Source organism: Cantharellus anzutake (assembly GCF_015039405.1).
Source record: "Cantharellus anzutake strain C23 chromosome Unknown EI90scaffold_1, whole genome shotgun sequence".
NCBI lineage: Eukaryota > Fungi > Basidiomycota > Agaricomycetes > Cantharellales > Hydnaceae > Cantharellus > Cantharellus anzutake.
In genome coordinates this window covers 3,157,024-3,281,112 of record NW_024066951.1, presented here as the reverse complement: position 1 = coordinate 3,281,112, position 124,089 = coordinate 3,157,024, and the positions used below count along the sequence as shown (strand labels likewise).

Here is a 124,089-nt window from a genome sequence, read left to right as displayed (position 1 = left end):
TGCCCTGACAGTTCCACACAATGTCAAAAGGCATGTGAGGGTGGCAGTGTCGAAAGTCCCATGCGGCAGAGCCGAGTTCTGTACTTCAGCAGATTGCGAAACTAGTTTTCGGCCCAAAATGGAAATCACAAGCCATACCAAAGTAAACAAACAACCAAAATGCACTCCGGAGTGCTCAGAAAAATTCAGAAAAATCACAAAGGATGCATATGAAGATCCAATTGACATGGGGACTCTCGCAAACACTTTCTGGGACATCCAACCCTGCGCATGGGCCAATTTTACGATTCTCATGCCCACCACTCAGTCAAATCTCAACCATTTGGGACAAATTTAGTATCGGGAGAAAGCTACAAACCCGGGGAATCGAATGGAGAGGTCAGGAAAGGATGCTATGGGTAGGAAGAAATGGATGAGTGTAGTGTGATGGTGGAAATTGGTGGAGAATGGCAATTATTAGCGGATATGGCCTGCTTATCACTCCTGTCTTTTTTTTATTGAACTTCCATGTCAGCTGTTGGACTTATCGGCCATACTTAACGGTCCACATGGTGTCCATAACAACAATCCTTTGTTTTATATTTTTCCTTTCATTTGTTTTTCCACATTATTGCCGTTCCATGTGTTTAAAAGCTTTGTACACATAGGAATGGAAAAGTGACCTCCCTTTTGACTACCAAGAGACTGTAGTGCTGAGAGATCCAAGTAAAAGAGAGAAATTCTAAGCTTGACTCCTTGAGTATTATAAGGAATCCCTGACGATTGTCTAAGATAGACCAGGGGTACGTAATTCTTAACGAGTTTTTGTGATTATTTTTGTTTTGTTAGCACCCGGACCAAACCTAGGACGAGCTCAGGACATCCCAGACTCCCTCCCCATGAATTTGCTTGCATTTAGGGGGTTAGATCTCTAGCCCGCTTGCAACGACCTCCCTTTTTTCTCCCACACCTGTAGCATGGACACATCTGATGCTGAGCACCCCACATGGGCACCCTGATGCTGGACACACCACACATTCCTGTCAGAGACCAGGTTTGAGACGAAGGAGTGTCTCCGTGGTGGAGGGCTTCAGCCTCAGCGACTTATGCCAGGAGTGCTGTGCCAAGTAACACGTCTGTGCCCTAACTTACTAAACTGGCAACCAGAACTGAAGGGGGGTTGTTAGAATGGGCAGTGAAGGAGCGGAGCTGGATCACCTTATGTAACCAGTTTCCTATGTCCAATAACGATATTAGAGTTTGTGCTGATTTGCATACTGACCGTGTTTTGGTTGCCAAATATATGATTGTTCACTGTCTAAACAACAATAAACACCCCCCAACGATCTCACCTGATGTATAGATCGTCTACGGATAAAATTCTATATTGACTTTACTATGATTTCTAGTCAATATTACACCTATATTTACCACTTTTCAGTAGGATGTGATTTTCCTGATAATTTACTGAAGGAAAACTGCTAATAAAATAATTCCGCAATAAATGTTACTCAATACAGGAGTGACCAAACTGCTCTTTCTATCGCTTAGAGTGCGTGCTAGTTATCTAGCAGGTTCAGGATCGCTCACTTTTCTCCTGTGGTGTGATAACCAAGTATTGCTGAGAGATTATTCAATTAAGAAGTCCCTCCACCAAATTCTCACTAATTCTCACTATGACACTTTTGTTCAGCTGTGTCTAACTGACCCTAACTCACGCTTAGAGTGACGTGTTAGTTTTATATTAGCTAACAACTAATATTTGCTTTTATCTTTTGGAGCAAACGAACCAACCACTGGTGAGGAGAATTAAACTTTTATTTCTACCTGAGGTTTGAGAGGGGGCAGAAGCGGTGGCCTTTTATGCTTTTCAGAGGCCTCTCTACTCCCACGCCTCGCACTAGTTACATGTGCTACATTTGTATTATAGATAGTTCTAGAATGATATAGGGGGTTGGGCTGTGTAAGCTTAATAATGGACTTAGGACATGACTCAGCAATAAGTAATTCATTTCTTTGTCTTTTGGGCCGATCTCAGCGGGATCTTGTAGCGCTGAAGCTATGCTCTACACCGCCCTAATTACGAACGGTTATCTTTAGAAATGACTCGGCTATAAAGGAACTTTCTAGACTGTTCTCTAATTGACCCCTTTTTGTGAAGCCACATCATTACTAATGTTCTAGAGCCTTCCCAATTAATTAACTGATCCGCGGACTTCTGAATCACTTCATGCTTATGATCCGAGATCCAGATCATCAATCATTCCTTTGTTCCGATTTATTTGGGCTTAAAATCAAAAAGTTTTGATGAATCATGGGAAAATATACAAGATCCGGTTTTTTAGCATTTTCTCCTCTTCTGATGCGATCAAAAACTGTCCGCCCGCGCTGGGGAATACTCTATCATATGGTATTCGGTCCGCCAGACTTCCGGGCGCCAATATATTTCCCTTGAGTCACATTACCTTTTGTAAGAATTAGCAAATAAATATATATGAATTATAAGGTGTTTCGCCGTTTGAGCGATATCTCCGTCAGTTTTGAAGCTTTTAGAATGAAACAAAACCGTGGATAAAGTTAAGAAACAGTCCTTCCAGATGGTAAAAAGATTACAGTCAAAAGTTTACTGGTTCCCGAGATATTTACATTTCTTTCCCAATGTTCCTTCTTATTCTGCCATCTATGTGCTATTTTCTTGTTGTAGGGATATATTCTTTGAATATTACACCTATGTCAAGTTCTAGGCATGATTGTAGTAGATTAAATCTCATACTACATGGGTGTAGATATTTTATAATGATCTTCTAATGTCTGTCCAGTCTCATAAAGATCATGAGATCTGTTAAACGTCTGAACTTGTCACCTGTTCGTTGACTATTCTGATAGATCATTGTTTTATTCTTTGAATATTATTTCTCCTACACCGCATCACCCGGTAGCACCCCCTCTCTCCCCTTTCTTTATTTCATGTTCTCCTTTCCTGCTCCTCCTTCTCTTCATCTTCTCCTCTGTTTCTATTTCTATTTCTATCTCTATTTCTATCTTACACAGACAACTTTTCTTTATATCCATGTACTATTGACCTGCCCGCAACATGCGCATGACAGACCCAGCCCCGGATGGCCTCAGGGCGCAACCCAGTATGGATCCCCCACATGGACACCCAGATGACTGCAGCTGTATGTGGGGTGACGTTGTAACGGGGATTTTCTGGTGTACCATAAACAAGCCAAATCCCGCGATTCTACCACCCTTAGCCAATGTTCCCTCCTACACATTTCTTATTTTTCCTGATTTTTCTGACTCCATTTCCACCTGATGTTTCCCCTTCTTATTGTTCTTTCCTTATTTGTCATTACCGGACTCTTCCGTGATACCGTGACCAGCTGTATAGTTAGCTAGACAGTGAGGAGTAGTGGAATCCACTCCCAGTCAAACAAACCTGTGCAAGCGACCACTCCAACCCTCCCCCTCTCTTCTGTCTCGAGTCTAGTGGTGATAGACCCGTTACAACGTGGCAAACCTCATGTGACCCAAGCCGCATGTATATAAACACACCTGGGGTGGGAACCGAAGAAGTAACCTTCTTCTCATCATTCCCACTTCAGGTAAGTAGCATAGTTCCCCATTTAATAACAACTCATCATTCCCACTTCAGTCTAAGTGGCCAGGGATGGCTACCCCACACTGGGCCTGCCAGTACACATGCCTGATTCCCCCCCCCCCATGAGGTCCTCAGCACCGGACATTACACCCTGACCACCTCGACCCCGGACGTGTCCCTGACAGAGAGGAGGGAGGAGAGAAGGGAGGAAGGAGGGCAGGGGCACTGGGTGAGGGTAGTGGGATCGGGTGGGGTTGGACCGGGTGGAGTGGGGTCAGGCAGGTGTGCCCTGACACTTACCCACTTGCCAGGTCAGCGAGCTCATGAGAGAACCACCTTATTGAGCATTGTGGAGTGGGTAGGTGAAGGGTGGAATTAGCGACAGCTACTGGAGAGTGGGAAAACAGAGGTCCTAGGAGGTCCGTAGTAATATTGGGTAGGTAGAAATATTAATAAACGTTTAAGGTGAGGATAAGAGGTACCAGAGAAGGTACCGGAGATCAGAGGTGGAGGTGAACCAGAGGTGAGCCAGAGGGTATGGTGGAGGTGCAGAGGTAGGATGGACCGGAGGTGGACTGGAGCTGTGGCAGAGTAGAGCGGAGGTGAGGTGGAGTTGGTGTGGATATGACAATGACTAGATCCCCCCAGAGTTCACACCCTCCCATTCTGAAGTTAAGGACCCAACACTAGCATTACTGAAAGGTTTGCTTACTATTTTGGGGACGGTACGTTCCGTTCCCCCGTTCGCCTCAGGCCTCAGGTAGTCCGTCTAAATATAAGCTTTAATGTGCTGTATATTCAATGGGGTAGAGGTAAAAGGCTACCGGGCCTTTACAACTACTCCGAGGTATATATATGTAATTTACATATCTCGGCACAAATAAATAAAGAAATAAACACATCACTATAATGGGAATTATAGTGAAGTAAGGTTAATCCCTTACAATTACTGAACATTGGCACAGCACTCCCCTCCGAGTCACTGAGGCCACAGTCCCTCCACTTGTCCTCTACCTCCAGCCTCCCTTCCGGGGAAAGGTCCAGACATGCTCGTTCCCTCTTTGCCATGTTCTGATGGTACTCCAATAAACCGTTGCAATGACCTAGGTAGTTTGTAAATTACATAACATTACCAAAAATAAAAATATTGCTTACATAATTGGCAGATCTTTAGATGAGATACTTTTCCATGTTCTGAATATTTTTTTGAAATTTTAGAATACATTTTCATTGTGCTATAAGGTCATGAGTTGAAAAGTGAAAAACATTGCAACGGTTTATTGGAGAACTGTAGATTACACCTCAGCAAAAAGATCAATTAGAGTTTCCCCCCTCTTCTAGAGTTCCCTCTCAGTCCATAAATTAGGGCACCAATGTATTACTGGGCACAGCCCTGCAAGAGGGCTAGTGGCTCTCTATGCCGACTAAGCTTGTGGGGCCAAACTCTCCAAAACTCCTACTTCTTGACTAGACTTCGCTACGCTCTCGATCCTTAACTCCACGGTGGGTTCTCCAGGATTTCTGCAAGGTCCGGGCTCAGTGTCCACTACTCACTCGTTGTGAGCTAGATCACTGCCCTTATTCCTACTGTTGGAATTCCACTCACTCACTCCAACTCTAGCGCGTCCTAGCACCTTAGAGAAATTGGGGGAGGGGAGAACTTCTTTTTCAAAAATCCAGTCGGTATGTACAGGATTATAAGAAATAATTATTTTTAGAAATAATTGATGGTGAATATTGGTACCATATGGCACCTGCATACCTTATTAGGCGAAATAATAAAAAAAGGGTAACAGTATCAATAAAAGAATATTGATCAATAACTGAAATGATGCAAAAAATATGAAAATATAAGGAATAAGCGATATCTCAATGGATTTGGGGAATTAAGAGCTGAAATTGGAAATGTAGCCAGAGATAACTCTCACACAGCCGATAAACATTTTTACCAATTTATTAGACGCCGTGGCAATGAGTGAGGCTGGAATTCTGGGTTGCCGCTTGAGATTCCCATGCCCGCACATACTCGTGATCTGCTGTGCCTAACTTCTCCAACACAGAACTCCGTCAATTCTCTACCGTTTGGGATGTTCTTGGTACCGTCAGAATCGTACGAATTAGCACTATTTTTAGATACCAATTCCATACTGAGTCGTCGCATGAATGAAAGGTGGTTTTCTAATCGTGGAAACGGGTATCCGAGCCGGTGCTGCACATGGGCGATTATCCCGCTGTAGGAGAAATAATATTCAAAGAATAAAACAATGATCCATCAGAATAGTCAACAAACAGGTGACAAGTTCAGACGTTTAACAAATCTCATGATCTTTATGAGACTGGACAGACATTAGAAGATCATTATAAATTATCTACACCCATGTAGCATGAGATTTAATCTACTACAAGCATGCCTAGAACCTGGCATAGGTGTAATATTCAAAGAATATATCCCTACAACAAGAAAATAGCACATAGACGGCAGAATAAGAAGGAACATTGGGAAAGAAATGTGAATATCTCGGGAGCCAGTAAACTTTTGACTGTAATCTTTTTATCATCTGAAAGGACTGTTTCTAAACTTTATCCACGGTTTTGTTTCATTCTAAAAGCTTCAGAACTGACGGAGATATTGCTCAAACAGCGAAACACCTTATAATTCATATATATTTATTTGCTAATTCTTATAAAAAGTAATGTGACTCAAGGGAAATATATTGGCGCCCGGAAGTCTGGCGGACCGAATACCATATGACAGAGTATTCCCCAGCGCGGGCGGACAGTTTGTGATCACATCAAAACTTTTTGATTTTAAGCTCAAATAAATCGGAACAAAGGAATGATTGATGATCTGGATCTCGGATTATAAGCATAAAGTGATTCAGAAGTCCGCGGATCAGTTAATTAATTGGGAAAGCTCTAGAACATTAGTAATGATGCAGCTTCACAAAAGGGGTCAATTAGAGAACAGTCTAGAAAGTTCCTTTATAGCCGAGTCATTTCTAAGGATAACTGTTCGTAATTAAGGCGGTGTAGAGCATAGCTTCAGCGCTACAAGACCCCGCTAAGATCGGCCCAAAAGACAAAGAAATGAATTACTTATTGCTGAGTCATGTCCTAAGTCTATTATTAAGCTTACACAGCCCAAGCCCCTATATCATTCTAGAACTATCTATAATACAAATGTAGCACATGTAACTAGTGCGAGGCGTGGGAGTAGAGAGGCCTCTGAAAAGCATAAAAGGCCGCCGCTTCTGCCCCCTCTCAAACCTCAGGTAGAAATAAAAGTTTAATTCTCCTCACCAGTGGTTGGTTTGTTTGCTCCAAAAGATAAAAGCAAATATTAGTTGTTAGCTAATATAAAACTAACACGTCACTCTAAGCATGAGTTAGGGTCAGTTAGACACAGCTGAACAAAAGTGTCATAGTGAGAATTAGTGAGAATTTGGTGGAGGGACTTCTTAATTGAATAATCTCTCAGCAATACTTGGTTATCACACCACAGGAGAAAAGTGAGCGATCCTGAACCTGCTAGATAACTAGCACGCACTCTAAGCGATAGAAAGAGCAGTTTGGTCACTCCTGTATTGAGTAACATTTATTGCGGAATTATTTTATTAGTAGTTTTCTTTCAATAATTTATCAGGAAAATCATGTCCTACTGCAAAGTGGTATATCTAGGTGTAATATTGACTAGAAATCATAGTAAAGTCAATATAGAATTTTATCCATAGACAATCTATACATCAGGTGAGATCGTTGGGGGGTGTTTATTGTTGTTTAGACAGTGAACAATTATATATTTGGCTGTCACGACCCGACATATCCGACACTTCCCTCTACGCGTCCTAGTGCCACTTGGCCCGTCCCTCCCGCTATCATCATCATCCGTCCACCCATCCGTCCACCCGTCACCCTCATCCGCACTTCCTCCCTCGCGTGCGTACCTTCCAACCTAGGTTGCCCGCTTCATTGTTGTCCACCCCCAGCCGGACGGCTTGCTAGACGGCCGGATGGCCTTTTCTCTTTTGTCCGCTTGCGGACTATTGTTCCTCCTATTGTTCCTTGCTTGCCTTTTGTTGACCAAGTTTGCCGATATTGATTATTTGCTCCTTTCTTCATTCATTAATATCGCGCTTGATCCGCCACTCCTTCTGGGCCGCTCTCATTTAGTTACTTGTGTTTATAACGCGTGTAGGTTACACCGGATGTACCTCAGTTCGTATATCGACTTGGATTCCCCCTCTAAACTCTTATCCTCATCGTAAGGCTTCTGTCTGAAATTGGGACACCAACGTAAGAACGAAGCGCAGCGCTCCACCCGAGTCACTGAAGCTAAAGTCCTGCCCCTCCGACCTTACGAGCCCGGACGACCTCGCGCGCCTCGCGGGTCACCCGGATACGCTTCTGGCACGTTCCTGACATTGGCAACCAAAACATGGTCAGTACGCAAATCAGCACAAACTCTAATATCGTTATTGGACGTAGGAAACTGGTTACATAAGGTGATCCAGCTCTGCTCCTTCAGCACCCAGAACTACATGTCCAACCGTCCAACCAAAAAAGCTGGACCACAAATGGCTTGGCCCCTTCAAGATCATCAAAGTCGTCTCCCCAGCTGCCATCAAACTCCAACTCACCACATGACAGAAGGGAATTCACCTGGTCGTGTCCATAACGAACATCAGGCCACACCACCTGAACAATATTGCAGAATGACCCACTGACCCCCGCCCAGGCCCGGAACTTGTAGATGGAGAAGAAGAGTATTAGGTCGAGAAAGTATTGGACTCTAAGTGGCTATGCTGGAAACTCTGGTATCTGGTGAAATTTGTTGGTTGGCCAAGCTCAGAGAACCAATGGCTCCAGGGGGACCACTTAGCCCATGCTCCCGACCGGATCGAGGAATTCCACAAGACACCCCCTAGCCCCAGGGAGAGAAAGAGAGAACCACCTGACCGCTTCAAGGCGAAGCGGCTTAAGGAGGGGGTGATGTCAGGGCACACCCACCTGACCTGGGTCCACCCGGACCCACCCGGCCACACCACACCCACTCCCCGCTGTCCATCCCTCTCCCTCCTCCTTCCTCCCTCTCTTCCCCTTTCTTTTCCCTCTTTCTTCTCCTTTCTTTATTTCATTCTTCTCATCTTCTTCTTCCTGTTTATTTCCTTCTATCTACACGGACCACCTTCCTTTGTATCAATGTACTATTGACCCGTCCGGTCCACACACCCCGGTGTAGGGAAAGTTCCGAGGACATCATCAACAACTAAAGAATGACCCTCACATGCATGGACACTTGACCCTTGTATGATAGCAAGTTGGAATGGGAGGAAAGAGTAATTGAAGGAGTCAATCAAGGTTGTGTGTATCACTTGGATTCGACACCATGTTGAAGGTCATGTGACAAGTTAAACACTTTAACTGGTAAGGTGACCACACTTCAGCCTCAGTCTTGGCACAAGTTTCCCTGTGCACAGACATTCACCAGATGTTCCCATGGCTGTGGAACAAGGGGGATCCGACATGCATTACATTTTTATGACATTTTTTTGGACTGTTTATGTTAAAACATACTTTGAAGAACATTTCCTCACATTCTTACACTATATGGATTATATGAACCTATGAACAACTACCTAGAAATATTTTCTAGACAGAACTATATGACACCCTGACTGAGTCATTTTTGACCAAGTCACTTTGGTTGAGTCATAATATGGTTGAGTCATTTCTTGAAAATAGAAATGCACAGCCTGAAACCAATTCAGACTGAGTCATACACAGCCCCATCACATCTAACCAAGTCATTTTGGTTGAGTCATATCTGACTAAGTCATCTGGGCAAGTCATTAGGACTTTCTAGAACAAAAGCTTGTAAATACTCTATTGCATGTAAATAGTGCAAAGCGTGGGAAAGAAAGGTCTTGAAAGGTATAAAAGGACCATGATTTCGCTCACTTTGCAGCCCCTCAGAGAAGTAAGAAAACAGAGTAATATTTCTCTCAAGCACTTCTGGTTCTCACTCCAGCGCGAAAAAGTGATAAAACAGTTAAGTTTGCCACTGTACAAAAGGCAACAACAGTGTGATAAGTGAGATAGGAGATTTATAGGCGTCTAAGTAAGACACTTAGAAGCAGTTTGTTACTACTGAACAAAAATGTGAAGGGAGAAAATAGTAGTATCTCCACACATAGGAGTAATCACTTCCTAAACTAAAAAGTGGTAGAATTAGGTGAATTCTGACTGAGAGCTGAACAGACCAGAGTCGGCTCAGACAGACAGAATTATTTGAACAGCTCTGCAGGGTGTTTGATTGTTTGATTTTTCTATAGCACACTAAACTGTTGAAAAAGCAACCAAAACACTAACACAGCACCGTACTCAACAGGTATACTCCCCCACAACCAGGAACAGGGAAAACTGCACTCTCAGTTCCGCTCCTTCACTGGACAGCTTCCCGCTGTGCCCAGCACGTGCGCATGCAGCGGACGCTCTCAGGATCCCCCACGGGGACACCTGGATGCCTGCGGCTGTCTCCAAGGATGACGTGGCATTTGTCATGTGACTCAAGCCACATGTACATAAATGTACCTGAAGTGGGAACCGAAGAAGTAACCTTCTTCTCACATTCTCCACTTCAGTCTAAGTGGCCAGGGACTGCTGTCCCTTCCCGGACCTGCCAGCACGCATGCCCAGTTCACACCCTGTGAGGGCCCTTCTGCCAGGCGATACCTCCGGGCCCCTCTACCCCGGATGCGTCCCTGACAAGCGGGCGTGCTTTTCAGAGAAGTCCTTGATGAACCAGCGGTAGAAATTTACGAACCCCAGGAAGGACTGCACCTCCTTCACCTTGGTTGGGGTGGGCCAGTCAAGGACTCCACGGACCTTTACGGGGTCCATTGCAACGCTACCCTCCAAGATGACGAGGCCAAGGTACTCGATCTGGGTCTGCTGTAGGAGAAATAATGGTCACACTATGGAAACCCACTATGGAAATATGCCAGATAAATCACAAAACCTCATATGACAAGTAGATATGAGAAAATAGAAGGACCTGAATTTTAACGAATTTTAACGAATTTTTACGAATTATTATGACTATACACGATAAATCGAAGGAAAGAAAAATAGCAAAAATACTTCAAGCTTACCATCAACGAAACGGAATTCTCGGGGGAATTTATAGCAAATATTAAACCAAGAATTAGGACAATCGACCAAGATTTGACTATAAAAACAATCAGAGAACCTCCACGGAAACTACTTTCCCACGTCCGCACACGTAGCCAAGGATGGAAGTACCACGGAACAAGGATTCCTCAGGAACTAATGCAAAATTCAAAGTCATGTCTATAATAGGAAATGTAGATGTCCCCCAAACGGACCCAATGAAAGTAATTACAGGGGAAACTACCCATAAACGATGGAGATATGACTAAAACTTCTGCAAAACGAGGACAATATCTAAAAGGCAAGCGCGAAGATTAACCAGTAACGACCAAGACAAGCTTGATAGCCCATTAGAAAGGAAGGGATCTAATTTTAATCCTCCCAAATTTTCATAATAAAAAGATCATGCATTAATGAGATATCCAATAACAGGAATAGCGACATCAAAAGTCCGAGCTCAGGGAAAAGACGATGTTTGCGTAGGATCCATAATTAAAACATACGACGAAATTTACACGGAAATTATGAAAAATGGGAAACTATAGTTATGCAAATTTTCAGCCCAAACGGTCCAGCCGTTGTGAAGTTATACCCATGATGGGAATATAGAAATTTGCATTATGTGTAATGATACATGAGGGTGGCGATGCGCAGGGAACCAGCTGTCGGAACTGAGATCCGCACTTTGGCAGATCGCGAAGACCAATTTCCGTCCAAATAAGGAAGAGCCCGGTCAAAACAAAGCACAGAAAGTGCAAAACAACCTTAGATCATGAGGGAAAAATCTGAAATAAATCACAGAAGCCCATATGAAAGAAATAAACACCTGCACATATCATAAATCCCGAACAATTAAACGGAAACAGCGCCCGCATATGAACGACTATGGGAACGATGCACGTGATTACCGAATGTGTGCACGAACTTTTGCTAACTCAACAAATACCAGGAAATAGGACACAACCTTAGTACCATTGGAAAGGTGGGAATAAATGAAAATTTATGATACCAAGAACGTGAGAAAACATCCAGAAATGAATGAGATACAAGGACATGAAGTTAGAAACTTGGAAACGCGCGGGAAGACAGCTTCAAGAGGTCCAGAGTCCTAAATAAAATACATAAAAATATGAAATCTTCAAGGACGACCTACTATAACAATGAACAATACATATGGAGGATTAGGATGTGATAATATTAGGGAACGATGTTCTAATGAAGTGGAGAGCTATAACACATTCGTTTGAGTAATTCTTGACTACTAGCAACTTTTTCTTTCAGTTTTAAACCTAAATAATTCACTCGTTTACCATTTCAGTCTCATTTTAACTAAATGTCACTAAATAAAATTGGAATAAATCAGCTGAAGGTCTCAGCACAGCCGTACACATAGTAATGCGAAGTTTGAATTCAGAATCATCAAGTCATAGCAAATTTAATGGTATATATAGGGAATTTGAAATAGGTAACTGCGACAAATACAGCGCAGCCAAGTTCTAATTAACCATTAAAATAGCTTAGGCGAGGGAGGACAATAAGGATTCTAGGTGCAGTCTGACTGCAGTAGAACCGCAGTTCAGTGCAGCAAAAGCGCAGTAGAACTATAGCGTGAAAATTTCATTTTTTATTCAGTTTGAGAAAAATACACTGTAAATAAATCCTGTAAATAGAAGGTAGAGCGTGAAAAAGGAAGGCGACCCAAGGAGTATAAAAGGGAGACCCTTTCTGCGACTTTTCACCCCCCCTTAGAGAAGTAAGAAAATAGAGTATTATTTTTCTCAAGCATTTCTGGTTGTCACTCCAGTGTGAAAAAGTGATATACAGTTAAGATTGCCACTGTAGTAAAAGGCAGCAATTAAGGAGAGGAATATTAAGTAAATATTTCAACAGGAGAGCTGGTTAACACTCCAGATTTCAAAGTGTAAACACAAAACAGTTATCTTGCTACTGTTAAAACAAGCAATAAAATAAGACAAAAATAAAACAAACCCAAGGGACACTCCAGACACAATCCAAATCCATTAACTGAATAAGAATCTTTGAAACTTCACCAAGTAGATGATTAAATTCAAGTTTAAATCCAAATTAAACAACGCTACACAGAATTACACCTAGACAAATTAAGAAATTTCAATAAAGAAACAGCTCCACAGGGCTTGGTTTATCTGTAAGTCAATTCCCAGGAACTTTAAAAACTAACCCATAAAAATAGAATTAGCCAAAACACTCGGATTGGTACTATATTTACAATAAATAATACTAGTACACTTCCCCATCTTAACTAAAGAACCAGGGAACAGCTTGGTGGTGGTCTCGTTTGAACCTCCCAACTGACCTTCCTTCATTCTCTCCTTCACCGCTCGAATTTGCACTTCTCTGGCTTCAGGAAGAGCCTCCTCTTTTGCAGCATTTCCAGGACCTCCCAGACGACCTTCCGATGTTCCTCTAGGGTAGCCATGATGAGGATATCATCCATGTAGCAAATAACGACTTCCTGGTTGATGAAGCCCCTGAGGATGTCGTTCATCATCGTTTGGAAGGTCGCAGGGGAGTTACACAGCCTGAAGAACATTACCATGGGCTCAAACAGCCCTCGGTTGGTTGCGAACGCTGCCTTCCACTCGTCCCCATCCTTGATCCGGACATTGTTGAACCCCCAGCGTAGGTCCAGGGCAGAGAAGTACTTGGCACTCCGGAGGCAGGTGAGGACATCTGAGATCAGCAGGAGTGGGTACAAGTTCTTTACAGTAATCTCATTCAGCTTCCGGTAGTCCTGTACTAGGCGTAGTGACCCATCTTTCTTTTTGACAAAGAAGACTGGTGCCCCCATTGGGGACTTAGACAGTTGTATGCGCCTGTTCTGCAAGTTCTCATGCAGGAACTTGTCCAGCTCTCTCTGTTCCGGCTGCGAGAGGGGAAAGGTCTTTCCCCTGGGCAGCTTGGCATCTGGTACCAGGTCTATAGCGTGGTCCCAGGGCTTCCGGGGGGGAAGCTGGTCGAAAGCTTCCTTCAAGAATACGTCCCGGAAGTCCTGGTAGTGCTCCGGCACTAGCATCTCAAACAATGCGGGTTCTGCACCCAGGTTGCAGGCCTCCTGGGCCATCCGCTGAGAGGGGGTCGTGGTGGCTCTTAGGTCATGTCCCCAGCCCGGGGGGATGATTGCAGTGTAGATCCCGTCCCCAGGCTCTAGGGCAGGGTCTTGGTCCTCTCATGCTTGTGGCTGTCTGCAGGAGGATGGGCAGCGAGACATGACGACCTTCTGTTGTGCCCAGTCTACCTCTGGGTTGTGGTGTAGCAGCCATGAGTGACCAATGATGAGGGATTGCCACCCAAGGTTTGCGACCACGAAGTGGGCTCACTCCATGTGCCACCCAAACGTCAGGAGGGCTTCCAGCTCCTCAGTTATGGCTCCGTTCTCATTTGGGGTCCCATCAACGTTACAGATGGGGATAGGTTGCAGGAGTGGGGTCGTCTCAAGCTTGTGCTTCCGGACAGATTCAGGGCTCACGAAGTTCCCGGTGGCCCCTGAGTCTAGGAGGCCCGATACAGACACTGATGCGAGTGAGGTTAGGGTGGTCAGTTTGACTGTGAGGTTAAGGGATCTGGGGGATTGCTTGGAAAGGACATAGATAGCGGGTGGGGATACTGCCACTTCAGGCATTCCCTCTGTGGTTTTTCTACTCTCACGGGTTGAGGATGCGGTTTTCCTCTTTTTCTTTGCGATAACTCGGTGAAGTTTTGGCATTGGCGCTGACTTACACACACTGCGGTATTTACACGAGCTATCTTCTACAGGCGGCCAGGATGCATCCCTCACCAGTTGCCTTCCTGAAAATCCCCCTGAGTCTCTGTTTCCAGCTCTGCTTCCCCTGCCTCTGGTCCTTCAGTCAACTGCCTTTTCAGCCCTTCCATCAGTGCCTGAAGGTCTTCAGGGTGGAGGCATCGTGCCCAGCGGACCCTGGGGTGTGGGCAGTCTTGTAGGATGTGCCCTGGGGTGTTACAGTTGTAACACCGCCTCTGGTCAGTTCTCGAGTGGTCAAGATCCATTGGCTGTGGGCCCGCTCCCATTGTGGGGTGGGCTGCTGGGGTAGGAGGTGGAGGTGTGGGTGCGGGTCGAGGGAGCGTGGGTGTGGGTCATGCGTGAGGTGGGGTCATGGTCAACAGGGGTCAGGTTGACGGGAGCAGGGGTTTGGGTGGAAACGCACACGGTTGGGTGGCTTGGAAGTGTCGCCACTGGTTGTCTAGGAGGGTGGCCTCGCGTTTCCACTCTGCCCAAGTAGTGGGCATGGGGCAGAGCCGGTATATGCTCTCCCGGAGGTGGGAGTTGATGGCCTGCTCGAAACAGTCAACCAGTCCCACATGGCCCAGCCTCGAGGTGGGTCCCAGTATCTTGAACTCTTGGATAACTTTGTCCACAGAGTCGCTTCCCTGCCGGATGGCTGCCAGCTTCTGTCTGGCCGTGGCTTCCTGGTTTGGGTCCTGGAACATGGCATCGAGTTCAGTGTTGAACTCGTCCATGGTGAGGGAGGGGGATCTGGCTGTCAGCAACGTGATCGTGCATTGTGTTGCCCATGCCCCTGCAGGTGCTCCTTTCATGTAGGACAACACGAAAAGAATTTGGGAGAGGGCGGTGGGGAATTCAGCTGTGCGAATGTGGAAGTAAATCCCACACTTGGCCTTGAAGCGGTCGAGGTCCTCGCTGGCTCCTGAGAAGGGAGTGGGGGGGGGGCGAACTTGGGTGGTTGGGTGTTTGGGTCTGGGCACAGGTGCAGGTGCAGGCGCTGGTGCAGGAGCGGGTGCTGGAGCAGGTGGGGGTGGGGGATGGTTGCGGGCCTGGCTCTCCACAATGGCTTGGAGCTCTTGGAAGCGAGCTAGCAGCTCCTCATACTGCTCTTCTGACACCATGGCTGGGGAGGCAGGGGAGATGGGGGAGGTTGAAACCTTCTTCTGCTGTCAGGGACACGTCCGGGGTGGAGGGGGCCCGGATGTAGCACCCGGCAGAGGGACCCTCTCGGGGAGCGAAGCGGGCGTGCGTACTGATGGGCCCGATCTGGGACTGTAGTCCCTGGCCACTTAGACTGAAGTGGAAAACGTGAATTGTTATTAAAAGGAAGAACTACACTTCTTACCTGAAGTGGAAAACGTGAGAAGAAGGTTACTTCTTCAGTTCCCACTTCAGGTACATTTATGTACATGCGGCTTGGGTCACATGACAGGTGCCACGTCATCTACAGAGAGAGCTGCAGCCATCTGGGTGTCCCTGTGGGGGATCCTGAGGGCATCCGCTGCAGGCGTGCATGCTAGGCATAGCGGGAAGTCGTCCAGGGTGTCTGAGCCGGATGGGTCAACAGTACAGTGATACAAGGGAAGGTGGTCCATGTAAATAGAAAGAATAAACAGAAAGGGAGAATGAAATAAAGGAGAAAGGGGAAAGAGGGGAAAGGGAGGAAGGGGAAGGAGGGGAAGAGGGAGGATGGAGGATGGAGGATGGATGGGTAGCGGGGAGCAGGTGAGGTGGGCCCAGGTGGGCCCGGGTGGAACTGGGTCAGGCGGGTGTGTGTCAGGAACGTGCCAGACACGTATCCGGGTGACCCGCAAAGCATGTGAGGTCGTCCAGGCTCATAAGGTTGGAGGGGCGGTGTCAGGGCACACCCGCCTGACCCGGTACCCCCCTGCCGGTCCACCCTTCCTTACCTCCTCCCCCTTTCCCTTCTTCCCCCTCATCCTCCCCTCCTCAGTTTTCTCCTTCTCCTTTATTCTCTCTTTATTCTACACAGACGACTCTCTCTGTATCAATGTACAACTGACCCACCTGCAGCGCGCCCACCATGTACCCGGCCCGGGCACCTCGGGCGACTTCCCGCTGTGCCCAGCACGCGCGCCTGCACCGGATACCCTCGGGATCTCCCACGGAGACACCCGGGTGGTTACGGCTGTGTGCGAGGGTGACGTGGCATCCATCATGTGATCCAAGCCGCATGTATATAAACGAACCTGAAGTGGGAACCGAAGAAGTAGCCTTCTTCTCAACTTTCCACTTCAGGTAAGTAGTACAATATTTCTCCTTTAATAATAATAACAACTTTCCACTTCAGTCTAAGTGGCCAGGGACCACTGTCCCACATCGGGCCTGTCAGTACGCACGCCCGATCTGCCCCCCGCCAGGCTCTCAGTCCCAGACGCTATACCCGGACCCCCTCGACCCCGGACAAGTCCCTGACAGGCGGGACTTTAGCTTCAGCAACTCGGGTGGAGCGCTGCGCTTCATTCTTACGTTGGTGTCCCAATTTCAGACAGAAGCCTTACGATGAGGATAAGAGTTTAGAGGGGGAATCCAAGTTGATAGACGAACTGAGGTACATCCGGTGTAACCTTGTTATAAACACAAGTAACTAAATAAGACCGGCCCAGAAGGAGTGGCGGATCAAGTGCGATATTAATGAATGAAGAAAGAAACAAATAGTTAATATCGGCAAACTTGGTCAACAAAAGGAAAGCAAGAAACAAAAGGAGGAACAATAGTCCGCAAGCAGACAAAAGGGAAAAGACCATCCGGCCGTCTAGCAAGCTGTCCAGCTGGTGTCAGGGCACACCCGCCTGACTGTCAGGGATCGACCCCTGACCCCGCTGTCAGGGCACCCAACCACACCCCAGAACCACCTTCCCAGACTTCCCCCACTTCCCAGACCTCCCCATCCCTACATACCTCTCACAACTTCAGCCCGCATGTGAGCCTGTGGGAAAAATCACGTGGGTTAAGGCGAGCAACTCGCCTTAACCCAGGACACCTTTTCCGAGTCGCGGGAACATGCTCGGCTTCTACCCGGAGTCACGTTATGAACTGTACAGTACACTTCCCTTTTATAGTAGCCAAGCGGGGAATAGGGAAACTTACCCTTCTTCTCAACTCAATCCCCCCTTAGGCAAGTTGTAGTTACCCTCTGTAATACATGACAACTCAATCCCCGCTTAGTCCCTTCAGTGAGTTTGAGGAGCTGAGGACAGGGTCTAGCGCCCAACCACCCGGGACACCGCACACACCTAGGACTGAGGTCAGGCTGTCCCTGATCGAGGACCGAGCCCTGACACTGACCCAGTTCCACCTGGGCCCACCTCACCTGCTCCCTGCTACCCATCCATCCTCCATCCTCCCTCTTCCCCTTCTTCCCCTTCTTCCCTTTCCTCCCTTTTCCCTCTTTCCTCTTCCTCCTTTATTTCATTCTCCCTTTCTGTTTATTCTTTCTATTTACACGGACCACCTTTCCTTGTATCATTGTACTATTGACCCATCCAGCTCGGACACCCCGGACGACTTCCCGCTACGCATAGCACACGCGCCTGCAGCGGATGCCCTCAGGATCCCCCGCAGGGATACCCGGATGGCTGCAGCTCTCCCCGCAGATGACGTGGCACTCATCATGTGACCCAAGCCGCATGTACATAAATGTACCTGAAGCAGGAACTGAAGAAGTAACCTTCTTCTCACGTTTTCCACTTCAGGTAAGTAGTGTAGTTCTTCCTTTTAATGACAATTCACATTTTCCACTTCAGTCTAAGTAGCCAGGGACCACAGTCCCAGATCGGGCCTGTCAGTACGCGCACCTGCTTCGCCCCCAAGAGGGTCCCTCTGCCGGGTGCTACATCCGGGCCCCCTCCACCCCGGATGCGTCCCTGACAGCTGGCAAGCAGACAACAATGAAGCAGGCCACCTAGGTTGGAAGGTATGCACGCGGGGAGGAAGTGCAGATGAGGGTGACAGGTGGACGGATGGATGGATGGATGATGATAGCAGGCAGGATGGGCCAAGTGGCACTAGGATGCATTGATGGAAGTGATGGATATGTTGGGTCGTGACAGTGTGCCCTGACAATAAGTAAGGAAAGAAAGAAAAGAGAAAGGAGGGAGAAAGAGAGGAAGAGAAAAGGGAAGAGGAAGTAGGGAAGGAGTAGGTAGCGGGGGACCGGGTCAGCTGGGGCCGGGTCAGGTGGGTGTGCCCTGACATCACCCCCCCCCTTAAGCCGCTTCGAGGCGGCCAGGCGGTTCTCCCTCTCTTCCTGGAACCTGGGGGTGTGTCCTGTGGAACTCCTTGATCCGGTCAGGGGCATGGGCTAAGTGGTCCTGCTGGAGCCATTGGTTCTCTGAGCTTGGCCAGCCCGTGAACTTTACCAGATACCAGAGTTTCCGGCATAGCCATTTAGAGTCCAATACTTTCTCAACTTTGTACTCCTCTTCTCCATCTACGAGTTCCGGGCCCGGGCGGGGGTCAGGGGGTCGTTCTGCTATCTCGTCTGGGCAGTGGGGTCTTATGTTTGTCACGGACATGACTGGGTGTACTCCCTTCTGCCGTGCGGTGAGCTGGAGCTTGACAGCAGCCGGGGAGACGACTTTGACGACCTTGAAGGGACCTAGCCACTTATGGTCCAGCTTCTTGGTTGGATGGTCGGTTGTATAGTTTTGGGCGCTGAGCCAGACTTGGTCGCCTTCCTGGTACTTGGGGGCTGCCTCCTGGCCTCGGTCGTAGTAGTGGGCCATCTCGTTGTCAGGGACGCGTCCGGGGTCAAGGCGGTCCGGGCGTAGCGTCCAGTGCTAAGGACCTCACAGGGGGTAGATCGGGCATGCATACTGGCAGGCCCGATGTGGGACAGCGATCCCTGGCCACTTAGACTGAAGTGGGAATGTTGAGTTATTATTAAAAAGGGGAACTATGCTACTTACCTGAAGTAGGAATGTTGAGAAGAAGGTTACTTCTTTGGTTCCCACCCCAGGTGTGTTTATATACATGCGGCTTGGGTCACATGAGGTCCGCCATGTCACCCCGCATACAGCCGCAGTCACCCGGGTGTCCCCGTGGGGGATCCCGAGGGCGTATGCTGCACGTGCATGCACTAGGTTGTGCCCTAGAGCCATCCAGGGTCATCTGGAGCTAGGCATGTCATGTGCATGTCGCAGGCGGGTCAATAATACATAGATATAAGGGAAGGGTCGTCCATGTGAAATAGAAATAGAAATAGGAATAGAAATAGAAGTGGGAGAGGGATAGAGGGGGAAGGGATATGAAGGAAGGGTGCAGGGTGGGAGAAGGGGTACCAGGTGAGGTGGGCCCGGGTGGAGGCGGGTCAAACGGGTGTGCCCTGACACTCGTCCGCTGCGTGCTCCAGAGCTGCCTTCGCCTCCTCCTGCATCTTCATCATCCTGGATGAAAAGGCGTCAGCGGCTTCTACCTCGGACATATGTGTGGGTTCCATCCCCATCCTGGGGTGCTGCCCGGTGTCAAGCTCGAAGGGGGTTTGATGGGTGGAGGAGTGGACATGGTTGTTGTAGGCAAACTCTGCCAGTGGGAGCCAGTCCGCCCAATTGTCCTGGTGGTGGTTGACAAACACCCAGAGATAGGCTTCAATCTCCTGGTTGACCCGTTCCATTTGTCCGTCAGTCTGGGGGTGGTAGGGTGTTGAAGGGGTTAGTTTGACCCCCAGGAGGTCTGCAAGTCCCCTTGAGAAGCGTGAGACGAAGGCGCTTCCCCTATCACTGAGGATCTCTTCGGGGAGCCTGTGGTGCTTCCAGACATGCTCCAGGAAGAGCCAGGCAATACCAGCCGAATCCACGGACGTCATAGTAGGGATCATGTGGATACATTTGGACAGGCAGTCCACTACAACTAGGATGGCATTATATCCCTTCGACTCTGGGAGCTCTCCCACCATGTCTACTGAGATCACCTGCCAGCGGTGGGTGGGGACTTTATTTGGGGTGAGCTTCCCAACCTTTTGTGTGGGGAAGGTTTTGACACGGTTACAGGTGTCACATCCACATATGTATCATCCAACATACTCTGCCATCTGAGGCCACCAGTAGTCATGGGAGACGAGCTCCAAGGTTTTCCATTGCCCTGGGTGCCCCATCGCCCACGCGTTGTGGTGTAGCCGTACCAGATCGTGGCGGAGTGTCAGGGTCGCGTCCGCGGTCGAGGCAGTCCGGGCGTAACGTCCGGTGCTGAGGACCTCACGGGGGATGGATCGGGCGTGCGTACTGGCAGCCCCGATGCGGGACGGCGATCCCTGGCCACTTAGACTGAAGTGGGAATGTTGAGTTATTATTAAAAGGGGAACTATGCTACTTACCTGAAGTGGGAATGTTGAGAAGAAGGTTACTTCTTCGGTTCCCACCCCAGGTGTGTTTATATACATGCGGCTTGGGTCACATGAGGTCCGCCACGTCACCCCGCATACAGCCGCAGTCACCCGGGTGTCCCCGTGGGGGATCCCGAGGGTGTATGCTGCACGCGCGCGCACTAGGTTGCACCCTAGAGCCGTCCGGGGCCGTCCGGGGCTAGGCACGTCGTGTGTGCGTCGCAGGCAGGTCAATAATACATGGATATAAGGGAAAGGTCGTCCGTGTGAAGTAGAAATAGAAATAGAAATAGAAATGGAAATAGAAGGGGAAGTGGGAGAGGGATAGAGGGGGAAGGGGTATGAAGGAGGGGTGCAGGGTGGGAGAAGGGGAACCGGGTGAGGTGGGCCTGGGTGGAGGCGGGTCAGGCGGGTGTGCCCTGACACGGAGTTGTGGGTCTTTCGGAACATACACCCTACCCTGGTAGAGGACCAACTCTCCCTGTTTTTCCCACTCGTCTGACCTCAGCGTCCCTTCTCCCAATTCCTGTCAGGGATGCATCCAGGGTGGAGGGGGCCCGGATGTAGCGCCCAGCAGAGGGACCCTCTCGGGGAGCGAAGCGGGCACACATACTGATGGGCCCGATCTGGGACTGTAGTCCCTGGCCACTTAGACTGAAGTGGAAAACATGAATTGTTATTAAAAGGAAGGACTACACTACTTACCTGAAGTGGAAAACGTGAGAAGAAGGTTACTTCTTCAGTTCCCACTTCAGGTACATTTATGTACATGCGGCTTGGGTCACATGACGAGTGCCACGTCATCTACAGGGAGAGCCGCAGCCATCCGGGTATCCCTGTGGGGGATCCCAAGGGCATCCGCTGCAGGCACATTGTTAGAACCAGGCAGATTCAGATGACTCCGGAGTGGAATCGGAGACTTAGCATGGAAGGACCTCAGCCTCAGTGACTCAGTGTCAGGGCACGCCCGCCTGACCCGGCCCCACCTAACCCGGTGCCCCACCATCCACTCCTCCCGACCTCCCCCTCTTCCCCTTTTCTCCCTTCCCTTCCTTCCTCTCCTTCTTTTCTATTCTCTCTCCTCTTTATTCCTTTCTTATCACACGGACGACTTCCTTTGTATCAATGTACCATTGACCCAGCTGCAGTGTAACGCGCCCGAACCCGGACACACCGGACAACCCCCCGCACACCGGACGCTCCTAGGACCTCTTACGGAGGTACCCAGATGGAGGTGGCTGTGCGCTCGGATGACGTGGCGCTTCCCACGTGGCCTTCAACCACATGTATATAAACACAGCCTAAGTGGGAACTGAGAAGCAACCTTCTTCTCACATTTCCCACTTTAGGCAAGTAGCTTACACTTCCCTTGATAATGACAATAACACATTTCCCACTTTAGTCTTAGTGGCCAGGGACCCTTGTCTGCTTTGGGCCCGCTGCTACGCGCGCCCGCGTCATACCTACCGGACCCTCAGCCTCGGGCGATACACCCGGGCGCTCTCGACCCCAGGTCGGTCCCTGACACTCAGGCAGAGTGCTGTGCCATTGCTGGTTGTCCTGGGGGTCCCTAATTTCGGATCTAGCAGAGGGAAAGTCTCTTGGGGGGAATTCAGATCGATTTCAGACTGAGGTTACAAGTTACTATGTACATTGTATATAAGGAGGGGTCCAGAATCAAAAGGAACAAGGGTAGGATGAAAGGAGACAAAGGGAGATGGAAAGAGGAACAACACCGAGGGTCAAGGGTTTGACTCAATGGTGTTTCTCAAAGGAGGAATGAAGGGCCAAGGCCCAAGGAGGAAGGAAGGAGGATGGGAGTGGGGAATGGCCAGCTGACTGAATTGAATGGAGCAATGCAATAGTTGCAAGGTCCGATGTAAGTCCGGAAAGTCCGAACTCAGAAGTTAAACTCCGGAATATTGGCAAACATAATTAAATGGAATGAGCTAACCAATACAATGGGTATAAGCGGAGGTGGGGTCAAAGTCTGAGGTCGGAGCTAAGACCGGAGGTTCCGGAGACGGAGATGCGAACAAGATTCCGGAGCGGAGGTCTGGAGTCGGGAGCATAGGTTTTGCATACTCATCTGGAAGGTGTCGAGGTTGGGATCAGACCCGGAATGTTCCGGAGTCGGACCGAAGGTGGTGTCAGAGCCGGAGGTGGGATAATGTCAGGGCACATACCCTGACTTAGCCCGGACCCGGACCCGCGTCCGGACCCGCTCCACTTCCTGCACACTTCCTGCACCGCACGCTCCGCGCGCCGCATGATCCGACCCCGGATCCCACCTCATGTGACTTCCGGGTATCCCCGGAAGTTTTCGCCATATTGGGGCCACTGTGGGAAAGTGAGAAGTTAACCTTCTTCTCACTTTCTTACCCACAGTAGGCAAGTGTAGCCTACTCTTCATTTATCTATACACTTTCTTACCCACAGTAGTTATGCCCTGAGATGGGCTGTGTTTACAGGCTAGACTGTGGGCTGTAGAGAGGGGTCATGGGGACCCGGGGTCCGTCCCCTGACAGATAACCTCTTGGGAGTCGGCAAGGAGGAGGTGACGGAAGGGAAGTAGGACTCCGGAAGTCAGGTTCAGAGTTCCAGGAGCCTGGAGTGGAGGTCGGGATTGTATGGATATGACATGCATGTGCTATGCATAGTGGGAAGTCATCCGGGGTGTCCGAGCTGGATGGGTCAACAGTACAATGATACAAGGGAAGGTGGTCCGTGTAAATAGAAAGAATAAACAGAAAGGGAGAATGAAATAAAGGAGAAAGAGGAAAGGTGTCAGGGCACACCCACCTGACCCGGCCCCACCCGGCCCCACTTCACCCGGTACCCCGCCACCCAGTCTTCCCCTACCTCCTTCCCCCTTCCTCTTTCTTTCCTCCTCCATTCCACTCTCTCTTTACTTATCTCACCTTCTCTTTATTTTCTCTTTATTCTACATGGACGACCTTTCCTTGTATCAATGTACCATTGACCCACCTGCAGCGCGCTCACGACATGACCAGCCCGAGCGCCTCGGGCAACCCCCGCCATGTCCAGCTCGCACGTTCACAGCGGACGCCCTCGGGATCCCCCACGGGGACACCCGGGTGACTATGGCTGTATGCGAGGATGACGTGGCACCCGTCATGTGACCTAAGCCGCATGTATATAAACATACCTGAAGTGGGAACCGAAGAAGTAGCCTTCTTCTCACCCTTTTCCACTTCAGGTAAGTAACATAGTATTCCCTTCTAATAATAATAACACCCTTTTCCACTTCAGTCTAAGTGGCCAGGGACTGCCTCCTGAGCCGGGCCCGCCAGTACGCACGCCCGCTCCACACCCCGCGAGGCTTCTAGTGTCGGGCGTCTCACCTGGGCCTCCTCTACCCCGGACACGTCCCTGACAAAAGGGAAGAAGGGGAAGAGGGAGGAAGGATGGGTAGCAGGGAGCGGGTGAGGTGGGCCCGGGTGGGTCCGGGTGGAACCGGGTCAGGCAGGTGTGCCCTGACAATTCCCTCATGGCCTTCACCACCCATTCATCATGATCCTTCACTTCTCGTATCCACTCCAGAATATCTGCTTCCTCGCCCTCCACTGAGACTGCCTCTGTCGCACAGGCCTCAAACCAGCCTGGCTGGAGGAGTGTCAGTCCCTCATTGTCATCTCTCCCCTTCAGGTGGTCAGCACATCGTGAGAGTGCGTCCGGTTTCCCCATGACTTTCCCTGGGCAGTGGACAAGGGTGAAGTCGGACGCATCCCTGACAGTCTGTGAACAGGTCTGATAAGCTCTAGACATATTTCAGTGAAACAATGACAGAGCAAGGAAAGAATGTAAGAGCAATTTGAGTTCATATATACTGTCAGGAACATGTCAGACACGTATCCAGATGATCTGCAAGGGCACACAAAGTCGTCTGGGCTTGTAAGGTTGGAGGGGCAGGACTTCAGCTTCAGCAACTCCGGTGGAGTGCTGCACTTCGTTCTTACGTTGTTGTCCCAATTTCAGACAGAAGCCTTACGATGTAGAGAAGAGACTAGGGGGTTGTCCCGAACCTGGTCTCTGACAGATGTTAGTGGAAAGCAAGTGGATTGCATGAAGAAATTCTTGACACATGGTTTCCCCATCATTTCCGACATCGGATAAGAAGAGTCAAATTTCCATTGCGGAAAAGGCTGGGATCACATGGGACTGATATTTCCGACACCGGAAAGGGCTGTGGAAATTTTGGGCCAAAACGCAGTGAATAACACCATACAGCGCATATTTTAACGGTCTGGGAACTAGGCCCTACACACGATTGAGCTACACGCTCCGGGTAGAAACTACCCGTGAGTACAAAACCTTACAGAGGGTGCGTGAGCGCGTGACAAGCAATTGAACCTCTCTAGCACCTTTGTCATTCAGTAGTAAGACCAACCCTTACACCCAGCGCTCACGCATTCATGACACCCTTGCCTTGTTCACTGATGCACTCATTCTCCATTATCTTTCTTGATATGAGACCTCAAGTTTGGACAAAGTACAAGTAGTCTGTCACATTTGAAAATTACGAGATTCAATGGAAGAGACAACACTGCCCAATCATGATGTTGCATGTTCCACACACCGGTACATCTGTGGAGCTTGGATAACAAAGAGTCCCCCATCACCCAAACCAACGGCAATGGCCTGCCGATTGTGAGAGATCTTCCAAGTGGTTACAATGTCACTTATACAGGAAGGGGCAATAAAGTGAGGCGTTCCACATGCTCCAATAAAGAGGTGGATGTGATTAAGCTCATCATGGTTGACTTCGGCAAATGAGCAGTCACAGGGAATAGTACTTGGATTGGAAAATGAATCTGGATAGGAGATAGACTTGCCATTTATATAAGTTTCTTCGCCAGTCACTACATCCCAAATTTGGACCACCTTATCACTGGATTCCAAGGCTAGATTGGATCCATCGGACGAGAATGAGACCAAGCTGACGGACCCGGTGTGGCCTTGGAGGACCTTGAGTGCATCCCCGGTTGCTGCATCCCAAATTCGGACGATCTCATCATCAGATGCCGAGGCCAGCCTGGATCCATCAGGTGAAAATGACACGGAGCTGACTGACTCAGTGTGCCCTCGGAGGACCTTGAGTTCATTTCCGGTGATTGCATCCCAGATTCGTACCGTCTTGTCATTGGATCCCGAAGCTAGCCAAGATCCATCGGAAGAGAATGAAACCGACCAGACCGACCCGGCATGTCCTTGGAGGACCCTCAGTTCATCCCTGGTCATTGCATCCCAAATTCGTACGGTCATGTCATCGGATGACGAGGCTAGCCTGAATCCATCGGATGAGAATGAGGCCATCCGGACGAAGTGGGTGTGCCCTCGGAAGACCTTGAGTTTGTCTCCGGTCACCGCATCCCAGATCCGCACCGTCATGTCAAACGATCCAGTGGCTACCCTGGATCCATCAGACGAAAATGAGACCGAGAAGACCAGCCTGGTGTGCCCTCGGAGGACCTTGAGGTTATCACCGGTCACTGCATCCCAGATCCGCACCGTCATGTCATCGCATCCGGAGGCTAGCCTGGATCCATCGGGTGAGAACGAGACTGACCTGATGATCCCGGTGTGCCCTTGGAGGGTCATGAGTTCATTGCCGGTCACTGCATTCCAGATCCGTACTGTTCTATCATCGGATCCTGAGGCCAGCCTGGATCCATCGGACGAAAATGAGACTGACCCGATTGACATGGTGTGCCCTCGGAGGACCTTGAGTTCATTCCCGGCCACCGCATCCCAGATTCGTACTGTTGAGTCCTGGGACGATGACGCCACCTTGGATCCATCAGGCGAGAATGAGACCGACCAGACTTGCTCGGTGTGCCCTCGGAGGACCTTGAGTTCGTCCCCCGTCAGTGCATCCCAGATCCGTACTGTCTGGTCTTCAGATGCCGAGGCTAGCCTGGACCCATCGGACGGGAACGATACTGTGCACACACGTTGAGTATGCCCTCGGAAGATCATGAGTTCATCACCGGTCACCGCATCCCAAATTCGTGCCGTCCCGTCCCAGGATCCCGAGACTACCCTAGACCCATCGGGCAAGAATGAGACCCAGCAGACCCATCCTGTGTGGCCCCGGATAGTAAGAAGACTATCCCATGCGGAAGCCCTCCCTCGCACTGTTGGGAGGTGCTCGGTCGACCGTCCGCAGTATCGCATTCGCCAATCTGCGTCGGGTGAATGAGACAGAGCTGAATGTGTGATATGTCCAGCGGAAACTGAAATGACTCCGTGGAATTGGTAAGTAAAGCGACGGCATTGCATCAGTAGTCGGAGTAAAGATTCTTTTAGATTGTGATCTTGTAGTTGGCGGCTCTGACTCTAAATTGGTGTGATATATCATCTAACGATTAGGCACCCAAAGATAGGACACATGCCTTATACCACACAGTAACTTTATCTAATTCAACGAGGGCATTCTTTGTCGCCCCAAGCAGGCTCAAGACTTCCAACCATTTGATCGCTGATCCAGCGAAGAACGTTTCTAATTTGCTGAATAGCTCCGTTGAAGGATTCTCGATTTCCACCACATGTAGAAAGCCATAGAGTGCGGCATATTGAACATCAGAGGAAATTTTCGAATGAATCTGAGAAGGGAGATCTGGGATGCCGGAGTTGAGGATTAAAGGGTTGGGAAGTTGGAGAACATTGTCCTCTGGCAAACGGCAAAAGGTCTCGATGCAGTGTGCAGCGATCCGAGAGTGAAGATCATTCTTTTCTAAGCGAGTAACAACCAGGGAGTTTGTAATCCACTCCATCACACCTTAAGAATGGTGACTTGTACCCAGGCCTTGTGCTGGATGGGCAATTTTGGCAAGAAACATCGCAATCGAGTGAGAGAGCCACCCGATTGGCTTCGCGAGGCCTAAAGGTTGCCATCGAGGGATCAAGGTCTGTTGTGGGGATCAAATTGTGAGCTTCAATAAAGCAGCGCAATAACGTCTACATACCCAAGCCGCACTTTGTAGTGCTGTCATAATCTTCTGCCGAATTAACAGCCTCCGGACCGATTATATTACAGATGGCTTACCGTGCAGGGTGTCACATGGACTACTGCCCGCTCAGATATTCTGGTTCGAACAAGGGGTGCTGTGTTAGGGACAACCGGGCCCCCGAAGGCATAGTGCCCGTCCCCTGAGATCCCAAGGTGCTCTTGTAGGAGAGAACAAAACATCCAGCAGTTATCCTACAGTGTTCACAATCGTGAGCGCGCTTCACTGATCTTATCACCGCGGAAACATACGGGCCAAACTTTATACTCCCGTAGTTCGTCGCAGATAACGCGAAGATAGTCACTGAAATCACCAAGAAATGGCGGTTTATCAAATATTTGTTGATTCTCCCGGCGTGCCTTCCCGATGAGGTCTTTCTCCGACGCTGAGAGCTGAGCCTGTAAGAGGTTCAGCACCAAATTCGGCAACAAATTGACGACGAACTACTTACCGTATCGTTAGCACGCGTTTTACCACCTTTTCGCACGAGTGAGAGGATAGTTGATCCAGCCTTTCGATCAATTCGCAACCATATGTCCTTTTTCTCCGGGCGGTATAGCCGAAAGATCAGGAAGCGGTGCAGAACGAAGTTTCGATACTGAGAATAGCATGACGTGCTGACGATCCTTGCCATTTGAAGCCACATGTGTTTGTCGATGACTCGATCGCAAAGATCCTCCAGGGGATATATGGCCCCAGTGCTCCGAAACGACAGAACCGATCCATTGGAAAAGGTTGAAAAAGCAGAGACGAGGGAAAATTTAGAGAAAGTAGTCAAAGTCCGCCCGAGAGGAGGGTGTTGGGTGCTTGTGGCCAAGTTAGTACTATCGTTGTCCTCGATTGGGTCAATAGCCTGTAGAACATTCAAGCCGAATTCCGTCTCAAAGAAACTCTCCTGGGGTAACGATTCAGTTACCTATCAAGTGAGAAATGTCCAAGCGTTAAATAGCACTCACTAGGGACTCGTCTTCGACCTGTTCGACCCCATGAGTGCTTTGTGGAAACGCCTCACTAGAGGTGAACGCATCGCGGCTTACCGGATGATGAACCGAGTTGACATCCTCGTCCGTTTCTTCAATGCGTAGGAGGGACATCTAGCGACAGCGAAGAGGCCCAAGATGGGCTGCGCTGGACTGGGAAGTCATAACGGTGATCTTTGATCGATTTCACACGCAGGCCGGAAGCGGCAAGTCACTGCGGACTACATAATTCTTCGGTATTTTCACGTCCTCGGACTCGTCACTGAATTCTTCGAGTAATGTTCATTCTTTCCAACTTCTCAAACACCAACTCTTGGCCTTTTCAACGGTCTTTCATTGGGTGCAGAATGTATGGCACCATTACCACCTGTAACGTACTTACTAGGTTTTTGGGCTGGGGTCTAATTGCGCTGTGCTGATTCTTTAGTTGCTATTGCCAGAGGTAGGCAGGTGACCCGCCTCTATAATATTGCCAGAGGAGCGTATCGAGCTGTTGCCTTGCCATACACGCGCACATGAGATGCATGCAATCGTACGCCGGTCACAACTTAGTGATCTCATGGGGAGGCTGGGGCCGCCAGTGTGCCAGGGGATGTAGCTCATCTGGTAGAGCGCTCGCTTAGCATGTCTCATTGCGAGAGGTATTGGGTTCGACTCCCAACTTCTCCATCTAGCATCCTTTTTCGATCGTTACGTACGTGTACCCACGAGTTTAAAAGACCAAACTGATATTGTCATCATCCTACGTGCATGAGCTTGCGAGATCGTCAAAATCTGTGGATTTAAGACTTAAATCCCTAACGTGATGAAGATCTATGGAGAAAAACTCGGTAGATATTGTTGGAAACTGCAGCCCAACGCCACTTGCGATCAGGGCCGAAGGTTGCCTGGTACAAAGGTTGCCAAGGCAAGGTACCCAGGCCGCACACACTTGCTTTGGGAGGCGGGAGCGCTTTGAGGCGTGATCGCCATCCAACCTTTCTCTTTCCCTTCGTGTGGGTGTGTGTGTGTGAGTTCTGGATATTTATGTAACGTGCACGTGTAGGCTGCCCGAATAAGGCGCCAAGGGCACGGATCAAAAGATCTGAAATTATGTACAAAGAGAGAAGTAAAACATATGGTTGCGTGGGTTCGGAATCTAGGGATTCCTGCACCGTTTCCGGAGGGGAGTGTACTTTCTATGCGTGTTACGGATGCCGGCTCCTCGAATTGTTGGCCAGACGCCGAAGCGTGCCTCTTGATGCTTTGGAGTATCGCGGCGAACGGGATAGTTGAAACGGCTCCTGAGAATGTTGGCCGGACGAACGCCTTCGTGCCTCTTGGTCTGTTGGAGAACCGCGCTTCGGGAACAAGGGGAGCTAAAACCGTTATGCGCCCACATGGGAGCCGCCTGGTTTAGAAACCACCCGAGTTCGCAATTGGTGAAGAGGGAAAGAAAAGGCTGCCCGAGGATTCTAGTCGCTGCGAGCACGATGGTAGGAAAGTGGAAGATGGTGGAAAAAAGGTGGCACAGAAAGGTGAAAAAGGCCAACGCAGGATAACACAACGTGTAAGTGCTGTCCACGCCGTTATCCATCGCGGCAAAGGAGAACCTCTTAGACCCAAAACCAGCTAACCACATTGGGCGCCGGGGGAGCCTCTAGACCACGGCAAGGTGGGTTCTCGTCCTAGAGGTTTCCCTTTGTGTTGTTACTCACCATTGTTTTCACGCTTTGACACTCTCGGTTTCACTTCAGTGGCGTAGAGCCAGCGTTTATGTATATAAGGATGGGACTTGCTCTGGCAGCCGATACTTTACTAATATAAGTATCGCGTTGCACAGTTATTACAGATATGTATTGAGCAAGATATAAAATGAAATAATGATAAAGGAAAGACAAACTTCAGTCTCAAACGCAGTAGAACTGAAAGAAAAAAAAGAATGAGCGAATATTGATATAAATAAATATCGTGCCTCTCGTTATAGGACATGGCGCTGAATGGACACAGACTGTCACTGTCGTTACAACAAAACCAATGGGAACGCGGGTGCGTGCACAAGGAGTGACCTCATATTCATCGGTCATCAAAATGGGATATTGGATGTGGCAAGGTTATCTTAGCTCTTGATAGACCGACCAATCAAATCATTACGGTCCATGTCCAACACATCGGTATATTTTGGGGGCTTGAACAAGGAAGAGTCCTCCATCATCCAAACTAATAGCAAGGGCTTGCCGATCGTGTGACATCTTCCAAGTGGTTATAATGCCACTTATATGGGAAGGGGCAATAAAATGAGGTGTCCCACATGCTCCGATGAACAGGTGAGTGTGGTTAGGTCCATGTTTAACTTCTGCAAATGAGCAGTCGCATGTGCTTGGATCGGAGAATAAATCTAGGTAGGGGATGAAATTGTCATCGATACGAATCGCTTTCCCAGTCTTTACGTCCCACGTTTGTACCATCTCATCACCAGATACCAAGGCTAGCCTGGATCCATCGGATGAGAATGAGACTGACAAGACCCACCCGGTGTGACCCCGGAGGACCTTGAGTTTATTCCCCGTCACTACATCCCAGATCCGTACCGTCTCATCTTTGGATACCGAGGCTAGCTTGGATCCATCGGGCGAGAACGAGACTGACAAGACCCACCCGGTGTGCCCTCGGAGAACTTTGAGCTCGTTCCCTGTCGCTGCGTTCCAGATTCGTACCGTCCCGTCCCCGGATGCCGAGGCTAGCTTGGATCCATCGGGCGAGAATGAGACTGACAAGACAGATCCAGCGTGGCCTCGAAGGACCTTGAGTTCCTCCCCTGTCACTGCATCCCAAATCCGTACCGTCTCGTCGTCGGATGCCGAGGCTACCCTGGATCCATCGGGTGAAAATGCGGCCGACGAGATCCAACCCGTGTGCCCTCGGACGACCTTGAGTTCGTCACCTGTCACTGCATCCCAGATCCGTACCGTCTTGTCCCTGGATGCCGAAGCTAGACTGAATCCATCGGACGAGAATGAGACCGCCCAGACTGCCCCAGTGTGTCCTCGGAGGACCTTGAGTTCATCCCCTGTCACTGCATCCCAAACCCGTACCGTGCCGTCACCGGACGCAGAAGCTACCCTCGATTTATCGGACGAAAATGAGACCGAAAAAACCCACCCGGTGTGCCCTCGGAGGGCCTTGAGTTCGTCCCCTTTCTCTGTATCCCAGATCCGTACCGTCTCATCCCTGGATACCGACGCTAGCCTGGATCCATCGGACGAGAATGAGACTGACGAGACCCACCCGGCGTGGCCTTCGAGGACCTTGAGTTCGTCCCCTGTTGTCGCATCCCAGATCCGAACAGTCTCGTCTACAGATGCCGAGGCTAGCCTGGATCCATCGGACGAGAATGAGACCGACAAGACCGACTGGGTGTGCCCTCGGAGGACATTCAGTTCATCCCCTTTCTCTACATCCCAGACCCGTACCGTCCTGTCATTGGACGCTGAGGCTAGCCTGGTGCCATCGGGCGAGAATGAGACCGACCAGACCCACCCTACGTGCCCTAGGAGGGTATTGAGCTCGTCCCCTGTCTCCGCGTCCCAGATCCGTACCGTCTCGTCCCTGGATGCCGAGGCTAGTTTGGATCCATCGGACGAAAATGAGACCAACCAGACCGGCCCGGTGTGCCCTCGGAGCACTTTGAGTTCGTCTCCTGTCAATGTATCCCAGATCCGTATCGTCTCGTCGCTGGATGCCGAGGCTACCGTAGATCCATCGGGCGAGAATGAGACCGACCAGACCCATCCGGTGTGTTCTCGGATCGTAAGGAAACCATCCCATACAGAACCCGTCCATCGCACTGTTGGGAGGCATTCAGGGGAAGCTTTGTAGTATCGCCTTCGCCATTCTGGTTCGGGTGAGTGAGACAAGGCTGAGTGTATGGTATGTCCAGCGGAAGCCGAAATGACCCCATAGTATTGGTGGGTAAAGCGACGGCATTGAAATAGCAATCCGAGTAAAGACTCCTTCAGATTCTGGTCTTGTAATCGACGGCTCTGACGCTACACACTGGCGTTATGAATCTCATAAGATTAGGCGATCAAAGGCAGACCACATACCTTATACCAAACGACAATTTTATCCAATTCGACGAGAGCATTCTTTGTCGCCCCTAGCAGGCTCAAGATTTCCAACCATTTGATCACTGATCCAGCAAAGAACAGTTCTAATTTGCTAAATAGTTCCGTAGAAGGGTTTTCAACTTCCACTACATGTAAGAGGCCATAGAGCACAGAATATTGAACATTGGGGGAAATTTTTGATTGAATCTGACGGGGGAGGTCTGGGATGTCGGAGTTGAGGATTAAAGGGTTGGGGAGTTGGAGAACATTTTCCTCTGGCAAATGACAAAGGGTCTCGATGCAGTGTGTAGCAATATAAGAATGAAGATCGCTCTGTTCTAAGTGAGCGACAAGTGGGGAGTTTGTGATCCATTCCAGGATGCCATGCGAACGGCGACGAGTTTCTTCGTCTTGCGCTGGGTAGGCGAATTTGGAAAGAAATGATCCAATCGAATGAGTAAGCCACCCGATCGGCTTCGCAAGGCCTAAGGGTTGCCACCGAGGGCTAAAAGTCTGTGTCAGGAATGGGAATCAAACGGTGAGTTTCAAAGAGCGACACGGTAAACAGATCTATATACCCAAAGCGAGCTGTGTAATGATGTCATAATCTTCTACCAGATTAATAATCGAATGATTTATTGTGCTATACATGGCTTACCGTGATAGGCGTTACATGGGCTGCCACTTGCTCAGATACTCTCGTTCGAACTTCACTTGCTATGTTTCGAGCGACAGGACCGCCGACTTGGTAACGTCCGTGTCCTGAGATGCCAAGATGCTCCTGCAGGAGTGAACAGAACATCCAGCAGTTCTCCTAGAGTGATCATGCTCATGAGCATATTGTATTGTACATATCACCATGGGATCGTACCGGCCAGATCTTGTACTCTAGTAGCTCTTCAGAGATAACGCGAAGAAAGACTCCAAAATCACCAAGAAAGGGCGGCTTTTCGAATATTTGGACATTCTCCCGGCGTCCCCTGCCAATGAGCTCCTCCTTGGACGCCGAGAGCTGAGCCTGTCAGGATTTAGCGGCGAATTCGGCAACAGATAGACGACAACAGCTACAACTCACCCTATCAGAGGCACGCGTTTTACCACCTTTTCGCACGAGTGAGAGAATACCCAATCCAGCCTTTCGATCAATCCGCATCCATATATCTTTTTTTCCCCGACGTTGTAACTGTAAGATCAGGTAGCGGTGTCGAATGACATTTCGATCCTGATAGCAGGATGTACTGATTATCCTCGCCGTTTGAAGCCAGATGTGCTTCTCGATGACTTGATCACAAAGATCCTTCAGGGAATATGTGACCCCAGCGCTCCGCAACGATAGAACTGATCCCCTAGAAAAGGTCGAAAAGACGGAGGTGAGTGACAAGTTGGAGAGATTTGTTAAACCAGGAATCCGCGTGTGTGAAGGTTGTTGTGCGCCTGTGAGGGGGTTGGCACCATCGTCGTCCTCGATTGGCTCAATGTCATGTAGAACATTCACGCCCAATCCCGCTTCAAAAAAACTCTCCTTGGAGAAATGAGTTATCAAGTGGAATGTCCAGGCACCAAACAGTGCTCACTGGGGATTCATCTTCAATCAGTTCGTCCCCATGAAGAAAAATCGTGCCCGGCGGAAATGACCCACCCGGTGAGAGTGCATCATCGTTCGCCAGTTGATGAACCGAGTCGGCATCCTCGTCCGCTTCTTGAATACGTTGGAGGCGCATCTGGCGACACGGAAATTACGGGATGAGGCTGAAGCCTCAGTTTGGCATGGAGGCTTTGAAGATGAATGGTTGGTCAGTGCGCTTGGACTGGTAAGTGGTAACGTGGGGACAACGTGCCGTACAGCATTGGACTTACCATTTTTATCAATAAGAATAGCACATGTTGAAAAAAAGCGGCGTATCCAATTTGGACCCAGGGTCTGCCGATAGCGCTCGATGACCCAAGATGGGAGCGCCTGTACCCTTACATGTATTACAACAAGCGTTCAATATTCTCCCAACCCGTTGTGATGCTTCCGATATATCCAATCAAATTGAATAGCGCAGGTTTTTTTGCAAATTGCGGACGCATTGCAATTCCTGAAGCGGAGATGTTCTTAGCCAATAACGTTTCTTTTGGGCCTCCCGGTGCACGGCTCTTCCCTATTTGTGATCGCCAAGTGGGAAGTCTGTGACATCGTTGCCGCGCTTAGATAAGGGGGAATTCCGTAGGGCTCCTAACAATTCGGTTTCTAACCGAAACCGAGCCCAATGATTGCCTTGTGCTCCAACTCAAAGTTGTACTGTAAACCGTGGTTTGCAACAGTTTGAATACCACAGCATGAAGGCACAATACATAAAATGCTTCAAAATGGAACCGGTAATTTTGTCAGTGACAGCTCAGTTTCTAACCGAAACCGAATTGTTGGGAGCCCTAGAATTCCGTTTGAATGCCTTGACCCTCGAAGATCTCGACTTCGCTAGCTTCCCGGGAATGTTTGCTTCCGCCCGTCGGCTTGAATTACAAACGCGTCTAAATGTTGTGATCTGATCGAGTGGATGAGTGAGAACGGCCTGTTGAGCGCACACAGGCAACAATGTTTTGGTCTTGCAGGAAGTGAACGGAACTGTGACCTTCAGGAGCCCGTTAGTTCCCGTTGTTCTATCTCATTCTATTGACGTCATCCTTTATTACCCGATTACCACTTGCATGTTTGTCATGTTCAGAAAGCGCTCCTACGCCTGTCTGGACTCTGCTTTCTCCGTGGATGTGCTTTCTGATCCGGCCTGGGTCGTGTACTCTGTTGTTATGACTGGACACAGCGCCCCAGCGGCTAGTCTACGCTCGAGCAATAACGAGAGACGAACGAAAAAGTTAAGTTATTATGACTGACTACTGTGTTTTGTAGTACACTGGGGCTATGCTACAGATTGGGGGACGCGCAAACGCGTCAAAGAGGTGGTGTCGGAATGTGTGCAGGTTGCAGGGCCGGCGTCATGACTTGTATTCCAACACACTCGATCCACAAGTCTCGGCCCTTGTCGAGGCTGTCTCCTCGCTACAACTCCATCTGCGCCACTGCATGAATACAAGTGTACTCTATGTATGGTCTTATGTAGGGGCTCAGCTGGAGTCCTCACGAAACTTGGTCTGCTTCGCTGCAGCCAGCTTCTTGCCTGCCCGTAGTGAGCCCGTTCGATCCATTGCCTCGACTTGTTTCACCAGATTGCCCCCCTCTTTGTCCGCTCTTCAAAAGGAAAACGGGGATGTGTTGAAGTTGCTCGCCAACTTTTCTTTGCCAAAGGCAAAGTCCGGTCAGAATGCAATGCATTGGATTCCTAACCCGTCGACGGAGTAACCTGGAGATTCACGCAAATCTTTCCTCACCTAATGGTCGGAGAGTTTCATCTTGATCCACCGCAACCGTGTGATACCTACTCATATATTGGATATCTAGTAGCTGTAATGAAGGTCTCTTTCCCTCCAACATTCCCTCGGGGGCTCGTGCTCTCTCTTCTGACGGTCTCGGGGCCTATGATGATGATGATGAGCCACGCGTCCTCTGCCTTCCCTACGGAGTTTCGCCCCACGTTTCCTTCTTTTAATGATCAGTAGGAATATTGCAGTCGTGAGGCGATCCTGTCTCCCCACTTTCCGCCAGATCTGTATTGCTCACCCCATAGACCAATTCCATATCCCCGGCATCCAAACCAACAGCGGAAATCATCTGGACTCCAGGATGCAGTATTTCCAATTTCCTGGAGATACACATGTGTTGGCCAGAATAAACTACACGAACGAGCAAATAACCCACTGCTGATGCATCGGATGACCATCCCACTGTCACAATCCCTCTTTCACTCTGCTGCCACACCATAGGGAGCTTTACTCCGGACAAAATCGCGAGCATGCATGCCTTCATCACCCAGTTACAGAGTTAAGACCTTATATGACACTCTTCGGGAAGTGGCAGGTACGACTGCCGTTTCCTAATTCGCCATAAGCATGCCGAGAGGATTACGGCCGAACGATGCCCAGAACCCAGAACATAGGTGTTGGTCCAACCGGCTTTCCGGCGAGTTGGTGTCTTTTGATTTTCCTAGCATCATGACAAAGCAGTCATCGGCGTCCCAGCTTGGAAGTGCCTCGTTTTCCGCGCAAGTTATCATGGGCCGTCGACCATCCGCTTCATCGGTTGCAACAGCAAATTAAATCGCGAATCTGCGATAGGACCTCTTTGATGGAGATTCGCTGACCTAATTTTACGATGCGTGCTGCTCGCCAAAACTACCCAAGGACTCAGTGAACAGACCAACGCGTATATTGGGACGTCTCGCACCAGTCCAGTAGCTATCCTATGATTGTCTTGAGACAGGACGAATATACTGGGGAACCCAAGGATGACGGCCATCTGCCAACCCGTGTTGCCGCTGAGCATTAGCACGCCCGGACTTATCCTAGTGTTTGCTTTCCCCATACGTCTCTGGTGCTTGGGATGCGATCTCTTGAGCGTAATACTCCTACAACTTTGAAAACATTCGAATTTAACTACCCAATCATGATATTGCAGTTGCATACGTCAATGAAACGCGGCGTTGCAAGGTTCACTCGCAGTCCAGACAATAGTTAATGATTTTGGGTCAATTAATACCCGCACCCATTACACAATGGAATAAATTCCCGCTACGATCCGGTAGCGGGTTTAAAGTTGTCGAGTCGTGTTGACCATGCCACAGTGGATGAATGTGCTGCACAGGTGTACTCCTAGCTTGTAGTGATAAGAACGCGGCGACGTTTCTCGTGGTAATTGATGTAGGGTGTGCAATGATGTGTGGAGGGCCACATTACCTATGGTGCTTCGATGCTGAATTGATAGGTCGCGCCGAGAGATAATGAAGAAGTTCTAAGGAGATCCACCGGCCTGGTATCCAAGGGGATGTAGCTCATCTGGTAGAGCGCTCGCTTAGCATCAGCTTAATGCGAGAGGTATTGGGTTCGACTCCCAACTTCTCCAAAGGTGCAAGAAAATGGAGGTTGCACCATTGGGTCTGTTTGGTGAATTCTCATGGTAAGAGGAGACCCTTCGGATACCTTTTTTTTTTTCTTTTTAATACCGGCAGCGACTTCTTGAAGTGAGCTTTTTTCGAGTTTATGTTGAAGAGGAGTTCCTTCAGTAGTTCAGCCCAGATTGACTGAACGGTTCAGATGATTTGGGAGCGAGCTCGAATCTGTGGACTGGACGGGGGTCACAAGTTGTTTTGAGCTCCAATTGAGCTCCAAGATTAATTAATTGTTGGATAGGATGTAATCATAGCTCCCGATTTGTACGTCCCGAATAGTAATAATATATGTAATAGGCAAATCGTCGGATTTCGTGTTCGAAGCGTTGGGGAAGGTTGTTCTTCTACGGTCGATTGTGAGTGCAACAGTAGTGAGCCACTGATGAGCATGGGAATACCTATATATAGACCTATAAGCACTGGGCATTCTAAAAAAAGATCGGCGTTGATGTGGTAACGCGAAAACGATTCCGCAGTCACCTCCGCAGTCAGCATTCAGTTCGCTGATCGCGGGAATGCGGCTGTTCGTATTACATAATGCATTACATAACCCAATCTGTTTGAAAAGAAACACGTTCGTCACTATCGCCCACAAGCGTTATCGTCGGCGCCGATGCAGAGAGCGCTCATTTGGGGCAACTGTGCGGATATGTAGGGTTCTGCTGTAGTGCCAGTGCGCGCCATCAGGTACCTTTCTCGACATTGATGAGTGTGGAACATCCTTCACTCAATAGGTAAAAAATTATATAATCGAGTCTCAATTGCGGCTGACCCGTCCCGCGCGCTAGCTACCTTGTTGTCCCCCCCCGTAACGTACGCTGGCCAAGGTATCCCTGTGCACCGGCTCGTACTGGAACACTGCATGCATAGCTTGCAAAACTCGTATAACCGGTTTCACAGTAATAAATACTTAATATATGCATCCTGTTACCCCTGGACTTCTTTTGGAATCCATTTGTAAATCATTTTTCCCCTTTCGCTTCCAACTCCCTTGCGCCCGTCTCTTCCAGTCTTTCTCTCCTTCTCTGATTGTTCTTTCACATCATCCTTTTAAGCGCTGAGCTTCCAAACTGAAAGCAACAAAGCAGGTGGCGAAGACTGTGAAGGCTCAAGCCTCTGGCTACCCTGGCTACGATTAGAAGATGATGCTTTTTAGATATTTCGTGTCTAAACGTCCACGGTCGTTCTTTGATGCTGAAGACGTTGAAAGCAAACGAGCGGAAGAATTCGTCGACCTACAACCATTGCTTCCTAGCGGTAACCACAACGAAGATGGAACTCATCATACTCGCCACCACTTTAGCCTCGATACCACCAGCCCTATCCCTACGGCAAGCACTGCGTCCTTGCTTACACCTACTTCATCCACTCCATTCCTTCGCTCAACCCCAAGCCGAACATCCCATCCCTTCTCTCCACGACTCTCAACGCCCCTCTCCCAACTCCCCTTCACGACCCGTCCCCGTCGTCGAACTCTCATCTGCTCTTTTATCTTCCTATCAATTCTAACACCTCTTATCATTTATACCTTCCACTTCTACTCCGATCCCGGTTTCAACGACGTCTTTGACGTTCAACCCTCCATACCCCATCCTGAGCCAGTCGAGTTCACCGTTGATCCCGTTTCGAACGTGACGGTTGAGAATACCTTGGGAAGCTTATATGCGGAACTCGTATCGAGGTTTGAGAAGAGTATGAACGTTGGGAGGTCTAAATTGCGGTGTAGTTCACCGATGGAGGAACCGTTTCGGAGTCGTTACGCTCATTTATCACATGTTCTTTCTTCTCCTTCCCCTTCTTCCTCTCCTGCCACTAGCAATACCAACATCACAACAAGCGCCACCAGAAGTAGATCTAAACACGGAAAAGTCTTCATAGCCATAGACCTCTATAATTCTGCCCACATTCTCCATACACTCTCCTTTTCTTTACTCCAAGCAGCTCTCTATCTTGGTCCACAACGCGTTATCGTATCCATATTCGAAAATGGTTCGAAAGATGGAACGGATCGTGGAATGGCTCATTTAGCGGCTGTGTTGACGAGAGCTCGAGTTGAACATTTCATCGTCTCGGATCAGAAGCCGACGAATTGGAGTGAAGGGGTTGATAGGATTGGGCAACTTTCGGTATACAGGAATTTGGTGATTGAACCGTTGGTGAAAGGGAGGGTTCATAGCGGTGGTGGTGGTGAAAGCGACGACGAGGTGGAGGGAGTGGAGACGGTGGTGTTTGTGAACGACGTGTTTACGTGTGGGACGGACATTTTGGAGTTGGTACATCAAAGGGTCGTTCAGGAGGCGAGTGCTGCGTGCGGATTAGATTATAGATGGCGACGTCCTCAATTCTCTTGGTTCGATGTTGGTCCAAAGGTTAGCTTTCCGTTTCTCTCAATGTTTCTTACGTGTTCTTATCTTTATATCATCAGTTCTATGACAACTGGGTATCTCGATCCCTCTCCGGCAACACCCTCCGTTCCCGTCTCGATCTTTTCGCAGAAATACGAGATGGGATCGATGAACTGTTCTATGCAAGCGAGGACGTACAGTGGAAAGCGATGTTTAGAGAAGCCAAACCCACGCCTGTTTATTCGTGTTGGAATGGGATGATGGCTTTGGATGCGAGACCTTTTCTGGGGATTGGACCTGGTGAGAGTGTTGGGAGGAGGAGGAAAGGTGACGGTGACGGTGATGGACAAAGTAGGAAGAAGGTTATGTTCCGTGGAGGGGATAGGCAGAAACATGAATGTCGTGAGTCGTTCTTCTCTCACGTTTTGTTGGAGTTTGTGCCTGATGACGGTCATACTCCTTTTCCCTTAGCTGCCTCCGAGTGTAAGCTCATCGCGAAGGATTTCTGGAATGCAGGATTCGATAGATGGGTGGTACGTGCTACGAGCCATCTTTTTTTTTTTGTTAATTCTCCAGCTGATCTGATCTTTTTTTTTTTCTCTACTCGTCGGCAGCTCGTTCCATCCGTACGAGTCACTTACGAGGAAGACTTGTATCATCACCCCTCTTTTAACAGACTCATCGACAAGGCCCAATCACGTTGGTCCGAAGCTCTCCCATTCCCACCCCCACCTAACCCTCCTCCAGCCAACTCACTAGAAACCCGTTCGACGATGCTTCCACCTCCTTTGAAACCTGGTACATCCAATTCGGAACTGATCGATTGGGGGAAGGTGAAGAAGCCTCAGAGGGTCGTTTGTTGGCCGTATAGGAAGAATCCTATTATTGAATGGCCTTGGACTGGGTTGATGGAGACTGCTTGATCTTGGCGTAAGGGGATAGGAAGTGTGTGGTGTGTGGAGGTTGGAAGCTGCTGGCCTGTCGGCATTTTTCCAATTCGTATTTCGTTGTTTTTTTTTCTCACTTATTGACCTTCCACAATTTTCTTTCGCCATTTCGCAGCTAAATCAAGTTCGATCCATCCTTTTTTCTTCTCTCTTTTTATTCCTTTGATGCGTGTGCAAGGGTGCCAAGGACAGCTACAGATTATATTCTATCGTATCTATCTATACAATGTAATGTATATAGTGGGGACGTGAATTAGGATAGTGTAGAAGTGACGAGCTTCATTTCTTATCTTGCAGTCCTAAACCTCCATTTTATGCCGCGTGTGTTATATGCCTGGTACCTGCGATCGTCGCGAATTCATTTCACCCCCTGGAAATTCGCCAGATTGAACCAGTTACCAATAGTGCTTATACAGCGCTACATCCCTCTATACCACGTTGCAGTGTGATCCACCTGGTGTGTAGGATCGAGGGAGGACCGGGACAGACGGTAAAGATGAAATAGCATCCCCTTGTGAACCCATAAAGGGCCGCTAGCTGATTATGAGGGCTTCGGGGCTGTCCCGAGTATTCTTACTAGGGGGTGCAGGTGCGGAAGCGAAAGTGGGTGGTGGAGGGTTTGGGAGGGGTTATCTCAGTTTGTAGGTGGTGTGCGCAAAAGAGGATACGTCAAGGGTCGGGCGACACGGGACTCCTTGAGGAAAATACCAGTGGAAGCATATCTTGTCGGGTTGCCCATCCGAGATAACAAACAAGACAGCTACCGCTGTCCTCATGGAAGATCCCGATCTCATCGAGTGTCACGCTGTGTCACGTCTGAGAAGTGAACCATTCCCTGAGACAAAACCGCAGTGGGTGAGCAAGCGAGGGCAGAACTCACCGCCAACTGTGGGAGGAATTGAGCCTTGAGAGATCACGCTCACGGTCAGACACAGACTGAGAATTGTAGAAAGGGCAGCCTGTAAGTGTAGCATGAAATGCACGTTAACAACAGCAGCCTTTAATTGCACCAGCAGATATGGAGATCAGGATTAGCATAGCAATATATGGTCATCGATGATCTTTAAACCATCTCCGAATGCACACCCGAAGGTTGTCTTCATGAGGCGAAGCACCAGACGCAAAACTCACGAGTTTGTGCTAAATGCCAGTAAACCCGGTCCAACGAGTCTATGGAGAAAGAGCAAAAAGAAAACTGATGTAATCATTAGCTTCAATGCTAAACGGTTGACATTGAAGGGATGAGTAGGGAGATCAGGAAGAACAAAATCCTATCATCGATGACGCCGTCACCTCCACGCTTGTCTCACGATCATGATCTCATCATATCTTTGAATTGCGAACGGAATGGTGATCAACAGGGAGAGCCATACTCACAGAGTCATATTGTCAGCGGGAATGACATCGAGAACCTATGCAAAACGAGCAATGAGCACACATCCCATTACGCAAAGGGGATATGAACACGGGACGGAAATTTCAGACACTTAAATCTCGCCATTGGCGACATTGTAGTCACCTACGTGCTTGACTCGTGCTTTTGGTCTGAGCACATAATTCATCACACTTGGATTATGAAGAACAAGGGGACAACGTGAACAAAAACTTACGAGCTGGGCGCGGACAAAGACGTTGAAAAACCTAGATGCAGAATAACCGTGAGCTGAGCAATACAACAAAATGTTAACACGTGTTCGAGGCTCAGAATCGAAAGAGTCCTCTCATGAGCTGAGCTTCGGTGTAGCGATTCTTGACAATCTTCATCGTAACACTCAAAAAGAAAAATGCACACCTTATTGGGGAGGCTATCTCAAATGCTCCGGAGTGGGTGAAAAGACAAGAAAAACTGGCCAAACGGCCGCTTTTTAAGGCAGTTTCCGACATTTGCTTCCGGGCCGCTAAACTATTCGCCCTGGGCCCTAAATCAGGTTCCAGCCTTCCAATTCCCCCTACTGACGGCCGGCCATGGACGTACAAACTCGTCAGCCGATGGGAATCAACATGAACGTCCCATTCCCAACACCCGGCCTGTGGCGTCCATCGGTTTCGGTTTTGGAGCCTCAAGCTTTGCATCTCCAACGTTCGCCCCACCCCCGGCGTCCATCACACAGAAGCCATCCGTCATCCCAAGTCCTACCAGGCAGGCCTCGAACAAGCGTCGCCATGAGCCTGATGAACAAGAGGATGAGAATATGCTTGCTCGTTCGCCGAGTCCTGATAGACCCAAGAAGGGCCTTACCAAGCGCATACGCGTCGAGGGTGTGAAAGCACCCACTGTTTCAAATCCTAAACCGGCTCCAGAAGCACAGCAAGACACTATAGACGTTGGAATGCTCTTGGGTACGCCCCCATGTTGTCTCAGGCCTTTGTGCGCATTGCAACTGCTAATCAATACCCATCGTTTATTAGCTTCGTTACCACCTGCTTCACTCCTTCCTATCCTCACCTCCTTGATAACCAAGTACCCTGCATTGAAGCAATTAATCATACCCCTGATCCCCCGCCCTACCCTTGACGCTGCTCTTCAAGCCCTCATTGCTTCCATCAAGAAAATTCGGGATACATACCCTTACTCACAACATGCCCCTCTCAATACAAGCTTTGGATTTGGCCTATCAAGCGTTCCATCTAGTCGTGATTCATCACCTGCTATTGGTTCTTCCTCAGGAAGAACGAGCGGCATGCGCGAGTCGTATATTCAGAATCGAATTCGCCTGCCTTTGGCCGAGTTCGCCTCCACGGCTAGCTCATATCTGGTTTATTTCACCTCTTTGCCAAGCGAGACCCAGTCTTCCACGACGCAGCAACCCAACGTCTCGTCCGTCGCAATGCTCCCGCTGAATTGTCACATCCCTCGGACTCGTTCGCCTATCTTCACTCAATCGTTATGCTTATCCACAAGCTTCCGCCCGTCGCCCGCAATTTAGTATACGCCGAGTCCAGTGGGCTTCTCATACGACTTCATAGAGAATGGGTTGCTTGGCTTGACCGCATCGCCGAACACGTTAACCGTTCTGGTGGTATGTACGGTGAGGAAACCGTTAGAACATGGGAGAGAGGACTCGATGAGATGGTTGCAAGCGAGGATAGAGATGTCAAGGATGGATTGTCCGTGACAATTGATCCATCTTCCCTGGGACCTGGGGAAGTCATTCCTCAGCGGCCTCTTCGGACGCTACGAGATGCCTGGATTACCAAGGTTGGGTGGTTGATTGGACGACGAAGCCGTTCCGTTTTGGATGGTATGGATGAAGATGAAGAATTGTAAGAAATTTAGCTTCTCCGCTTCCGCTGTTTAGATCCACGTATACCTTTTGTGTGCGGCCTTTGCGGGCTGTCCCTCAAGCTTTCTTCCTTTTCACTTCATGTACATTGATTCAACTCAACCGCACGCCCGTTACATTCATATCATATCACAGCAAACCCTCACAACTTGTAGAAATTTCTCACGTTAACATGAAATTTTTATCATTGCTTGATGATTTATCTTTATTTCAATGACGTTCAATCTGATGGTTTCGAATATGAGAATGGGTGGCAGTATGGGGCATGGGAATGGAATGGCTTGGGAATCTTGACTAGGCAAGTTGTTTCCAGCAAGCGGGGTGCTGCCATTAGATACGCTCTATACGAGTATGGAGATGAAAGCCTTGAACGGCCTTCGATCTTGGGATGGTGGATGGGGTGACATTCTAGTCATCAGCTGAAATGTGAGTTTTTTACGCCCGAATCTGGGTGAAGAAAATCAGCACATGTGTACGTCACAAACAGGGGCATGTGCTTGCCTTCTCGGCACCTAGGCCGCTCATTAGACCCTCATATACGAAATAAGCAGAAGCGTTCGCAGGGAATGCACGCAGGACACAGGGGGCGAAGCCTGAGTAGAAACCCCTCAAGCCGTGTGTCCTGTAAACATGCAGCGCAACTTCGCGAATGGCGATGCGGGGTTGGTTTAGATCCCTTGACATGATGCGGCTATTTATTGATACGGAAATTAGCACCGCCTGATACAATTTGGAATTGAGCTATCGATTTTGGGACCACACACTTTTTGATATTATCGGCGGGCATCGCAAAAAACCAGTACGCAAAAGAGGCAAGTCCGCCTGAGTCGGGCTGAGTTGAGAAAAGAGTTGAATGCGACATTCCCAACGGTTAAAACTGACCCGAACAGAATGTTTTAAAGCCATGTCTCATCTGGCAAGCTTCGTGATTGATTGCACGGGAATGACCTTTATTTAACACATGCCAGACTCACCTCATAAGGGGTACCATCAAAGTGGACGAAAGAGCGCATGAGCACCTGACAAATGCAGGTTATCATTGTAGCGAATACCTCGGTCCGGCTCCGTACCTCTATGCCCAAGAACATCCAGAAGAAATTCGCTCGGAACAATGCACTGGCTGGAAGGCCTTGCCACATGCCTGTGACCCCTTGTCTTCTGAGAATCCGCCTAATGGCATCAATGGGCCCTTTGAATTGCCTGTCGGCAACTGAACGTTGAAGCTGAAGCTGGAGTTTGACTGCAACGTGCCAGTGAGTTCGGGGAGTCGGCAGGACTTGGATACGCCATTCAGTTCACCTTTGATCAGCTCCACCGGAGTAGCCACAAGTGCACTGGGGAGTGATTATCGTGAGATTCGCGTCCCGGTTCAAATAGCGTGGGACTTGCCTTGTACAACCAGCCATAAGGCCAGAGATACCGTGCCCAAGATACGACAATCGTGTTTTGTCAGAATTCGGAATTGGTTCAGAGAAGCCATTTTTGACAAGGAGAAGACGATAATTGTGCAAGGATCCCAACAACAAAGAATCAATCGCTGCCCACCCCACGGCAGGGGGCGTAGCTCCTTTATACAAAGCAAAGACAGACTGCAAATGGATGTAATGAGATTATCTGTATCGCGTACAATGCAGAGTTTGACTTACTTCATTCCGTACAGTTTTGACGAGGCAATCTATTGCGCCGGCGTACGTCCCTGGAGCAGCGCATTGAAGCCTAGTCTTGATCGTGTCAAATCTGCTATATATATGAAGACAATCGAGAGAGGGAGGAGGAGAAGCATACGCTCACCCATGTCCTACAGCCACCTAAGAATACTCACTCATTCATTCCATCGTTTTCCACAATCCGTTTCATCATGGCTCACCTTCGTCAAGCCTGAAATTGCGAATAAGTGATGTATCGGCGTTGCTGTTAGCTTTGGAGAACCTGCCTGACCCCATTCCAGCTACAGCCCCGACGAGCCTGACGGCGCCATTGGAGGATGGCTTCTGCCCATCTTCTGAAGGCATGCGGCCCAATGACCTCACGCGTGATGAATTCACCGCGGTTTTCCCACGGCCAAAGATAATGTTGGAAGATGGTGATTGGACAGCCGGTAAATGATCCTGCCCTCGAGTCTAGATTGCTCGTGTTGGCCATTGAGTTTCAGCCTCGTGGAATCCTCAGAGTTTCATGCGCCAAGGCACAGAGTATAATTGTAAGCATGGTTCAGTTAGCTTAGACAGAAAAGTGTGCCTATGATTTCTCCCGAGGAACCCTACGCTACAATCTTCGTCCCGAGGATTTTAGGACGCAGAGAGCGAACTATGGTGTGCATTGCTTTCCAATCTCTCGCCTACCTTGGCTTTTACGTGTAGAAGAGGGCACTCTCCGCGCGCTTGATTGATATCTACGTGTATATTAATATAGTTGCCATTTGAACCACCAACTCCATCCAATAGACGCTGAGCAGTTGCGAACGTCAACTGAATTTACGAAGTAGGTACCAACACGGCATCGCCCGCCCAAGCCACGAACCCGCCCACGACTTACACGCTCTTCATCTTATCTTGGTACTATTTATACATGCACACGATGTCTACCGAAGGAGTGAGCGATCCGACTGACTTCGAAGGTGTCGAACTGAGAACCTTCGATGGAACTCTGCGATGCCCAATGTGCAAGGACCTTTTCGAGGCACCAGTGCTACTTAGTCATTGTGGTCATACGTTCTGCAGCCTAGTATGCAGTTGATCATCAGCTTTATTTCCTGCAAGACGCGTAATGGCGCGCTGATTTCCACCCTAATAGTGCATACGGGGTTACTTGCCCAGCAAGAATGAGTGCCCAACGTGTAGACATACTACACAAGAAAGCTCACTCGTAAGAAATTCAACGTTAGAAGACGTGGTCTTTGCTTACCGGAATGGACGGTACGTACTAGTTCTGAAGCATAATTCTTCCGGTGCTAAAGTGGAGCGTAGATCTGGCATCTTATCTTTACAAAACGATCGTCAAGAACTCATCGCTCTGAAGCGGAAATGTACACCGAGAGACACGTCAGTCTCGCCACGGAAGCGCAAACGGCCCGATCTGGGCAGCAAGATGTCATCACCGTGGAGGGCTAACGACGACTTTGACCACCAAGAGGGACCTTCAACCCCAAGGTCAAAACGCCCCAAACCTACGCTCACCCCACAAGATACTCCCAGGAGTGGTATTTTGTTGAGCGATTCAGACATTGAAGTGGAAGAGGGTGCCAATGCCCCGGGTAAACATGATTTCCTGGTCGCCAGAAACAGCATTAAAACCAACTATTTTTTGTTGTTAGACCCCATTGTGTCTTGCCCAATATGCCAAACTAGAATACGGCTCAACAGACTCGACCCCCACATCGAGCGTGGTTGTAGTGACCCTGAACCAAAGAAAAACGATTCGAAGGCTTGGGGGACATTGTTCGCGTCAAGTAAAGGGGGTTTGAAGTACGTACTAATACAGATCTTCCGATTACACCTGCGTAAAAATAATGTGTAGATCGAAAGGCGCCCGGCGAGCAGAAACCCCTGAGCAGGAAAGTGAGCGGAAACCGCTTCCAAAGGTGACCTTCGCTCTCGTTAAAGAGAAGGCAATTCGTGAGCTCCTCTCGGTGAGCCAGTCCACATCGCTGAAAACCGCTAACATAATGTGTATCCAACAGGAACATGGTCTCCCAACAGAAGGGGATAAGAAGGTCTTACAAGATCGATATAACAAATGGATTGCTCTTTGGAATTCTAGCATTGACACTTCACGCCCCAAGTCCACCGTCACACTGCGAAAAGAGCTAAAACAATGGGAGCGAACCAAAGAGCAGGACTCGGTCGAGAAAAAAGCGAGGGAGAAGAAAATCAAACATCCACCGGCATACATGGTAAGCATACATTGGTTTGGTCACAAATGTGCATCACTGACGTCCATGTTGTCTCCCGAAAGGCTCAGAACGCTGCGCAGTTTGCAGACCTTGTGGCCAAAGCCAAGGCGACCCTACACCAAAATCGTCCTCAGGTTCCCTCAGAGCAGGCCTCAAACGCAGCAGAATCCCTCGCTCAGGAAGGAGGCGATGCCACCTCTGCAGCCAGGGACCCGTCGAGACTCCCAAGTTCGCCACAGACATTATCCCAATCGGTGCGGGATGATACCATAATTATTTTGGATTGAGCATTGTTGAGTACCTCTGGGCGAAAACCCGCCGAGACACTAGGCGAGTGGAAACATAATGGCAATTAAAAAGCAATTGTCATTTCCAACATGCATACTTGTAGAGGGTTTCCTCAAATAATAACATAAGCCATACAGGGCATAATGTGAACCGCTGGAACAGAGACGGCGCACGCGATGCGTCCATGGAAGACACACTTTGTAGCATACAAAAGGACTATAGGTATGATCAAGAAAGAAAAAAGTTGAGAGCCCCTCGAGACTGGATGGGTCAAGAACTCGAAGCAATGCGCGTTTCGGGTTGTTGCGCTATGGTGCAGAATAAACAGGCGCACAAAATGTGTCCGCAACAACTGTCAAAACATGTTCATCATCTACGCAGTTCTCTCTCCGCGGAGACGACGAGCCAGAGCGAGGTCTTTAGGTTGACTGAGTTGTTAATGAGAGATGAGTGATTAGCACACAGTGAGAGATAGCGTACTCACATAGTGACGCGCTTGGCGTGGATGGCAGCCAAGTTAGTATCTTCGAAGAGCGACACAAGGTAAGCTGGTGGAAAGAATCAGTGGATGGAGTCCTCGGTTCAGACACATGTATGTACTCACCCTCGCTGGCTTCTTGAAGAGCCAAGACGGCAGATGACTGGAAGCGCAAATCGGTCTATAATAGTCAGACGAAATAAGATTGCTGCTCTGAAGTGTGTGGCGCAAGAGTCGTGACCTTGAAGTCCTGAGCGATTTCACGAACGAGACGTTGGAAAGGGAGCTTCCTGATAAGGAGCTCGGTACTCTTCTGGTACTTGCGAATTTCACGAAGAGCGACGGTTCCGGGGCGGAAGCGGTGAGGCTTCTTTACACCTCCAGTGGTGGACTATCGAATTGGGGTGAGTACGAGGGACTGGAGCAGTCCGTCAACGCAGCAAGCAGGCATGCGTTGGGGAAAGCAAAACGGTTGAACTTACGGGGGCACTCTTCTTGGCTTGCTTGGTAGAGAGCTGCTTGCGGGGAGCTTTGCCACCGGTAGACTTGCGGGCGGTTTGCTATTCAGTTGCGGAAGCAAAGTTGAGTCACCACCGGAAGGGGTTTGCCGAAGTTGGTATCCACGCATAATGACACGGCGGTGAAGGGTTCAGAGACGACGACGACACATCACAAGTTGAGCACAAACGACCACCAGATGCCCATGATGTGCGTATGTGGGTGCAAGTTTGGTAGAAAGTGTAGAAAAAAGGAGCAGAAGAAGTCAGAACGTGTCGTGAGACAGGCTGACGCAGCCCGACGACGACGAAAGACGACGGCGGGAGCAGCTGAGAAGTTGTGGTGAAGTTGTGGAAGGAAGTACTAACCTTAGTGCGGGCCATTGAAGCTAAAACGATGAGATTTGGTTAGATTTAGGCGCTACAGAGCGAATTTACAGTCTAAGAGGTGTTTTGGGGGGATGAAAGTGGTGGAAAGGAAAACTTGTTCTGACCCCCTCCAGTATTTGTGACGCTCTCTACCAAAGCCTGTGTTGTAAGTCCGAATTTTAGACCCGGCTAGCAAATTCAACATCAGCCGGAGATTCCCGGCTGGAACTTCCATGCGTTTGGCTCTTATGAAGCTTGCGAACTTCCAAAGATTGCAGTGTTGTCAGCTCCATTTGAATCTTCCCCGATAATTGTGCCCACTTACCTAAGGCTCTACATCCTTCCCTGATTCACCGAGCAAGCGCTAGAGCTCTTACGGCAACTGTACTTCGTGAGGAGGTGGGCTACCATCGGAAGTCCTGTGTGTGATCAATGAATTGGTTGACTCGCGGTTTTTCTTGTCTTTCATAATTGCTTCTTCTTCTTCTCTCAATGATTTTTGTGGTATTTACAATGTTCTCATGTATCCTTTCAACCATTGTTGGGCCACTTTTCGCTCATCCCTCGCGGCTTGGTGTTCCGTAATCAGGCGCCTAATGAGGTTGAATCCGGGAGGAGCCCGAAACCAACTCCAGACCCTATCCACAGGTAGGAACATATGTAATTTCACATCCAACACACAACCTCGTCTATGCACCCAAACAATGTTTGATCCCCGTTCCAGCCGCAGCAACGCATGTGCGTTTTGCGCATGGAAAGATTGTTGGAAGTTTTCTACCATTCATTGAACCCAGGAGGGGTCTCTCTTTTGTGTGGGGCCGTGCCGTATTCTCATCAGCGAATGGTACAAATCCCCTATGCAGCCACGACGTTCAAGACGTTGAACGTGGTCATTAATATTGTGCCCCGACTGCTTACGTGATCAGAGGCAGTTCGGAAGATCCCAGTCACCTGGAAGGCTCGATTTTATTTCGTACATCCACAGCACATTGACGGTTGCCCACGTCATTTTTGGTCTCTAGTATCGAGTATTGTGCTATGGCAAGGGGTAGGAATGTGCGACGTAAAGTGGCACCATCAGAACCAAAGTCTTCAGTTGCGGATACCAAGCAGGAAGCTGACTCTGTAGAGAATGAGTCTACGAAGGAGGGCTCTCCCGAGACGTGCCCTCTGTGCGAGTCACATCCCCGTAAGGCATCAAAGAAGGAAAATTGGGTTGGTTGTGAAGGTTGCGAACGATGGTTCCATTGGTCATGCGTCAATCAACCTGAGTCGCTGGACAGCATAGACAAATGGTGGGTAACCTTGAGACAAGACGTTTCTCTGCGATTCTTTGAAGTCAAATCCTCTGCCTGTAGCCTCTGCTTCATCACTAATATAACTATCACTTGTGAACTCCAGGTTCTGTGCCGAATGTCTCGTTGAGGATCCGAGTCGCTCCATCACATTCAAACCTGATAAAGGTCCTACACGCAAATCAAGGCGAACGACAACCAAGGTCGACTACGCAACCCTCAATGAAGGTGTCCATCCAGCTGATCCCAAACGCTGGATGCATTATCTTGCAACAAAGAGGATTGTCCCACACGCCTTCCCAACAATGAAGGGCTCGGAAGTCACCTCGGCTTGGCTCACCGAGAACGAGGATGCCATGACACAGCCTATCATTATCGAGGAACCAGAGGGGCTTGGAATGAAGATGCCAGATCCATCGTTCACCGTTAGCGACGTTGCGAGGATGGTTGGAGAGGATGAGAAAGTCGAAGTACTCGGTAAGCTTAGTCGGCATTAAAATTGCATAACCTGATTCCAAGCCCCATATCACGAAAATTCTACTGGACATTTCACAGACGTTGGAACGCAACGAGAAGATAAGGGTTGGACGTTAGGCAAATGGGCAGATTATTACAATTCCCCTCCCAGAGACCGTGATAAGATTCGTAATGTAATATCCCTCGAAATCTCCGAGACCAAGCTCGCCGAAAAAATTCTTCCTCCTCGGCTTGTTCGACAAATTGATTGGGTTGAGCAAGCATGGCCTGTAAATAAACGGAAAGGACAATACCCGAAAGTCCAGTTGTATTGTCTCATGTCAGTTGCGCAATGCTGGACGGTATGCTATTTCTCATTCCATTCATAGCCATGCCCCGCTTAACATGCGTTGATTCAGGACTGGCACCTTGATTTTGCTGGATCTTCTGTGTATTACCATATCCTAAGAGGTTCAAAGGTATGCACCATTCTCTTGCATGTGGTAAATGCGCAAGTGCTGGAATGTTGATCAATCGATATGCCCAATAATAGGTATTCTACTTCATCCGCCCTACCCCTGCTAACTTAGCTGCGTACGAGAAATGGTCGGGCAGCGAAGTACACCAGTCAAACGTGTGGTTAGGTGACTGGGTGGATGAAGTCGTCAAGGTTGAACTCCAGCAGGGAAACACTATGTGAGCAGTCTTTACTTTTGTCTGAGAAAGACGATTGACCGATCATCATAGGATCATACCGACTGGATGGATACATTGCGTGGTATGTTCCTCGTAAATTTCGATCGATGGGTCTGGACTAATTGTCGCTGCGCTTAGTATACACCCACTGATTCACTGGTTTTTGGTGGGAATTTCTTGCATTCCTGGAATATCGCCACTCGTAGGTCTATTGTTATGGTACGTTCGAGCGTGGATTTCTGAACTGATTCCGTAGAACTACGAGTCCGACAACTGGAGCTTGCGACCAAAGTTCCCAAGAAATTCCGTTTCCCTATGTTTAGAAAGTAAGTCAGTCCTGCGCCTTGGTTAACTGCATGAAGTGTATTCGTGTCTCTCTACAGACTTTGCTGGTATGTTGCGGAAAAGATGGTCCGGGATATCAAAGCAAAAGAAGAAATCCACCCAAGAATTCTTTCAGGTCTTGAGGCGTTAGCGACATTTCTCGTTAATGAGGTCCATATAATCGAACGCAAGGCCTCGACAGAGGCTGCAAGAAAAGACTCGAAGGACCAAGTACCAACTACTACAAGGGATCCTAGCTCCCTGGCGCGTGAATTAAGATGGCGAGTCCGTCTTGCCTTGGGTTCAGAATCAGGCGACGAGCTTGAGACACCACTTTTGCGGGGCTCGTATTCAACCAACGGAATAAACGGCCATGAGAAGCGATCGTCCGTTACTCCTGGCGCCGTCGCTGGGGTCAAGCGGAAGCGCGGCAGAGGAGTGTCGCAACTCTCATCTTCGGAGCGTGGTCCTATATTCAGAGGATACGAACCACGGCCATGGGATGTGTCAGAGATGCGGAAGATACAGCCCGTCCAAACAGTTCAAGTGTCTATGCTGCAGCCTGGGCTGGAGGATTCCATTGCCTGGGCTGATTCGAATGCTGTGATTGATCCATCATCATCCTCCACTCCTTCATCCTCGAGAGTGGAGTATACCAGTGCTGTTGACGAGGTGGTGAAGGTACGGAAAACTTTGCGTGGCGATGTTGTCACCATCTTAGAACGTGAGACCATTCGTCGCGTTTACGAGAGATGGGAGTTTGCGGAGGACGATGATGCTGCAGAGACGAGGGTCAAAGAGGAGGAAAGTGTAGATCCTGCCGACGAAGGAGCACATTTAGGCGAGAAAGAGATTTCAAAAAGCGAGTCGGTGTCACCCTGCGATGCAGCCCCACAAAACATGGTGGACGCTAATTCACCTCCACCGGAGGATTATCCTATTGAGCCTGCCTCCACAGACCAGGCCACTGAGGAAGTATTGATGGACGTGGACGATGGTGCTCCATCACCGCATCTCCCACCATCACCACCTGTCCCTCTACAAACATGTAATCCCAATTCCGTGCCCGAAGAACCACCAGCATCTCCAGAAATGATCCAGGAGTCAGGCGACTGAGCACAACAAGAATCTGGACGTTTTACATTTCAATCTTGCACTGTCTTATACATTATTCGTTGTACTATGAACCATGTATTTAAGAGGGTCTTCCTATTTTCAGTCTTGGCCCATGCATGCTCAAGCTTGCGCGACGAATGGCTGCAATTTATATTTAGGTAATTTGTATCCGAAATATTCACGGTGATCACCACCACCACGAGGCTAGCCATATTCACGCCACGTACTGCGATTAGGGGCCTACCCTGGGTTTAGCGATTAATGTCATACACGCTGAATGAACCTTCACATGAAAGCGTTAGGGCCCATCGTCAAGATACATTAGCTAGCTTCGTTGGCGGCCATGCTGGCTCACTGGATCACAACTCTCATGCATCGCCGATACCGGAGCAAAGTTCTCCTTATGATGCGGATTACGACTCACCGGATGGTAAGTTCAGAGGGTGTTCAGGATGTTACCCACACACATTCAAACATGACTTCAGTGAATCCCCCTTATGCCATGGGCCAACGACCATTCCTGCCTCAGCAAAACGCGCCAAGAGGGGAGGACCGAGGTTTTTCTGGTGTATTGCCTCCAGGGGATCCTGCGGGAGATCCCTCTCAACTTCCTTTCGCGTCGCTTCGCATTAGTGACCCAACACCAGCTGCCTCCATATCTTACCAGCGACCTGTTGATTCACGGAGAGATCCTATTGCGCGAAGTGTATCAGCGGCACCTAGTGCCGCCCCTAGTCATCGGTTACCGCAGCATGCGAACACGTTGCTCCCACCTCAGCAATACCCAAGCCAAATGCCAGGTTCTTCGAATACTTTGCTTCGGACAAGAAATTACTCGTTACAATCGTATCAGGCTGACCACCATGACAACTATTCACCATCTTCTGTTGGCCATTCACCTCAAAGCCCACCAAGCGTAAATGGATCGGTCAATGGAGGTTTCTACCGAGATCATCACCAGCAACCCCAAAGCGGCTACAATGCACCATACCGTGCCCCACCACCCCCCTCCTTTGATCCCCTCTATGCTGCTGCCTCTGACGTCCTTGGGCTCCCTCCAGGAGCGGCTCCACCTCCATCACCACATGCCACGCTTCCCGTCTACCAACACTCACTCCCAAATCGTTCTCCGTCACCAGCTCCCAGCACTTATGCTCAGCAACCGCCCCCACCACCCCAGCCCACTAATCAATACCTTCAGCCTGGTTCTTCTGACCCTCATCGTTTATCCGGTGACCCATATGGAGCTGGTCCGCCGCCCGCGAACCCAGGATTAAACCGTTCAGATACTGTGATGCCACGGAATGGTAGACCCGCCATGAAAGCAGTCGACGTTAATCAGCCTCCTTACACGAAGGAATACATAGATCAATATCGTAATCGGTTGAAAGGAGATCCCGATCCGGAAACACACTTTGCATTCGCCAAGTACCTCATCGATGCCGCAAAGAAGGTAGGAGCAAATGCTCAAGACCAGAAAGCGGTACGGAGGTATCGTGACCAGTTGATAGCCGAATCTGTCAAAGTTCTGCGTCGGCTGGCAACTACAGGAGAAACATATCCTGAAGCACAGTTCTTCTTAGCAAATTGCTATGGGACTGGCTTGCTCAATCTCGAAGTTGATCACGAAAAGGCATATCATCTTTATCTTCAGGCTTCGAAGCAAAATCACGCACAGGCGTGCTATCGGGTTGCCGTGTGCAACCTCATTGGCGCTGGCACGAGGCGTGATACCTCTCGTGCATTTGCGTTTTACCGCAAGGCAGCTTCCCTTGGGGATACAGCAGCGATGTATAAACTGGGAATGATCCTTCTCACAGGTGATCTTGGGCAGAACAAGAATCCACGCGATGCGATCCCATGGTTACGGCGGGCTGCTGAACAGGCGGATGAGGACAACCCTCACGCGTTGCATGAACTCGGTTTATTATACGAGAGGCAGCAGGGTGCCTCAGGTTTCATCATTCATGACCCTAATTATGCAAAGGAACTTTTCACCCAAGCTGCGAATCTTGGCTACACTCAATCACAATTCAAACTTGGTCATTGCTATGAATACGGCACGCTTGGCTGCCCTATCGACCCGAAGCGCTCGCTCGCGTGGTACATTAAAGCGGCAGGGAAGGAGGACCCGCACGCAGAATTGGCGTTAAGCGGCTGGTACTTGACTGGAAGCGATGGCATTCTCAAGCAGAGTGATTCAGAAGCATATCTCTGGGCGAGACGAGCAGCCAACAAGGGGCTTGCCGACGCTGAGTACGCTGTCGGATATTATACGGAACAGGAAATAGGAGTGAAAGCAGATTTGGAGATAGCAAAGCGATGGTACATGCGTGCAGCTGGTACGTTCAGTTTGCCATTAGCCCTGTCTTTCCGCTAATACAGTACAAATTAGCACAAGGCAACTCCCGGGCAATGGCTCGGCTCACTGAACTCAAACGCAATGGCGGCCGTGGTGGAAAGCATGCGAGACCAACTCGCCAGCAAGCAAAGGATGAAGGATGCATAATAATTTAGCTCAATGTTCTCCCCACCGATCGCCCACTCAATTACTATGTAAATGCCCCTCTGCATTCCGACGCTAGTTACCCGAATAATTTGGCGATGCGGCATCAGTGGTCGTTATATTCATCTTGGACTCCTTTACAAGCTACATTGTATTCAAAACAACAGCAATCGGTGGTAATAGCAGGTTTTGACGATTGTCGTATTTCCATCCTCCAATGGGAAGAATTCATTCACTTCTCACTCAGGTCGGCGACGCCAGGCAGGTTCTGCGGAAGGGATCATTTATACAGTATATCTCTGAGTAAGGCGCAAATACCTTGCCCTCGAGGAGTTCGAGACTTGCACCTCCACCCGTGCTGACATGGCTCAGCTTGTCCTCAGAACCATAATCAGCCACGACAGTGGCAGTATCGCCACCCCCCACGATCACAGTGGCACCTTTCGATGCAGCCTCTATGTTGGCGTCAAGAAGTGCCTTAGATCCTCCAGCGAAGGCAGGGAATTCGAAGACACCCGGGGGTCTGTGGACCGAAGTGTGTGTCAGCTGGCCTCATTGCAGGCCCGAGATACGAACCCGTTCCATAGAATAGTCTTGGCTTCGAGCACGGTAGTCTTGAATAACTCACGACTCTCTAGACCAGCATCGAGACCCATCCATTCTTCTGGGATGCCTTCCTTGTCCGTGGCAGTGCCGGTCTATCGCATCGACATTAATGGTACAGTGGCAACATCATACATGGATCTAACCACACCTTAGCTTCCTTGTCAAATTTGTCCGCTGTGATATAGTCAATAGGGAAGACGATCTTGACATTATGCTGCGTCGCTTTCGCAACCAGTGACGCGACTTTCTCTGAGCCGGCTTCGTCAAAGAGGGATTTCCCAATCTTAGGGTGGGCAAAATTACGGGTTTATGCTGTCGGAAAATGCATTTTACTCACCGCAACACTCTCGAGAGTCTTCTTGAACGTGAAAGCCATACCACCACAAATAATTAACGAGTTGACCTTGTCGATGAGATTCTCGATCAGTTGAATCTTATCCGAAACTTTGGCACCACCGAGAATAGCAAGGAACGGACGTTCGGGATTTTCCAGAGCCTTGGCAAAGTATTCTAGCTCCTTTTTCATCAAGAATCCCGCGGCCCTAATGGGAAGCTTGATTCCGACGACAGAGGAATGGGCGCGATGCGCAGTCCCGAATGCGTCATTAATGTAAATGTCTCCAAGAGCCGTGAGACGTTCGCGGAACTTCTCGATGGCCGCAGGATCAGCCTTGATCTTCTTTCCGTCTTTGTCCTTGGAGGAACCTTCCTCCTCGAGGTGGAAGCGGACGTTCTCGAGCAGGATAACGGAGCCTTTGGGCGCATCTTTGACACCTTTTTCGATATGGGGTCCAACACTGTCATGCAAGAAAATGACATCCTTGTTTCCCAGTTGCTTAGACAGCTCTCTTGCGACGGGTTCGAGAGAATATTTTTTCACAACCGCTCCGTTCGGCCGGCCCAGATGCGAAAGCAGAATGACAGCAGCGGCACCTTCAAGTAATAATATTTGGAATTATGACCACGACATTGGGATATTGATGAAACTCCTAACCTTTCTCGAGTGCATGCTTAATGGTGGGAAGCGCACCTACTATGCGCTATGACGCAGTGAGCATGTAAAGCTTGGAGCGGCGGACGACGACGAGCGCAATCATACCGCTGGGTTGGTTATCTTCCCCTCTTGAATTGGCACATTAAAGTCCACTCGAATGAGGACGCGCTTATCGCTGAAGATGATGGCATATGAGCTGAGTCGGCAGTGTGAAGGAACAACTCACCGGAAATCCTCATCTTTCAAGTCGGTAATGGTGAGCTTCTTGGACAATGACATCTCTGTGAATCGAACTTATTTGTGGGGTTCCGGGGACCTAGTCCGAAGGCTTAGTAGTGAGATCGAGCGCTTCGAAGCCGACTCTGAGATGCGATGGGAATGCCCAAAAATGGTCACACTATCGATTACAAGCACCGGAAGCAAATGTCGCGCGTCTCGTTAGTTTTGGAACTAACCCACCATTCATTATCGCTGAATCTCGCAAGCGCCTCAGGATTAAACTATGGATACGGGTCAGATTCCAGATAGGCCCGAGACTCCATCTACTTCTTCCCAAAAGTCGCCCAAAGCTGAGAATGGTACTCCTGCATCTGTCCCAGCAACCGATGCCGAAACGAAGGCGTACGAGGCGGATGGGAGGAACCAGCCGATACTTCAGGTTGGGGGGCTCCTGATGAGAAGTCCCTCGGAGATACCGCTGCAGATGTGACATGGGAGGATCCATCTCCGGATGCCGGTTGGGGTGAGCCGTCCGGCGCCAGCGGATGGGAAGCTGCCACTGCCGATGCATCGAACCGTCCTAATGAAACTAAACCGAGGGAGAGGAATTCTGGTAATAACAAGGAAGGGGGCAATGATAGAGAAAAGATAGAAAACCACGAGAGAAGCCAAATAAACCGAAGATCACTGGGTACATTCGCCCCGAATTGCAGAAAAAGGTGCGTCGTCCGATCCACCCTAAGCATCCTCATAACACCTCGACGAGTTTTCAGGAAAAGATGTCCGCTGAAGAACTGGAAGCCATGATGGCACGGATGAAGCTCAAAAATGACCAGATCAGAGAGCAGGTGATTTGCACAACGTCTAACATAGTACTGCTTCCCTGACATTTTGGCAGAGAGAACGGGTCGCCGCTGACGAGGATGCTTTCAATGCTAAGGTGAAGGAAGAGCGTGAAAGGCAAAAGAAGATAAGGGAGCAACAACAAGCGAAGGCTACTGCTCAGAAGAAGATCCAGACAAGCATTGACAATGAGCGGTTAGTCTATTTCCCTTTGTGCCGAACCAGTAGCTGAAGTTGGCTGTTAGTGAGGAGAATGCCAAGCGGAAACTCGCAAAACTTGCACAACGAGAATGGGATTCACAGAAGCAGAGCACACCGGAACGAAAAGAACGTCCACTTAAAGGTTTAGGTCGAGGTATCTATCCACCCGTTTCAACCGGAGACTCTTCGACAATAACGATATCATTCGCAGGTGCGCCAATATCTAGCAGTGATGTGCGGCAGCCAAACACGCCTATAACACCCAAGACAGAAGAAGCACCTCAACTGCCAGAGTTGGAAAAGAACGGCCTAGCTGATGAATGGGCCGCTGCGACGGCCGCTGCAACAGAACAGTGGTGATGAATCACCAGCTCCTCAATGTTCTTGCTGTCAAGTAGTCGAGGTACTTGCGTTCTGCCAGTCTCATCTCAGGATATGTAAGTACTACTCCGACTTCCCTGATACTCGAATATTGAACCAATCTACGTCATCATGAAGATCCAAGTCCAATTGCATCATCTTCGATGCCTCCTCGCCTTCCTAAGGCTCGAAAAATGTCGATTACTGATCTCCTTTCACGATGTTATAATGACTTTTGGAATGAAAACTCTTGACCCAGTCACCCCAGCTTCGTGACTACGTGGCACCGTGCATTTATTTATCAGCCATGATTGTATTGCCATCTACATGGTAAAGGGATTTGGGTGTGTGGTTGTGTAATGAGTCGGTGTGCAATTGTGAATATCTGAATGAATTGGACCATTGATCACACCGCCACCCGAGATCTCGATCCTGACTTCATCATGGCTCTCTTGAAGCACGTAAAAACTACCCAGGAACTTGATGCTTTGTTGGAAACCAAAGGGAATAGCCTGGTTGTCATCGACTTCTGGGCAACCTGGTGCGCTCCTTGGTACGTAAATTGACTTTGGTGAAAGCCTCACGCCCCTGAGAAATCCGTACTGATTCTCAAAGTCATGCTATCGCCCCCACATTCGAGGCCCTCTCCCAATCCGTAAGCCCTGCTTGTTCATGTCCTAGATCATTTTTCTCAAACAGCGTAGCACAAGCACGTTACGTTCGTTAAAGTGGACGTGGACGCTTCGCAACCGATCGCCCAAAAGTATTCTGTCACAGCTATGCCGACATTTGTTTTCATCAAGAACCACGCAGTGATCGATACGGTGGGTGACTAGAAGGGGCTGTACGATGACAGCTCAATTTATATCCATACTTATAGTTGAAGGGGGCAAACCCTCCCGGCTTGGAGGCCATGGTGAAGAAGTACGCTGGAGCCCCACCAGCAAGCAGTGGTGAAGGTTCATCTTCCGACAGTGTTAGAACTATCTCTCCGCGGAAACCATCCCTCGATGACGATTTCCGAATAGGTTTCACTCCTTGAACTTTTAGACGTGTCACAACTGAATTGCCTTAACGAATCCGAGGAGCACGGAGTCAAGGGAATTCTCTCAGCCAAAAGGAAAAATTCTTCCAGCTCTTACCTAGAAAGCGATGCAGACGAACAGCTACTCATTAGTATTTCTGTGAGCATTGTCTCATCCATGTTGCAATGCGTCTCCTTTTCTGACCATTAACGACGAAAGTTCATCCAAACAGTTCGGGTCCGGGCCATATCTATCAGAACAGATCCTCCCTCCTCTGGACCGAAGAAGATCAAGCTCTTCATCAACAGGCCTGCCCTTGGATTCGAAGACGTTGAGGACGCCGAGGAACCTGAGGCTTCTCAAATAATAGAATTGAGCGACGAAATAGTCGACAAAGGGAGTAAAATACCTTTGCGATATGTTAGATTCCAGAGCGTCAACAGTCTTCATGTGAGGGAATCGTTATTTCGCCAATCATTTCTCTGAGTTCCAGACCTCCCACAGATTTTTGTCTCCTCGAATCAAGGTGGCGAGGATGAGACTAGGATTAATTCGATCGATGTATTTGGCGTGCCAGTTCAGTTGAGTGCCGTTCATCTCACCCCAGATTTCAAAACTAACGAGGAAACGTGGTGAGAATGACCCAGAGTTTGAGTGGATTGCGGAAAACAGAGGATTGAGAAAGATTCACGGGTCTCGCGGCTTCCCCCTTATGTATTTCTTGTCACAGAAATATCAAAATAATGTGTCGTGTTGTACAATGTCATACTGACATGAGATCAATCATCAATCATCTAGAACCCATGAGTTCGTATGGCCCAGAGGAGACGATTCTCCTCTGTACCACGAAATACCCAATTTATGGTTTTCACTTCTGAAAAGCCCTCATTGACATCAGGTGCCTCGAAGTTGTTCTGAAAAGAACTGAATGCCAAGGTAGGAGAAGGGTCCTTCGAACCTTCAAAAAATCATTTCAGCGAATCATTTTGTCACTAGCACCGGAATATGTACCTCGCCTTCACGTGGAGTTGCCAGAAAAGCTCTATATACATCATTATGTATTGCAGTTTCCCGAGGGGTGGCGAAGTATAAGCAGCTATCCAACCAGCATAAGATACAAGGCTGGCCCACTTAGTTAGAAGCCAGGGCTCACCGAATAGAACACTTCAACTTCCTCGCTAGAGTAATGTATGGTTTTCGTGTGTCCACATCCCTATTCGTGTTGTCTATCCTCATAGCCGTACGTCATCTGGAATCTGACGAAGCCGGCATGAAGTAACGCACCAACGACAACACTCTTTCCCTCTTTCACAGAAGACTCAACAAGTGCTAAGCATTTTTTCTTACTACCCAAAGTATCCTGGTTGACATGCACGTATTCGTGCGGCTCAAAGTAGTCTTTGTAGAACGATGTTTTCCCCGAAGCCGGGTAGCCAACGAACAATACAATCTCTGCTGGCTTGGTGACCGACGCGGATGTGTCGTGATCCGGTATCAAAGGAGTATTGGAGGGGGTGAATAAAGGCACTGTATCTGAGGCTCGTATCAATGCATCGAGAACGGTTCGCAAGATGCTTACGGTCATTAGGGACCGTGGATGGATCGAAGCCTGACAGCTCGTAGGGCACTGGCTTCTGATTACAGAAGAACTCCTATGGATTGTGTGGTTACTTGGCATAGGCTCTATCGAGAAAGGCCACACATACCTCCGGAGTTAAGAACCTTAGACCAGCATTGATTGAAAATAGTCGATCCGCAAAAGAGTGATCTGAGGGCCGACCAGCAGCATCCCCGACCATAAAGGAAGACCCTTTATCTGCGCCGTTCGGTTCGTGAGATGACTTGACGCATCACGAGCTTGTCTTGTCCCTTACCAATAACCACATTCTCTTTCGCAAAGATTTGCTCGATTGCATGCCAAATTCCGGGTAATGGCTTTCGGTACACGTCATAGGCTCCTGCAGCAAATATACGAAATGGTGCGCCTGGAAGCTAAGATTCCGTTTCAGGTGGGAAATTGGGAAATTGAAGATCGAAGGCACATACTTGGGCGGCAATCTTAGGGATTTTCTTCTTCCATTCAGCACGCCGTTCTTCTCCTTTCCTGCTGGAAAATCCTGCCTGATTCGATACTATATTAAAGAAAAACTTCACGCAACGTCAGATCGAGGCGACGCGGATTGTTCTGTGATATTTAATCACCCTTCACTAGCAGTTTCAGCCAACTTGGATTTCACTGTGGCGTGCCACCACTCCCAATCATTTGCGTCTTTCGGAAATTTCTTACCTCCCCTAGGCCTAATGAGGGTCCCATCCAAGTCAAATAAGGCGACTTTGGGCGAGAAAACGGGGCTTTGGTGCAGTCCATGAAGACAAGTCCCACCCACATTCTCCAGCCAGAGGAGACCCTTTGGGGCCATGCTTTGGGTAAAGATAGAATATACTAACGAATTTCGTGATGAGCAGTGTTGTACTAGACTTCAGAGACACGCGAAAGACCTTTCCCTGATTCGGCTACTCTTTTAGAAGCACCTTGCATGTCATCCTCTTTGGGCCTCTTTGAGCCTCCCATAGTGTGAGATGCCTCTAGCCCGACAAGACAGCTCGGAATAAAGTACCTTCTTTAGTCATAGTTCTTTCGGCGCTGAGTAAAGCGCCCACTGTGACTGTTGTTCTCGGTGTCAATATTAGTCAATATCAGTCCGCGCTTTCTGTAAGCGCCTTTCCTCGATTCTTCCATCAGCTCATGGTGAGGTATAAGAGACGAAGACGTAGGACAAAGGCAAATGCGCAAGAAGATGCGAGTACTTCACTAGATCACAACGAGAAAGACGGAGGCTCGGAACAGCAGACGGGCTCTGCAGATGCAGAGACTGAACCTGCCAGTGATCCCTTCCAAGAGCAATGGGAAAGTTTCCGCGACGAGAATTATGAGGGTACGAAAGGGATTTTATGGGTTTCGTCGACACTCATCGTTGCATTTAGTAATTGAACAGCTTCCACTTTCCTTGCATCGAATGTTCGCATTGCTTCATGAACTTGACAAGAAGTACGAGTGTGAGTCTGCCGAATCTGTTCTAATTATCACCCTCACGATGCATTTCCCCGTACATTAGCCTTCACGGCAGAATTGCAGAAATGCATTAAAGAATATTCTGCATATCGTGAATCGCTGTTACTCCAGGCGTCTCGAACTCCCACACGTAAAGATATCTCGGAATCGGCAGAGGGCATTGATGAAGAATCCGTCGCTCCACAACCGCTTGACGATGATGCTGATTCCGAGCCAAAGGATGGACAACATCTTGCTGAGCCTTCAACCAACGGAATCCAGTCACGTCACAATGTACAAGCGTCAGCTAGCACCAATACTCAGGACCCTCTGTCCTTGAGGCTAAAGACGCGCCAAATGCTAGAGTACATAGCGTTTTTGATGGCCGAAAGTGCCAAGGCTTCTGAAGAGAAGCTTGCATTGGCCGCGTCTGCGTATGACTCCGTAAGTTCAAAGACAGCGGGCCGAATGCCCGTACAAACTCAGCTTTACCTAGGTAGACAGACATGTCCGATCGCTGGATTCAATAATCAAGACGGATGAAACCGCTCTTGTCTTTAACACCCGGCCGGGAACACTTCCGGCCGCATCAGTCCTTCCGGGGGTGCCAAGTGGACCTATTCATGAAGTCATTGAGGCGGAAACTAGTGAGGAAACTGCCTCAGCACGCAGTCGAAAGCGAGGTATCAAAAGAAGGCACGAACCGGAACTACTCCCCGAAGCACCTCCCATTGTGAATGCCAGCCCGACACCTTTGCCACAGCCGATCACACTCACAACTGCGGCCCCTGTCATGCCTGTGGACCCGAACGAGCCAAGATACTGTTATTGTACCCAAGTCTCGTATGGCGAAGTACGTCCCTCAGTATTAGTTGAGGTTCACCTTCGCGATTGATTTGTTTATGTACGTGCAGATGGTAGCGTGCGACAATGAGGACTGCGAAAGAGAATGGGTGAGTGTTGCTATCTCCTTGGTTCTCACGCGTTTTTAACGGATACCCGTGAAAGTTCCACTATGGGTGTGCCGGCCTTAAGGAAGCTCCCAAACACAAATGGTATTGTCGCGACTGTGAGGTCTTACTGGGGAAAGTCAAGAGACGGAAATGAATTCGTTAGGCTCACCCCCTTTACATTGTGTGCATTATTGCAGAGTAATATCGAAATTGTGTCGTGTTTAATACTGTACCCGAGTCGTCTTCACAAAACCAATAATGTACATAGAAGTAATCATAAGATAGGGCAGAATATGGAAGTTGGTCATCTTTTTAGCCGACTCGCTGGCTTGAATTTTGAAGCAGACACCGGGACAGTCGAGGCTGCTGAAGCAGGGAGGGCGTATTTAGAACGATCGATCACCGTCTTCGGGGCCCTGTGACAAAAGGATGATCGGATGCGCATGAATGAGATTCTGACTTGACCTACGTTGTTTCGCTGGTTGGAAATGATCTGGTACGTTTCTGACCGCCACCAGTAGCCATCCATACACACTTTGAGAGCAGCCGTTTCCCATGCGTATTCCAAATTTGCGTGGCTTGGTCCTTGCTGAAGTGATCATTGAGGATATTTCGAAAGCCAGAGGGATCTGATTGTTCTGAAAATTTAGTAAATGTGAAATGAAAGAGGTTCCGCACAGACCGCGAGCGTCGACACTAAGAGCCAATTCCAATAGAAAATCATCATGAAGAAGCCCAACATCATGACCTTCCTTGCTAATCTGATGGACGTATCAGTATTGGCACGTTGTACGACCAAGGATGAAATAATCACGTCATCACGAAGAGACTTCAACTCAGCCAAGCGGCGCATAGTAGACATCCCGCCATTATTGTCAGTTCGTGCGTGTCCATCCGTGTCTTCGCGGTGTGAATCAGTGCCAGCATCCTCTACAGCACCGTCTTGTGTGCGTCTCCTCTGAATTGTTGAAGGAGCGTCGGCATTATATTCTATGTCTTCCGCGTCCTCATTTTCAGCGGCAGAAAAGGTAGTACGACTGCCTGTCGTCCTCGGGCGTCCTTCCAACATCTGCGCGGTGGTTTCCTTCGTTTTCCATGCACCTCCACTATCCACCCGGGCAGCTGGACGCTTCTCGATGGACTTGGTGGACTTCCTCTGCTTTGAGGGTGCAGTTTTATGATACGCCATTAAAACCGGAAACTGGCCGTTGAGCACGTCAGGAGCTCTCGTACCGAGCTGTTGCATGCGGATATCTGTCGATGTTCAATGGGAAGCAAAGGAACTCAGTCTCACCTGGATGAATTCGTTGTTATAGCCTGCACTGTTCTGCCGTTCGTATAAATCGAGGACAGACCATACAAGGCAGTGTTGTATGACTCTATCGATGAGGACAGTATCCAGACCCTTCCCGGCAGCGTAATGCTCGACTTTTGTCAACGACTTCTTCCGAACCGCTTCGTTGTTTGCTCCGCGATACGCATCGAAAAGCTCCTTCATAGTGAGATTCACGCCTTCGCGACAAACTTTGTCCACAATAGTGATAAGATGGATGGCAATGCTGGATCTATCCTCCTTCGTGGCGTTGCCATCGAAGTTCTGACAATTGTCACATAACTGATCGCATTGATCGCGACCGAACCGCTCCCCAAAATACTGGAGAACTTGGGTGCGACGGCAATCCGTGACGTTGGCGGCATATTGGGCGACCGTTCGAACTTCGCCTTTAAGTCGTTCTCGATCTTCAGGAGACAGCACCATTGGATTATCCTGATCATCCCGATCAATCAGTCTGTGCAATTTCAGAACATCCCCATAAGCATAATCTAGATTGAGGGAATGGGTTGTCAATACTGCAACCGACAATAATATTAGGCCTTACAAAGCAGACAGTCTGCAGGCAATCCATCGCGCCCTGCTCTTCCAGTTTCCTGATAGTAGCCATCCAAGCTCTTCGGCAGGGTGTGATGAATGACAAATCGCACATCAGCCTTATCGATCCCCATACCAAAGGCGACCTGTAGCATTGTCGTTAGAACAGCAAGCGATAGATTGGAAAGCGGCGACGTACTGTGGCAACAATTATGTTTACTTTTCCACTCTGCCATGATGTTTGAGCACACTCTCTGTCAGCAGCAGTCATCCCCGCGTGATAATGCTCAGCTTTCAAACGATGAGATTCACGTAGTTGTTTGGCTACGGATTCGCAGTCTTTCTTCGAGTAGCAGTACACAACTCCTGATTCGTTCGGGTGGTTCGAAGATATCCATTCCCCCAATCCGAAACGACTGCCTTCATAGACTTCTTCAGAACAACGTAATTGAGATTCGGACGATTGAAAGACGTCTTAAGCTGGACACAATCTTTCATTCCAAGCTTCGAGATGATGTCTTTCACCACGACCTCCTTCGCGGTCGCAGTAAGAGCCATAAGGGGGACATCAGGGTATTGGTCACGCAATTCTCCCAGTGTTTGATACTGCAATCCTGTTCAGACTCGAAAACAATTGGCAAGAAACCGCTACTTACTGCCTGTCGGAAGTCTCGACCCCAGGAGCTGATACAGTGCGCTTCATCAATGACGAAACGGGCAATCTGTTTGGAGGAGTAAAGAGAGCCCAGAATATCTCGTACTGCGGCACTACACTTCAGCTTCTCGGGAGTTGTATATAGGATGGTAGGCTTGTGAGAACTCCTTAGACGGGAGTTCGTCGCGCTCGACGCCGCCTTGTCGTCATCCCCATTGTAAGCCACAACGTCAATGTTGAGGTTTTTCAGGTGTTGAACCTGATCAGCCATCAAGGATTTGAGGGGCGAAATCACGACGGTTACTCCAGAAGTTTCGCCACCTTTACATAAAGCTGGTAGCTGATAACAGAGCGACTTTCCTCCGCCGGTAGGCATAAGTACGAAGACATCCTTCTTAGATAGTGTGGCAGCAATTGCTTCAAATTGATTTGGTCGAAAAGTGTCAAGCTTGAATATTCGCCGCAGGATACGAAATGCTTCATCATAGTATGGACTTGAGGATGCGGATGAAGATGGGGTTGCAAGGGGAGTTCGTGTAGTACGCTGCTGTAGCGACAGGGGGGTGACCTTAACGGAGCTGTGTGTGGGTGGTTGATTGATCGCAGTTTCTGTCTTCGCCGTACTTGGTTTCGCGCGAGGCGGAGAAATCTCAATCAAATCATCATCGTCCGAAATATTCGCCACATCCCCCCACAGTGCCTCTAAGTCATCTTCAGGATGAGCGAGTACACCTGCAGTTCGACTTTTCGTTGGCGACGAAGGAACCGAGCTGGTGCGTAGAGAACCTAATGGATTCGAACAGTTCTCGTTCCTTCGGCCCCCACGAGGGCTCCCAATTTCCGTGCGCATTTTGGCTGGTTTCCGAGGTGATGGAGAGGGAGTCTGCTTGACAAGGGTTATGCTCGCTATGCTCGCAAACGAGGGAAGCTTCTGAGGGGAGAGCGGTTTCAGCGGAGTCCTAACGGGGGTTGAAGTGATATGAGGAATTGTCATGGCGGTCAGCCGACTTTGGTAATGCGCTCTAAGGAAGCAGCAGCATAAGAGCGTAAATTTGAATATAAAAGACAGGACTCACTGCACGATCTCCCATTCTTCTTGGTCGACCGAACCACCAGCGCGGCCGAAAGCTAAGGGAATGACTTTAGCCTGGTGCTTAATAAGCTTCTCCATTATTTTTATTTGCTCATGGAGATCGTGGTCGGCTGACAGTATAGACGCTGAGGCTTTGCCAACGCCATGCTCCCCCATTTCAGTTGCGAGAGTCACCAGACGGTTCTGGTAATAATTCCTGAGTTGATAATGGAGTAAGGCTTGGATCAAATAGCACATAAGAGAAAACGAACTGGAGAATTTCGAACTCCTCAGCATCCTGACGATTATTACCAACGTCGCGAAATGCGTATGGGATAACTTTAGCCTGGTGCTTGATGAACTTGTCCATTGTACGGGCACGCTCCAGGAGTAATGAATTAGGGGCATACTGTTCGTGGCCCTGGGTCGACGTTGACCCCCGACGACGACCCGGAAGTCGAACCCCCGGCTCGGGCGCCAGAAAGCGGACCCCGAAAGATGTCCGACGCGAATGGTGCGCGAGACTGGTATAAGTAGTTATCAGAAAGGCATAGAGGAGCGTATAATACACAAACACCAACCGCGGGCTGTGTCGCACTTGGAGACTCATACATAGAGGTGTCTTTGTGTTACGCGTAGATTAACAATAAATCCCACAAACAATCATGAAACAAACCAGAATTTAAAGCAGTCACTCCTGTGTAGCGCTTAACACGTTTGGTCGTCCCCACAGGCGAATCATCAGAATCGGACGATAGCCGCTTTGGCTTTGATAACGCCGGACGAGAAGGCGGCACGACTGGACTAGGGACTGATCCAGAGCCATCACTTCCCCACGGAGAGACTGTTGCCGGTGAGTTTCGAGCTTCTACAGAACCTGAACGAGCAGGGAGATGCGATGTAAGTCTCAGGGTGGAATGCACAGCGAATTTCCCCAACTCACCAGCGATTTCCAGTGGATTGCCCATACCGCGCAACGCAGTGCTCGGCGCGGAAGCAGGCTTAAACTTACCCTAAAGTATTCCTTAATGCATGTTAAAAGACGCTGAGTCGATAGCAACTTTACTGTAGAGGGCTTGGTGTCAGCTTTGCTCTTGACATTGCTTGACACTGAATTCGCTCGGGACTGGTCAAGCCGCCGAAGATTGGCATCGAAGTTGTTAATAGGAGCAGAGGAGGCCATACTGTGAGAAAAGTACCAGCGCCGTCCCTCGACGCCTGAGTGGTGGAAGGGCTGCTAAGTCCGGATGATTGCGGATGGTGTTTATTATTATTTGGATTTTCGCGCAAATGCCAGATTTCCATCATTCCCACTCTGCACTTGAATATATCACATAGTAGCATTCATTTAAACTTTCCACCATCCCCCACTGACGAGAACCACATTAATTTGCGCATCGAATGCCGGATCTAATCCCAACCAACAGTTTACCGAACGTCGCAGTCAGGTGATTTGTATTCAATCAGCTACCACTTCGTTCTCGTCAGCACGCAAACATGTCTGAACGGAAGGGTGAGCTCACGCATCTGGATCAGACCACATAGAAACACTTAAGGACCATGCTTCCCTTAGTCCTTAACAAGTATTACCCACCCGATTTCGATCCAAGTAAAATCCCGAGGCGATCTGGACCGAAAAATTCCCAGCAGGTAGTACGTCTCATGGCTCCGTTCAGCATGTGAGTACACATATTGGGCATACACAGTTGGCCATGGGACCATCAATACTGAACTTCTCTCGACATACTCTTCAGGCGCTGTAACACCTGTGGCGAGTACATATACAAGGGCAAAAAGTTTAATGCCCGCAAAGAAACAGTAGAGGACGAGGATTACTATGGCATTAAAATATTCAGGTACGCTGACCACATTATTCCGAAGTAATCTTTCACTAATATTTCCCTTTCCTAGGTTCTACATCAAATGGTGTGTTCACCCCCGACGTTGTCAGTGGGCTGGGTACGACTCACCGAACCTTCCAGCACGCTCTGTTCTGCAGAAATAACATTCAAGACGGACCCAAAGAATACCGACTACGCTGCGGAGCTTGGGGCCTCCCGTAATTTCGAACCCTGGCGCGAAGTGGAAATTGTAGAGGAAGAGGATCGTCTAGCCAAGCTCGAAGAAGAGGAAAACGACGCCATGAAAGTGCTCGAGACTCGAACCCAAGATTCCAAGCGAGAAATGGAAATACTCGATGCACTTCAAGATTTGCGTGCACGTAATGCCCGTCTAGAACGTGTCGCGGCGGGTGGTGGTGCTGTCGATGCTCTTGAGGCTCAGGATGAAGAGTTGGACGAGGAAGAATTGCGGAAGAGGGCGGAGGAGGAAGAAGACGAGGAAATCGTTCGTCGGGTATTCTCAAAAATCCCCAATCCTTCCACATCATCTAGCGCGGGTCCTTCCCAAACATCCTCGACTGTTGAACCATCTGGTAATGACAGCAACCCACCGGATAGCGCACCATCGTCAAGCATCACTATCAAGAGAAAGGCAGATTTCTTGGAACCCCAACTCGACTCTACCATTCAGACGGCAGTCAAAGCCGTCATGACAAGAGCACCTCCCCCTGCTAAAAAGAAGAAATCTGAATTGGCTAGTGCATTGGGCATCAAGCGCCCCACTAAGCCTAAGGCGGCCGCATAACAACCGATCAAGCTTACTATACACTTGTATCTCTCAGCGCTACGACTATGTATATTATGTGGAATTACAATCAACTAGTACTGCGGTAAATTATGACTTTCTTAAGTTATCTAATCTCGCCTGCAACTCATCCAAGTCATCATCTCCCCCACTCCGAGTGGATGGCGCAGACGGTTCGTCTGATGCACCTAAAGCAACCATTTGTCGTCCAGAAGTTAATGGGGCATTAGTGGCGATCGCCGTCGGTGTATCATTTAGCTATGTTAAGAATAAACGTGAGCAACGGAACAACAAAAAGTACGAGTCAACTTCACCTGCTGCTGTAGATTTATACCAATCTCATCCAACACTTCTTTAAGGATCTTTTCCCCTTCTTCCTCTTCATCTTCAACTTCATCGTCCATCACATCGTCGACAGCGTCAGACATCATTTCCTCCTTCATGTCCATGGTGGCGCTTTCCTTCTCGAATTCAGTCATGATTCGTTGAATCTGAGGTAGATTCAAGCCACGATTCATCGATGCCATCGCCTATATGGAAAGTGGTCAATCACCAGAACAATCGGTGGGGGGGTTGTTCTTACCCTTGTAGCGCCTCTCATAGCATCTGCCATTTGTTGATTGCTTCGCAGTGTCTGGATTCGCAAAGAGACTGCCTGTAGCTGAGTGCGCATTTGGTAGAACTTTTGCACGTATTTCCTCGTTCTCACCAAGTCCTTAGCTTGGACTTTGGCGGCATTCTGAATATGAAGATAAATGGGCAACATGAATTTGCCTAAACTGACCGCACAAAGTTACAGGGAAATCGCTTATACCATTTGTCCAACTTTGGCGCTGCGTTTAATGTCACCAACCAATTTCTTCTCTTGCTGTTCGAGCTTTGTGCGCTCTCGATCGAGTTCTCGTTGTGCCTTGGCCAGCGCTCGTTGATGCTGCCGTAGTCGCTCAGCCGGAGTCATGCTGCGCCCAAATAACGTTTCCTTTGTGATCTCTTTCACTGGTAATCTCAGAGATGGGGGCACGTAGAGGCACTCACCAGGATGTTCATTTTGGTAATCCGGCTCTGGCAAAAAGAGAAAGATGAACAGGTGTTGGTGGTGATCAACTCCCACGCCTAGCACGGCCGCGGAGGCAAACAATTTCGCTCTTTTAACTCGCATGAATCCACCTGCGCATCCGAACCGCAGATATCCAAATCCGTTCTTATTGCTTTCGATCCCCTTCCTTTCCTTTGCTGCATTTGCTGCTGTTGTCAAGTACAGGTCCTTATCTCTTAACTACTGATCAGTCACTTGAATTGGCTCTCACCGAATCTGTGACAGGGAGTCGACCAACCCCGCGTCTAAGAGGCCAAGACAGCATCCTAACCCCCTTATTCCACCAGTCCAGAAAGAACAGTAGATCATAATGCCTATTTTAAACAAGATCGCAGACGCCCTTCATTCCCACGGGCCAAGGAAAGTGGTGACATCCCTAAACTACCTCATCCGGCGACGTTTGACCATACAAAAGTTATGGTGGTTTATGTTCTTGGTGGGCCAGGGGCAGGTATGAAACATCGATTATATCCGAGTGGAAAGCCTGCCTATGTCTCACCCCCCATCAAAGGCAAGGGGACTCAATGCGCGTCACTCGTCAGCGAATACGACTTTGTTCATCTCTCAGGTCAATACGGTTTCCGAAGATGATCGGATAGTGGGTGCTCATGCCTTCAATAGCTGGAGATCTTCTACGAGCCGAACAGAAACGAGAAGGTTCTCAATATGGCGCACTGATTGCTGAGTATATTCGCGAAGGCCAGGTTGTGCCCATGGAAGTTACGATCAAGCTGTTAGAGAACGCTATGAAAGCCGCGTTCGAGGAACGAAAGAACAGCGATCATTCAGGTTGGACTAATGGGAAAGGCCGATTCCTTATTGATGGGTTTCCGCGAAAGATGGATCAAGCTCTCAAGTTTGACGAGGATGTGCGTGAATCCTTTCCTCAATACCCAATCCTCAATCTGAACATCCATCAATGCGTGATCAGGTCTGCCCAGCTTCCTTTGTGCTTTTCTTCAATTGCCCAGAGCAGGAACTCCTCAAACGATTATTGGAACGTGGCAAAACAAGCGGACGCACCGATGATAACGAAGAATCGATCAAGAAGCGATTCAGTGCGTCGTCGTGCTGCATTTTTCCACTCAGAAGAAGCGAAATTAATTGTTTATCGCACAGAAACATTCATTGAAACGAGTATGCCAGTGGTCGACCATTACCGGGCAGAGGGCAGGGTTGTTGAGGTGAGCCGTATGTCCGTCGTGATTGGCTGTTCACGCAGAGGATTCTCTTCCATCAGATCGACGCCACACCACCGGTCGAAACCGTGCACACCGTGGTACGTGCGGCCATGGATGCCGCCTTTGCGGTTGAGAAATCGAAAACCTTATAATAGTAGGTAGTGGATCACTAAACCTTGAATCATATTTCAGGCCCAATGAAGGGATCGAGAACCCTATCTTTGACCGCGTGTCCGATTCGCTTAGTTCCATGCATTTGGGGCAATGCGTGTTGCACAGCCAGAAAGTGGTTACGTAAATATGAAGGTGAGTATGAAGCCCTTTCCCAGAAACATGAGAATGGAAAGGAGTGTGTGTTGCGCGCGGCTGAGAGTTCTAGAATGTGGTTATGATTTGACTCTGGCTCAAAAAAGTAACAAAGTGGAGTCAGGGCCGATACATCGGACGTGCATGCAGGTTATCCCAACCAGCGACAATATTGGAGACAAGCGAAGGTTTTTGGTGTGAGATTCAGGTGTAACCCTCATATGGGAGACAGAGTGAGAGACTAGTTTTCGCAGGGCTGCACTTCTGCGGGATCATGCATGATCAGCGCCGCCGGTGAAAAAGACCCTGTCAGACTTTCGGGCTCAGTGCGTAACCCCTACATCGTCTAGTTCCAACAAGGGGCCCCATTGGCCGAGGCCTCCAAAGATAGACAAAGCTTATGTAAAGAACGTGGCTAATTTTCTCATCACGAACAACGATCATATTCGGGTCGAACGGCATGCAACAGCGTTTAGCGGTGAGCTTCTATTTGACGCCCAGAGGGGATCATTGGGGAAAGCATCACCTCTCTTGACAAACGATGAGAGTTTGTTCTTTGGTCATTGCACAGCTTGTAAGTAGTCGCGCAAGGAACCGAAAAGTCAGGTACAGTCAAATAGATTCGGAAAGGTCGGATAAGCCGGATGCAAAATTATTCTACTTTCGACTAACTCCTTCCACTCTGTACCCTTATACCCCCACATTCCTTGGCCTCCTACGCTTTCGAAAGCGAAAGGCACCGTATAAGAGGGGAACTCAATGGGCGCGTGCGTGTCAGCCGGAGACCGTGACGGCAGGGCCCGCAATGCCATCATCGATAAGCAGATAGAGGAAGATTCCCGCCGACTACGAGGAGAATGCAAGATACTTCTCCTGGGCTCAGGAGAATCTGGAAAGAGTACTATAGTTAAACAGATGAAAATCATTCATCAGAAAGGATTCACCAAGGATGAACTTATGCTTTACCGACCTGTGGTCAATAAAAACGTCGTTGAGTCTGCTCAAGATGTTGCGAACGCTATGATCAAATTCTCGCTTCAGCCGGAAGTGGGGGTAAATCGAGTGAGTGGGAAAGGTGGCTCTAGTGCAAACTCTACCGTTTCTGAAGCAATGTCCATCGATTAGGACTACATGATGCAAATCAAGGACTTTCAATACGATCCGGACCCTTCATTTACACTCCCCATTTCACTGGCAGAAGCAATTGAGTCCTTCTGGAAAGACCCAGTCATTTTGAGGCTCATGGAACGCTCAAACGAATTCTACTTGATGGATTCCGCGGATTACTTCTTCTCAAACGTCCGGAGAATATGCGACAGGAATTACGTTCCTACAGAAGTCGACGTTTTACGTGCTCGAGCCAAAACGACTGGTATCACTGAAACCCGCTTTACAATGGGCCAGTTGTCTATACAGTAAGCAAAAAAAGGGCTTGGTTTTGGCTTTGGCTGCGGTTTTTTTTTAGGGCATATTTCTCGTCGTTGACGGCAGTTTTTCCTTTTTCCTTCTCCCTCCAGCATGTTCGACGTGGGCGGCCAGAGATCTGAGCGAAGAAAATGGATTCATTGCTTTGAAGCTGTCACGTCGATCATTTTCTGCGTCGCCATCAGTGAGTATGATCAAGTATTGTTAGAAGAGAAGGCTCAGGTTTGTAGTCCTCCATCCTCCCCATCGTTCTCCTTCTCCAATGTGCCAACCCCTTCTTCTGATCTCTGGGTTCCTTTTCCATAGAATCGTATGCTGGAATCCCTCGTGTTATTCGAATCCGTCGTGAACTCTCGCTGGTTTTTGAGCACATCGATCATTCTCTTCCTTAATAAGATTGATGTGTTTCAGTCAAAACTGGCTCGCTCACCTCTAGAAAAGTATTTCCCGGAGTTCAAGGGCGGTTCCGACGTCCAGAAAGCCACAAAGTTCATCTTATGGAAGTTTGTCGGGATGAACAGAGCCAAACTCGCCTTATACCCCCAGTAAGTCAGCTTCATCATCATCCACTCCATTTTGGCTCATTTGTGCGGTCACCAGCTTAACACAAGCAACGGATACCGATAATGTACGTCACCTTTGCTGCCGCCAGAAAGTCTTCACTCTTACATCAGCCTCCACAGATTCGAGTCGTCTTCGCTGCGGTCAAGGAGACCATCCTCCAGAATGCCTTACGTGACTCTGGGATATTGTAACAGCCCTCCTCCCGTGTACTCTCCCACCCTAATTATTTACACCCCCTCCCCCCCCCCCTTCCTTTCACCCATTCTCATCCAAGGTTGCTCATGGTTAGCACAACATATTTCAACAACGACCACCAACTCCTCCCCTTTCGCAAAGGGAAAACGATAATAGGCATATCTATTCTTATCCCCTTTTTTCTTTCCACTTGTTACCTGCCCCCCTCAGCACTTACACTACAAACATACAATTTACACGACCTAATACTTTAGTATAACATGTACTTTTTTTTTCTTTTTTTTGTTTCCCTCAATTTCGACGCCATCCGTTCCGCGACGCATGATCATCTTCTCTCGAACCCATACATGGGCAGTTCAAGCCAAACGTATCATTGTCGTTCGACCAATCTTGAAAGCCCTTTATCTCCATTCCGTAGCCCCTTCGAACAACCCTCCCCCCCCCTCTCAGGAGCAAGAGCTCTTTACTTGTTTAAGTCCAGGTAAGGACATGCTGTGCTGTGAAGCAGAAGTTCCTGATTTTGTCTAACTCCTATTACTCGGTTAATAGCGCACTTTGCCAATCCAATGAGCTTCCCCTTATAGTGAACGTCGGGCTTGTGTGTTGTGTTTCCCCATGATCTCTTTCCTGAGAGTTTCCGCCGTTACATTCATTTTCACATCCCTCTTCGCGGATTCATATTCTCACCTTCCCTCTCCCTTTTCTTTTTCCCATACCTTTCTTCCCCTTGCAAGGGTTTCGGTGGACGTCTCTTTTCTTTTCTTCTTTCTTTCTTCTCTCGCGATCGCCTCTTTTTTACTATCTTTAGTCTTTTCCTCTTTTGTGTAATTTTTTTTTCCAATCAACTTGTACAAGTCCCTGATATCATCGTTTCGTAACAAAGCAACAAGCGTTTTTTTTTTTTTTTTTTTGCAAAACTACCACCATGATTTATGAAAAAAAAAAAAAATCACTGTAGCACTTTGCCAGAGAGAGTACAGCGCGATTGTGCCGGGATAATATATATGACCGACGGATGGGGAGTTTCTCACGGTCGTCGATTTATAGTACCGGCTTCGAGGTCCCTTTGCTTACTCTCACCTTTGACATTAGTTGTCGGGTAATTATGTCCGAACCATTAGTTGAGCATGATATCATTGTTGGTCGGGCGCTTGGGCTTGGGGCACGTCTCATTTTGTTCTCGTCGCGTGCGAGGGGGCACTTGTCGCTCCGCGATAGCAATATATATATCAGCATGTCATCGGTGCATATATCGGGTGTCAGTGGACGTCAGTTCTTGACCCAAATTCCCTCTGACATTTCACAAACCGGAACACCATGCACTGTACACGGTACCGTCAATATATATACAAGTAGCTACGATGTAGAGATGATTCATGTTAACGCTACGGGCGGGATAGCTACATAGCCGTACCATACATATAACTACCATGCGGTACATGCATCATATCACAAGGCAAGCTAGGGGTAATTTATGCATCCGATTCTCGACTCAAATTCGTTCTGGTCGGTTCGCACGCGGCAGCACACACCATCGAGAATCTGTCAGACGGTGCTGACTGTTCCGTGGAGATCTCGTTTCTTGTGATGGAACCAAGAGAGAGATTAATGTAAAGGAAGCTAGTTGTTTAACGAACCAAAACGAAGATTCCGTGTGGGTCGGGTTGGCCGGCGCCGGTTAACTTGCCCCTTGGCGTGCGACGTAATGTTCGGTGTTTTACATACTTTACAGTACATTGGGTTCCCTTATTCGAGCAAAAGAAGATAGGGGGGTGTTGGGTGGCTTGAAGGGTCTGAGCTAGGGGTTTGCCCCCTCTTCTCTTTCTGTAAGCCCTACCTCTGCAAAAGGTGTCATGGCGAACAAGAGCATCGACTTGAAGCATCACTTATCCCAATCTGCGCTTCGACGTCAATCCGTATATGAGACAATTTCATACTCGAGGGGAAATGCGTCACCTGTGAGTTAAATTTGTATTTATTACATATGTATGTCATTGGCGTCATCGAACAACCAACCAACCAACCAACTTGTAAACAATATTTCCACATTTTTCTTTATATAGAACCTAGTCAACCTCGATAGCGGTGTTCCTGCCTCTGAATATTTCCCTTTCGAAACTCTTTCTTCAGAGTTCTTGAAACCCGATACGTTCCCTCTTGACCCAAATATTAGTTCCGTGTCTCAGCCTAGTACTAAGGAGAATGATGGTTTTCTTGGGTGGCTTGCAAGCTTCTTTACTTCATCGCTCTCGAATAAGGAGGATGGTGCCACACTGGATACTCTGAAGATTGCAAGGTATAAACAGAGGGAGGGCGATTTTGAGGTTTCTACTTTAATGGGTTACAGTGAGTGGATAACATATATGTTCCTCCTCTTGCTGATCTGGAAATGTTTTTAATGTTTTTTTTAATTGTTTTTTAAGGCCCCCCAGCAGGTTTAGCTCCCCTCGAAACGTGGGTGAAGGATTTCGTATCCAAGGTGTATCGTCCAGGGTACTCTGACTGGGCAACTTTGGTGGATATCGGTGCCGGTGATGCATTCGCAAAGGTATGTGTCACATATGACTGTACAGTGTATGTGCTGATACGCCCGCGCGCGTCCTGCATGCTGTTATCCGAAAAAAAAAAGGTATTGGACGTATTGGCAAGTCCAGGGGATGGATGTTTCGTTGATGAATGGAGTTATAACCATTCTCTCGCACGAATGCGATCTTTCAAAGTCACTCCGTTCCCGGTTAAGATTGATGCGGGTGGGTTGGACCCTGGAGATCTGGAGACGATTCTTCGGAATTGGGACGAGTCGAAGAGAGGTTGTTCTAGGTGTGCCCCCCCCTCCCTTTCTCTTGCTTTTGCTTTTTGCTTTTTTCACGTCTTTCTTATATCACCGCCAACTTGCTGCTATTTTTATTTTTATTTTTGGTTAGACCAAGGCTGTTACTTCAAGTTAGGCTTCAACGCTTTCATATATATATATATATCTGACATTTTCTCGAATGGACAGGTTCCTGTTGGTCAAAACCCTACAGGTATAACGCTCTCAGCTGAACGCAAACGAGCTATCTACGCCATCGCTGTTCAATACGATCTCATTATTATCGAGGATGATCCGTAAGTGAATCCCTCATGCGCCAAAGAACAACAACATTCATATATTCTTTCACCCACTCACCTTCCTTTATTTCGTTTTTTTTTTTGTTTTTGTGGGGCTGCAGTTATTATTTTCAACAATTTGGTGCTTACGTCCGTGAAAGTACGGAAGTTCGCGCTTTGAAGTACGCTAAAGAGAGCAATGATAGAGAATGGATTGAATCTCTCGTTCCAAGGTGAAGAAGGCTACCCAAAAAAAAAAAACAAAACAAAACAAGACCCCGTCGCTAATAGACCTTCCTTATAACTTCAACGACAGCTTCCTAAGGTTCGATCATCAAGGTCGAGTCGTTCGATTCGATACCTTTTCAAAGACCATCGGTCCAGGATGTCGTCTAGGCTTCTTCACCGCATCCCCTCTTTTCCGTAAACATCTTATGATATGTCAGAATAATGGAACTTTACAAGCCAGTGGACTCAGTCAGGCTCTTGTGGGTACTCTTTTGAAGGAGTGGGGGTTTGATGGGTATGTGCGTTGGCTTCGGTGAGTTTTTTCCTTCCTCTTTCTATGATCACACAAAGTTATTTATTTATTTATTTATTTTACACACATGAAGAGGGTTAAGGGGACGATACAGATTGAGAAGGGATTGGACGATCGACTTTTTACATGAACGATTCAACATCAAGCAGGTCACTGAGCCTGCATCTGCAAGTCGTCTATTTTCGTTGCGTACAAGTACAAGAAACTTGTAGTGGATGAGAAACATCTTCATGTTGTGGATCATCATGATGAGAAGGAAGATCACGGTGGTGGAACGAACCCGCTGTTCGAATTCGTTCCTGCTACTTCGGGTATGTTCCTCTGGTTAAAGGTTTGTAGTCCTTTCTTTTTTTCTTTTCTTTTTTTTTACAACCATTCGCATAATAACATCACATCCATTCTTCCATCCCTTTTTCTTCAGTTCCCGTTACAATATCACAAAGACTACCATCATCTCGTCGAAACGCGTTCCCCTTCCGAAGCACGCACCTTCCTAAGTGACCGTCTCTGGAAAGGTCTTCTCGATTCAGGTGTCCTTTTCCGACCTGGATTCGTCTTCCAAGGGCGGAGCGAGGAAGAAAGGGATCAAGTTGACGATACGTTTGCGTTTTTGAGAATGTGTTATGCTATGGCTACGGTGAGTTTGGATTGATTTTTTTTTTCTTTTTTTTTTTCTCCCCTCCCGAAGGGGGTTATTTTAGGAGAGGGGTTAGGATATATAATTGCTTCTTCTTTTTTGCTCACGCGTACTCTATGATTCCCCCAGCATGACGAATTGAAGAAGGGTGTTGAAAGGTTTTCCAAGTTCATCGTAGAGTTTTTCGACTAGAGGATTTTTTTTTTATCTTGAACCGGAGTCCAGAAGTCCCATTTTCTGGATCACGGTGCGGGTCATTGGACACCACATCACTTGTTGTTGTTGTTGTTGTTTTTTTTTTTTTTCCTGTCAACCCGGTACTGTATATGGTACTGTGACAGCCCGACTGAATCAATTCGTTGTTCCCTTCTACATGATAGTCGGCACTTCCGAGATTATGAACAAGTACGGTATAAAGGGGTACTGAACGGTATCGCGCACAGTCGCCTGTTATTACATACTGCCAAAGGATCAGAAATACAGATGTGAGGGGCCAGTGCAGGTGATTTTGACAAGCCAAGTTGCGAAGGCAGAGTCGTAGTCACGGTCGAGAAGAAGCAAAAGGCTTAAAAGTATTTCGATTCATGCTTTATTTCCATGCATTATTCCCGCATCGTACAGTGCATTTCACCCCTGCGACAGCATACCAGAATCACTTCCTGTCCCCTCTTACATAACAGTCAACACCTCCGAAATTTTAACGAGCAAGTACGGTATCAGAGCTGGGCCAGATCGAGCAGTATCCCACAAACAACCCGTTGTCGCTGCAAACGAATCAGGAAGATTATCGGGAGGATCCCCGCAGTCCCTCCGACGAGCCAAGTTGCGGAGGGCGCAGGCAGAGCCATAGTGGAAAAGAAACGAGAGGCTTGAGAAAGTATTTCGATTTCTGCTTTTCGACGCATTAAAACCAATCGAGTAAGTTCATCCCTTAGACGAAGACCGAGACGGTACAAGGTATTAAGGCCACCTGAGCAACTCTGCGTGAGAATGCTTACTTCCAATCACTTGGGAAACGATCACCCAGACGCGAGAGCATGTGCAGAGCCTAGTGAAGTCGATTTTAGCGGTATTTTGGATGAGAGCTTGCCTTCATCATAAAAACCTTTCGATAATCCATATTGGAAATATGAAGCAGAGAGTCGGGATCGATATGGAATCTAGAGAAAGCCGTAGAGATTGGTGACGTAACACACTGGAGTTTGGTTGCCAAGAAAACCTTCGGAAATCGGAATGCTTAAGCCCAAGCCACATAGCTCTTTCGCTTGTGAGAGAATGCGATTCGTGTCTCATCTTGATGCTCCCGCATTTATAAACCGATGCAATCTCAAGACCATAGACATCAGCGTCCACCAAGAGTAAGATTGGGATCCTAGGAGATTTCTCTGAGCAGTTGAAATATGGAGGCTCGAGAGGAGGGCACTGAGAAAAAAGCACCTCAAAGGCAGCTCCTGGCTGAGCAAATGGACTAGACCACGTGTAGCAATATCGGGTTGCCCCTTCCCCTGTGGTGTGGTGTCATTCCAGAAAGAGTAAACGGTGAAGGGTTCAGACTAACGGTGATAATGACACCTTTTTTTCCAAGAAGCGAGTTGTCCGCAAAGGCTGAGTGGCATAGTGTTTGGAAGATAGCCTTGATGTCGAACCGTCGATTGTCGAGTTATCAACATCTCAGCAGCCAAACGATATCAAAACGTACCTCCTTCTCCACAACAAGGATGTACCCTGGCTCTTCTTTCCAACGTAGATGGACAATCTCATCAGTCGGCGGTATCAAAGTGCTCTGGTTGATCGCGTAAGTGTTGATATCTCAGGCTCCCTACTCCTTCAGCCACCTGCCTCGCGAGATGAGAGATTTAGCACTGTTCCAGACAATAATTTGATCATGAGGATGGAACTGCAAACTATGCCTTTGGGAGATGCGATCTGTTATTTAAGGAGGCGGTCAGTATCGCCTTAAAATGACATGCCACTGGGGCCCAACGAACCACGTTCAAATTGAATCGGTTTACGCCAAGAGTGGCCGCAAGGTCATCGACGATCTGTAGGTCCTTTCGTGAGAGTTAACGAGTTACTTGGGGATGTTACACTCACTTCGTCGACCCTAGATTGCTTCCCAAATAAGGCAACATCTTGGTAGAAAATTTCGCTAATAAGGGGGGGGGGCAAGCATCATGGAACGCCAAGACAGTATAGCATGTAATCACGAACCGTTTCGTGAGCAATGTGTTTTCGTGGAGAGCCGCATGACATAGATCCACCACGCGGAGAAGGGCTCCTGTAGAGGTTTTAGAATAGAATAACACACGCGTTGGGTTTGGAAAGAACCCACCTAATTGTCGCGCACAGGGGTTTCGTTTTGGCCACCACATTTCCTTCGTGTGACTTTTGCCCGATCCGTCGTAATGCGCACATGAGAATCCGAATGTTAAAACAGTACCTTTTCCCATTTCTTGATGCCATTTGAACGCGCAACCGCATCTTGCCAGTAGGAACGTCAGACGATTGGTGGTGATCAGGATGGCAGTTTCGAATAATGTCGACGAGCTGTCTTAGCAGGCTCAGCGAAATATCTTCCAGCGCCCTAATTACAAAAGCCCTATCTTAAGTAGTTAGCTTTGCTAGCTGGATTCACCGGTACACAAACCTCAGATCCACATCTTCAGCAGGAGCGACATCGCCATTATCCATTTCTGGGGTAGCTGAGTCATTTATTGCAAAGCTGGCTGCTCTCCCACTTTCCCCTGCCTCAATGATGTCGGTGTCCATGAGGTACTGTTTACGTGACGCGTCACGTCCTCGATGTACACAATAATTCTCCATGCCCCCATTGCGGCTTTTTCAATTCGCCAGTCTCACACCGAAAGGGCTAAGAGGCGCCTCTTGTCGGAGAGCTCATCTGCACCTGGCTTCTGGGGGGACGCAGACGATAACTAAACCTGCAGATTCAAGGACTCGTTCTCGACCTTTGGCTTTGGCTGGAGCAGGCTCAGTTCTCTGTGCCTGGTATCTGTTGCAGGAGCCACTTAGTCTTGAAGAAGCTCCAGAATCATCAATACGAGGTAAGAGGGATGGCTACAGAAGAGACCCCTCCCACAATAAGGCTGAAACACGTTAGTTGAGCCTGAAACTTGTGTCCGGTTTCCCAGCACAATACAACCACCCTCTTGTCCACCCTTGACCCTTGTTGGGCTAGGGGTTCGAGTAGTATCATTTTTGAAGTTAAAAGTATACGCTGTTGGCTTCTATGCGGAACCCGCTTTGCTTCAGGTTCGTTTGCCTCCCGTGTTGATTTGTGCGTGGTACCTTTATTTAATGATGCACTCTTCACTCAAGACGACTGAAGACGCGCCTTTCGAAGAAAAAATCGAGCGTATCATCCAGACTTCGGCTTGCGCCATTCGGATCGGTCAGTATGTGCGAAGATGCAAACACACCCCAGAGAGCTAAATTAGAAGCCAGTGCCCGTGCGCTCGACATCGTACACGCATCTCCGAGATGCTTTCATACGAGCTCTCCGTTTGCGAATCGTAGACTTGAAGAAAACGAGGAATTTATTCCTAAAGAGAACGTGAGTCTTGCTCTAGCCCGACGCACACCCCTGATCGTCTTTGTCCTCGCAGGCATTGGAAGAGTCGCTGCAGAGGTTGAAGGGGATCTTTCCAATTTCATCATTTGAGAAGAATTCGTCTCTTCTCGTCTATTCGGTTCCTGAAGTGCATGGGGGTTTGAAGGAACGTACACTGATCTTCGACGGATTGGGGGAAATTCAAAGCGCCTGGATGGCGGCGAATTTCTTTTATACATATTTTACTGGGAAAGGCGTTAGTCCAGCAGTAAGTCAGATGACTCCATCACACATCGAGAAGATTCTGAAGAAGTGGACATATGTAGTTGCTGAAAAGCGTCAAAGAGTCCCTGATCTCCAAAAAAATCTGAATGGCGGAGTTATTATAATTAGACGGAAATTGGTGGGTTAAGTTTGCAATTATAGGTAAAAAGCTTATTTTTTTACGCCACTCGGTTTGATGTTAACCTTGACACCATCCCCAATTTTCAGCACGATCGTCAATGAACTCTTTCGGCGAGTCCTTGTTTCTCCCTCATCGTCTTCGTCCTCCACTTCTGGATCGACACTTGAAGGCAGAATTTCGTCTATGCACTCCGTCGTGTCCGTTTTCACGGTGGTTTGGATGTCAGAAGGCTTGAAGGATAGCATGGAAGGTAACGAAGTAGACAATAAAGTTGCATGCGGGATAGCTGCTGCCATAGCGTGTATTATAATTGTACGGTACCTTTTGGAGGATACTGAGCGCAACGCACTGTACTGCATACCAAGCGGCTTACCCATCGACCTTAATGAGTTCCACGCACCGTCGAAGGTATGCACCAAGCGCTACACGTCGAGTGACACAAATATGGTTCTTGCCTTTTTCCCTGCTCGAGAGGGGTCCTGTGGCACTTTCTGAGGGCGCAACTTTGGGAAACGGGCGATTCGGAGTTAATTTAATTATCTTGGATAAGGGGCGGGCCTTTGCTGAAGTAGGGGCATTTGCTTCTTGCTTTCCGCTGACAGGTGGCTTTCGGTTTGGAGTTTTTGGACCCTTATCCACTTTCTCCACCTTGTTCTTCTGCTTTTTGGCCCCAAGTTTGCTGTTCCCTGTGGTCGCCTGACTTACTGTCTTCGCGCGACCGTGCAGTAGTGGAGTTTTGGGGCCCGACCCGGGATCCCCTTCTGGGGCAACTTTGCGCCTCTTCGCTGGCACTGCTATTTCCTGGTCCACGACTTCCGGAGGCGTTGGATGTGGTCTGGAAGGCGCCTTTCGTTTTTTCTTATTTATGTTGCTGGCGCTCATGGTGAATTGACCCTTACGTGTGTCCTTCGGTATAAACAGGTGCATACAATGGTCAACGATCGGCTCAAAACTGTGGTTCGCCGCCTCCCACCTAGCCTTCCCGAAGAGGTGTTTTGGAAAAGCGTTTCACTATGGGTAACCCCTGAGACTTCAACATTTCGATCATACCACCCCGGGAAACCCAGAACTAGGCAAGTAAGAGTGGGGATGACTGGATTAACAGCCACTGAAGGTACCACTTGCAATAGGCCAGACAAAGAGGGTGTTCCATCCAGAGCATATGTAGCATTCAGGAACGCGGAACAAGTTGCAGTGTTCAGCCGCGAATATGATGGCCATCTGTTTCGCGATATGCAAGGTTGGCCTTGACCTTAAGTTCTTTCAGCTTCTCATACTTCAGTTTCTTTCAGGAAACGAAAGTTTTGCTGTTGTAGAGTTTGCGCCATATCAAAAGACCCAACCGGAACGTAAGAAGCATGATGCGCGCTCGGGAACCATACATCAAGGCATGCTGCCGTAGCCCGCTTCTTCGATTGACGTCTCACGATCATTTGGCCATAGACGAAGACTATCTTTCTTTCCTGGAGAGCTTAAATTCTGATGCAGATGCCAAACCTCAGGCTGTGGAGACTTTAACATCAAATGGTACGAGGTTATTCACGTCCCTCTTGTGAACTTACTCGTGATCAGTAGCTGCAGAAGATTCTAACTCGACGCCGCTTCTGGAGGCGCTCAAAGCTGGAAAAGCAGCTGCTCGAGATGCAGCCAATATTTTGTCGTATCATGGTCATTACACTGGGGCGGATCGACGTCAGGCAGCCAAAGCCGCTAAGGAAGCCGCCAAGGCAGTAGACGAAGATCCCAACATTTTCTCTCGCTCTACAACATCATCCACCCTTCCTCGGACTATTCTCGTCAATTCTAAGCCGGACGAGAAGACGGGAGAGAAAGTGGGAAAACGGGGGGATGCGAAACAAACCCCTGCACCTCAGGGCAACGAAGCTAAGAAACGCGACAAGCGAGGGGATCCTGCCACTCCTCTGCCTGCTTCAAATCAGTCCCCGTCAAAAGCGAAAGCTCAAACACGCAAAGGCACCCCTAGCAATAGTGCCCTGACGACTGCGTCGGATGCAAGGGGGGTTGCGGCTCCCCCTGCTGAGCCAGCCTCCCAAGATCCTCCCAAGGAGCGTGAGCGGAAACGACCGATGCTTAACCCCCGGATGTTTGAAGCTGCATTGGCTGGCGTTGGTGCAACCAGTTTGCGTTCAAAGGAACGTCGCGACCAGAAGCCCTCGGGGGCTGCAAGCGAGGACAACAAGGCGGCATATGTTTCTGCTGAACAATCCAAGGAGACAGTTTTTAAAGAGAAGAAGTTGGCTCCCGCGTCGAAGGTGAAGAAAGGACGTGACGCATCGTCAAATCCCGAGCCCTCGGGCTCTTCCTCAGCACCCCCCCCAGAGCTTCATTAGAAGCAACAGATACTGTTACTACACCGCAATCCCAGCCAGACTCAAGGGCCCAGGCAGCAAGCCGACAGCCTGAATCTCCACGTGGACACCATCGCCGCGGTCGTGGTAAAGGTCGTGGAGGAGCAAGAGGTGGAGCACCAAGTAATTCTCAACGGCAAGATAGTGAAAATCCTACCGGTGGAGGGTAGTAATGGCGTTGACCGTGTAAACCCCAGGATTTTAGGGTAGGGATTACACCAGCTGCCCCATGACCAGGTTTTTGGATCGACTCTGGACATTAGCGTCTTAGAGTGTTCCGCTCAAAATTGGTCAGGACTGCAGTGAGAATTCAATTCATGGTCGTTTCCAATGACACGTCCTATCCTATTCTGAAGTCCGGTAGTGAACATTCGATCACACATCGTGAAAATACACCAAGGTGCTTCTGGTTATTTCCATCTCATTTTCTGAGCGACTCTGCACGTAGAAACAAGTCTGGTGAGGCCCCGCCCTTGATACCGAAATATCGAGATCGATTGTATCCATTTGGAAGTGAGAACCAGAGAGAAATCCATAGAACAAGAATTGAAATACTGCAAATGATTCGAAGAGACCAGCAAACCTCAAGTGGTCACTACCGGGATACACTGAATCAAAACTAATTCACGACAGGGATAGGAAAAAGACGAGTGTGCACACTGGAATTGGGCAAGGCTGTATCTGCGCGCACGCGCGATAATCGGACTCTCGCGCGCGTCTTCCCACGCTGGTTTCTCTCCTGTTTGCTTCCGTCAACACTATTTCTTCTCAATGAAGGCGACAACTACGGCCCCTGCTTCAGCATCCACCGCGATACCGGGTGCTTCATTTCCATCTCACCAGCGTTCTTCTAGGATTGCACCGCATTCTCACATTCGGGGTCTCGGATTAGATTTACATGGTTATGCTTCAGTCAATGCTGGTGGTTTTGTGGGTCAAGATATGGCTAGAGAAGTCAGTTAAGGCTTCCAACGGTTAAATGACTACTGACTTGTACACACATTTGGCATGAATGAAGGCCTGCGGCGTTGTTGTGGATTTGATTAAGTCGCGAAGATTCTCTGGCCGTGCTCTTCTGCTCGCTGGCGCTCCTGGCACTGGGAAGACAGCTCTTGCTCTTGCTATTTCTCAGGAGCTAGGTACAAAAGTGCCCTTCTGCCCAATGGTTGGCTCTGAGGTCTACTCGGCCGAAGTGAAGAAGACGGAGGTGCTTGCGGAAGTTTTCCGACGAGCCATTGGGATAAGAATCAAAGAGACGAAGGAGGTTTATGAAGGAGAACTGACGGAACTTACTCCTACCGAGTCGGAAAATCCTCTCAGTGGATACGGGAAGACTATTTCGCATGTGGTCATTTCATTAAAGACTGTGAAAGGCACAAAGCAATTACGATTGGATCCAAGTATCTATGAGGCTATAATGAAGGAAAAGATTGTGGTCGGTGATGTCATTTACATAGAGGCTAATACCGGTGCCGTCAAGGTAGATGTCGGTGGTTTGTCATTTGATTTGGCTGATTAGTTGGCGTTCAGCGGGTCGGGAGGTCAGATGCCTATGCATCTTCGTTTGATCTCGAGTCTGAGACTTATGTCCCGTTACCCAAGGGAGATGTCCACAAACGAAAGGAGTTAGTTCAGGATATCACGCTCGGGGATCTAGACAGTGCGAACGCGCGACCTCAGGCGTGTACTCCAATCAATATTGTTGTTTGTTCTTTTGACTGATTTATTCCTTTAGGGTGGGCAAGATATCATGTCTGTGATGTCTCATATTGTCAAGTCGCAACGGACAGAAGTCACTGAAAAGTTGAGGCGCGAAGTTGACCGGGTTGTGAAAGGTTATGTCGATCAAGGGGTGGCCGAGATAGTTCCTGGGGTGGTTTTCATTGACGAGGTAGGCTGGGCCTAATGGAACCCCCTAGGTTCCCTTCTAATTCGTTTTGCAGGTCCATATGCTGGACATCGAATGCTTCACGTACCTAAATATCCTCCTCGAATCGCCCATGTCACCCACTGTTGTTCTCGCAACAAACCGAGGCACGTCCTTGGTGCGTGGTACTACAGACATCATAAGCGCACACGGCGTGCCTGTCGATCTCTTAGACCGGTATGTTGTTGCGCCATTTATCAAGAATCTTGATCCATGTTGCCTTCAGTTGCCTGATCGTTAAAACCGAGACATACACGCCAGAGCAGGTGGCCAAAGTCGTCGAACTTCGGGCGGCAGTCGAGGGTCTTACCTTAGGTGAGGGTGTATTGGAACGTCTATCGGTGGAGGGCGCTCGACGCAGCTTGCGGTAAGCAGATAGTACTCTATTTCACAACACTGCGCTCAGCTCATTCCCACAGCTACGCAATACAATTACTCACCCCAGCCTCCATTCTTGCTTCGCTGCAAGGACGGAAGTACATCACACTGGAAGACATCGGGGAGATGAACGAGCTATTCTTAGATGCTAAAACAAGTGCCCAATCGATGAGCTGATGTATTGTATTATGGTGAAAGTTCTATGCTGTACGTCGTCATCCAAAAGTATATATACAGACTAATATGTGTGGTATGATATTTGATACGTTCTTACAAACTGCGCATTGTAACAATTGGAGCCGAGATGGGCGGGTGGAATGATCTGCTCCTCATCTGGCGTGGAAGTTTGATTTGGAAACATAAGGCTTGTTTAGGACCGAATTTCAGCCCACGAGCGTAAATGGTGACGACCGAAGCAGGAATAGGTGCTGCTCTATCTAGGCGGGGCAAAAAGAGTCCTTGCGAGGTGGTCCCGTTTCCTTCCTGTTGCCTTGACCAGCCCTAGGAGGTCCAATTCATGAAGCGAATGAAGGAAGCGAGCTTGTAATTCTCGTTTCCACTGTGGGCTTCCCTGGGAGAGGGCATCAGTGGGTGTGACATTGTCTGTTCCTTCCTTCCTTGACGCGGATTCATCGAGCCCCGCCACACTTCGGTGTGTCGCCTCATGCATCGCGCTATCGCCTAACCCATCGTTAGTATGGACATCGTCTTTCCCTTCCTTTGGCCGTGGTTCCCCTTCCATCGCCTGAACGTAACTCTCGAACCAATCATATATATTGACCATCTTGCCGCTCTCGAGATAACGTCTGAATATCACTGAGGTGTCGGGTTGGTCCCGATAGGCTAAGTTTGCAAGAGATATCACGGCGGGCGTGACTTCGAACAAATCATTGCTGGCATTGGTTGGCGCCAATGTCCTAACGAGGCTCTGTTGAATAGATGGGTTGAGGTACTGCATAATGCAGACGACTTGAGAGGCAGCTATATGACAGGAATGAGGGCCACTCACCTCCATAGGTGAAAGATCCGACTCTACATGCCACAGCTGGTGTAGGGGTACATCAGTGAGTGGATGAAATTGGTTTCTATAAGAAATTCCATAATGAGCGCTCCGAGGGATTTCTTAAGACAGCAACTTGCCGGAAATAATGCTCAATCGATGTTGCCATCTTAAGCGAAAGAGTTGAGACCTCAGGAGGTACTACAAGCAGATTAGAAAACTGAAAAGGCGTATCTGGCACCTGCTTGGCTGATTGGTTTGCAGACATAATGGCAACGGTCTCATTGAACCACCTGTCCCAATTCTGGGCAATGGTATGTAGCTCGCCAAGGTGCGCCGGGTGGTCGACCTTTCTGCACACCGATGTCAATCGTGACTTGATTTTTTCGAGCCAATCCAGTGTAGCTCTTCTTCATATACGTAAATGAGATATGCATCAATTCTTAATGTATCCGCTGCATGGACTTACTTCATACGATGTTGAATATGTGAGACCTCGTTCGTGAAAACGGTCCCTTGCATTACCGCTCGTATGACGTCTGGCGCCGGGATTTTGGCTAACCTGACACCAGCCGCACGGAGCAGTATCCGAAGGACTCGTATGGAAAATTTCCATCTGTTCATTCGGCATTGGAAAGCATCCCTGGCCAAGGAAATGTATTCCAGCACCCAATCATCTTGTAATGAATTCATAGGGCCATGTGAGTCTCTAGAAGTCTTCATTCGTTTGAGAATTTGGACTGTGGCTTCCGCGAGTGGATACTGATTAATTGCATGTCGAACCATCCCATGGATCTTTTCACGAAACAAAGCTGATTCGGGTAGCTTCATTCGTTCGAGAACAAAGGGCGCAAGGTCAGGGACGAGAAACACGGAGGTGGGAGAGGAGAAGTGTTTTGCAAGGATCATCTTCAACCCCATCAGTGATGTAGACACAGACCAATGACCAGCGGGCACACCTGAAATGCAGTGCAAAATGAATCAATGGAGTGCTCCTGATATGCGAAGCTGTCATAAAGATGTTCAATGAGGCTGGACGTGAGTTGGAAACCAGGGTCGAATTTTGGGAGCAAAAATAGCTGCGATCATGAAGATTAGAGTGCTTAAATTCTGCATTTTTGGAGATAAAATGTGCACGGCTTACCCCCAGGATCAATTCATCGAATAGCCTGCGACCTCCTTCCAACTGGAAATCGTGGATCTCCATCGAGCTCAGAACTTCAAGGGTGACGAGGGACCGCATGATCTGAGAAGAGGTGGATGTGGTCAGAATGAATACCAAAGGGAGGCGAGGGATGCGAGAGCTGCAAAGTGAAGGATTAACAGCCTATAGAAGTGGAGCGAAGGCTGGACACGTACGAACAGATATGAAAGAAGTCTTGCAAAACACTCGAATTGCACGATTCCACATTTGGGATGTACACCACCAATCTTCGCTTATCCTCGGGTAGATAGTCGAGCTCAAGGCTGTTGTACCAGGCTCCAAGTACCTCGATATCTGTGTTTGCAAGCGTTGTCCCGTTCGGTCGTTTTTTGGTCGCCGCGGCCTAATACAGAAATAAATGAGAACGCTGAGATCGTAGAGGGATGAGAAGCAAATAACAAAATCTAATGCTTGCCTGGGCAGCAACGAATCCACTGATTAGTGCTCGGAGCGCGGAAGGCAGGTTAACAAAATCTTTTGACGATAGCCTGGCAATAGGAAGCTGCTCAGCTGTAGAGGGTGTAGCTGAGTCGCGTACTGCGTCTTCTAGGACCTCCGGCTCCTGAAACTGACGAACAACAGAATCGAAGACTAAGTCTGCTGAGTTGGAGTCGCCTGGCATGGTAAACCGTCTGAGAGACCATGCAGATATGCCTCGTCCACGAGCAAATGACCTCTCACCAACTAATAGCATGATCGGGATTTGGGGATAAGGGAGAGAGAATTTGATCGGTTTATACGTTTCTTCGACCTTCCGCATCACTGATTCAACGACTTTGGTGTGCGCTTGTCTCATGAGTGTCTTTGGTAATTCAACGCGTCGTCAGATTAGACATCATTGTCGGTGTCTCGGAGGGCCACTTGGAGTTCTGGAAACGCGTACTTGTATCCTGGCCGAGCACCGATGCCAAATATCCAAATATGCACAGAATCGAAGCTCGGCGCCACCGCTAAGGTCATCTGCAGGCGATGTTGGCATCCTTTCGTTCCACGCGGCCGCTTCTCTCATATTCTCCGAGTCCCCATTATCTGAGCTGATTATTTAGCGTAAGAAGGAGTGGGCTGAGGAATATCCCCACCTGCCCCCGAAGATTCATCTTGATGCGGGATGACAACAACAGGCTGATACACTTAGCACCTTAATGTCTCTTATATAGCTCATCTACTCACAGTTGAGTCTAATCTTATACTGGACGTTGAGAACGACATGTCATGAACTGGGGAGTGACAATTGAATCGGCTGACGCCGCTTGCTCCCCAGTTGACGCCAGGCGCTTCTGCGGACATGTCAAGAATATTGCGTATTATATGTAATGTTCTCAGTACAAGATAACAATGCACGGTCCCCTTAAGAAACTAATTTGCTCAAGAGCCAACCACCCCCAAGAATACCACCCAAGACGAATAGTCCTTTGCGATGCTCGCCATCAAGTTCGGAAGACCTCCTCGTGCCAGGTTGAGCCTCTGATTCACTCACTTTTAAAAAAGGAAGTAATATTTTTGGGATTCCAGATACTTCCAATATTTCTCCAGGCAACGAATCCAAGCTAAAAAGCGTTTTATTCGAGCCGTGACCAGGACTAGGAGTATCCGAAGCCCCATATTCATGCTGTCCGTGCTCGCCAACTTCGAAAAGATGGGCGTCACCAGCTTCATGCAGGTTGTGAGAGGGTCCTCCATCATGATGAGTTGAGGCAGATGCCACAGTCATTACGCGAGGAGTGCTACGCTCGGGGTGGGCCTGTGTCGAGCATTTTTCTTTTGACAAGAAATTGTCGGGCAAGTAAGGCTGTAGCAAATGCCTAAATGGTATGACCTCTTCACAAGCAAGTTGAACTCACAATAATGGGGCCTTCGTCGGGAACCTCTGGCTCCTCGGGTAACTTAATTTCCAACACCTTGCGTCGGCGAGGGGTGAATTTACTGGAAGTGTCGCCTTGGTCCGATTGTGCGCTCGTTACGAACATTCGTGCGGCGGGGGCGAGAGCACCGGGCTTCAGTTGCGTGTGCACCTCGGCGCAAAGCGATTCAGCGAATCTCCGGACCAGGACTCGCGTGTTCCTGCCTCTAAAATAGACATCAACACGCAATGAGGATTCGTTGTCAATTGACGCACTGAGAGAGCCTTGTGGCTTTGGCTTCCCGACGAAGCTCATTAGCACTTCTTCCCGTCCATTTCTCAGTAGAGAGCAGAAGGGTGGATAAGAGTCCACGGGAAGGTGTCATCTCATAATGGCTGGTTAAACCCACGACCGCTCTCCTCGCGAACGGTGGGACGAGCATGATGTCGTCGGTGAGAATTAAATTGCCCCCAATCTGTTCACGTGTGTGGGATTGTCAATATTATCCCAGCTCGGGGTCGAGAACATCACTGGAGCGCGCAAAATACGTGCGCCAGGACATCGAACGCATATAGTGTGGCTAGCTGTATTTTGGGTATTGTGTTCAAGCCTAAGTCAGCAAAGAGGTTCCTTGAGAAGGTAACTTCCTAAATTGGGAGATCGGATCCTGGCGGGCCTCATGTTTTCTGCGCTTTGCGTCAAATTTGCCCATCTTACCTGAAGCAAAAGCTCAATTTCCTTCTGCAACTCGTCAAGCAACTTCCGTATTTCCGTAGTGCCCACGTCGATCGATCGCAACCCGTACCATGTTCAAAGGCGCTCCGAGAAGAGATCTTCCTGGTCTGCAGAACTTGAACCTTCCCCCAGTTTCCCCAACACTTACGAACGCAACCTTACGCTCAAATGTAACATCTACAACGCAAATATACCGGCATTACGACAAGAAAAAGCAACAGAATGAATGGGGGGTGAGTCAAATGTTATAACAGACCCTGCTCCTCGCCTGCCTGCCTGCCTGCCCGCTCCCTTGCTTTTCCGACGGCATCTATCTATCACCATAATCGATTAAAGCATTTGCTCTCCCCTCGCGCTCCTCCCCCCTCCCAACCACTAGAAACTGTGTTGTGCTTTCCTTTCCCATTTTCCCATCATCGAATCCAGCTGAGGGGTAGTAACTTAGTGCTGACATTATGTTCCTCTCCCGCTACCAGTCTCCGCAGCCAAATTACCCTCCTATAGGGGTAATGGCCAAGCAGCGCTACTTGACGCTGGCGTACGAAGACATGGAGACGATCAAGATTCTCCCACCCACCTTCGCAGTGAGTATCGTCATCGGATCTTCGTTTAGACTCTGCGCCTCGTGTCTTGATGACATCGCACACACCATTATGCGTGCGAAGAATAGCCTGTTTTCCATCTTATGGCAACACGGGTCTTGTAAGACTTCCATCCAAAACCCGTCTGACATGCGAGCCTTAGGATGCTGTTGCCGTCGCCAAAGAATGGGTCAGACCGCCCCCTGGGGTACCTTTCCAATTACGAGTCCCGGTTGAATACGCATCCATTCAAGCATCTAGACTCCTTCAAGGTTGGATCAAACGCACTTCCTCCCTCCACCATTAATCTAAATCATCTGTTCTTGTTAGGACCATACCTCTACATCGACACTGATGACACTTATCAACTTGCGCAAACTTCACACGGTTTGCGCATGGAAATCGTGACGGATGCACCACCTCCCCCTGAAGAGGAAGTTAATCCTCCGCCTCCCCCGTAAGTCAACATTCAGATACCAACTGTTGTGTACTGATGATAGCCAACTTAGCCCACCTCCTATCTTAGAGATGCCGGCGACCTTCAATTTGGAGCTGACACCAGGGCGGACAGTTGCGTTAGAGACGAACTGTGAATCGGATGATCTGGACATGTCACGCACTGAGGACGGAATGCTCGTTGAAGGATCGTTTTGGGGCGTCTTGAAAATCATTCATCAAGACGACAATCATTCGATGGACTTCTCAGGAACTCGGCTGGGCATTGCCTCCGCCACTGCTCCAGTCATTCCTAACGAGCTTTTCTTCGACTCTAGAGTCATGGCGAAACTCATGATGGCTGCTGCAAGGCCAACAACCGCGAAGTGTGCCCTGACGATTCTTGCGCCCAGTCAACAATACTGTGACGTTAACATCAGTCTGGCACCAATGTGGCGGTTTGGCACGACGTATCCTACAGCGGAGCCTGCAGGGGATCGTAAAATCAAAGTAAGCAGCAACTATTATGTAGAACATATTAGTTTTAAGAGGCTTCTCTGTCCAGTATTTCTTACGGGGCCATCCCGATGGGTATTTAGAGCACTTCGAATCTAATGCTGTAGTCACGTCATTATATTATGAGGCCCTGTATGTTTATTTTAATACTGGAGTACCTTGCGCTCACCTTGGGAATCCTGCAGTCCAGACACATCGCAAATGGATCCAGTCTCATACATATCCCCCTCCAATGGATTCGCCATGCCGCTTTCGTTGTTTATCCCTCACATTAGCAAAGTATTGGATGACCTTGGCCTTTCCATCTCAGCGAGAACCCTGTTTATTAGGCGAGTTGGACCTCTCATCTGCACTACCAATCTCATTTCAATTGCTGCAGTAATGCTGTGGCGAATTTCGCTAATCATAAGCACATTGCCTACCGTTTCATGCAGCCGGCGCGTCTGTCCGCTGCTATCGATCTTAGCGTATCAACGGAACCTGCTGTTTTTACTCGAATTTTCTTGATGTGGCGGGGGGTCAGCGACGAAGAGATGGTGAAATTTGCAGACTCTAGCGAGAAGGAGGCAGACGCAAAAGAGTGGAAGGAAGTCATTGGCTTCAGCGACGAAAGTAAAGACATATCGAAGTTTAGAGTGTTGGAGACAAGCATAATGGAGTGCGTCAATAACACCCTCTTCACAATCGTCAGGTTCTTACGCCGAAGTTTGCAGATGTGCATAGGACTGATTGCCCCATTCGCATTCTGGCGTGCCCATGCCTGACGTTGTATACCCTAATTTGGCTTTGTTATTGCTTACTTTCGATCACACTCATTGCCTCTGCTTGCTGAAAATCCCTGCGATCTGCCTGGCTGCTTTCGTGACCCGCTTTGTCTCCCCGAATCGGGGTTGCCGTTTGCCTGTGTTTTCTAGCGCTTGATCAGATTAGGAGTAGTACCAGTGCACGTACATAGAAAATCCTCTAGTAATTAACCAGGTTTTTACAACTATCCTTCTAGCACTTTTGCTTCATTCAAAACTACCATACGAGGGTGAGTTGGGGATTGGTACGAGTGTTAGTTCATTTGGCATTGAATGAGGGCTATACGACTTGAGGTTCAATGCCACGATAAGACACTCATAAGTAATACGAGTCTTGTAGGACCCGCTCGTGTTAATCCATGCTGGATGTTCGACTGAGTTTCATCAGGTAATTGGCAGCATTCACTGAATACGGTCGGGGTTACAGCGCGAATTCTTGCCGATGGGACAGAACTACACAGGTCCTGCTTTTGGTGGACTGCCGTTCACGAGGTCATTAGGTGCAGAGCATCCGCCCCGGAAGGTGTGAAGAAGTCTGGCCTAATCTACTCGGAACATGTTTATCCACATAGCATCTTGCACCACAAGAAAAAAGACACGCACGTCCATCTCCACGTGGGAGAGTTCGTTCTAGAGAAATATGTTCCGCTGATGGTGCTTCCGATAATGTCATCGACGTGCAGGGCAATACCGTCGGGCTTCAGGTTTGCGGAATTTGATTATGGGAAGGATAAACATTGAGGTTCGGAAGTTGGATCCATCACGGCAACATCGTTGTTCTGCCGCGCGACATGTTTGAAACTTTTTGATTGGTGAAATAACCGTTTGCACAACTCCCAACGTCTGCAAGAACAATCAGTGGGTATATGAGGCACAATCCTCAAACTTCACATACTTCTCGCCTGATCATATGTCAGTAGAAAATCGATGCACGTTCCTTTTATCTTCCCTTCAAACACCCTGTGAGTCGCCACAAATCTGGAAGCGAGGACCGGCAGTTCGGTGGCATCCATACCGTTGCTACACCCACGAAGTTGAGTGCTATTCGTAAGTGAAGCGAATACGACCAAGCTAAGGAACGGTGCCACGGGCGTGGGGAGCATATCTCTAGGGGGGCGGAAATCATACCGTCAAGCCGAGCCGTACTTCCACACACCAGGGACGCTATTGCTAAGTATCCTGAAAAGCAAAAGATTAGAATTATGTCATCTCCGAGTCATAATAGGAGATTTGGACAACAGGCAGATGGCGCCAGGATGATTTCCCGGCGGATGCCCAGACTCTGGTGTCGGAACGCCCTTCACCCGCAACTCTTTCAATGTGGGGATGCAGTCCAATTACTTAAATGGCTCCAGTCGTGACTAAGAAGTGAACAACTTCTAATCAGTGAGAACTTTCCCACGTACAGTAGCATACGCATGAAATCCGGCCCGTGAACGACCCGGTTGAAAGTAAAATTGGGGACAGTTCGTGACTGCCATAGGGTATGGGTCAGCAGGGATAGTGCCTTCTGTCCGTCCTTCCGAACGACTGCCTCAGCGATAGTACGGGGCACTTAACAGAACAATGGACTCCGTTATAAAGGCACGCAAGAAGCACCCAGTCACTGGAAGAATGTTACAAGTCAAGAGAGCGCTGCCGCCGAGCCGAGGACACTAGATCGGGCTTCATGTCCGGGGAGTAGTGGTTGACCCCTAGTTCATTCGCTCGAGAGCGAGCAAATGGGGACGAGGCGAGTAGGCGAATTATGTTGGGGGTTTATAGGGCCGAGGGGCAACTAGTGCCAAAAAAACAACCATCCAGCTAGAGAAGCAAGAAAGATGACCAGCCTTACTGAAATACCCCAGAGCGATGGGTCACGTCGAACACTTGACGTTTCTCCACTCTCGGTTCGGTATTCAACACCCCAATCACCTTTGGGTTCGAGCCTTGCCAGGGTCCAGATACCACGACAAAACCACGTCACAGCCAATTGCAGGTTCCCTTTCTGGTGGGCGGCGCTCACAAGATCATCAGACAGAAGCGCCCTCAAGTGTGTGAAGTCCGACCCGACTTGTCCCAGGAAACATATTGCGTCTCGTGATGCAGAAGAGGAACATACGCACTACTAACTTCGTGGGTGAGGGTGTCTCCATCGATAATTCTTCCAATGACGCCGTCAACGTCAAGACAATTCCGTCAAGCACCAGGTTGTGGAATATGACCATAGGAAGGAGAAGCCTATCCGTGAGGGGCCGCGGGACCCTAGATGTTGGGAGAGCGAATTCCTCCCTTCCTGAGCGGCGTTTTCGTGGCCACTGCCCAGAAACGATAACAAACACAGAAGGATACGGTACAAATTCGCTCGCCGATTTCGCCAGGGTTGGACCACAAATTCTCGTCGATATGGAATATATATGGAGTATAGTGACGAGTCGGAAGGTGTACCCCACAGCGGCAAGGCCGATGACCACTCTTGGAGTTTAGTCGTAGAGCTATCTGAGTAGAATAGCCTGTACGCAACCCTCACTAACCCTCACTGGCTGCAAAGATGGTCGGGTGACGAACGGGCATGTGGAGCGCGGCACCCAAACTTCACGTACTTCGACTCTTGATCATAAGCCAGCAGACATAGATAGCTTCAAGTGACCGCTCTTCCAGCTCTCTTCTCCAGTACTCTCACTCTTTAAGTTCTTTGATCAAACCCGGACGTGAAGGCTGGCAGTCGGACTTCACCCACATTGCTGCCACACTTACATGGATGCGTGCGATGCAGCGAAATACGTTTAAGCCGAAGAGGGGTGTCACAAGCGTGGAGAGTAATGTGAGTATCGTGTTCCAAGGACGAGCTGGGGGCTGGATAGGATGCGTGAAGGGCGTTAGCACCTCGTCGACAGCAGCTCCATACAGCCTTGCGTTAGTAACGCATGGTGCCTGCAAGCACCCATGCCCTCACGCTTTTGGAGCTACTTTTCATGAGTTGCAGACTTGCAGTATCACTGTATTTTTTTGGACTTCCTCAATAGTACACCGTTTGGGTTTCATTTTGGTGCACTTGGGGGCAGTGGCATCATTTGAATAAAAAAGCGGAAAAAGATAGAGCCCACGGGTGCATGAGCCGGCGAAAAAGCATTATTGAACAGTGTATAACGTTACGCCGAATGGGCGACTAACCGGTGGAGGGAAACGACCATTGTAAACTGTTCAATGGCGATATCGAGGTATGACATCCAATTGGACGTCACAAGAGGGGGAAAAAAGGACGCATAATTCGAGCACCAAAGCACAAGACACAGAAAGCAGAATCCAATGTGGTTAATGTATGAGCCCAAAAGCTAAGTCTGGGACTGGGAGAATCACCAAGGTGAGTGAGTTTAAGTGGTGCATCAGTAGTGCTGCACATGTATCGTTCGATCCAACGAAATATTCCATACAGGCGGTATGCGTCAGTGTGGAACTGCGCCGAGAGCCTTCTGACAAAGCGTTCACATGATGAAATGTCGACGCAAGTTTAGAGGAAAGAGGACACGATGTTGAGTCCTCAGATGCGTCTTGGAAAAGCTTCTCTCCGAGTGAGGCTACTGATAGCCACTGCTTCTAGTGGGTATTACTTGCGGTTGTTCCAAATTATTGTGAGGTTGCAAAATCTGAAAGCGGCGTTCGCCGAGGGCTAGCATTCAGAATGCCGCGCGCGGGTAGTGACTGTTCTGTCATGCCTGATTATCTCTGCGGACTTCACTAAGGTTCCGTCAGTTAGAATGATGAGAGAAAGCTCGCTTCACGCCAATGACTTATCTGTTTGTTTAAAGTGGTGGCCCTCCCCGAGACCAAACGTACGCTGGCAATCCGGCCTAAACTAAACACATCCCGAACGGACCAATCGCAGCAGCTCATACTGTATGCGCCACGGAACTCTGGAAACCTCGATGTCCTGGCTATATAGGCTGAGTTTTCCTACTCCGGCTCGAAACGTTGGGATCATCGAGCCGATGTGTCGAATTACTTAGCCTGATTGTTCAACAGCGCTCAGTGTCCTTCTTAGCCACAACCTCTCTCGAGTCATTCCCGTATACTGTTTCCATCCCGCATGTTAGACGTCTGTACCGATCTCTGTCGCCCATTGTAGTATCAAGTCCAGACTCCAATGTTATCACCGTACTGTTTGGCCACATCACCTACTCACCATAATTGATGGTAGGATCAATCAGAGCCAGATTGCGCGCCTTCGGCCGAGGATTGGATCACCCTCTAACGCTGTCGATGTCTGAATCTTGCCAACAAACTAAGAGTTAGCAGCATCTTCTTGTGGGTGGCGCCTCGAAGTCGGCATTGCGTCTACTTACCTCTTCAGCTGACGTTGTTCGAGATGTACATTAACGCGAACCTTGATTTCTCCGAGCACACCGGTGCCTGACGATACGCGCTGAAACGCACCGGGCGTCAACACACACGAAATCTTGAAGGTATCAATCCAAATACTAAACGATGGAGGAAATACATACCTTGTGAATGTTTTCATCGATTCTCCTATTCAAAATCACATCTTTGGGCTCATGAATACCGCTTTTCCGTGACCGTTGATGGGAGACCTACAGACAGCCTGATTTCAACTCCCGCTCTACCACAGCTTCATCGGCGGAGGAAATTCAACAAACGAAGGCATTTCGGCAAGGCGAATCCCGTTTGCTCTCGCGTAATCCCTTTACTTCACAGACTTGGAACGCCCAGTCCCGATTTTCCCGGATTATCCAGTGGCAGAAATAACCATCCTGGCGTTTGTGATCCGCGCAATTAAACCCATCTGAGCAGCATGCCACACGCCGCGTGCCACGCCACAATCCGGGATCATGTGAGCAGCGCCGGCTGGTGCGGTGAAAAAGAAGAAATTGTACAATGAGTTGGGAAGGATGTCGACCTAGCTACTCGTAGTTAGCTCGCCGAAGGATGGCTTGACTTACAAGTATTTGCATCCGAGGACTCAACACTCTGCTCACCGTGTTTGTCCTGCCGGTTCATTCTTGCTGCTCCCCCTCCACTTTCCTGAGTGAGATATACCCTTCCTGATGACATTTACGGCGCTCCGGTGTGTCATACGCGTTCAAATACGATGATCAATTGATTTGATGTGCACGTTTTTAGAATGACACTTTGCATCGCAGGGGTTGTGCTCGTTACTTCTATATTTAGTGCCTCATCAGCCCTGCTGGGGGCGATGTGGTTCTCTTCAAAGCATCGTCCCTCCCTGCGGGGCATGTTCATATTATCTATTATACTTGTGCCGCTACATTCCATGCAACTCGGTGAGTGCAAAGACCAGAATCACGCCAGTTAATATTCATTCATTCTCACCATAGTCACTGGGATTCTCCTCCTGTTCCAGTACATCAGTTCTTGTTAGTATGCTGTTGTACCAGAATATTGAGGTTTTCAATCACCATCTTGACCTATGTTCTAGGCAATCCGATCAATGAAGCGACTGAAAAGATATTACGAAGTTGCCACCATCTAGTCTCTGTTCCGATTATCAGCGTGTTTCACTGTGAGTAGTGCAATTCTGACAATTGACTGTGTTCCCACTCTGATTACCTTCAGTATTCCTGAGCTTCAGGCAAGGTTTTCGCCATTCCATCAACCATTCTAGAGTCTAATGCCATCGATGGTCAGAGCCCTACGGTTGGCCTGTGAATGCTTCAGCTGCCGGCGAATAATGCGCCCAATTTTGCTGTTCTGTTGGGTGATCACAATTTTTCTCTGTGCAGCTGAGTCCGGTGAGCGCTATTGTGTCTCACACGTTTCCTTCGCTTAACATCCTCAACAGCACTATCAATTTACGGAGAAATTTTAGTGGAGCAGGGGCCGTAAGTTCTTGCTGCTTTTGCTTATCGTGGCAATCTTATACTGCAGTTTCCGTTTCCCCCCATCAGATCACACGGTCTCTTTCGAAATCGCATACTGGCGACGGCCATGTTTGCAAACACCATCTGCTTGGTCCTGGGTTTCACAACGAGTCTTATCGGCCTATGGCATGTAGAACAACGTCGAATTCTCAGCAGAGGGCTGCGAGAATCATTTTGTGATGACATGCTTAGGCAGGTATCATTCAAATGGAGGAAACGTTGTGTATGTAAAGGCTCATACTTGTCCAACGCCACATTGTATTAAACAACAACAACTCTCAAGATTCTTGCTTTCCTCCTCGTTCTCCCAGTACAACTTCCAAGAGGATTCCTTCTCCTCTTTTGGGTGAGAGACATCCTCTGATGAGAGCTCGCGGACCAGTTTATTTTCATCCTTTGCCGCTAGCCCAATCCACTTGTCATGGATTTGACGTCGGTTTTATCGGGGCCAGTTAGTTTTCCTTTACGTTTGATCTTAATATGCGCGGAAATCTGATGTTTTCTGTGAAGGCACATTATTTATCGTTTTTGATATTGGCTCTCCGGATCACATCGTGGGGAAGTGTTGATGAGGGCATAGCCCTCAGTCCAATATTACCACAAAGTGGGGATGTTGCCCTCAATGATGATTCTCCCGTTCCGGCAACTGTTGATGCGTCCAACGTACGTTTTCTACTTGATGACTACCACTGGAGGGGCAACGACTGACTTGGATGCTCAGGATGACGAAATCCTCGTAATTGGATTTCCACCGATGGAGAATCGGTTCGGTAAGCCTTGTGTCACGAACCCCGCACTCCCACATGGTCTCATCATCTCACCGCTAGACTTCCGAACCGTTGAGTAACTCGAAAATAGCAGGCAAGGACACCAGTGCGTGTGCAGCCAGTGATGGCTTGAACCGGCTCCTCGAGCCCCAATCGGCACGGAGCAGAGCAGCGGACTAACGAGCCACTCAGCACAGGTTCAATTCCGTCAAGGGGATATAACGCACTGTACTCTTCCTGCATACTGTATTTATACCGTGGAAGGGGCATTATCCATGAAATATGCCCCCATAAACTTCCCACTGCGCCGTTTTCGCGGCATACATTTGTTTATCAAATCTCATTTTCTTGTAGTCTCACGCATGAAACCAATATTTAGTTCTCACCCGTTTGATTCCTGTTGCGAAACGCCTTGTTCACCGCTAAGCATCCAGGTGTAGAACTTACCCGAACGATGAAACCCGGAACTGCCACGCACTGCGCACTCGTGGATTCCTTTGGTTCATTTAAGAGTCGCTAGCGTTCTTCCAAGTACGGCCGGCACGACGGGGGAAATTCGGCAACAGTCCGCCTCGCAAATGTCATCAGTGACCGCCAATTGATAGCATATCAGCAAGCCAGCGAGGTGGATTGATTGCGATCGGCGTCTCGTCCGATCGTTGGATACACAAGAAGCATGTGAAACTACCAGGAATACTAGTGAGACACTAGCCAGTGACGCCACTCGATACGGACTTGAACCCAATGTGCTTGCGTCATCAATAGTTTGTTGCCTCGTGGCTCACCTCATTGTTCCATACGGCTTCAAGTGCTTCCTTACCTGAAGAAGAGTGTTTTGCCGAGATGGCTGACCTCCTTACACCCATGCCTATGGGTCACACCTAGTGTTGTTGCTCGCTCTACGTCGCCAGAGTTAACCCGGATTCAGGGGAAGCGCCTCTCGGGGGAATGAGAAGGTCCTTATGGTGAGCACATTTCAACCTGTATTATATTCGTCGCACTCGCGGAAACAGCATACTCTTGGAATACTCACGAACTTGCCCCAACCGGCGATAGTTGTTACACAACATCCTGAATGTCTGTCTTCAAATCACTGATTGTCAACCGACCAGGACTGCACTCTTCCACAGAAGATTGCGCACGCTGACCCGGGTACCGGGTGGAGTGGCATTATATTCTCAAGACTTTACGGCAATAAGATGGAAGCGCTAATTTCGTGCAAAATGCAGGATCTCCCTTTCAGAACTACTGAAGCCACTCCAGGATGAACGTTTCCCAGACGATCAAGGAGAATTACACTCTGGCCTTCACACACAAGGAACAATTAACTACATTGTTTGGGCTGGGCTTCAGCGCTCCAGTCTTTAAGTAATTTGATTCACGGAGCCAAATCGATCGAATATCCTCTCGATAGCCGCAGTATAGGACACAATTATTGGGAAGTCACCTTCGAAACACATATGTAGAGTCGTTTATACCAGGCCATTTGCGTTCTTCCTTAGCAGTACCACGTCGTCCGAGTGCCGCCCCAGCCATATGTAGGACAACTTGACTAGCACCAGGTTCTGCTAGCTGGGAAGCATTGCCCTGAGTAGTGACCTATAAATGAGTAATAGCTAGAGTGAGGGGTCGGCTGGCGCGGCAAGCGCCCGCTGCTCTCACACTTTCGGGGCTGTTTTGTTACATCGCGATATTAGCATACTTCCATCATTTTCTTTTCTTCAATTCAACAGTGCGACTAAATAGCCCCGGGTTCCACTTCAGCGTACTCGGAGATAGTCACCTTAGGCAAAACGTGTCGAAAGCCGCAGAAAGATAGAACTTGAGGATACATGAGCTAATTAGTGCTGAAGCATTACGCCACTAACGTTCTACCCGATGGGCGACTAGATAAACAGTGTGGGACGCGACCGACAATGACTATTACAACCTGTTTGATGAACCCGACGGTGATGTTTGACATTCGACTGGAAGTGCGGATCGTGCTCGTAGAGCATTGGACATCACAATACAGGGTTAAGGCATACATAATTCAAGCACAGAGACGCAAGATACAGGAGGCAGAATCCAGTATGGTTGATACACGAACGCAGAGACGAAGTCGGCGATCGGGAGAATCACTGGGGGTGAAAGAGTGATGCATCAGCAGTCCTACCCGCGTTATCGCTTGATTCGATGGATATTCCATGCAAGCATTCAAGGTTGCTACAAGGTGGCCCACCACCGCCATGAAAGTCTGGTACCTCCTCATCGATCACGAAAACAGGCCTATTGGAGCGCCCTTCAAAGTTGGAGTATCTGCCAATACCAATATCGCTATGTGGCCTGAAGAAGACAGTCAAGGATAAGGCGCCATCCACCCTTGCCAAGATTGCTGCAGCGGAACTCGAAGTGTGGAAATGCACGGATTCGACAACTAATTTCCTTGATGTAGGTCCTGAAGAGCGCAAGGAGCGACTCAGAATGGCATTTCCGATACGAGGGTCAAAAACGTCAGCGTGAGGCAGGAGCAAGTCTGACCATTTCAGGTGGAGAGGCATTGCTTGTGCATTTGCCCGGTGCATCGTGACTTTTCTCAAGAAAACAGTGATCCACAAGGCTACGGCACTGGGAAGCTGGCACAGGCGGTCGGAAGACGATGGCGAGGATTCGATACATTCGTATCTCTATCTTTCAATTTTCTGCTCAAGGGGCGGGATATTGCACTTGCTCACGCGACTCCCCTTCGTCCGCCGCACAAGTGCCAACATCCAAGACTGAACAAGAGCGACGTCCGGTCATGAATAGGGGTCCTCCCATTTGTCTTTCCACCCTGTCTTCAACTCTTGTCATGAGGCCTTTGTCTGCAGACGCGCTTGAGTTTACGACAAGGAGAAGGGACGAGTTGCTGCGATCGACGAGTATTTGTTCCCCCTTTTTGGCGACACATTTATGTCGACCAGGCAGGACTCCAGCCTCTATGACTTCGTAACAATATTCCGTCGACGTGCCCGGGGTCAAGCCTGATGGAGTTTTATTCGAATACTGCATAGCGCATGTGGCAATGCGGGGAGTAAAAAATGAAATTGGAACAGGCAGCATGGACCCTTACGGTGTCCAAGTGTTGTGAGCGTAGAAAATGCTAAGCGCGCGAGTGTGACCCATGGATGGTGTGGAACCATGCATTTTCCCACGGTGCTTTCCCACCCCCTTGTGTAAACTCTGTGCGTCTGTCTTGTTATCCCGAGACCTCATTGATGGTGGCTTTCCCTACTTCTATACACCGTGCGTACAAAAGGGAACTCTGGAAACAAAAGCCTCAAGCTCGGCCAACCACCTGACCTCCTCACAAAGCAGGCGGATACTGTTACCTCCCAAAGGCGCTTTCCTGGAGGAGGACATCGACTAGTGAGCTCGCATCTTATTTGTTCAGCGATCTATGCTTGAGCGACACGACAAAGCGAGGAAATCCGCCGAAGAAATATCGCAGAGAATGAAGCACTCTTGGCGTCCCTGGACCTGAAAGATGCTTCTTATTCCCTTGGGATGTTTCCCGTTAAGTCTGCAAAAATCAAAACTTCAGGGAAGACCGAACGGGCCCGTCCAGTCCGGCCTCGGAAGGCGGAGAAAGCGAAAAAGGAGAACATGTCCGTTCCCCGACGGCAGTCCTCCAGACTTGCCCATCTGCACGCCAGCCCGGATGACACACCCACACACAGGCTGGTTTATACGTCGTCCGCTCGCCACTTACTCGAATGACCGCGTCAGGCGCGTATCTGGCGTGCCATTGCTTCTCTCTTTGTTGTAGCCCAAACAAAGAGGAAGAGAGGCTTGCGGTGTTAGAGCTCGGCCGCGTAGTGAGCATCCGCGCCATGGAAATCTTTCTCTGGACGATCTTGTCAGTGACGAGGACGACACAGAGGAATCAATCTCGTCATTAAGGGATACACTCGAAGCTGCTTGCAAGGACGTACATTCTGTCGAAGCACGAATAAAGAACTCTCGAAATATTCTCAGCTACGGGGCAGCGATCCTGATATCAATGATCTTAGGAAAAGACTCACCCGCATGGTCGTGCGATCGCGAGCCGAGGATACGAGGGAGAGGGTTTATTCCATGGCTTACCACCTGGAGCAAACGAAAGATCTCAATGTCTTGCATCAAATTCGGCCCGACCGATGCTCTTGGTGTAAAGGCGCGTGCGGATGGGAATCACTCAGCTTATTCAGTTACACAGGTTTTTAGACATCCTATGATTCCACGCTGCGTGTGACCTCCTTTACATCTGGGCAATCTACTGAGCTCTTTTCTCTTGCCTCGACTTCGACACTGGTCACATCCTTTGATATCGCGCCATGTGGGAATGAAATATGGATCTCCGACAGTGATGGTGGACTAAGCTTGTTTGGACCTCCGGGAAGGCAGCCGATTACGGGGACAAGTGAATGCTAAATTGAAGATTGGTTGTGTCAGCATCAATCCTGCTGCTGGAAGGAGAAGGAGTCATCCTTTGTGCACCGCGAGCAACGATCTTTCCCTGAAGTAAGCGTCAGCAATGCTGCTAGTGCTTTGGACTTAACTTACGGCAGAATATGGGACGTTTGAAAGCTTATGTTAATTGAAACTGGAGCACTTGTTGGGGGTGATGATGACGGCTCCAGCTCGCTTAAAGTGAAACCACCTCCCGTCCTGGAAGCAGATCACGAAGCCGTCACAGATTTCCTTTCATCAAAACCTGGGCTGTGTACTCGGGCAAAGCCACCACTTCTCACTGACCTGCGCGGAATAAGTTTGGAATCTAGATGCTTGGCTCTCATCGGGGGAGAAATTAAAGTTTCCCGGACCAATACAAAAAGCTCATAACTGTCAAACTGGACGTTGGTTGACGGTGCTGAAAGCTCAGTGGAGTCAGGATCCATCCCACTTCACTGTTAATTCACACAATATCCCCAGAATGACTGATGTCGAACGTTTTCCAGGTTGGATGGATGGACCATTCATTAGATATCATTGCGTACAACGGAGAGGAGATCGCTCAAAGTGATGACGTGGTTCTCCGAGTGTGGTACTCTAACCAATTGTAATTTCTTATTAAAGGTACGCTGGCCATCAGGCCTAAACTAAACGCAACACTGCATCCCGAACGGACCAATCGCGGCGGCTCATACTGTATGCGCGATGGAACTCTGGAAGCCTTGATGTCCTGGCTATATAGGTTGAGTTTTCCTACTCCGGCTCGAACTTGAAACGTTGGGATCATCGAGTCGATGTGCCGAATTAGGCTGATTGTTCAACAGCGCTCAGTGTCCTTCTCAGCCACAACCTCTCTCGATACGTTCCTATTCAGCACTGTACCGATCTCTGTCGGTATCAAGTCCAGATTCCAATGCTATCACCGTACTGTTGGGCCACATCACCTACTCACCATAATTGATGGTAGGATCAATCAGGGCCACATTGCGCGCCTTCGGACATCATTGTATTATTACCTTCTAACGCTGTCGACGTCCGAATCCTACTGAGAGTTAGGAGCGTCTTCTTGTGGGTGGTGCCTGGAAGTAGGCATTGCGCTGCTCATTGCAGGCCATATTCACATGGATCCCCACTTTGCCGTCTACCCTTATGTAAATAACCAGTCTCCAAATTTGACAAAGTCTCTTTTCTTGCCGAATAGCCGGATTCCGCCACTTGAATGATGTTCGACTCGATTCGGATATACGTTATGTAGCGGTGCTTATGACATCATTTCATCCACTCTTGGCCCTTCCTTTTCAGTACTCTCATCTCCTACTATGGGCTCACGCACTACGTACCTTCTCGTTACGTAGCACTCATGATGCTCGTACGAAGGGGGAAGATTGATTGATAACATGTAACCGCGCGGCAGTATAAGTAGCCAAGGTAATAACGAAATACCAGAGAAGGGAATAGTGAACGAGACATGGTACGCGCTGCTATACGTGAAACACTGTAGCGTTGCGTGGAGATAAAGACATGGTAGAAATGGTATACTGTAACGTAATGGGCGTATATATACCGGCGCGTCGTGGCATGCATGTCGTCCAACACCACTACCTCATATTAACTCTTGCTCATTACCGGGTTGTCCACCAATAGACAATCTTCATTTTTCCATTTTCATTTTTTCAAGCGTTGCAGTCGTGAGCTTCACACGTTTCATTATCTTTCCTTGGTTCTGTCCCGCGTTTAGGAGATGATGGTGCTGGCGCTAACCGTTGGGTGCCATCTTTCTTTACAACTGGCTTGGCGATCATTGTGTATCGATAACAGTCCTTTGTCGGTTTTACATGCATCAAGTCGAGAGCTGAGTGTGAATTCAGGTCCAGTGCGGCCACATACTGTGCTGGATAGGGAACGCCGCGAATCAGGCTTTGGAGTCCCGAGCTACTTTCCAGGTGCCAATTATAATTAACTAGTGCACGGGTGTGGGACGCCGTGCGCCCGCGGTGGTGTTCAAGTTGACGCTTACAGCTCCACGAGCCTGGAACCAGTGACCGTGGGACATGTACGAACCGTCACTACTGCTGTGATGCTGTGGACCTTATAAGGCGCTATCTAGAACGTTGGCCCCTAACCAAAAGGGAAAGGAAATTGGTTGCGGAGAACGATTTTAGCCGGACTTGAACAAAAAGGCCTGTATACTTGTCCAGGGCCCGTTTTTTTAATCAACGTGCACAATGCCAGCGCCCGGCCACTTACTGGCATCCTACTAACATGGCTTATGTGAAAGCTCATGGCTGCGCTCTTGGACCCAGATGGAATGCTCCACTGACGCACATACGTCGCGAACGCGTGCCCTGGCACCGCTTACCGCCGGCTCTCTGTACGAAGCGACCGCCGTGACCAGTGCCTCGGTATGACGCCCCACAGTCCTAATCACATTCATCCTGCTTCCAGTTCCAGTCAGCGCTATAATACTGGCTCTCGTGCAGTAGACTTACAGTAATGTCATCATCCGCACCAATTGCCTAGCTAGTCCGGGTCATGCCACCGCTAGAATTCGCCACTGATAGCACTGGATCGACCAAATAGTCAATACATATATCATATTCTTCCATAATCAGACGGACGCCTAGCTTTTGGGCCTTTAGGGGCTTGCACGTGCGTTGCGCGCTCAAGCTCTCTCTCCTCCATCCACTCGTCCGCTATCAACCATGTCGCTGCGGGAAAAGGCTGAAGATCTCAGGAAAACGATCGATAATCTCCTCGTGGTGGGAGTTGACATGGCGGTTCCAATTCTCAGGGTCGTCAATGCTACCGCTGATTGGTGTCCCCCTCTAAAGATGGCGACTGGCGGTGCACTCTCCATCTTCGACGAGGTTAAAGTTGGTGATTCCAGCTTGATTACGAATGAAAGCTCACACTAGTGTGCCACGTAGAAGTTCAAGGAGAACAAGAAGGAATGGGCTGATTTTGGTGAATACGTAGCTAGCACTATGGCCAAGGTAGTTTCAGCCATAAAGTCTTATGATGTGTCAGCGGGGGAGGCAGGGTCATGGGTGGAGGGTGTCGCGGAGCTTGGGAGGTACGTTGTATTGGTTTTGGTAGTTTCCGATACCATACTTACGTCCAGTACCAGCGCGCTACAAGGCATCCAGTCCAACATCAAACAAAGACTCAGAGAACTAGAGGAACGGTCAGGTGTAAGAAATGCACTGTCTCACTATCGAGACCCTGGAAAATTCGAGGGCCTGAAGAAGGATTTTGACAAAGCGCTGGCATCGTTTCAGGTAGCTTTCCTCATGGCATTGTTCCCTAATCATTCTGATCTTCGGACGGTGCAGTTTAGGACGAATTTAACAATTGGTGTCGAATTATCGACTATAAAGGACAGCTTAGACCGGCTGGAGGGTGCGATTGACGCTAAAGTGTCAACCATAGAGGACAGCCTGGACCATCTGGAAGGTGCGATTGGCGTCAAATTATCGACCATGGAGGACACCTTAGACCGCCTGGAGAGTGACCCAACCCTCGATAATCTCCGATATCCTCAGATCGCCCACCATGATTCAACAGAGGCATGCCTGGAAGGTACCAGGGTCGATCTCACGGAGCGTATTATGAACTGGTGTCGTAACACCGGAGATAACGAGAACCGGCTGATGCTACTGACCTCAGTTGCTGGCGCTGGCAAAACTTCGATTGTGCACACGATTGCAGATAGATGTAACAGGGAGGCTATCTTGTTGCTGTGCTTTTTCTTCACAGTTGGCGAACAGCCACGGCCGGACTGTTTATTCAGCGGCATTGCTCAAGCTCTAGCAAAGCGTGACGCAGATTACCGTGCCTTCATTATCTCTGCCCTTCGAAAAGACCCCACCCTCTCAACAGCTCCATTCACGATGCAGTTCAAGAAATTAGTGGCTTCGCCCCTGCTTCATAAACCTCCGCCTTCCGATCGTCCTATGGTGGTCATCATCGACGCTTTGGATGAATGTGACAAAGAAGTGTTCGAATCCCTTGCCGAAATTCTTGGGGACGAAGTGCCCAGGCTACCGTCTTCTGTCAAATTCTTCATCACATCGAGACAATTCGATCTCGTGAATCGCTACCTCTCCCCCGATTACCCTATTGATCGTCTCCGCATTGATCTCTCGGATGAGGCAAATGTGCAGGACTGTGCTATATACATACACTTCCAGCTGCAAAAGCTGAAGAAGGTACATCGGGATTTACGGCGTAATCTTCAGGACGAGGATAAGATGGTACAGGAAATCTCTGAACAAGCAAATGGCTTGTTTATCTGGATCAGCACCATCTTTCGCTACATGAAGATGGCCAACAAGGATCCTATGGGGACACTAGAAACTCTGCTCGACATTGGTGCCAAACGACCAGAGGTCCCTGCTGAGAAGATGATGGATGACTTGTATACCAGCAGTTTGAAGAAGTGCGCTTGGGAGGATGAAGAATTTGCGCATGATTATCCAATCGTGATGGGAGCAATCTTCGTTGCTCAGCAGCCTCTATCTATCACAGCCTGGGACGTAATTTTATCACCTTTCCTCAATTCTTCCGTTCAATATGCATTGGCTGAACTTGCTCCTCTGCTCTCAGGAGTTGAGGATTCCCACATTCCGGTTCACATCTTACACCAATCTTTCCATGATTTTATTCTTGATCGGATCAATCCCCGAACAATCAGCTCTCGTTGCACTCCTGTAGCTGTGGGGGTGGAGAATGCCAGGGTTGCCCTGTGATGTACTGAGATTTTGAACAAGGATCTCTGCTCTGTGAAGGGCTTAGGACTGATTGAAAACTTGTCCGAAAAAGATGAAATGCTGCGCATTCCTCCAAAGGAATTATCTGAGCATTTTCGTTATGCATGTCACCACATCGTCCATCACCTCAGTGGAGTCCAAGAACAGCCTGAAGAGCTTGCTGGACCAGTTAGTGTGTTTCTGAGTCAAGAAGCAACTCGGTGGGTGGAAATTTGTGTGCGAATGGAAAACTACATCAGTATCTCGTTACTCCCTGAGTGGGCTAAGGTATGGGTTATGGATTGTGTTAAAGAAACTAGCTCATGGTCTTCCAGTTGGCTGTTGACCACAGGGCTGTTAGCACACTGGCTGAAGTGCTTACCCAGCTTCCATGGAACCTGGGATTTTTTTCAAGATTCCAGGAGGCATATGAGGCAGCAAACGATTCTGTTGTACTCTGCCGTTACCTTTTTTCTGTGGACTCAAGTTCCTACACCCCTCCTTTGGCTGAGTCACTCAACAGTCTGTATGTTGCTCTTTCTGGACTCGGACGGCACTCGGAGGCACTCTCATCGATTGAAGAAAGTGTCAAACTCTATCGCCAGCTAGTTGCCATTAACCCAGGACCATACACCCCGGGTTTGGCCATGTCACTCAACAATCTTTATAATGCTCTTTCCAATCTCGGACGGCACTTGGAGGCACTCCCATTCATCGAAGAAAGCGTCAAACTCTATCGCCAGCTAGTTGCCGTTAACCCAGGATCATACACCCTGGATTTGGCCATGTCATTCAACAATCTACATAATGCTCTTTCTGATCTCGGACAGCACTCGGAGGCACTCCCATTCATCGAAGAAAGTGTCAAACTCTACCGCCAGCTAGTTGCTGTTAACCCAGGATCATACACCCCGGATTTGGCCATGTCACTCAACAATCTTTATAATGCTCTTTCCAATCTCGGACAGCACTTGGAGGCACTCCCATTCATCGAAGAAAGTGTCAAACTCCGTCACCAGCTAGTTGTTGTTAACCCAGGATCATACACCCCGGATTTGGCCAGCTCACTCAACAATCTATATGCCGCTCTTTCCTATCTCGGACGGCACTCAGAGGCACTCCCATTCATTGAAGAAAGCGTCAAACTCTATCGCCAGCTAGTTGCCATTAACCCAGGATCATACACCCCGGATTTGGCCATCTCACTCAACAATCTACATAATGCTCTTTCCAATCTCAGATGGCACTCGGAGGCACTCCCATTCATTGAAGAAAGTGTCAAACTCTGTCGCCAGCTAGTTGCTGTTAACCCAGGATCATACACCCCGGATTTGGCCATGTCACTCAACAATCTACATAATGCTCTTTCCTATCTCGGACAGCACTCAGAGGCACTACCATTCATCGAAGAATGTGTCAAAATCCGGCACCAGCTAGTTGTTGTTAACCCAGGAGCATACACCCCCAAATTGGCCAACTCACTCAGCAATCTACATCATACTCTTACCAATCTTGGACATCATTCCGAGGCACAAATGGTTCACATTTAAGGATGTTCTCCTCATCATTATATTCTCCACATCAGCAAAAAATTGTTATGCTCCTGAGTGCTCCGGAGTATTGAGAGCACTGGGAGAATCAGGAGGAGATTGGCTGGTCCAGGAACAGCCCATTTCCTCTGGAGTTGGCTAGGTACTCCAGGGCACTCCCAGGAGGGCCTGGAGCATTGCTTTGTGCACAAACATATCCAGTAAATACAATTTAAATGCTTCAAAGTGTATAGGGGTGAGAAGCTTCTGGGAGCTCCTGGAGCATTTGAAAATGAAAAGGAAAAAAAAGGAGGGAAGATCCCCCATGAATACCTCCTACCACAAGACTAACACAACAAGACACTGCTTAACATTTAGATCAAACACTATACTATATATCAAGGACACTGAGACTCACCAATACACAATCAAAATTTATGGCCTGATATATGATTAATCTGGCAACTTAATCACTTTCAGGCTGGCAGAATATGGGGGAGGGGGAAATGAGGGGGAAATGAGGGGGAAATGAGGGGGGAATGAGGGGGGAATGAGGGGGGAATGAGGGGGGAAATGAGGGGGGGAAATGAGGGGGGGAATGAGGGGGGAATGAGGGGGGAATGAGGGGGGAATGAGGGGGGGTGTCATATCCATTCCCGGCCATCGACTTCCAGTCCCTCCGTTCCCTCCGGTCTAACTCTGCTCCTCCTTCACTAACCTCGGAGCCCCCATATTCCGCAATCCTCTCGGCACCCCTCGATGGTCACCACCCCCTCATTTCAACTTATTACCTATGCCTCCCTAAGTACGGAGCCCTGAAGACTTCCGGACAGCTCCGACGTCCGCTAGCGCACCCCCGCCTCTGCTGGGCAATACAATCGCCTGCCCTGCAGAGCCCACCTTTGGGCCTATCCCTCCTTTCCGTTTCTGGGTTATCGCCTGCCTTTCCGCTAACCCCGCGACCCGACTCGTTGGTAATATTCAGTCGGCTAATGTTTAACCCCATTAGCTCCACTCCGTTCGGCTCCGCCAATTGCGGACCTGTCTTCGCTGTAACCATATATATATCCCACTTGTACATAGATTACACTCCAGTAATAAAATCAACTAGAGTTACCCCCCTTAGGTTCTAATTGCCAGTCAGTATGTTACAAAAATGGGGCCGGAGGCACCCATTTTTGTCCGTTCGAGGTGTAGGGAAAAGGAAAGGGGAAGGGAGGTGGTTCATTAGGGTCTACAGATGGTTTCACAGATAGTTTAACATGTAGTTTAACAGGTAGTGTGGCAGCGGGTTTTTCGTTGATCATTGATTCGATAAACTCTATTACTATACAAATCATGTGATACAGAACCCATAAGAGTCTAAAATGGGAAATTCCCATTTCCATAACACTGTCAAAAACCCGTTTGATTATGGAAGAGGGGGTAAATGCGTGAGTCCGAATGCAGGCGGGGCTCAACTAGAGGGGGGTCCGAGGGCTCCGGTAGTGAACCGAAGCTTCTCAGGGAGCCCGGTTCTGCTGGATGGTACAAGAGGCTCTAAGAAGGACGCGGCCTCAGCGACTCGGAGGGAGCGCTGTGCCTCCGTTACGTTGCAAGAGGGCTAGCGGCTCTCTATGCCGACTAAGCTCGTGGGGCCAAACTCTCCAAAACTCCTACTTCTTGACTAAACTTCGCTACGCTCTTGTCAGGGCCCGGCCCTCGTTCCGTGACAGGCCCAAGGGGATCCTCCGAGTCGCTGGGGTATCTAGTCCCAGTCCGAGGTCTTCAAACTCACTGAGGGGGCTAGCCCCAGCCTTCACAGGAAATGAGTTGCTGCGCATTTAGGAAGTAGCTTAGTTACACTTGCCTTCACAGGAAATGAGTTGAGAAGAAGGGTAACCTTCTCAACCTCCTGTGAAGCCGCTACAAATGGGAGCCGGGAACTATACAGTTTTCGGCTCTTTGCCGACTTTCCATAATTGGCACCCCCCCGTGGGAAGATTCTGGGCGAGCAGCTCGCCCAGAAAGTTCCCACGGTTGTGGCTGTGATGGTTTCTGGGCGAGTAACTCGCCCAGAACGTTCCCACGGTCTGCATGCATGCGGGATTGTGGAACAGTGAAGGGAAAAATAGGAGAAAATGGGGGAAGGGTACCTGAGGGTGTGTGGGGTCAGGGGCTGTGCCCTGACAGCTCTCGATCCTTAAACTCCATGTGGGTTCTCCGGGATTCCGCAAGGTCCGGGCTCAGTGTCCACTACTCACTCGTTGTGAGCTAGATCACTGCCCTTATTCCTACTGTTGGAATTCCACACACTCACACCCTCTCTAGCGCGTCCTAGCACCTTAGAGAAAATTGGGGGAGGGGAGAACTTCTATTCCAAAATCCGGTATGTACAGGATATAAGGAACAATTATTTTTAGAATAATTGATGAGAAATATTGGTACCATATGGCACCTGCATACCTTATTAGGCAAAGTAATAAAAAAAGGGTAACAGTAACAATAAAAGAATATCAATCAATATCTGAAATGATGGCAAAATATGAAAATAAGAGAAAATAAGCGATATCTCAATGGATTTACGGAATTAAGAGCCTAAATTGGAAATGTAGCCGGAGATAACTCTCACGCAGCCAATAAGCATTTTTACCAATTTATTAGACGCCGTGGGAACGAGTGAGGCTGGAATTCTGGGTTGCTGCCTGAGATTCCCACGCCCGCACATGCCCGTGACCTGCTGTGCCTAACTTCTCCAACACGGAACTCCGTCAAATCTCCACCGATTGGGACGTTCTTGGTATCGTCAGAATCGTACGAATTAGGACTGTTTTTGGATACCAAATTTGTACCGAGTCGTCGCGTGAATGAAAGTTGTTTTCTGATCGTGGAAGTGGGTATCCGAGCCGAGTCTGTGCGTGGGCGATTATCCCGCCTACAACGTCTCTGTTAGTCCTTGTATTTCTTATGTCTGAGGTGTCTTGTAGAACAGGGACAGGATTCACTCAGAGGGACTTTGGGTGGCATTTTAGTCGAGATTAGAACTGAGGAACTACAGGTTCTAATCTACGTGTATTTATTAAAGGAGGATGGGGAGGACTTTAGTCAAAGCCCGAAATGACAAAATGGGGAAAACACCGAAAGGTACCGAATGATACCGAGAGGTACTGAAAGGTTCCGAACGATATCTAAAACGGGGAACCGAGGTGTCGGGCCAAGGAGGGCGGAGTTGGAGGCCGGAAAATGAATGGGGAAGACAAATGGATAAAGGGGGTTAGCCGACTGAATGGTAGTAAGAAGGTAGTCGTGCTAAGAATGGGAGATGACTAATAAGTGATTACGTGAGGGAGATCACCGAAGGATGCGGGTAGCTCCGAAAACGGAGTTGCGTATCCGAAGGATGTTGGGTGACTCAAATAAATGAAATGGGTGGAGGAAGGGTTTAAGGGCATGTCAAGGGATGTCGGAGGTCCGTCGGGATATCGGAGCAAATCCGGGATCTCCGAATGTTCCGACTCGGGACCGAGGTTCCGGGATGGGAGTGGCCAAGGTTCGGTGTGCCGCAACCAGACCGGAGCTGAGACAGTCAGGAGGGAAGGTGACTTGGAGAGTGGGGAGGCAAGGTGTAGGGGATGGTGAAGTTGTTAGGAAGGTGTGATGTGGTGGGAGTGCGCGGGGTCGGGATTCCGGGATATGACAAACACAGTAAGTTAGGGCACGGACGTGTCACTAGGCACAGCGCTCTTGGCAGAAGTCGCTGAGGCCAAAGCCCTCCACTATGGAGACATTCCCTTGTCTTGAATCTGGTCTCTGACAGGGGGATATAGAGGGAAATGAGGAAATTTTGAAAAATAGGGACTTCTAAAAAGTTGAAAAAAATAATTAGGGAAAAAATCAAAAAATTCAGGAACTGTAGTGCCTTTGAAGTGCTTTCAGGATATATAATTATTTGCAAAATCGAGGAAGAAATGATGGAGAAAAATGGAAAATACTTTCGAAGACCCGAGAAATAATGAGAACTGAATTGATGGGAAAGTCTGAAAATTGAATAGGGAAGTGAGGGGAAGCCTTGTAGCATTGTTATTTTCTGCTGTTCTAATTTTTCCTGATTGTTCTTGGTCTCACTCCCAGCTGCTACTGGATACTCCTGGATACTCCTGGAAGCTCCTGGGAGGGTCCAGGAGCAGCTAATGGAAAATACTTTTGGAGACCCAAGAACTGAATTGATGGGAAAGTCTGAAAATTGAATAGGAAAGTGAGGGGAAGCCTTGTAGCATTGTTATTTTCTGCTGTTCTGATTTTTCCTGATTCTTCTTGGTCTCATTCCCAGCTGCTCCTCAATACTCCTGGAAGCTCCTGAAAGCTCCTGGGAGGGTCCAGGAGCAGCTGGGAGTGAGACCAAGAACAATCAGGAAAAATCAGAACAGCAGAAAATAACAATGCTTACAAGGCTTCCCCTCACTTTCCTATTCAATTTTCAGACTTTCCCACCAATTCAGTTCTCATTATTTCTTGGGTCTCCAAAAGTATTTTCCATTTTTCTCCATCATTTCTTCCTCAATTTTGCAAATAATTATATGTCCTGAAAGCACTTTAAAGGCACTATAGTTCCTGAATTTCTTTTTGATTTTTCCCTAAATTTTTTTTTTCAACTTTTTAGAGACCAAAATTTTCCTCCCACTGCTCCTGGCACATTACATACTCCTCACCACTCCCAGCTGCTCCTGAACCCCCTCCCAGGAGAACACTATTGGCTCCAGGAGTACCCAATCTGCTGTTTTGTCTCCCACATGCTCCAGCCACTCTTGATGCTCCGGAGCATAACGGACTTTTGCTGATGCACATTGGTGCTTGCACATGATGGGCAAGCTTGAATTGGATATTTGACTGGAGAACACCAATAAATCCAACCTTAATTTCTTTGATTGCAAACTATTGGTAAAATATTTATGGGGTTTACTGGCCACAAATCACAAGTGCATCATGGTCTGATAGTTACAATTTTATGATCAAGAATACTTATTTCTTCCTCCCATCACTCATTGCTGATGCTACTGGACTATGTTTCTGCATGTCACCATAAGTGATGACATGCCATTGGGGTCTGGATGGCTGATGATGAATGTTGGTGCAATGGAAAGACAAAATTGGCAGGTCAACACTGTTTGGTGTATTGTCATGGCATGGCCTAACTGGCTACCCTGACTCCCTATGCTGGAAGGGAGTTGCTGTAAGATGATCCAGAGTGATCCAAAGAACGCAGGTAATCTCGCTTAGCTTCGCTTAGCATCCTGCCTCTATCTTCCGTCCACATGTCACCCCTTTCCCACACCTTGCTTATGATTATCTGAATGAATACTTATCTTTTCATGTCATCATTCTATCAGTTATCTCTTATCTCATTGTAACTGCACTCTAGTGGGTAGCAGTACCTGTCAAAAACCTGTCGGTTATGGGAGAGGGGATAAATGCGTGAGTCTGAATGCAGGCGGGGCTCAACTAGAGGGGGGTCCGAGGGCTCCGGTAGTGAACCGAAGCTTCTCAGGGAGCCCGGTTCTGCTGGATGGTACAAGAGGCTCTAAGAAGGACACGGCCTCAGCGACTCGGAGGGAGCGCTGTGCCTCTGTTACGTCTCAGTTAGTCCTTGTATTTCTTATGTCTGAGGTGTCTTGTAGAACAGGGACAGGATTCACTCAGAGGGACTTTGGGTGGCATTTTAGTCGAGATTAGAACTGAGGAACTACAGGTTCTAATCTATGTGTATTTATAAAGGAGGATGGGGAGGACTTTAGACAAAGCCCGAAATGACAAAATGGGGAAAACACTGAAAGGTACCGAAAAGTTCCGGACGATATCTAAAACGGGGAACCAAGGTGTCGGGCCCAGGAGGGCGGAGTTGGAGGCCGGAAAATGAATGGGGAAGAAAAATGGGTAAAGGGGGTTAGCCGACTGAATGGCAGTAAGAAGGTAGTCGTGCTAAGAATGGAAGATGACTAATAAGTGATAGTGTGAAGGAGATCACCGAAGGATGCGGTTAGCTCCGAAAGCGGAGTTGCGTATCCGAAGGATGTTGGGTGACTCCAATAAATGAAGTGGGTGAAGGAATGGTTTAAGGGCATGTCACGGGATGTCAGAGGTCCGTCAGGATATCGGAGCAAATCCGGGATCTCCGAATGTTCCGACTTGGGACCGAGGTTCCGGGATGGGAGTGGCCAAGGTTCGGTGTGCCGCAACCAGACCGGAGCTGAGACAGTCAGGAGGGAAGGTGACTTGGAGAGTGGGGAGACATGGTGTAGGGGATGGTGAAGTTGTTAGGAAGGTGTGATGTGGTGGGAGTGCGCGGGGTCGGGATTCCGGGATATGACAGTACCCATGTATATAACCCCTATCTCCGCTGAGGGTGGCACCTCAGCGTTAACAATGACTAGGATTCTCAGGAACACCCTCATCGTTGTGAACTGACATGCAGTCCCTGACATGTATCAGGTCAGGGGAATGAAAGTCAAGAACCAGGAAGGGCATGCACAGGTATGTCCAACTCCAACATATAAAATGAGCTCTGACTTAATACTGTTATCTTGATAAGCAGTATGTACACATGCCTGTCAAATCACTGCCAACATTGTGTCTGAATGGTGCATGAAGTTGGAAGTGTGTCAGTTGTGGTGACATCAATGGATGGCAGGCTTGAGCAAATTCGGCACATTCCCTGCATCTCCATGATCCCCTCAAACTAATGATTTCTATTCAAACTACCTACATACCACCAACTTCACAGGCCTGGACCTTCAGCAACCAACTGCCATAACCTGCCAACATCTATGATTGAACCCCAACTGCTGGAATATATCAATCCTATCCTTCAAAGACACCCATCTTGTCCCAACCACTCCTTTTAAGAAAAACTATTGCTTTTCTCTGGTCTGAACCATCCATCAAAACAATTGTTGATGGACAAATCGTCCCTCCCCCACTGTCAGGGCATGCTGCCGCTGCCGCTGCTGCCGCCGCTGCTGCCACCGCCGCTGCCACCGCCACCTCCTTTCCCTTTTGTCTCATTCCCTCATTCTCTCTTCTTTCCTTCTTCTCTTTTTCTATCTTTATACAGACGACCTCTCTTTCTTTCCTACCCTTGTAGCACGGATGCGTCCAACGCTGAGCACCCCGTAGGGGCGCCGCAACGCCGGATGCACCGCGCACTTCTACTTGTACTTCCCCTCCAACACTTGGGATCGACCGCGGAACCACCCACGGTAACCCGGCTTCGTCCGAGGGTGATGTGGCAACCTCACATGACCCATTCACACATGTATATAAACTAAGCCGAAGCAGGACCGAAGAAGTAACCTTCTTCTCATTTCCCGCTTCAGGCAAGTACCCTAGTTTAGTCTGGCTTCCCACCCTAATAACAATACATTTCCTGCTTCAGCCTAAGAAGCCACACAGGGATGTAAGCCCAGGTAAGGGCCATCCACTATATAGTCTCACTGCCCTGCCGCCGCCCGGGCCGCTAGCGCCGAGCGTTATGCTGTAGGTGGGATAATCGCCCACGTGCAGAGCCGGCTCGGATACCCGCTTCCGCCATTCAGAAAACCCCTTCCATTCACACAACAACTCGACACGGATTTGGTATCTAAAAATAGTACTAATTCCTACGATCCCATCGATACCAAGAACATCCTAATCGGTGGAGATTTGACAGAGTTCTATGTTGGGCAAGTTAGGCACGGGCATGTGCGGGCGTGGGAATCTCAAGCGGCAACCCAGAATTCCAGCCTCACTCGTTTCCACGACGTCTAATAAATTGGTAAAAATGCCTATTGGCTGTGCGAGATTTATCTCCGGCTTCCTTTCCAATTTCGGCTCTTAATTCCGTAAATCCGTTGAGAAATCGCTTATTTTCTTATATTTTCATATTTTTGCATCATTTCAGTTATTGATCAATATTCTTTTATTGATACTGTTACCCTTTTTCGATTATTTCGCCTAATAAGGTACCCAGGTGCCATATGGCACTAATATTCACCATCTATTAGTTCTAAAAATAATTGTTCCTTATATCCTGTACATACCGGATTTTGGAAAAGAAGTTCTCCCCTCCCCCAAAATTCTCTAAGGTGCTAGGATGTGCTAGAGAGGGTGTGAGTGAGTGGATTCCAACAGTAGGAATAAGGGCAGTGATCTAGCTCACAACAAGTGAGTAGTGGACACTGAGCCCGGACCTTGCGGAAATCCCAGAGAACTCACCACGGAGTTAAGGATCAAGAGTATAGCGAAGTTTAGTGAAGAAAGCAGGAGTTTGGAGAGTTTGGCCCCACGAGCTTAGTCGGCATTGAGAGCTGTGAGCCCTCTTTCAACGCCGCTACCTCTGCCTCCCTCGAGCCATCCCTGACACCCACCTCCATCCTCTTCATCATCTGGTTCCCCCTCATCACCTCCCTCCATGCCATCATTCACACTTCATTAGCACCACTTTGGCATATTCAACATAGGTGGTCAATGTCCTAAGTGTGAACAGTAGATTACTGTTTTGAATCCATCACCTCTATCATCTTTCAGCATAGCCTAATCAGAATAAGATCAACCATTGATGGAGGATCCTGCTCAGGATTGCATCTGTGGTGAATCTGAGGTGGTTCTTTTCAACAAGTATCATCCTTTTTCTGATCAAGGATGTGTCAGAGCACATCTTCAGGTTGGCAGTGTAAGTAGTGCATTACCACATGGCCTGTATTCCCATCAGCTTCTGCTTCTTTTTTGCTTCTTCATCTCCGGTTTGGTCCGGTCTGTGGCTGTCAGTTATGATGCTGCATGACCTTCTATCTTCTTTGATCCGATACCACTGGTTATTAGTTAGTTGACTTGTTACCATCTCTACCATGTACATAAGACCGTGTGCTGGTGAGGGCATGTCCCCCAGCTTCGCTATCAACTAGGTTTCTGGGGCTTCCTTCGTTGCGAGTACACATGACCCTGACAGGATGTGTTTATGGAGAAATTGCGGGGAAGGCTTAATGGAGGGGCCTGGTGGTGGGTGCAAGAAGGTGGCAGAGTGGGAGTGTGGAGGGTATGAAGGTCCAATGTGGGTCCAAGTGAGCCGAGTGTGAGGGGTTTGAGGGAGCTGTTTAGAGTATCTTTCTGCAGTACTATGGGGGAGAGGATATGAGCAAGGCAGCCAAGTTTATTTTTGTGGAAAGTTTTTGCAGGCACATGGGCAAAGTTGAGCATTTATTTCTTGTTCAGTCTTGTGTAGGGTATGTGATGGTGATTTGGTTGGTCTTCTAGCTTGACTGTCAAAGTCCGTCCCTCGTCCAGAGGGGATGTAGCAATGAGGTCTGGGAGTGGCACTGGAGAGTCTTCTCCAGCCACTAATTCCTCAAAATCACTGAGGGGACTTGCCCTAGGCTTCACAGGGAATGAGTTGCTGCACATTAGGAAGTAGTTAATTACACTTGCCTTCACAGGGAATGAGTTGAGAAGAAGGGTAACCTTCTCAACCCCCTGTGAGGCCGCTACAAAAGGAGCCTGAGAACTATGCAGTTGTCGGGTCTTTCCCGAGTTTCCATATTAGGTACCATGGGAAGATTCTGGGTGAGCTGCTCGCCCAGAACGTTCCCACGGGTTTGCATACCTGTACCATTGTGGAACAGTGGAGGAAAAATGGGGGGGAGGGTGGTTAGGAGGAGGAAGGGGGTGTCTGAGGGTGTGTGGGGTCGAGGGCTGTGCCCTGACATTGACCCAAGCCACTGCAAAGGATTGTACCCTTTGTATCATTTGTTTGGTTTGTTGTCACTGATGAATCCCTCCAGTTCTTGTTCTTGACTGTGGATCCAACTTGTTTTTGCAGTGGCAAAATCATGCACACCAACCTGGTTGATGGATTGAAGCTTTTTCGCTTTTTCTTGCATGTTGCATGTTCCATTTTTTCCATGAGAGGTGGAATGCTGTCAGGGCATACCCACCTGACCTGGCTCCACCCACCCTCACCCAGTATCCCACTCACCTTTATTCCTCACCCCTCATCACTGTTCCTCATTTCTTGTTCTTCCTTTTGTCCTTCTGTCCTTTTGTTCTTTTGTTCTTTTGTTCTTTCTTCTATCTTTATCTACATGGACAACCTTTCTCCATATCTATGTATTATTGACCCGCCCGTGACACGTGCTGAAGGAGAGAATGAAGGAAGGTCAGTTGGGAGGTTCAAACGAGACCACCACCAAGCTGTTCCCTGGTTCTTTAGTTAGGATGGGGAAGTGTACTAGTATTTGTTGTAAATATAGTACCAATCCGAGTGTTTTGGCTAATTCTATTTTTATGGGTTAGTCTAAAAGTTTCTGGGAGTTGACTTACAGATAAACCAAGCCCTGCGGAGCTGTTCCTTTATTGAAATTTCTTAATTTGTCTAGGTGTAATTCTGTGTAGCGTTGTTTAATTTGGAATTTTAACTTGAATTAAATCTTCTACTTGGTGAAGTTTCAAAGATTCTACTTAGTTAATGGATTTAAATTGTGTCTGGAGTGTCCCTTGAGCTTGTTTTATTTTTGTCTTATTTTATTGCTTGTTTTAATAGTAGCAAAATAACTGTTTTGTGTTTACACTTTGAAATCTGGAGTGTTAACCAGCTCTCCTGTTGAAATATCTACTTAATATTTCTCTCCTTAATTGCTGCCTTTTACTACAGTGGCAATCTTAACTGTATATCACTTTTTCACACTGGAGTGACAACCAGAAATGCTTGAGAAAAATAATACTCTATTTTCTTACTTCTCTGAGGGGGGCAAAAAGTCGCAGAAAGGGTCTCCCTTTTATACTCCTTGGGTCGCCTTCCTTTTTCACGCTCTACCTTGTATTTACAGGATTTATTTACAGTGTATTTTTCTCAAACTGAATAAAAAATGAAATTTTCACGCTATAGTTCTACTGTGCTCTGCTG

The 124,089-nt window shown here is 48.7% G+C and overlaps 43 protein-coding genes and 2 non-coding genes across 45 annotated transcripts; 29 read left to right on the top strand and 16 right to left on the bottom strand.

Moving 5' to 3' along the window:
* Nucleotides 1-26,240: 26,240 nt before the first annotated feature.
* Nucleotides 26,241-27,899, bottom strand: EI90DRAFT_71507 (WD40-repeat-containing domain protein). Its single transcript, XM_039067989.1, has 4 exons — nucleotides 27,870-27,899; nucleotides 27,297-27,812; nucleotides 26,539-27,240; nucleotides 26,241-26,489 (listed from the first exon to the last, which is right to left on the bottom strand). Exons 2-4 carry the CDS (start codon nucleotides 27,675-27,677, stop codon nucleotides 26,436-26,438), a joined length of 1,137 nt encoding a protein of 378 aa, XP_038924238.1. The 5' UTR covers nucleotides 27,678-27,812; nucleotides 27,870-27,899; the 3' UTR covers nucleotides 26,241-26,435.
* EI90DRAFT_2964283 (uncharacterized protein) lies at nucleotides 27,875-29,034 on the bottom strand. The gene is made up of 4 exons (XM_039055482.1): nucleotides 28,868-29,034; nucleotides 28,363-28,806; nucleotides 28,163-28,309; nucleotides 27,875-28,105 (listed from the first exon to the last, which is right to left on the bottom strand). Exons 1-4 carry the CDS (start codon nucleotides 29,003-29,005, stop codon nucleotides 27,935-27,937), a joined length of 900 nt encoding a protein of 299 aa, XP_038924237.1. The 5' UTR covers nucleotides 29,006-29,034; the 3' UTR covers nucleotides 27,875-27,934.
* A 445-nt stretch (nucleotides 29,035-29,479) lies between these two features.
* On the top strand, nucleotides 29,480-29,560 carry EI90DRAFT_t5. The gene has a single exon. It is a non-coding gene; the product is annotated as a tRNA-Ala (tRNA).
* Nucleotides 29,561-29,625: 65 nt separating this feature from the next.
* On the bottom strand, nucleotides 29,626-30,545 carry EI90DRAFT_3029361 (uncharacterized protein). Its single transcript, XM_039058123.1, has one exon. It carries the CDS (start codon nucleotides 30,510-30,512, stop codon nucleotides 30,030-30,032), a length of 483 nt encoding a protein of 160 aa, XP_038924236.1. The 5' UTR covers nucleotides 30,513-30,545; the 3' UTR covers nucleotides 29,626-30,029.
* A 159-nt stretch (nucleotides 30,546-30,704) lies between these two features.
* EI90DRAFT_3029355 (uncharacterized protein) lies at nucleotides 30,705-34,817 on the bottom strand. The gene is made up of 7 exons (XM_039058122.1): nucleotides 34,554-34,817; nucleotides 34,055-34,501; nucleotides 33,851-33,997; nucleotides 33,638-33,793; nucleotides 33,558-33,587; nucleotides 32,977-33,492; nucleotides 30,705-32,919 (listed from the first exon to the last, which is right to left on the bottom strand). Exons 1-7 carry the CDS (start codon nucleotides 34,698-34,700, stop codon nucleotides 31,021-31,023), a joined length of 3,342 nt encoding a protein of 1,113 aa, XP_038924235.1. The 5' UTR covers nucleotides 34,701-34,817; the 3' UTR covers nucleotides 30,705-31,020.
* An 862-nt stretch (nucleotides 34,818-35,679) lies between these two features.
* Nucleotides 35,680-36,319, top strand: EI90DRAFT_3011078 (uncharacterized protein; the record flags this gene model as incomplete). Its single annotated transcript, XM_039056436.1, has 3 exons — nucleotides 35,680-35,839; nucleotides 35,870-35,932; nucleotides 36,081-36,319. The coding sequence occupies 3 exons, from the start codon at nucleotides 35,680-35,682 to the stop codon at nucleotides 36,317-36,319; spliced, it is 462 nt and encodes a 153-aa protein (XP_038924234.1).
* Nucleotides 36,219-37,325, bottom strand: EI90DRAFT_3029349 (uncharacterized protein). The gene is made up of 2 exons (XM_039058121.1): nucleotides 36,419-37,325; nucleotides 36,219-36,354 (listed from the first exon to the last, which is right to left on the bottom strand). The coding sequence occupies exon 1, from the start codon at nucleotides 36,881-36,883 to the stop codon at nucleotides 36,563-36,565; it is 321 nt and encodes a 106-aa protein (XP_038924233.1). The 5' UTR covers nucleotides 36,884-37,325; the 3' UTR covers nucleotides 36,219-36,354; nucleotides 36,419-36,562.
* On the bottom strand, nucleotides 36,963-37,738 carry EI90DRAFT_71372 (uncharacterized protein). Its single transcript, XM_039067988.1, has one exon. It carries the CDS (start codon nucleotides 37,535-37,537, stop codon nucleotides 37,127-37,129), a length of 411 nt encoding a protein of 136 aa, XP_038924232.1. The 5' UTR covers nucleotides 37,538-37,738; the 3' UTR covers nucleotides 36,963-37,126.
* A 155-nt stretch (nucleotides 37,739-37,893) lies between these two features.
* EI90DRAFT_t6 lies at nucleotides 37,894-37,975 on the top strand. Its single transcript has one exon. It is a non-coding gene; the product is annotated as a tRNA-Ala (tRNA).
* A 978-nt stretch (nucleotides 37,976-38,953) lies between these two features.
* EI90DRAFT_71006 (cryptococcal mannosyltransferase 1-domain-containing protein) lies at nucleotides 38,954-41,616 on the top strand. Its single transcript, XM_039067979.1, has 3 exons — nucleotides 38,954-40,390; nucleotides 40,447-40,899; nucleotides 40,981-41,616. Exons 1-3 carry the CDS (start codon nucleotides 39,164-39,166, stop codon nucleotides 41,287-41,289), a joined length of 1,989 nt encoding a protein of 662 aa, XP_038924231.1. The 5' UTR covers nucleotides 38,954-39,163; the 3' UTR covers nucleotides 41,290-41,616.
* A 1,712-nt stretch (nucleotides 41,617-43,328) lies between these two features.
* EI90DRAFT_3029343 (uncharacterized protein) lies at nucleotides 43,329-44,917 on the top strand. The gene is made up of 2 exons (XM_039058120.1): nucleotides 43,329-44,135; nucleotides 44,216-44,917. The coding sequence occupies exons 1-2, from the start codon at nucleotides 43,506-43,508 to the stop codon at nucleotides 44,579-44,581; spliced, it is 996 nt and encodes a 331-aa protein (XP_038924230.1). The 5' UTR covers nucleotides 43,329-43,505; the 3' UTR covers nucleotides 44,582-44,917.
* EI90DRAFT_3029337 (mitochondrial carrier) lies at nucleotides 44,781-47,050 on the bottom strand. Its single transcript, XM_039058119.1, has 13 exons — nucleotides 46,894-47,050; nucleotides 46,531-46,849; nucleotides 46,465-46,475; nucleotides 46,389-46,405; nucleotides 46,244-46,334; nucleotides 45,987-46,186; nucleotides 45,897-45,931; nucleotides 45,668-45,837; nucleotides 45,572-45,616; nucleotides 45,480-45,510; nucleotides 45,362-45,419; nucleotides 45,099-45,288; nucleotides 44,781-45,044 (listed from the first exon to the last, which is right to left on the bottom strand). Exons 2-13 carry the CDS (start codon nucleotides 46,607-46,609, stop codon nucleotides 45,033-45,035), a joined length of 939 nt encoding a protein of 312 aa, XP_038924229.1. The 5' UTR covers nucleotides 46,610-46,849; nucleotides 46,894-47,050; the 3' UTR covers nucleotides 44,781-45,032.
* Nucleotides 47,051-47,191: 141 nt separating this feature from the next.
* EI90DRAFT_3149681 (uncharacterized protein) lies at nucleotides 47,192-48,839 on the top strand. The gene is made up of 7 exons (XM_039065606.1): nucleotides 47,192-47,321; nucleotides 47,391-47,512; nucleotides 47,564-47,850; nucleotides 47,911-48,061; nucleotides 48,114-48,225; nucleotides 48,277-48,489; nucleotides 48,552-48,839. Exons 1-7 carry the CDS (start codon nucleotides 47,256-47,258, stop codon nucleotides 48,774-48,776), a joined length of 1,176 nt encoding a protein of 391 aa, XP_038924228.1. The 5' UTR covers nucleotides 47,192-47,255; the 3' UTR covers nucleotides 48,777-48,839.
* A 254-nt stretch (nucleotides 48,840-49,093) lies between these two features.
* Nucleotides 49,094-50,215, bottom strand: EI90DRAFT_3029333 (histone-fold-containing protein). The gene is made up of 6 exons (XM_039058118.1): nucleotides 50,122-50,215; nucleotides 49,738-49,815; nucleotides 49,497-49,646; nucleotides 49,382-49,436; nucleotides 49,262-49,325; nucleotides 49,094-49,205 (listed from the first exon to the last, which is right to left on the bottom strand). Exons 1-6 carry the CDS (start codon nucleotides 50,134-50,136, stop codon nucleotides 49,151-49,153), a joined length of 417 nt encoding a protein of 138 aa, XP_038924227.1. The 5' UTR covers nucleotides 50,137-50,215; the 3' UTR covers nucleotides 49,094-49,150.
* Nucleotides 50,216-51,067: 852 nt separating this feature from the next.
* On the top strand, nucleotides 51,068-54,111 carry EI90DRAFT_3029329 (uncharacterized protein). Its single transcript, XM_039058117.1, has 9 exons — nucleotides 51,068-51,416; nucleotides 51,523-51,893; nucleotides 51,972-52,234; nucleotides 52,292-52,351; nucleotides 52,426-52,568; nucleotides 52,620-52,650; nucleotides 52,707-52,770; nucleotides 52,825-52,894; nucleotides 52,952-54,111. Exons 1-9 carry the CDS (start codon nucleotides 51,160-51,162, stop codon nucleotides 54,006-54,008), a joined length of 2,316 nt encoding a protein of 771 aa, XP_038924226.1. The 5' UTR covers nucleotides 51,068-51,159; the 3' UTR covers nucleotides 54,009-54,111.
* Nucleotides 54,112-54,801: 690 nt separating this feature from the next.
* Nucleotides 54,802-56,525, top strand: EI90DRAFT_2900720 (uncharacterized protein; the record flags this gene model as incomplete). The annotated part of the gene is made up of 2 exons (XM_039054044.1): nucleotides 54,802-56,350; nucleotides 56,404-56,525. The coding sequence occupies 2 exons, from the start codon at nucleotides 54,802-54,804 to the stop codon at nucleotides 56,523-56,525; spliced, it is 1,671 nt and encodes a 556-aa protein (XP_038924225.1).
* A 119-nt stretch (nucleotides 56,526-56,644) lies between these two features.
* On the bottom strand, nucleotides 56,645-58,682 carry EI90DRAFT_2964267 (phosphoglycerate kinase). The gene is made up of 9 exons (XM_039055481.1): nucleotides 58,574-58,682; nucleotides 58,341-58,511; nucleotides 58,220-58,289; nucleotides 58,115-58,160; nucleotides 57,458-58,053; nucleotides 57,269-57,403; nucleotides 57,091-57,212; nucleotides 56,833-57,037; nucleotides 56,645-56,782 (listed from the first exon to the last, which is right to left on the bottom strand). Exons 2-9 carry the CDS (start codon nucleotides 58,391-58,393, stop codon nucleotides 56,747-56,749), a joined length of 1,263 nt encoding a protein of 420 aa, XP_038924224.1. The 5' UTR covers nucleotides 58,394-58,511; nucleotides 58,574-58,682; the 3' UTR covers nucleotides 56,645-56,746.
* Nucleotides 58,683-58,938: 256 nt separating this feature from the next.
* On the top strand, nucleotides 58,939-59,962 carry EI90DRAFT_69697 (uncharacterized protein). The gene is made up of 6 exons (XM_039067965.1): nucleotides 58,939-59,052; nucleotides 59,113-59,181; nucleotides 59,232-59,371; nucleotides 59,422-59,531; nucleotides 59,589-59,814; nucleotides 59,876-59,962. The coding sequence occupies exons 2-5, from the start codon at nucleotides 59,113-59,115 to the stop codon at nucleotides 59,735-59,737; spliced, it is 468 nt and encodes a 155-aa protein (XP_038924223.1). The 5' UTR covers nucleotides 58,939-59,052; the 3' UTR covers nucleotides 59,738-59,814; nucleotides 59,876-59,962.
* A 211-nt stretch (nucleotides 59,963-60,173) lies between these two features.
* On the top strand, nucleotides 60,174-61,398 carry EI90DRAFT_2964262 (PITH domain-containing protein; the record flags this gene model as incomplete). Its single annotated transcript, XM_039055480.1, has 7 exons — nucleotides 60,174-60,290; nucleotides 60,353-60,392; nucleotides 60,442-60,561; nucleotides 60,618-60,713; nucleotides 60,766-60,921; nucleotides 60,982-61,212; nucleotides 61,267-61,398. The coding sequence occupies exons 1-7, from the start codon at nucleotides 60,181-60,183 to the stop codon at nucleotides 61,396-61,398; spliced, it is 885 nt and encodes a 294-aa protein (XP_038924222.1). The 5' UTR covers nucleotides 60,174-60,180.
* Nucleotides 61,399-61,489: 91 nt separating this feature from the next.
* EI90DRAFT_3029318 (polynucleotide kinase 3 phosphatase-domain-containing protein) lies at nucleotides 61,490-63,435 on the bottom strand. Its single transcript, XM_039058116.1, has 11 exons — nucleotides 63,383-63,435; nucleotides 63,262-63,330; nucleotides 62,972-63,205; nucleotides 62,809-62,894; nucleotides 62,637-62,754; nucleotides 62,469-62,578; nucleotides 62,342-62,414; nucleotides 62,047-62,289; nucleotides 61,916-61,988; nucleotides 61,756-61,858; nucleotides 61,490-61,712 (listed from the first exon to the last, which is right to left on the bottom strand). The coding sequence occupies exons 2-11, from the start codon at nucleotides 63,299-63,301 to the stop codon at nucleotides 61,557-61,559; spliced, it is 1,236 nt and encodes a 411-aa protein (XP_038924221.1). The 5' UTR covers nucleotides 63,302-63,330; nucleotides 63,383-63,435; the 3' UTR covers nucleotides 61,490-61,556.
* Nucleotides 63,374-64,520, top strand: EI90DRAFT_69982 (uncharacterized protein). The gene is made up of 4 exons (XM_039067967.1): nucleotides 63,374-63,475; nucleotides 63,538-63,819; nucleotides 63,879-64,258; nucleotides 64,319-64,520. The coding sequence occupies exons 2-4, from the start codon at nucleotides 63,627-63,629 to the stop codon at nucleotides 64,355-64,357; spliced, it is 612 nt and encodes a 203-aa protein (XP_038924220.1). The 5' UTR covers nucleotides 63,374-63,475; nucleotides 63,538-63,626; the 3' UTR covers nucleotides 64,358-64,520.
* Nucleotides 64,320-65,082, top strand: EI90DRAFT_3029314 (uncharacterized protein). Its single transcript, XM_039058115.1, has 3 exons — nucleotides 64,320-64,667; nucleotides 64,729-64,767; nucleotides 64,823-65,082. The coding sequence occupies exons 1-3, from the start codon at nucleotides 64,608-64,610 to the stop codon at nucleotides 64,919-64,921; spliced, it is 198 nt and encodes a 65-aa protein (XP_038924219.1). The 5' UTR covers nucleotides 64,320-64,607; the 3' UTR covers nucleotides 64,922-65,082.
* On the bottom strand, nucleotides 64,877-69,234 carry EI90DRAFT_3029312 (uncharacterized protein). The gene is made up of 14 exons (XM_039058114.1): nucleotides 69,041-69,234; nucleotides 68,946-68,986; nucleotides 68,802-68,888; nucleotides 68,637-68,773; nucleotides 68,369-68,581; nucleotides 67,294-68,314; nucleotides 67,099-67,243; nucleotides 66,837-67,057; nucleotides 66,648-66,783; nucleotides 66,062-66,591; nucleotides 65,582-66,004; nucleotides 65,450-65,528; nucleotides 65,237-65,396; nucleotides 64,877-65,183 (listed from the first exon to the last, which is right to left on the bottom strand). Exons 2-14 carry the CDS (start codon nucleotides 68,976-68,978, stop codon nucleotides 65,072-65,074), a joined length of 3,297 nt encoding a protein of 1,098 aa, XP_038924218.1. The 5' UTR covers nucleotides 68,979-68,986; nucleotides 69,041-69,234; the 3' UTR covers nucleotides 64,877-65,071.
* Nucleotides 69,235-69,737: 503 nt separating this feature from the next.
* Nucleotides 69,738-71,097, top strand: EI90DRAFT_3149671 (CWC16 protein). The gene is made up of 5 exons (XM_039065605.1): nucleotides 69,738-69,877; nucleotides 69,938-70,043; nucleotides 70,119-70,220; nucleotides 70,276-70,290; nucleotides 70,347-71,097. Exons 1-5 carry the CDS (start codon nucleotides 69,862-69,864, stop codon nucleotides 71,008-71,010), a joined length of 903 nt encoding a protein of 300 aa, XP_038924217.1. The 5' UTR covers nucleotides 69,738-69,861; the 3' UTR covers nucleotides 71,011-71,097.
* On the bottom strand, nucleotides 71,042-72,269 carry EI90DRAFT_3029307 (Snf7-domain-containing protein). Its single transcript, XM_039058113.1, has 5 exons — nucleotides 72,046-72,269; nucleotides 71,825-71,989; nucleotides 71,594-71,749; nucleotides 71,325-71,540; nucleotides 71,042-71,268 (listed from the first exon to the last, which is right to left on the bottom strand). The coding sequence occupies exons 1-5, from the start codon at nucleotides 72,055-72,057 to the stop codon at nucleotides 71,101-71,103; spliced, it is 717 nt and encodes a 238-aa protein (XP_038924216.1). The 5' UTR covers nucleotides 72,058-72,269; the 3' UTR covers nucleotides 71,042-71,100.
* Nucleotides 72,120-72,558, top strand: EI90DRAFT_3029304 (uncharacterized protein). The gene is made up of 2 exons (XM_039058112.1): nucleotides 72,120-72,271; nucleotides 72,332-72,558. The coding sequence occupies exons 1-2, from the start codon at nucleotides 72,168-72,170 to the stop codon at nucleotides 72,408-72,410; spliced, it is 183 nt and encodes a 60-aa protein (XP_038924215.1). The 5' UTR covers nucleotides 72,120-72,167; the 3' UTR covers nucleotides 72,411-72,558.
* EI90DRAFT_2987655 (UMP-CMP kinase) lies at nucleotides 72,120-73,898 on the top strand. The gene is made up of 8 exons (XM_039056019.1): nucleotides 72,120-72,271; nucleotides 72,332-72,557; nucleotides 72,618-72,674; nucleotides 72,728-72,975; nucleotides 73,038-73,164; nucleotides 73,226-73,290; nucleotides 73,347-73,790; nucleotides 73,848-73,898. Exons 2-7 carry the CDS (start codon nucleotides 72,524-72,526, stop codon nucleotides 73,437-73,439), a joined length of 624 nt encoding a protein of 207 aa, XP_038924214.1. The 5' UTR covers nucleotides 72,120-72,271; nucleotides 72,332-72,523; the 3' UTR covers nucleotides 73,440-73,790; nucleotides 73,848-73,898.
* Nucleotides 73,622-73,898, top strand: EI90DRAFT_3029299 (uncharacterized protein). The gene is made up of 2 exons (XM_039058111.1): nucleotides 73,622-73,790; nucleotides 73,848-73,898. Exons 1-2 carry the CDS (start codon nucleotides 73,627-73,629, stop codon nucleotides 73,873-73,875), a joined length of 192 nt encoding a protein of 63 aa, XP_038924213.1. The 5' UTR covers nucleotides 73,622-73,626; the 3' UTR covers nucleotides 73,876-73,898.
* Nucleotides 73,899-74,352: 454 nt separating this feature from the next.
* Nucleotides 74,353-75,773, top strand: EI90DRAFT_2900886 (guanine nucleotide binding protein, alpha subunit; the record flags this gene model as incomplete). Its single annotated transcript, XM_039054050.1, has 6 exons — nucleotides 74,353-74,655; nucleotides 74,719-75,008; nucleotides 75,111-75,240; nucleotides 75,325-75,563; nucleotides 75,619-75,646; nucleotides 75,702-75,773. 6 exons carry the CDS (start codon nucleotides 74,353-74,355, stop codon nucleotides 75,771-75,773), a joined length of 1,062 nt encoding a protein of 353 aa, XP_038924212.1.
* On the top strand, nucleotides 75,736-76,428 carry EI90DRAFT_68890 (uncharacterized protein). The gene is made up of 3 exons (XM_039067956.1): nucleotides 75,736-75,769; nucleotides 75,857-76,258; nucleotides 76,327-76,428. Exons 2-3 carry the CDS (start codon nucleotides 76,038-76,040, stop codon nucleotides 76,394-76,396), a joined length of 291 nt encoding a protein of 96 aa, XP_038924211.1. The 5' UTR covers nucleotides 75,736-75,769; nucleotides 75,857-76,037; the 3' UTR covers nucleotides 76,397-76,428.
* A 1,202-nt stretch (nucleotides 76,429-77,630) lies between these two features.
* Nucleotides 77,631-80,237, top strand: EI90DRAFT_2902429 (PLP-dependent transferase; the record flags this gene model as incomplete). The annotated part of the gene is made up of 12 exons (XM_039054091.1): nucleotides 77,631-77,735; nucleotides 77,841-78,123; nucleotides 78,201-78,325; nucleotides 78,407-78,597; nucleotides 78,702-78,720; nucleotides 78,779-78,885; nucleotides 78,990-79,100; nucleotides 79,184-79,408; nucleotides 79,482-79,557; nucleotides 79,581-79,743; nucleotides 79,852-80,045; nucleotides 80,175-80,237. The coding sequence occupies 12 exons, from the start codon at nucleotides 77,631-77,633 to the stop codon at nucleotides 80,235-80,237; spliced, it is 1,662 nt and encodes a 553-aa protein (XP_038924210.1).
* Nucleotides 80,238-80,557: 320 nt separating this feature from the next.
* EI90DRAFT_3029285 (Spo11/DNA topoisomerase VI subunit A) lies at nucleotides 80,558-81,949 on the bottom strand. The gene is made up of 9 exons (XM_039058110.1): nucleotides 81,885-81,949; nucleotides 81,745-81,828; nucleotides 81,604-81,678; nucleotides 81,483-81,550; nucleotides 81,265-81,417; nucleotides 81,151-81,205; nucleotides 81,044-81,093; nucleotides 80,908-80,975; nucleotides 80,558-80,809 (listed from the first exon to the last, which is right to left on the bottom strand). Exons 1-9 carry the CDS (start codon nucleotides 81,930-81,932, stop codon nucleotides 80,715-80,717), a joined length of 696 nt encoding a protein of 231 aa, XP_038924209.1. The 5' UTR covers nucleotides 81,933-81,949; the 3' UTR covers nucleotides 80,558-80,714.
* Nucleotides 81,950-83,156: 1,207 nt separating this feature from the next.
* Nucleotides 83,157-84,025, top strand: EI90DRAFT_2902019 (chalcone-flavanone isomerase-domain-containing protein; the record flags this gene model as incomplete). Its single annotated transcript, XM_039054080.1, has 4 exons — nucleotides 83,157-83,315; nucleotides 83,382-83,454; nucleotides 83,508-83,575; nucleotides 83,669-84,025. Coding segments are annotated over 4 exons (657 nt in total), but the record flags the coding sequence as incomplete, so codon positions are not given.
* EI90DRAFT_2987640 (uncharacterized protein) lies at nucleotides 83,962-84,923 on the bottom strand. Its single transcript, XM_039056018.1, has 2 exons — nucleotides 84,393-84,923; nucleotides 83,962-84,340 (listed from the first exon to the last, which is right to left on the bottom strand). Exons 1-2 carry the CDS (start codon nucleotides 84,899-84,901, stop codon nucleotides 84,049-84,051), a joined length of 801 nt encoding a protein of 266 aa, XP_038924207.1. The 5' UTR covers nucleotides 84,902-84,923; the 3' UTR covers nucleotides 83,962-84,048.
* Nucleotides 84,924-84,961: 38 nt separating this feature from the next.
* On the top strand, nucleotides 84,962-85,261 carry EI90DRAFT_2850383 (uncharacterized protein; the record flags this gene model as incomplete). Its single annotated transcript, XM_039053742.1, has 2 exons — nucleotides 84,962-85,102; nucleotides 85,163-85,261. Coding segments are annotated over 2 exons (240 nt in total), but the record flags the coding sequence as incomplete, so codon positions are not given.
* EI90DRAFT_3029277 (uncharacterized protein) lies at nucleotides 85,021-85,745 on the top strand. The gene is made up of 4 exons (XM_039058109.1): nucleotides 85,021-85,092; nucleotides 85,150-85,259; nucleotides 85,312-85,407; nucleotides 85,463-85,745. Exons 2-4 carry the CDS (start codon nucleotides 85,253-85,255, stop codon nucleotides 85,573-85,575), a joined length of 216 nt encoding a protein of 71 aa, XP_038924205.1. The 5' UTR covers nucleotides 85,021-85,092; nucleotides 85,150-85,252; the 3' UTR covers nucleotides 85,576-85,745.
* A 1,373-nt stretch (nucleotides 85,746-87,118) lies between these two features.
* On the top strand, nucleotides 87,119-88,870 carry EI90DRAFT_2987635 (RuvB-like helicase 1; the record flags this gene model as incomplete). The annotated part of the gene is made up of 7 exons (XM_039056017.1): nucleotides 87,119-87,342; nucleotides 87,407-87,868; nucleotides 87,919-88,089; nucleotides 88,124-88,279; nucleotides 88,332-88,492; nucleotides 88,542-88,682; nucleotides 88,735-88,870. Exons 1-7 carry the CDS (start codon nucleotides 87,160-87,162, stop codon nucleotides 88,868-88,870), a joined length of 1,410 nt encoding a protein of 469 aa, XP_038924204.1. The 5' UTR covers nucleotides 87,119-87,159.
* On the bottom strand, nucleotides 88,827-92,134 carry EI90DRAFT_3149662 (origin recognition complex subunit 3 N-terminus-domain-containing protein). Its single transcript, XM_039065604.1, has 12 exons — nucleotides 92,068-92,134; nucleotides 91,977-92,019; nucleotides 91,781-91,926; nucleotides 91,579-91,699; nucleotides 91,313-91,512; nucleotides 91,053-91,240; nucleotides 90,838-90,997; nucleotides 90,653-90,772; nucleotides 90,163-90,602; nucleotides 89,834-90,103; nucleotides 89,703-89,778; nucleotides 88,827-89,645 (listed from the first exon to the last, which is right to left on the bottom strand). Exons 1-12 carry the CDS (start codon nucleotides 92,104-92,106, stop codon nucleotides 89,127-89,129), a joined length of 2,322 nt encoding a protein of 773 aa, XP_038924203.1. The 5' UTR covers nucleotides 92,107-92,134; the 3' UTR covers nucleotides 88,827-89,126.
* A 45-nt stretch (nucleotides 92,135-92,179) lies between these two features.
* Nucleotides 92,180-93,369, bottom strand: EI90DRAFT_3149661 (uncharacterized protein). The gene is made up of 3 exons (XM_039065603.1): nucleotides 93,014-93,369; nucleotides 92,739-92,964; nucleotides 92,180-92,686 (listed from the first exon to the last, which is right to left on the bottom strand). The coding sequence occupies exons 1-3, from the start codon at nucleotides 93,178-93,180 to the stop codon at nucleotides 92,246-92,248; spliced, it is 834 nt and encodes a 277-aa protein (XP_038924202.1). The 5' UTR covers nucleotides 93,181-93,369; the 3' UTR covers nucleotides 92,180-92,245.
* Nucleotides 93,370-93,982: 613 nt separating this feature from the next.
* On the top strand, nucleotides 93,983-95,769 carry EI90DRAFT_2900899 (uncharacterized protein; the record flags this gene model as incomplete). The annotated part of the gene is made up of 7 exons (XM_039054053.1): nucleotides 93,983-94,057; nucleotides 94,218-94,326; nucleotides 94,385-94,511; nucleotides 94,564-94,999; nucleotides 95,055-95,137; nucleotides 95,191-95,325; nucleotides 95,385-95,769. The coding sequence occupies 7 exons, from the start codon at nucleotides 93,983-93,985 to the stop codon at nucleotides 95,767-95,769; spliced, it is 1,350 nt and encodes a 449-aa protein (XP_038924201.1).
* A 5,167-nt stretch (nucleotides 95,770-100,936) lies between these two features.
* On the top strand, nucleotides 100,937-101,795 carry EI90DRAFT_3029254 (uncharacterized protein). The gene is made up of 6 exons (XM_039058108.1): nucleotides 100,937-101,087; nucleotides 101,142-101,180; nucleotides 101,243-101,326; nucleotides 101,380-101,395; nucleotides 101,452-101,555; nucleotides 101,606-101,795. The coding sequence occupies exons 1-6, from the start codon at nucleotides 101,000-101,002 to the stop codon at nucleotides 101,647-101,649; spliced, it is 375 nt and encodes a 124-aa protein (XP_038924200.1). The 5' UTR covers nucleotides 100,937-100,999; the 3' UTR covers nucleotides 101,650-101,795.
* EI90DRAFT_67146 (uncharacterized protein) lies at nucleotides 101,673-102,239 on the top strand. Its single transcript, XM_039067936.1, has 4 exons — nucleotides 101,673-101,876; nucleotides 101,968-102,030; nucleotides 102,091-102,135; nucleotides 102,195-102,239. Exons 1-3 carry the CDS (start codon nucleotides 101,752-101,754, stop codon nucleotides 102,113-102,115), a joined length of 213 nt encoding a protein of 70 aa, XP_038924199.1. The 5' UTR covers nucleotides 101,673-101,751; the 3' UTR covers nucleotides 102,116-102,135; nucleotides 102,195-102,239.
* On the top strand, nucleotides 101,828-102,623 carry EI90DRAFT_3029243 (uncharacterized protein). Its single transcript, XM_039058107.1, has 5 exons — nucleotides 101,828-102,135; nucleotides 102,195-102,347; nucleotides 102,406-102,465; nucleotides 102,512-102,527; nucleotides 102,551-102,623. The coding sequence occupies exons 1-5, from the start codon at nucleotides 102,106-102,108 to the stop codon at nucleotides 102,574-102,576; spliced, it is 285 nt and encodes a 94-aa protein (XP_038924198.1). The 5' UTR covers nucleotides 101,828-102,105; the 3' UTR covers nucleotides 102,577-102,623.
* Nucleotides 102,624-106,355: 3,732 nt separating this feature from the next.
* On the top strand, nucleotides 106,356-107,030 carry EI90DRAFT_67003 (uncharacterized protein). Its single transcript, XM_039067934.1, has 3 exons — nucleotides 106,356-106,625; nucleotides 106,676-106,972; nucleotides 107,020-107,030. Exons 1-2 carry the CDS (start codon nucleotides 106,473-106,475, stop codon nucleotides 106,880-106,882), a joined length of 360 nt encoding a protein of 119 aa, XP_038924197.1. The 5' UTR covers nucleotides 106,356-106,472; the 3' UTR covers nucleotides 106,883-106,972; nucleotides 107,020-107,030.
* Nucleotides 107,031-109,605: 2,575 nt separating this feature from the next.
* EI90DRAFT_3115095 (uncharacterized protein) lies at nucleotides 109,606-113,201 on the top strand (the record flags this gene model as incomplete). The annotated part of the gene is made up of 5 exons (XM_039062747.1): nucleotides 109,606-109,776; nucleotides 109,831-109,976; nucleotides 110,031-111,618; nucleotides 111,673-111,939; nucleotides 111,987-113,201. 5 exons carry the CDS (start codon nucleotides 109,606-109,608, stop codon nucleotides 113,199-113,201), a joined length of 3,387 nt encoding a protein of 1,128 aa, XP_038924196.1.
* Nucleotides 113,202-124,089: the final 10,888 nt, after the last annotated feature.

Bases quoted from the DNA above. Each gene is read 5' to 3' on its own strand.
- EI90DRAFT_71507 (XM_039067989.1), bottom strand. From the start codon at position 27,677: ATGGAGTGGATTACAAACTCCCTGGTTGTTACTCGCTTAGAAAAGAAT. The intron at 27,241-27,296 runs GCATGTGTCCTA...ACACCAATTTAG, and splicing joins AAGTTACTGTGTGGTATAAG to AGTCAGAGCCGCCAACTACA. The intron at 26,490-26,538 runs GTACGGATCTGG...TGACCCTCCAAG, and splicing joins CAGGATCCGATGATAGAACA to GGCACACCGGGATCATCAGG.
- EI90DRAFT_2964283 (XM_039055482.1), bottom strand. From the start codon at position 29,005: ATGTCCCTCCTACGCATTGAAGAAACGGACGAGGATGTCAACTCGGTT. The intron at 28,807-28,867 runs GTGAGTGCTATT...TCGTTACCCCAG, and splicing joins AGGTCGAAGACGAGTCCCTA to GAGAGTTTCTTTGAGACGGA. The intron at 28,310-28,362 runs GTAAGTAGTTCG...AACCTCTTACAG, and splicing joins AAACGCGTGCTAACGATACG to GCTCAGCTCTCAGCGTCGGA.
- EI90DRAFT_3029361 (XM_039058123.1), bottom strand. From the start codon at position 30,512: ATGTGGTTAGCTGGTTTTGGGTCTAAGAGGTTCTCCTTTGCCGCGATG.
- EI90DRAFT_3029355 (XM_039058122.1), bottom strand. From the start codon at position 34,700: ATGCGCCTCCAACGTATTCAAGAAGCGGACGAGGATGCCGACTCGGTT. The intron at 33,794-33,850 runs GTACGATCCCAT...TGATCACTCTAG, and splicing joins TAGAGTACAAGATCTGGCCG to GAGAACTGCTGGATGTTCTG. The intron at 33,493-33,557 runs GTATATAGATCT...TTCCTGACACAG, and splicing joins CATTACACAGCTCGCTTTGG to ACTTTTAGCCCTCGGTGGCA.
- EI90DRAFT_3029349 (XM_039058121.1), bottom strand. From the start codon at position 36,883: ATGAAGGCATGCATGCTCGCGATTTTGTCCGGAGTAAAGCTCCCTATG.
- EI90DRAFT_71372 (XM_039067988.1), bottom strand. From the start codon at position 37,537: ATGCAACTGCAATATCATGATTGGGTAGTTAAATTCGAATGTTTTCAA.
- EI90DRAFT_71006 (XM_039067979.1), top strand. From the start codon at position 39,164: ATGATGCTTTTTAGATATTTCGTGTCTAAACGTCCACGGTCGTTCTTT. The intron at 40,391-40,446 runs GTTAGCTTTCCG...TTATATCATCAG, and splicing joins GGTTCGATGTTGGTCCAAAG to TTCTATGACAACTGGGTATC. The intron at 40,900-40,980 runs GTACGTGCTACG...ACTCGTCGGCAG, and splicing joins CAGGATTCGATAGATGGGTG to CTCGTTCCATCCGTACGAGT.
- EI90DRAFT_3029343 (XM_039058120.1), top strand. From the start codon at position 43,506: ATGCTTGCTCGTTCGCCGAGTCCTGATAGACCCAAGAAGGGCCTTACC. The intron at 44,136-44,215 runs GTCGCAATGCTC...CTTATCCACAAG, and splicing joins AGCAACCCAACGTCTCGTCC to CTTCCGCCCGTCGCCCGCAA.
- EI90DRAFT_3029337 (XM_039058119.1), bottom strand. From the start codon at position 46,609: ATGCCTTCAGAAGATGGGCAGAAGCCATCCTCCAATGGCGCCGTCAGG. The intron at 45,617-45,667 runs GTACGGAGCCGG...TGCATTTGTCAG, and splicing joins GGATGTTCTTGGGCATAGAG to GTGCTCATGCGCTCTTTCGT. The intron at 45,511-45,571 runs GTGAGTCTGGCA...GAAGCTTGCCAG, and splicing joins TTGATGGTACCCCTTATGAG to ATGAGACATGGCTTTAAAAC.
- EI90DRAFT_3149681 (XM_039065606.1), top strand. From the start codon at position 47,256: ATGTGCAAGGACCTTTTCGAGGCACCAGTGCTACTTAGTCATTGTGGT. The intron at 47,513-47,563 runs GTACGTACTAGT...AGTGGAGCGTAG, and splicing joins TTTGCTTACCGGAATGGACG to ATCTGGCATCTTATCTTTAC. The intron at 48,490-48,551 runs GTAAGCATACAT...GTCTCCCGAAAG, and splicing joins AACATCCACCGGCATACATG to GCTCAGAACGCTGCGCAGTT.
- EI90DRAFT_3029333 (XM_039058118.1), bottom strand. The intron at 49,437-49,496 runs GTCACGACTCTT...TGACTATTATAG, and splicing joins AAATCGCTCAGGACTTCAAG to ACCGATTTGCGCTTCCAGTC. The intron at 49,206-49,261 runs GTGAGTACGCTA...TTAACAACTCAG, and splicing joins CACGCCAAGCGCGTCACTAT to TCAACCTAAAGACCTCGCTC.
- EI90DRAFT_3029329 (XM_039058117.1), top strand. From the start codon at position 51,160: ATGGCAAGGGGTAGGAATGTGCGACGTAAAGTGGCACCATCAGAACCA. The intron at 52,235-52,291 runs GTATGCTATTTC...GCGTTGATTCAG, and splicing joins CAGTTGCGCAATGCTGGACG to GACTGGCACCTTGATTTTGC. The intron at 52,895-52,951 runs GTAAGTCAGTCC...GTCTCTCTACAG, and splicing joins CGTTTCCCTATGTTTAGAAA to ACTTTGCTGGTATGTTGCGG.
- EI90DRAFT_2964267 (XM_039055481.1), bottom strand. From the start codon at position 58,393: ATGTCATTGTCCAAGAAGCTCACCATTACCGACTTGAAAGATGAGGAT. The intron at 58,054-58,114 runs GTTAGGAGTTTC...TATTACTTGAAG, and splicing joins TAAGCATGCACTCGAGAAAG to GTGCCGCTGCTGTCATTCTG. The intron at 56,783-56,832 runs GTATTTGCGCCT...TCCCTTCCGCAG, and splicing joins TCGAACTCCTCGAGGGCAAG to AACCTGCCTGGCGTCGCCGA.
- EI90DRAFT_69697 (XM_039067965.1), top strand. From the start codon at position 59,113: ATGTCCGCTGAAGAACTGGAAGCCATGATGGCACGGATGAAGCTCAAA. The intron at 59,372-59,421 runs GTTAGTCTATTT...GTTGGCTGTTAG, and splicing joins ACAAGCATTGACAATGAGCG to TGAGGAGAATGCCAAGCGGA. The intron at 59,532-59,588 runs GTATCTATCCAC...TATCATTCGCAG, and splicing joins ACTTAAAGGTTTAGGTCGAG to GTGCGCCAATATCTAGCAGT.
- EI90DRAFT_3029318 (XM_039058116.1), bottom strand. From the start codon at position 63,301: ATGCAAGGTGCTTCTAAAAGAGTAGCCGAATCAGGGAAAG. The intron at 62,290-62,341 runs GTAAGCATCTTG...CCTCAGATACAG, and splicing joins ATCCACGGTCCCTAATGACC to TGCCTTTATTCACCCCCTCC. The intron at 61,989-62,046 runs GTGCGTTACTTC...CTATGAGGATAG, and splicing joins GGGAAAGAGTGTTGTCGTTG to ACAACACGAATAGGGATGTG.
- EI90DRAFT_69982 (XM_039067967.1), top strand. From the start codon at position 63,627: ATGCAGAGACTGAACCTGCCAGTGATCCCTTCCAAGAGCAATGGGAAA. The intron at 63,820-63,878 runs GTGAGTCTGCCG...CCCGTACATTAG, and splicing joins ACTTGACAAGAAGTACGAGT to CCTTCACGGCAGAATTGCAG. The intron at 64,259-64,318 runs GTAAGTTCAAAG...CTAGGTAGACAG, and splicing joins CCGCGTCTGCGTATGACTCC to ACATGTCCGATCGCTGGATT.
- EI90DRAFT_3029314 (XM_039058115.1), top strand. From the start codon at position 64,608: ATGCCTGTGGACCCGAACGAGCCAAGATACTGTTATTGTACCCAAGTC. The intron at 64,668-64,728 runs GTACGTCCCTCA...ATGTACGTGCAG, and splicing joins CCCAAGTCTCGTATGGCGAA to ATGGTAGCGTGCGACAATGA. The intron at 64,768-64,822 runs GTGAGTGTTGCT...TACCCGTGAAAG, and splicing joins AGGACTGCGAAAGAGAATGG to TTCCACTATGGGTGTGCCGG.
- EI90DRAFT_3029312 (XM_039058114.1), bottom strand. From the start codon at position 68,978: ATGTATGAGTCTCCAAGTGCGACACAGCCCGCG. The intron at 67,244-67,293 runs GTAAGTAGCGGT...ACAGGATTGCAG, and splicing joins GTCGAGACTTCCGACAGGCA to TATCAAACACTGGGAGAATT. The intron at 66,592-66,647 runs GTAAGGCCTAAT...CCCTCAATCTAG, and splicing joins GCCTGCAGACTGTCTGCTTT to ATTATGCTTATGGGGATGTT.
- EI90DRAFT_3149671 (XM_039065605.1), top strand. The intron at 70,044-70,118 runs GTGAGTACACAT...CATACTCTTCAG, and splicing joins CTCATGGCTCCGTTCAGCAT to GCGCTGTAACACCTGTGGCG.
- EI90DRAFT_3029307 (XM_039058113.1), bottom strand. The intron at 71,750-71,824 runs GTATAAGCGATT...CTTCATATTCAG, and splicing joins GCGCCAAAGTTGGACAAATG to AATGCCGCCAAAGTCCAAGC. The intron at 71,269-71,324 runs GTGAAGTTGACT...TTCTTAACATAG, and splicing joins GTATAAATCTACAGCAGCAG to CTAAATGATACACCGACGGC.
- EI90DRAFT_3029304 (XM_039058112.1), top strand. From the start codon at position 72,168: ATGAATCCACCTGCGCATCCGAACCGCAGATATCCAAATCCGTTCTTA. The intron at 72,272-72,331 runs GTCCTTATCTCT...AATCTGTGACAG, and splicing joins GCTGCTGTTGTCAAGTACAG to GGAGTCGACCAACCCCGCGT.
- EI90DRAFT_2987655 (XM_039056019.1), top strand. From the start codon at position 72,524: ATGGTGGTTTATGTTCTTGGTGGGCCAGGGGCAG. The intron at 72,976-73,037 runs GTGCGTGAATCC...ATGCGTGATCAG, and splicing joins CTCTCAAGTTTGACGAGGAT to GTCTGCCCAGCTTCCTTTGT. The intron at 73,291-73,346 runs GTGAGCCGTATG...CTCTTCCATCAG, and splicing joins CAGAGGGCAGGGTTGTTGAG to ATCGACGCCACACCACCGGT.
- EI90DRAFT_3029299 (XM_039058111.1), top strand. From the start codon at position 73,627: ATGGAAAGGAGTGTGTGTTGCGCGCGGCTGAGAGTTCTAGAATGTGGT. The intron at 73,791-73,847 runs GTGAGATTCAGG...TAGTTTTCGCAG, and splicing joins GACAAGCGAAGGTTTTTGGT to GGCTGCACTTCTGCGGGATC.
- EI90DRAFT_68890 (XM_039067956.1), top strand. From the start codon at position 76,038: ATGTACTTTTTTTTTCTTTTTTTTGTTTCCCTCAATTTCGACGCCATC. The intron at 76,259-76,326 runs GTAAGGACATGC...CTCGGTTAATAG, and splicing joins CTTTACTTGTTTAAGTCCAG to CGCACTTTGCCAATCCAATG.
- EI90DRAFT_3029285 (XM_039058110.1), bottom strand. From the start codon at position 81,932: ATGATCAAATTATTGTCTGGAACAGTGCTAAATCTCTCATCTCGCGAG. The intron at 81,551-81,603 runs GTTAGTCTGAAC...ACCACACCACAG, and splicing joins AAAAAGGTGTCATTATCACC to GGGAAGGGGCAACCCGATAT. The intron at 80,810-80,907 runs GTTTCTTTTCCA...ATTCGTTTGCAG, and splicing joins AATACTTTCTCAAGCCTCTC to CGACAACGGGTTGTTTGTGG.
- EI90DRAFT_2987640 (XM_039056018.1), bottom strand. From the start codon at position 84,901: ATGAGCGCCAGCAACATAAATAAGAAAAAACGAAAGGCGCCTTCCAGA. The intron at 84,341-84,392 runs GTAAGCCGCTTG...ATCCTCCAAAAG, and splicing joins GAACTCATTAAGGTCGATGG to GTACCGTACAATTATAATAC.
- EI90DRAFT_3029277 (XM_039058109.1), top strand. The intron at 85,408-85,462 runs GCATGCTGCCGT...ATTTGGCCATAG, and splicing joins CTCGGGAACCATACATCAAG to ACGAAGACTATCTTTCTTTC.
- EI90DRAFT_3149662 (XM_039065604.1), bottom strand. From the start codon at position 92,106: ATGTCGTTCTCAACGTCCAGTATAAGATTAGACTCAACT. The intron at 91,700-91,780 runs GTACGCGTTTCC...GAATTACCAAAG, and splicing joins GGTGCTCGGCCAGGATACAA to ACACTCATGAGACAAGCGCA. The intron at 90,603-90,652 runs GTGTGCCCGCTG...ATGGGGTTGAAG, and splicing joins CATTTTGCACTGCATTTCAG to ATGATCCTTGCAAAACACTT.
- EI90DRAFT_3149661 (XM_039065603.1), bottom strand. From the start codon at position 93,180: ATGCTCGTCCCACCGTTCGCGAGGAGAGCGGTCGTGGGTTTAACCAGC. The intron at 92,965-93,013 runs GTGCGTCAATTG...TGTCTATTTTAG, and splicing joins AAAGCCACAAGGCTCTCTCA to AGGCAGGAACACGCGAGTCC. The intron at 92,687-92,738 runs GTGAGTTCAACT...CATTTGCTACAG, and splicing joins CCGACGAAGGCCCCATTATT to CCTTACTTGCCCGACAATTT.
- EI90DRAFT_3029254 (XM_039058108.1), top strand. From the start codon at position 101,000: ATGTGGTTCTCTTCAAAGCATCGTCCCTCCCTGCGGGGCATGTTCATA. The intron at 101,088-101,141 runs GTGAGTGCAAAG...TTCTCACCATAG, and splicing joins GCTACATTCCATGCAACTCG to TCACTGGGATTCTCCTCCTG. The intron at 101,556-101,605 runs GTGAGCGCTATT...CATCCTCAACAG, and splicing joins TCTCTGTGCAGCTGAGTCCG to CACTATCAATTTACGGAGAA.
- EI90DRAFT_67146 (XM_039067936.1), top strand. From the start codon at position 101,752: ATGTTTGCAAACACCATCTGCTTGGTCCTGGGTTTCACAACGAGTCTT. The intron at 101,877-101,967 runs GCAGGTATCATT...ACAACTCTCAAG, and splicing joins TTTTGTGATGACATGCTTAG to ATTCTTGCTTTCCTCCTCGT. The intron at 102,031-102,090 runs GTGAGAGACATC...CTTTGCCGCTAG, and splicing joins GATTCCTTCTCCTCTTTTGG to CCCAATCCACTTGTCATGGA.
- EI90DRAFT_3029243 (XM_039058107.1), top strand. From the start codon at position 102,106: ATGGATTTGACGTCGGTTTTATCGGGGCCA. The intron at 102,136-102,194 runs GTTAGTTTTCCT...TTTTCTGTGAAG, and splicing joins CGTCGGTTTTATCGGGGCCA to GCACATTATTTATCGTTTTT. The intron at 102,348-102,405 runs GTACGTTTTCTA...TTGGATGCTCAG, and splicing joins CAACTGTTGATGCGTCCAAC to GATGACGAAATCCTCGTAAT.
- EI90DRAFT_67003 (XM_039067934.1), top strand. From the start codon at position 106,473: ATGATCTTAGGAAAAGACTCACCCGCATGGTCGTGCGATCGCGAGCCG. The intron at 106,626-106,675 runs GCGCGTGCGGAT...ACAGGTTTTTAG, and splicing joins CCGATGCTCTTGGTGTAAAG to ACATCCTATGATTCCACGCT.